At 45.1% G+C, this 105,000-nt stretch overlaps 1 protein-coding gene and 1 long non-coding RNA gene across 5 annotated transcripts; one reads left to right on the top strand and one right to left on the bottom strand.

Annotated features, from left to right (window-relative positions):
• The first annotated feature begins 2,320 nt into the window (after window positions 1-2,320).
• Ino80c (INO80 complex subunit C) lies at window positions 2,321-93,934 on the top strand. 4 transcript variants are annotated; one of them, NM_001428709.1, is given in 7 exon segments: window positions 2,321-2,516; window positions 3,103-3,182; window positions 24,176-24,262; window positions 85,280-85,390; window positions 86,607-86,718; window positions 87,615-87,682; window positions 91,967-93,934. In NM_001428709.1, coding segments are annotated over 4 exon segments (405 nt in total). In that variant the 5' UTR covers window positions 2,321-2,516; window positions 3,103-3,182; window positions 24,176-24,262; window positions 85,280-85,297; the 3' UTR covers window positions 92,099-93,934.
• On the bottom strand, window positions 24,286-32,398 carry LOC147999690 (uncharacterized). The gene is made up of 2 exons (XR_015642821.1): window positions 26,677-32,398; window positions 24,286-26,071 (listed from the first exon to the last, which is right to left on the bottom strand). It is a non-coding gene; the product is annotated as an uncharacterized LOC147999690 (long non-coding RNA).
• Window positions 93,935-105,000: the final 11,066 nt, after the last annotated feature.

Raw genomic sequence — 105,000 nt, 5'->3', positions numbered from 1 at the left:
GCCAGGTGCAGTAATTTATCCCTTACCTTAGAAGGAATATCTCTTCATGCCCCACACCACTGGACTCCTAAGAATTTCACTGAAATAGGTCCTTGAATTTTGGTTGGATTTATTTCCCATCCTTTGATGTGCATATGTTACTGACAAGTCCAAAGTGTTCATTCTCCCTCTCTCACTTGGTCCAATCAACATCATGTCATCGATATAGTTAACCAATATGGTGTTTTGTGAAAGAGACAGATGAGTAAGACCCCCTTCGAATGAAGTTCTGACACGGGGCTGGAGAGTTAATACATACTTGAGGTAAACGTGTAAAGGTATGCAGTTGGGCAGGAGATGTGTTAATCTGCTCAAGTAAGGACACCACATCTGGTATAGCAGCTGTACTTGGAGTCCCTATCTGATTGAGTTTTCAGTAGTCAACTGTCATTTTCCATGAGCCATCTGTCTTCTGCAATGGCCAGATAGGAGACGTGATGGGAACACCAGCACTGCATCTTTCAAGTCCCCAGTGGTGGCAGTTTCTACAGTTCCTTCAGGGGTGTAACATTGGTTCTGATTCACTAATTTCCTTAGCAGAGGCAACCATAAAACTTCCATTTAGCCTTTCCAACCATTATCGCCCTCACTCCACAGGTCAGAGAAGTCTACCAACTTCTAAGTATATCTACCCCAATTATACATTCCTAGTACCAAATTGTCTTAGTTAAGGTTACTACTGCTGCAAAGCAAAACCATGATGGAAAGCAACTTGGGAAAGAAACCATTTATTTGGCTTACATGTCCACATCACTGTTCATCACTGAAGAAAATCAGGACAGGAACTCAAACAGGCAGGAACCTGGAGGCAGGAACCAATACAGAGGCCATGGAGGGTTCCTGCATGCAGGTTGCTCCCAAAGAAAAGCTCACTAAACTTTATGTGTGTGTGTGTGTGTGTGTGTGTGTGTGTATATATATATATATATATATATATATATATATATATATATATAGTATAACATACAACATATAAATAAATATGATTTATTATAACAGCTTATAGACTATAGTCCAACGAGTTCAACAATCAGTGTCTACCTGCAGAAGGTCAAATAATCCAGAAGTTGTTCAGTCCACAAAACCAGATGTCTCAGCTAACTATTAGCCCTAACGTCAGTGAAGGAATGGGTTTGCCAGCAGAGGAGAAGACAGTTTCTTTCTTCAGTGGCCTTCATCTAGGCTGCCTGAAGAAGATGTGACCCAGATGAAAGGTCAATCTTCCCATCTCAAAAGAGCCGGGTTAAAGGTTATTTTCCCACCTTAGATCCAGATTAAAAGTGTCTCTTCACACTTCAAAAGATTTAATTAGGGGTTGGGGATTTAGCTCAGTGGTAGAGCGCTTGCCTCGCAAGCGCAAGGCCCTGGGTTCGGTCCCCAGCTCCAAAAAAAAAAGAAAAAAAAAAGAAAGAAAAAAGAAAAAAAAGATTTAATTAGGAAAGACAGTCCCTCCGAGGTGTACCCGTCCATTTGAGATGGTCAAGTTGACAGTCAAGGAGGGCGGCCACACCCCTAATAAGAGAGTAGGCCTGGGGAGTGTCTTCACTGCTCTTCCTCACAGACATAAAGGTAATCTTCCAAACTCAAGCTCAAGTAGTTTATCACACATCAGATTCCATGAGAATGAGGATCGTGCTACACTTGACGTGTTTGATGTAAGCTGTGCTCTTTGCCATAGTTTTAATTTAAGGGAGTTCGAATTTTTTTTCTTGACAAGAAAAAAAATCATTTCCATCCTCTCATAGATCAATAACTGTTTTTATCTACTTTCTTCTACTACTTTTTTTTTTCCTTGAGACCTGCCACCTTGGCCTCACATTTACAAATGTGAGCTGCCGTGCACTGCTGTCAGCTTAACTCTTGTGTCTTGAAGTCAGACCAGCTTTCCTATCAAATCCACACATCTGGAAGCCTTCTTGCTACTTGTTCGATTTGAACAAATTGTTTCACTTCTGGTGCCCAGCAATAGCCTGAGGCCATTCTGCTTGCTGCTGTTCTGAGGAACAACGCTTTCTTAGATTCTGTCTTCGCCCGTTTAAACTTTCATTTTCTGGGGCATGTACTCACGTGGTTTTTATTGAAATATCAAGCCCATTCTCTCTGACTTGCAGACTGATAACTTGGCCGGACTTGGAACTCTCTGTCCCAGAGCAGTTTCCATTAGCTCTTTCAAGTCATTGTTCCATTGTATGTCCACATAAAGCTGGAAATTCCAAAAGCCAGTGTGATTCTCATCCCTCTGCAAACGAGGTGTTTCTGTTTCCAGAAAGCTCTTTGACCGGATGAGGAAATTTTATAACAGTGTACGAGAGCCATGCTCTTCCTTTTAATCTAGTTACATAGCAAGCAGGCGTTCTCACGTTCTAGTGAATGGTGCGTAGTGCTTAAGATGTGAGGAGCACACAGAAGGAGCACAGTTGTTTCTCAAAGTTCCAATCTCTAAGAACAAACCAACAGCCTACCCAAGGAATGGATGAGTAAGTGCTCCTTATATAATAAAGTCTTAATAAGTCTGATTGAATTTGGTTGTTTATTTTGAGTTTCTATCGGGAGATATGTTATTACCAGAAGGTAATAATATTTCAGAACCTTGTGAAAACATAGACACTCATTTCTTGTCTCTTTTGTTTTTAAAATAATCTATTTATTTTTATTTAGAAGTTTTGCCTGTGTGTATGTTTGTGTGAAGGTGTCAGATCCTCTCAAACTGGAGTTATAGGTAACTATGAGCTGCCCTGTGGGTGCTGGGAATCGAACTCCAGTCCTCTGAGGGAGAAGCCAGTGTCCTTGACTACTGAGCCACCTCTCCAGTCTCCCTGCCCCCTCTCTTCTTTTTTCCTCTCTTTCTTTTGTAATTTAAAGTTACTTTCCCCAGTAACTCTTCTTCACTACTCTCACCTTAAAATAATTAACGAATATATTTCAGAGTGCATCATGGCGGGGCGTTTACTTAGTGAGCGATTACAGAAATTGAAACTGGAAATTTTCCTTTCCTGCTTCTCATTTGCAATGAACTTATCTCTGGTTTGGCTTCACGGGCCTTGTCCTCCATTCTGCCTTCAGATCATAGCCCGTGTGGATGGTTTTCCGTTTTCCCTCTGGCTCTCCTGCGTGTGGCCTCAGACTAGATTCCTGCCGTCACGGTAAGTAAGAACACACAACGGAATCTTTTCAAACAAGCAAGAGTAAAAGCTCTATGCGATAGAAACTCTGTATCCCAGAGGGTTCCAAACTAAACAGGAGTGTGAACAGTGCTTCCAAATGCCACGCCCCTCACTCCTCATGCCCCACCCCTCTCTCCAGGGAAAGGAAACCCACTAAGGAACAATCTACAGACATTGGCGTATTGATTTTGGTTTTGACATTTTCACACATGCAGATAACGTATGCTGTTCCTATTCACCACATTACTCTCTCTTGTCCCCCTCTTCTCAACTTGTCCCCACCCCCTACATTTCCACGCCTTTTTTTTTTTTTTTTTTGACGCAGTGGGTTTCACTGGGAAGGCTCAGAGGAGTATGGGTGAAGGTTTGTCTACAGGACCATGCACACCCCACCAATGTCTACACCACTGAGGAAAACATCAACTGCATGTAACTGCAGATAAACCTCACGGGGAGCTGCAGCCTCATGAGACCCTCCCCTTCCTCAACGAAGGCTAACAAGCTACATCTTGTACAGGAGAAGTTACTTTTCTTTTTTAATTATGGAAAAAGAGCATACTTTAAAAAAAGTTTTATTAATACTTTGTGAATTTCACACCACGTACCCGAATCCCACTAGTCTCTCTGTCCCTGCATACCTCTGCCTTAGCAACCTCTCCCACACAAGAAAATAAGCAAGCAAACAAACAAACGAACCAAAGTCTCACCTTGGAAGCTGCAGTGTCCCCGTGTGTCACACAGTGTACCCTTTTGCCCAAATAGCTTTTCTTGAGAATGCTCATCGCAGTGAGTCATTGGTCTGGTTCTAGGCCTCTGGTTTCTGCTACACCATCACTACTGGATCCTTATAGGACCCCTCTTGTATATCCTGTTATGGAGATCCCGCAGCTTTGGTTCTGGGGCCCAGCCCCTCACGTGCTCCAGCAGTTCCCAGCAGGGTAGATGTCGGAGTGGACAGATTCAAAGCCCTGGATCTGGGCCCATGTGGTAGCTGAGTTAGTCAGTCTGACAGCTCTCTGGTGCTCACACCACCAACTCTCTGGGGCTGCCCCGGTGAGGAACAGGGCCAGCTCTCCCACTCTCATACCCTTGGGCCAGGATCTCCTGGGCCTACACCACCAGGGCCAGCTCTACTGTGCTGCCCAGGAAAGGTGCAGGACCTGTTCTCCCCACTGCTGCAGCTGGCAAGGGGTGGTGCCAGCTCACCTGATCTCATGCCCTTGGGGCCAGCTCTCCCATGCTGCACAGGTGAGGGGCAGGGCCAGGTCTCCTGATCCCACACCCTTGGAGCTACCAAGGCCGGCTCTTCTGTGCTGCCCAGGTGAGATGCAGGCTTCTCTCCTGAGTGCTGCAGCCAGTTTCGGGTGGGACCAGCCCTCCTACTCTCCCACCCTAAGAGTATACCTCTTTTTTTTGTTTGTTTGTTTTTTTGTTCTTTTTTTCGGAGCTGGGGACCGAACCCAGGGCCTTGAGCTTCCTAGGCAAGCGCTGAGTATACCTCTTTTAAGCTATGAGATGTTAACATTGTCTTCCTCAGTCTGTAGCATGATTCATACGTGTTGAAGATGGGTGTTCGATAATACAGCTCTCCTGGTCTTGCTCTTCTGAGAGGCAGAACTGCTCTGTCTCCACCCAGTTCCAGAAAAGTCTTTGAGAATTTTTAAAAGTAGGTTGTGATTTCATAGTTAAGAAGCTAAGGCTTCACCTTGCAAAAGAATGAGCTGCAATAGCCAAACAGTTGCTGCCTACCCCACCCTCGGAAGGCTCTACCACGGCCAGAAGGCCTTACCATATTTGCACTTCTTTGAATATACGTTAGTAACTTGCCCAGCTAACTGTTGCTGACTTGGTTAGATAAAGCAGAATTTTTCCCTTAGTGAAATGTCTCAAAATATTTTCTCAGATAAATGATCTCAAACAAATCCTCAAGTAGTCAAATTCTTAATAGTAAATATACTGTATATCACATGATGATTTGTATATGCTTGGCCCAGGGAGTGACACTATGAGGAGGTATAGCCTTGTTGGAGTAGGTGCGACCTTTTTAGATTAGGTGTATCACTGTGGGCGTGGGCTTCAGTACCACTGGCTGCTTGGAAACCAGTCTCCTAGCAGTCTTCAGATGAAGACATAGAACTCTCAGTTCCTCCTACACCATGCCTGTCTCGATGCTGCCACCTTGATGACTGAACCTCTGAACCTGTTAGCCAGCCCCAGTGAAATGCTGTCCTTATAAGAGTTGCCTTGGTTGTGGTGTCTGTTCACAGCTCTAAAGCCCTCACTAAGATACCACACTCTGGCACACATAGTGACCCTCTTATGTATGTGCACACTCGCACACACTAAATTTCTCACTACAGAGAGGAGAGCTCATAATCAGAAGGCAATGCTGGAGTGTTGTTTCTGATGCCTGATTGGAAAAAAAATGTCTCCCCAGACATAAGAAAATAAAATTAATGTTAGAATCTGAGACTCTAGGGAGACTCTGTGGCTCTCAAGCCTGTCCTTGCTTTGTAGATTCTTTGTCCCCACTGACATCCCACCATGTGATCATCTACTCAGGTTTGCATTTCTCAGTGGATGATGGGAAAATGAGTGACCCCAGAGGTCACTTGTCTCCTCCCCCTGGAGACTGTTTTCTTAATCAATGGTGTTAGAGTCTTTAGTTTCACTTAGTGTCAGTTTTGTTGATGGTGGGTTTCAGGAATAGCCACACAACCATACAAACTCTGATCTCAGTTAAGCAAGAATATTTTATCAAACTCACACCCTAGTACTGATCGAGCAGAACCACAAGAAGGAATAACCTAATTGTAGTACCCGTCTGTCCTGAACACAGGCTTTTTATGTGAAACATCAAGTTCCAGAGTTTAAAAGCAAGCAGTGAAGTGGTACAATTTTGCCTAATTAGATAAAGTATTACCAGCTATCCTTTGGGCCGAATGGTCCTAAATTAGGGGGAAGGTGCAGGTAGTGAACTGGGGAGTTCCAGTACACTGAGATAACAGAGTACAAGTGATTCAATCATAAACCTTTTGGCTTATTAGTAGCATTCTTCAGTGTCAGTCATGGATAATTATTTCTGGGAAGTGGAATCTGAGAACCTGAACTTAATTTCACCTTATAAGCAAAATGGAGGCTGAATACAAAATGGATAGAGTTATGTTAAAAAGAGCAGGCCTCAACAGTTGACACTAACACAGTGATACTGCCCATTTCTATGTGGTACTTCTGTGCTTTCATTTTCAGCTTTCTTCATTTCCTGTTTCAGGTGTGTCCATTGTAAGTGGTACTTGAATAGGTGCAAATGTAGATTTTGTTTCCTCAGAAGAAGTACGGGATGAGAGCCAGACCCAAACTGTGTGAATACCTGTCTTGTGCTAAGCCCAGAGTGTTTTCTTCTCTGTTCTATCTCTAGCTCTAGGCCCGGAAACTGCTAGCCTCCAAATAATCTAATCTTCCAAGCTGACTGATTCGATCTGGATTCTCTCAGCTCCTGATTGAATTGTTCTGTTTTGTCTCAAACTAACTCTGCCAATCTGTTCTAATTTTCTGGCTCCTTCTCAATCTCTGGCTCATTCTATTTTCACCTGTAACTTGTCTCTGTAAAACTGTCCCATGCCTTCTCTCCCTCTCCCTGTCTCTCTCCCTCTCTGAATCTCTCTGTGTCTCTCTGTGTCTCTGTCTCTGTCTCTGTCTCTGTCTCTCTCTGTCTCTCTCTGTCTCTGTCTCTCTGTCTCTCTGTCTCTCTGTCTCTCTGTCTCTCTGTCTCTCTGTCTCTCTCTCTCTCTCTCTCTCTCTCTCTCTCTCTCTGCTCTCTAAAGTTGCCTCTCTCCCCTATCTGTTCTTGGAATTGGTTGCATCCTATCTCTAACTCATTCTGTTAAATCTTTCTCTGCTTCATCACCTTGTCTACCCCTCAATTAAACATCACTTTCAAACATAGTTTCTTCCTTCTACAAATCAACCTTATCCTCATGGTTTGGGATTAAAGGTACTTACTAAGGACATGTCTGTGTCCCAGCCAGAGGGATTAAAGGTGTGTGGCATTTCTGTATTCCAGCAGATCGCACAGACCCAGGCCTTTGGATGTGATCCCTCACCAGAACAGCCATGTTGCTGGATTGAAATTCCTCTACAAATAGATTTTTTGCTTTTTAGCTCTACAACACACTTTTCCTTAACTGAATTTACTCTGAGAATTTTATCTGGGGCCTGGAGATATGGCCCAGTAGGTAAAGTGCTAGCCAAGCAATTGTGAAAGGACAGAGTTGAGATCCCTAGGACCCTCTTAGAAGCCAGGCAGTGTGGCAGCTGCCCATAATGCTAGCACTCAGGATTCAGAGAAAAAGGATCCCCAGGTCAAGCACACCAGAATGGATGAGCTCCAGATTTAGTGAACAACTGTGCCTCAATCAATAAACCTGAGTGCATTGAAGACTCCAGCATTAGTCATAGACCTCCACATGTCCACACAGTTATGAACATGCACATACATGTGTACATACACAATACACACATGAAAGAATTGTATCTGTTCATGTTTCTATTATTCATTATAGGGTCATTATTTTTCTTATTCTTCTTTTATCTTTTTCTCTACTTAAAAAAAATCTGATTTTTGTTACCATCATTTTCTTTTCTCTGACACATTAGTTTAGAGAATATGTGAACCATGTCTGTTTAGGCTGGAGAATTTCTCTTGTTTTTTAAATTTTTATTTTATTTAATGTGTTATATGTATGTTTTGTGTGTGTGTGTGTGTGGTGTGTGTGTGTGTGTGTGTGTGTGTGTGCGTGTGTGTGTGTGTGTGTGTGATACACAGCACATCATGGAGGTCAGACGACAATTTTGGGGACTTGCTTCTCTCCTTCCAAGTTGTGGATCCTAGGGATTAAACTCAGATCATTAGGCTTAGCAGTGGGTGCCTTTACCCACCAAGCCACCTCACTGGCCTTCTGGTAGAAAATCACTGGTCTTTAGATGTGCTGACTGTTGATTTACTGCTTCATCATTTCTTCTTGTACGTCAGACATTCTCCCTGAGATAACATGATATTTCCCTGAATCCTTCAGTATTAGCAGTGGAAACTTCTATTAGCATTATACTGTTCTATATGTCAGGACATGTCTTTATATCCTCTCGACTCCGGGAGTGTTTGGTGACAATACAGTCCCAGATTAATGGCTGCCTTGGCATATTGAAGGTGTTTCCAATATTTTTCCCACTGTTGAACAACCAAATAACTTTCAAATTTTGGCCAGAAATTGACTTATTGTTGTTGTTGTTGTTGTTGTTGTTGTTTGTTTGTTTGTTTGTTTGTTTCTGACTACTTAAAATTTTTTCCGATTTTGGAATAACTACATATTTAAAAGTAGGTTACAGAGCTAGAGAGATGGCTTATATGAGCAAATCCAAATGCCCAGCACTCGTGAAAAGGCCATGAATTATGCCTATGTAGAAATCACACTGTCTGGGAGCTGTATCTAGGAGTTCGAGGAGAGTCAGGCCAGACTAAATTGTGAGCTTCAGAGTCAGTGAAGAGACCCAGTCTCAAGGAAATAAGGCACCCATGGGCTCGCTCACCCTCACACATTTATACACACAGAGGTTACAAGAATATTGCAAGAAGCCCTTTTGGGATTTTCCCAGTTCTTCTATAGGTCACCCATTACTTAGCCTATAGGAAAAGGGGACATGGCTGTTGATATTCGCATATACTGTTCTCTGTCACTGCATCGCATGGGCTGACTCCCTTAAGCACCTCTGACTTCAAGACTCAACTGTGTCATCACCACAAAAAACACTTCACGAAGCTGGCTATAACAGCATCTGAATCCCCACTGTCCCACACTCCTAGCAATTACTAATTTGCCTTACAAAATGTATTTTTGAGCATGTCATATAAGTGGAACTGAGTTACGTTGCCAAATCCAGATGTCGAAACCCTAGCCCCCAATTTGACTTTACGTAATAATTAAAGTTACATGGTGAAACCTCAGGAAGGCTCTCACACACTCACTCTGTGGGGGAGACTCAGTAAGAAGGTAGCTATCTGCAAGACAGGAAGAGCCCTTGCTAGAAATTGTCTCTGCTAAGTCTCGATCTGGGACTTATAGCTTCCAGATTGTGAGAGAATACGTTTGTTATTTAAGCCACTCAGTGTGTGACATCATTTGTGGCTTCCTTAATATGCTAATGCACTGCCAGTGACCTTTGGGGAATGGCTCCCTCCCACCCCAATTCAGCCTAATGTTCACCAAATCTATTCAAACTGTGGAGGGGATGTTTATAATTTGTTCCTTCTTGTTGCTTGCCAAGTCATCCAACCAGCTTTTTAAAGAGCTCCAGTTTGGTCTTGGTGTTCTGGAGATGGTTTTGGTAGGCCTAAGAGGTTTCTTTCTTCTTTTCTTTTCTTTAAGAATTCTTCTTGAGATTTTTCCTGCTTCCCGAATTTCATGAATGCATGAGCCTAGCTGCTGGGGAGATGGCTTAGTGGTTGGTATGTGCTTGATACACAAGTGTGAGGAACACGAGGACCTGAATCTGCAGACCTGGGACCCTCTTAAAACTCAGATCTTGGGGTTGGGGATTTAGCTCAGTGGTAGAGCGCTTGCCTAGGAAGAGCAAGGCCCTGGGTTCGGTCCCCAGCTCCGGAAAAAAAGAAAAAACAAAAAAACTCAGATCTGGCTGTGTGCGACTGTAACCCCAGTATTTCAGGCATGGGGTAATAGCAGCATCTAGGAAGCCTGCCTGCCAGCCAGCTAATCTCTCAAAACACAAACTCCAGGTTCAATGAGAGACCCTGTCTCAAAATATAAGATGGAGAGCAATTGAAGAAGACGCCCAACAGGGATCTCTGGCCTACACACATGCGCACATGCATGCATACACCCACAAACACATATGTATACATACAATATAGAACATCACACACATGGGGGGGTTACTAAGTTATTCTGAGAAGCAATCAATATCCATCACCTGGTATGACCTCTTGTTTGTTTCCTTCTGAAACTGATTAGACAGGCCTATGTAAAGTGTTCCCATCTGTCCTCAATGACTTTTAACTACTGTAATCTTCTTTATATTCTGCTCTGGGTTGTATCCAGATATGTATAAATATCCTCATATTTATATTCTAGTTTATTATTTCAAGTGATTTAATGCATTCACTAAGATTGATATATAGACATATATATGTATATGCATATATATATGTATATTATCAGTTCTCAACTTGTGAGTTTGGACTCCTTTGGCAGGGTATCATATATCCTGAATATGAGATACTTACATTACAATTCATTAGAGCTATGAAATAGTAACAAAATAATTTTTTTTTTTGGTTCTTTTTTTCGGAGCTGGGGACCAAACCCAGGGCCTTGCGCTTCCTAGGTAAGCGCTCTACCACTGAGCTAAATCCCCAGCCCCGTAACAAAATAATTTTATGGTTGGGGGTCACTGCAACATGAGGAACTGTATTAAAGGGTTGCGGCATTTAGAAGGTTGAGAACCACTGTTTTACATCAATTATTGCTTTTATAACAACTATTTATTATGGTATAATCACATACCAGAAAGTTAACCCTTTTAAAAGCCCACTCTTAGTAAATTCACAGGTTATGTGTCCATGACCACTATCCATGCCTAGAACACTGTCACAAGTTCAGAAAGAAACTTTGGGGTCATCATGTGTCTCCCTGTTCCTCTGACCCAACGACCCTTGGAAATTATCAACCCTATTTCTATAAGTCTGTCTTTTCTGGACATCTCATGTAGGCAGACATCTCTAGAATACAGCCTTTGGTGTCTGGGGTGATACATTCAAGCTTTCTCCACACCAAATCAGTATTCCAATCCATACTGAGGCAGAATGCCGTCCCATTGGATGTGCCACAATTGACATGACCTTTCTGTTCACCAGTCAGTTGATAGACTCGGGGGACGCTTTTGGTTTTCAGCTGTTATGAATTACGCCGCTGTGAACGTTCGTGTACAAGTTTCTGTGTGAACATATGTTTTCAATTCCCTTGGTTATTTTATATATAGGAGCAGGATTGTTGGATAATATGGTAACTCTATGTTTAATCACTTGGGGGGCTGCCAAATAGTTTTCCAACCCGGCTGCATGATCGAGCATTCCCACCAGCAGTGCGCGAGGGATCCGGTTTCCCTGCATCCTTGCCAGTATTTATCATCTCCATCCTTCGCAGTACAGCTACATCGTAATGGGCGTGGGGTGGGTGTATCTTCAAGTTCCCTAGTGACTAATGATGCTGAGTATCTCTCATGAGGTGATTGGCTACTTCTGTATTTCCTTAACTAAAGCTCTAATCAAATGTTTTATTTTTAAAAGTCTTGTTTTATTTTTAAATTGAGGGAATGGATATATGCATATAAACTCTGCCCATGGAGTCCAGGAGAGGGTGTTAGGTCCCCTGGAGCCAGAGTATAGATGTTGTAAGCAACTCGATATAGATGTTGGGGAACAAACTTGTTCTCTACAACCGTGGAATCTACTCTTAGCCTCTGCGCTATCTCTCTAATGCCCTCTTACCTTTTTTTTAAATTGACTCATGTGATGGTTACTCTCCCTTGTCAACTTGGTGGATTAAGAGTTACTCTGGAAACATACTTCTGGGTACAACTGTAAGGCTGACTCAAGAAAGGATTAAGTAAGGAGAGACGATCCTCCCAGGATGTGGGCAAGCATATTCCAAAATATTCCAAAGGCTGTCGTCCTAGATTGAGAAAAGGAGAAAGCCAACTGAGCCTCGCCCGTTCACCTCTTCCTGTGTTCTGATTGCAAGTACAGTGTGACCAGCCCTCCCACTGGGATGGCCTGTGTTTCTCTGAACTGTTGGCCAAAGTAAACCATCTTCTTTGACGTTGTTCCACTGGACCACAGCAACAAGAACAGTAACCAGAAGCAATGGCTGCATTGTTGAGTTATAGGAGACTTTGTATAGAGTCTGCACACAAATCCCCTTATCACGTTTATGTTTTGTGTTAATTACCTTTTATATTTATGTGACCAGGCACATGACAGAAGCAACTTAATGGAGGGAGAATTGACTCATGGTTCATGGTTTTTGTGGGGGTTTCAGACTAACATAATGAAGGAGACAAGGCAGCAAGGGCCCATGGTGTCATGGTGATAGGAGTCTGGTACTACTTGTTCACATGCATTCACCAGAATATAGACAGCTCTGGTGAAAACCAGAAGTGGGTAGATATCACCTTTCAAAGATGGTGAACTTAGTGAACTATTTCTACCAGACTGGCCCCACTTCCTCAGGGCTTCTCAGTCTTCAAAACATCGCTGCATGCTGACATTGGGTATTTAAATCAGGATATCCTGGGGGGATAGCTCAGATTAAAACATAAAGATTTAAAATTTATTTATTTTTTACCTTTTTGTGTATGTGTGTCCTGTTTGGGCATGTATTGTGTGTTCACATGCCCAGGAGTACACATGTGAATTGTATGTGTGTTTGTACATAAGTGTAAGCCAGAGATCGATTTAGGACATCTTCCTTAATTGTTCTATGCTTTACATATTGTGGTAGGGTCACGCACTTGAACTCAGAGCTCATCGAGTCGGCTTGTCTAGTTTGCTCTGGGGATTCCCTGTCTCTACCTCTCGGGATTGTAGGTGTCTCATTATCTCTGCCTGGCATTTATGTGGATACTGGGGATCTAAACCCCAGATCTCAGGCTCTCATGACAAGTGCTTTGTCTATTGAAAAATCTCCCTGGGCTCCAAAGCTTCCAGTTTTAATGAAGCCTAGTTTATCTACTGTTGAGGGCACGAGGTCCTTGTATACACAGATTAACACCAGAGAAACCAGCAATGTTATACACCCAGGCTTGTCTCTTCAATGAAAGGGATGTATACCTGTTTTCCGCCCAGAAGACTGGAAGGGGGTGTAGTTAATAGCCTGGTGATCTGTGCTATTTGTAGGGCCAGATCACACCTAAACCCCTCCCCAATATTATGTTTATTCCAGAGTCTTTCTCTGTCTACTTTTACCTTTGACATTGGTTTCTCAGTCAATAAGCCCATGTGACTATGTACTGTTCCAGAACTATGTGTTGAAAAGAATATAACTGCTGATTCAGTTATAAACACCAATGGAATTGGGGTGTAACTCAGCAGTACAATGTGTGCTCATGCCCAAATCACTGTATTTAATCCTTGGTCCCTGCCCACCAAAGCAATAAATACAAATGGGTTATTTGTAGATTAAATGTAGTTTAATTTTATTTTCCGTTTCTACTCTTTGTACGACACTGTGTTGTTACTGTACCCCTGCAATGAGATTTGAAATTTGTGAGTCATTTCAAGGATACTTTGACTATTCTGCATATCTTCATCTCTTTGTAAATTTTTGGGTTAATGGGTCATGGTTACTAAGATTTTGATAGGGGTTGTTTTAAATGTGTACACCAGTTAGGAGATCTTTGTATTTTAACAGCAACCTCCCAGTCTATGAACATAGTCTGTCATTCTATTTATTTAGATTTCCTTTAATTTCTTTTAGTGCTCTCCTGCAATTTTCAGTGTTCAGGTCTTGCACTTCTTTTAAAAATGTATTTCTAGGGCTGGTTGTGGTGGTGCATGACTTTACTGCCAACACTCAGAGGCAGAGTCAGGCAGATCTCACTGAGTTCGAGACCAACCAGTTGTACATGGTGAGTTTCAGGCCAGCCAGGGCTATGAAGAAAGACCCTGCCTCAAAAAACAAACAAACACATGCGTCTAGGGTTGAGAATGTAGCTCAGTAGTAGAGCTCTCGCCTATCAAGCATGAGGTCCTGGATTACAGACCAGCACCACAAAAGAAAATATATTTCTAAGCATTTAATTCCTTTTGATCTTATACATGCAAGTTTGTCAAATTTATATTTTTAGCTTATGATTGCTCATGTTGAACATAAATTGGTACCAAACTATGCAACTTTGTTATACTTACTAGACCATTATTAGTCTATTATTTCCCCTCCTCTCCCCCCACTGTGTGTGTTCGTGTGTGTGTGTGTGTGTGTGTGTGTGTGTGTGTGTGTGTGTGTGTTTCTGGGGACTGAACCTAGAGTATAGTGCTAGACAAGAGCTCTGTCCCTGAGTTTTACGCAGCCCTCCTTTTAAGTTTTTATTTTTGAAACATGCTCTCACTAGGTTATCCAAGCCAGTCTTCAATTTATCCTGTACCTAAGACTAATTCTGAACTTAAGATCTTTTGAACTTGAGATCTTCCTGCTGTAGCCTCTTGGTGCTCTCAGGAGACAGACCTCCATTACCAACCTGGTTTGAGTCAGTATAGATAATCTCCTTCTTGCTAACATTTGGTTCATTGCCTTCTGTTCACCTGACATGTTAGTATATGACGGTCCTGTCCTTAAGTTGTTTTTGTTTCTTAAAGGTTGACTCTGATCTTTTCTTCCCTTGCTGCTTTTGGTCCTATTCCTCCCCTTCTTCTCTTTGTCAATCCAGTCATAGTTCCACCAGTTTAAAAAAATATTTTCAGATAGATCAGTAAGACTTCTAGTAGGAACACTCATTCCAAAAGGATGACAAAAATCGAAATATGTTTTAGGTGACAATTTTGGAACAGGCTAGAAGAATATTAACATTAAGTAGAGAGTGGTGGCACCACGGTGGTGGGGGGAATTCCTAACTCCCACCCGACAGAATCAGAACAAGTAATTGTAACTCCACTGTTATTAATGAGATTCAAAGCACAGAGAATCCTGTCGTGAGTCCTTTCGCCTGGCTCTTGAACTATTGTTACATTTCAACATATAAAATAGACTTAGTTCATTCACTCTAGGCTTTCCTTTTGTCCTTCTAGAATTATACATTATACCCCACTCCACAGAGCCAATAATAAATAATAAAGTTTAATATTGTTTTAACTTTACAGTTCTGCTGAGTATTCTAACTAGCGTTTTTGTCTGTAGTCAGTTTGCTTCCTTTTTATTTCTGTATACAGAGTAAGTAAACCCATTTCCTACTTGACAAGTGCATTGAGTGAAATCTATGTGAATGGAATCTGCTATTGTCTAACTCTTACTTTTATTACCTCATTGTTTGCCTCAATACTTGAGAGTTCCCTGAAACCTGACTTCAAGGCATCTTCTTTCATAAAAAGATCTGGCTTGCTTCTGTGGGTGCCTGAGGCTACTTTCAATTTTCAGGCTGGGGTTTTCAAAACCTCCTGGGTAGTTTGAATTCAGGCCAAAACCCATATGTGTAATCCTGTCGAGGATTATATACCAGCTGGGGCTCTACTCCATGGCAGATTTAAGACAGACAAGTTTCCTTGTTGTTTTTTTCTTTGGGGTGAACTCATTTGCAGTCTATCATTCCTTCAAAGATGTGTCCCTTGAGGTCCTCAACTTTATGCAAGGCATATCCTTTTACACTCTGAAACTTGAGGCAGGCTTTCGATTTTAGCTTTGTTTGTCATACCCTGCAGTGCCGTCCATCCAGTGAAAACTCAAGCTCAACAAGGTTGACCAGATGCCTCAAAGTTAGAGACAACCCTGAGGCTAACTTTCTTATTTGGATCTCAACTTTTATTCTATTTTTGTCACAGCAACCCTCTTTACTGCCTTGCAAACTCTTTGATGCATTTTTCCAATTGTGTATTTCAAATGTTACTCAGGGTTTCGGTTGTTCTCTGGAGGAGAGGTATTTAAAGTTATAGTCTATGCATGTTCACTCGGAGTAGTTAGATGACGTTATTGTTTAAGGCATCTCTTTAATTTATACTCCTTATTTGTGTGTGTGTGTGTGTGTGTGTGTGTGTGTGTGTGTGTGTGTGTGATGTGCATGCTATAACTGTGGAGGTCAAGGGACAACCTTGGGGAGTCAATTTTCTCCTTCCACTGTGTAAATTCTGGGGATTAAACTCAAGTCACTAATGTTGGTAAGCATCTTACCAACTAAGCATCTTTACCCACTAAGCCACCTCACCAGCCACTGTCAACTTTTTGTTTTGTTTTGTTTGAAATATGTTTCTAACCCCACAGTTGTGGTACATGCCTTTGATCCCAGCCCTTGGGAGGCAGAGGCAGGGCAGGAAGATCTCTTGAGAAAGTCTGTCTTGAAAAACGAAAGAGAGAGAGAGAGAGAGAGAGAGAGAGAGAGAGAGAGAGACTCAATGTGTAGCCCTGGCTGGCCTACAATGTGCTTTGTAGATGAGGGTAGCCTTGAACTCACAAACATCCTCTTGCCTCTGCCTCCGAGTACTAAGGTTAAAGGTACATATTGCATGCCCAACCCTCACACCTTTTAAAACTGATCATCTGTCTAGTTCTGAAAATTTAGAACTATATTATACTACTATAATTTTTATTTTCCAAAACTGTCTTTGTTTTTTAAATTAATTAATATTTTTTTAAAGAAATGATTTCACTATGTATCCCAGACTGGTCTCAAACTCATGATCCCCTGCCTCAGCCTCCCTACTGCTGCGAAGACAGGCATTGAACTACCATGCCTAGTTAGCAACGTTTGTGATACAGATTTAAAAAAAAATAGAGTTACTGAGTCACATTTCAAGGACCTTCTTTCAGAGAGCTGGAAAGGACACCTCTTCTGAAGGAAGTGCTTGGGACATCAGGACACCCGCTCCTCACCCTCCAGGTTTTTATGGTTTCAGCATCCTGGACACCCGTCACAAGTCAGGAAGAGGGTATAACCAAAGCAGAAAGAAACAGGAAGAGCCAAAGTACCAGGCCAAGCAACCGGAATGGGATGCTGAGCTAAAGAGGAGCAAGTGTACAGTCAGATAAGAGAGAGGGTGAAGGGGAAAAGCCAGCAGAAGCCTCTGCTTGGACTTAATGCCAGAGTGTCATAGTGTAACACAACCAAGGCACCAGTTCCAAACCTCCCTAAGCCTAAGTCTTGCCCGAGCTGCGCCATGTCAGCTCTCATGCTATAGCGTAACACTGTGCTATGGCGTCAGGCTGCGCTATGGCGTCAGGCTGTGTATGTTGCTAGTAGAGCTTGCTTTAGCTTCTTTGATCTGACATTGTCATTCCAGTGTGGTCAGCCTGAATGCTGTAGCTGTGCCACATTGACTCATTTTCAGGCTGCCTTCAAGACAGGGTTTCTCTGTGTATCCCTGGCTATCCTAGAACTCCCTCTGTAGACCAGGCTGGCCTTGACCTCCCAGAAATCCACCTGCCTCTGCCTTCTGGGTGCACCTCCACCACACAGCCCTAGTTGCTTTCTTAACACTAACACATCTGATTCTTTTTCTTTCGACTCATTTATTTTGTTTTATGTCTGCTAGGTCTTAAACCCAGGACAAATGACTAACTAAGGAGCCTACTTAACATATCAAAGTGGACATGACCACCAAGTTCTCCCAGAATCCTTCAGTCCCTACCCATTATAGGACATGGCTGGCATACCCCGTCTACTATCCTAAACATTTCCAGCCCAGGAGCTGGCCTGTCCTTCCCTAAATAATCTAGACATTTTGGTTATTGACCCTTCTGGTTACCTACCCTTTCCCTTAATTCTTTCCTGGATCTTCCTTCCCAACCCCTCTCCTCATATGACCCAGCTCAGGGTCATGTTCACTCTGGACTCTCCAGATGTCTCTGGCTACGTTCACCCTCTTATCTACAATAAACATCCCTAGCCGCTATAACTGCCAGACTACACTAGAAACATGTCACATCCTCCATTTTATTTCTTTTTTCAGTCACCTGGTGCCAAAACCATGGGATTAGCATATACCAGTTCTCTCCTGAGGACCTCTGCCTCTTTGATCCAAGCTGCTGATCTGACTCCCTCTAAGGCATGTCTGGATCGTTTGTTTCTGCTGGCTTCGGCCATCCGTCAAATTTGATCCCAAATTTTAGAGTCCAACTTCTCAGCTACTTCTCTCATGTGCTCTAACCAGTCCTCACCTTGTCTATAACATAAGTGTCTCTCCAATTTCTATTCTACACCCTCCCAAGACACCTGGCTGGCCACCCTCCTGCTACAAAAGCCACACTGCTGTGTGCCAGGAGGCTCCTCCCTCTCCAGTCCTGTAGCTTCTGCTCTCGGCCCCGTCTTGGAACTCGGACAAATTCCCTCCAGTGGAGTTTCCTTTTCAACCCTGTCTCTCTCCTCCTTGGACTATGAACAGCTTGGCCTCAGCACAGATCAATGGCCAAAAATTGGCACACTGATTCCCAAATGCTCACAAGGCATAACAACTTCCACCGCAAAAGCAAATGACCCCCACATCTCTTGGACCTAAATGTGCTCTGCTCTATGCTCTTTGCTTCCCACTCTTAAACATCTTTTGTCTCTATAAACTCTGTCTCAGGATGTGTGAGTTCACTGAATGCAGTTTAGAAAAAAAAATCTATAAAATCCGTAACAAAATTTGGCTTTAAACTTGCAACTAAGGGCCTATAATTAAAAATCTATACATGGGTAATGTTAATTTGCTACAGCATATTTTATGTGATTTAACTCTTACTTAGGATGTGCGTGTAACTTGAATTCAACTCTCATATAAAAAAATAGAACTAAGAAAATAGATGTTTTAAATAACAACCATTTGACTTGCCTCCATCTTGATTGACCTTAGTACAGAAGCAACCTGTGACTGACAGCCATCTTTGCTAAGATTAGAGAGTCCATGTCATGTGCCGCACTTATAAAACGTCTCAGTCCGTGACTCCTGCTCATCACTGTCTCCCGTCTGGATTAAGGCAACTACAGCAGATCTCTAGAATTGAATTGTTATGGATTTTTGTATGATGATAAAATTCTAAGGTTGTAATTAAAAATTAAGGTTATAAAGGTCTACTTTTGCTAAAGACTAGCTAAAGCTGACTTAGAGACTACAGATAACTACTATGTCTTTGCCAACTCTTCAACGACAGTCTTCTCAAAAATTTAGATAAGTAACAACATGGGTTTCAAATAAGGTATATTTGAAAAATGTATAAATTCCTAAGATCTACTCAGATTCACGGTATCATTTGTCCAGGGCTTAGTCTTCGTTCACTTTGATGAGCTTTAGCTATTGGATACTAAGTCACACAAAACTCTGTGATATTCTATAACAGTCAGGAATAAAAGAATCAGAAAGTTCCCACTCTCTGTATGGACTGTATTTATGATTTACAAGTATGAATAAGTACCACATGCCTGTTGCCTGCAGAGGTCATGAGATGGGTCAGATCACTGGAACTGGAGTTAAAGAGGCTCTAGTGTATGATAGCTGAGAACTGAGCCAAGGTCCTTCCTCTGCATGATCAACAGCAAGTGCTCTTAACTGCTGCCCCACCCTCTCCCAGTTCCCAACTAATTGGATAGGGGTCTGTCTTAAAAATCGGAGTAGCCATTCTAATATCAAATAAAATCTACTTTTAATCAAAAGTTATCAAAAAAGATAAGGAAGGACACTTTATACTCTCAATTCTGAACATCTATGCTCCAAATACAAGGGCACCCACATTCATAAAAGAAACTTTACTGAAGCTCAAAGCACACATTGCATCTCACACAACAATAGTGGGAGACTTCAACCCTCCACTCTCATCAATGGACAGATCATGAAAACAGAAACTAAATGGAGACGCAGTGAGATTAACAGAACCCATGAACTAAATGGATTTAACAGATATTTACAGAACATTTCATCCTAAAACAAAATAATATACCTTCTCAGCAACTCATGATACATTCTCCAAACTTGACCGTATAATCGGTCACAAAACAGGTCTGCCTCGAGAAATACAAGAAGATTGAAATAATCCCATGCATCCTACCAGATCACCATGGACTAAGGCTGGTCTTCAATAACAGAAAGTCCACATACACATGGAAGTTGAACAATGCTCTACTCAATGATCACTTGGTCAAGGAAGAAATAAAGAAAAAAATAAAGACTTTTTAGAATTTAATGAAAATGAAGACAAACTTAAGGGACACAATGAAAGCAGTGCTAAGAGGAAAACTGATAGCTGTGAGTGCCTCCAAAAGGAAACTAGAGAGAGCATATATTAACACCTTGACAGCATACTTGAAAGCTCTAGAACAAAAAGAAACAAATACACCCAAGAAGAGTAGACAGCAGGAAATAACCAAACTCAGGGCTGAAATCAACCAAGTAGAAACAAAAAGGACTGTACAGAAAATCAACAAACCAGGAGCTGGGTCTTTGAGAAAATCAACAAGATAGATAAACCCTTAGCCAGACTAACCAAAGGACACAGACAGTGTATCCAAATTAACAAATTCAGAAATGAAAAGGGAGACATAACAAAGGAAACCAAGGAAATTAAAAAATCATCAGATCCTACTACAAAAGCCTATATTCAACAAAACTGAAAAATCTGGATGAAATGGACAATTTTCAAGACAGATACCAGGTCCCAAAGTTAAATCAGGATCAGATAAACAATCTAAACAGTCCCATAACCATAAAGAAATAGAAGCAGTCATTAAAGTCTCCCAACCAAAAAAAGGCCAGGACCAGATGGGTTTAGTGAAGAATTCTCTCAGACATTCAAGGAAGACCTCATACCAATACTATCCAAACTATTCCACAAAATTGAAACAGATGGATCACTACCGAATTCCTTCTATGAAGCCACAATTATGCTTATACCTAAAACTCACTAAGACCCAACAAAGAGAACTTCAGACCAATTTCCCTTATGAATATCCATGCAAAAATACTCAATACAATTCTCGTAAACTGAATCCAAGAACACATCAAAATGATCACCCATCATGATCAAGAAGGCTTTATCTGGGATATGCAGGGATGGTTCAATATACTTGAAACCATCAATGTAATCCACTATATAAACAAACTTAAAGGAAAAAAATCTAAAGATCATCTTATTAGATGCTGAGAAAGCATTTGAGAAAATTCAACACCCCTTCATGTTAAAAGTCTTGGAAAGATCAGGAATTCAAGGCCCATACCTAAATATAGTAAAAGCAATATACAGCAAAGCAGTAACTAACATCAAAGTAAATGAAGAGAAACTTGAAGCAATCCCACTAAAATCAGGGACTAGACAAGGCTGCCCACTCTCTCCCTACTTATTCAATACAGTATTTGAAGTCTTAGCCAGAGCAATCAGACAACAAAAGGAGGTCAAAGGGATACAAATTGGAAAGGAAGAAGTCAAAATATCACTATTTGCAGATGATATGACAGTATACCTTATACTTAAGTGACCCCAAAAGTTCCACCAGAGAACTACTAAGCCTGCTAAACAACTTCAGCAAAGTGGCTGTGTATAAAATTAACTCAAATAAATCAGTAGCCTTCCTCTACTCAAAGGATAAACAGGCAAAAAAAGGAATTAGGGAAAAGACACCCTTCACAATAGTCCCAAATAATATAAAATACCTTGATGTGACTCTAACCAAGCAAATAAAAGATCTTTATGACAAGAACTTCAAATCTCTGAAGAAAGAAATCAAAGAAGATCTCAGAAGATGGAAAGATCTCCTATGCTCATGGATTGGCCGGATTAATATTGTAAAAATGGCCATCTTGCCAAAAGCAGTCTACAGATTCAATGCAATCCCCATCAAAATTCCAACTCAATTCTTCATAGAGTTTGAAATAGCAATTTGAAAATTCATTTGGAATAACAAAAAACCCAGGATAGCAAAAACTATACTCAACAATAAAAGAACTTCTGAGGGAATCACCATCCCTGACCTCAATCTGTTATTACAGAGCAATACTGATAAAAAAGAAAAACTGTATGGTATTGATACAGAAACAGGCAGGTAGATCAATGGAATAGAATTGAAGACCCAGAAATGAACCCACATACCTGTGGTCACTTGATCTTTGACAAAGGAGCTAAAACCGTTCAGTGGAAAAAAGATAGCATTTTCAACAAATGGTGCTGATTCAACTGGAGGTCAGCATGTAGAAGAATGCAAAGTGATCCATTCTTATCACCTTGTACGAAGTGGATCAAGGACCACCACATAAAACCAGATACACTCAAACTAATAGAAGAAAAAGTGAGGAAGAGCCTTGAACACATGGGCACAGAGGAAAATTTCGTGAACAGAATACCAATGGCAGATCATGAATTGACAAATGGGACCTCATAAAATTGCAAAGCTTCTGGAAGGCAAAGGACACTGTCATTAGGACAAAAAAGCAACCAACAGATTGGGAAAAGATCTTTACCAGTCCTACATTCAATAAAGGGCTAATACCCCGTATATACAAAGAACTCAAGAAGTTAGACTCCAGAGAATCAAATAACCCTATCAAAAATGGGGCACGGAGCTAAACAAAGAATTCTCAGCTGAGGAATATCGAATGGCTGAGAAGCATCTAAAGAAATGTTCAGCATCCTTAGTCATCAGGGAAATGCAAATCAAAACAACTCTGAGATTCCACCTCACACCAGTCAGAATGACTAAGATCAAAAACTCAGGTGACTGCAGATGCTGGCAAGGATGTGGAGAAAGAGGAACATTCCTCCATTGTTGGTGGGATTGCAAGCTGGTACAACCACTCTGGAAGTCAGTCTGCTGGTTCCTCAGAAAATTGGACATAGTACTATCTGAGGACCCAGCTATACCACTCCTGGGCATATACCCAAAAGATGCTCCAACCTATAACAAGGTTACATATTCCACTATGTTCATAGCAGTGTCATTTATAATAACCAGAAGCTGTCTTTCAACAGAAGAAGGGATACAGAAAATGTGATACACTTATACAATGGAGTACTACTCAGATACTAAAAATGATGACTTCATGAAATTCTTAGGCAAATGGATGGAACTAGAAAATATCATCCTGAGTGAGGTAACCCAATCTCACACACACACACACACACACACACACACACACACACACACAAACTACGCATGGTATGCACTCAATGATAAGTGGTTATTAGCCCTAAAGCTTGGAATACCCAAGATACAATCACAGGCCACATGAAGCTCAAGAAGAAGGACGACCAAAGCATGGATGCTTCGGTCCTTCTTAGAAGGGGAACAAACTACTCACAGGAGGAAACACAGGGACAAAGTGTGGATTAGAAATGGAAGGGAAGGCCATCTAGAGTCTGCCCCACCTGGGGATCCATCCCATATGTAGACACCAAAACCAGACACTATTGTGGATGCCAAGAAGTGCATGCTGACAGGAGCCTGGTCTAGCTGTCTCCTGAGAGGCTCTGCCAGAACCTGACAAATACAGAGGGGGTTGCTAGCAGCCAACCACTGGACTGAGCATGGGGTCCCCAAAGGGGGAGTTAGAGAAAGGACTGAAGGAGCTGAACGGGTTTGCAATCCCATAGGAAGAACAACAATATCAACCAACCAGACCCCGCCCCCAGAGCTCCTAGGGACTAAATCACCATCCAAAGAGTACACATGGAGGGCCCCATGACTCCAGCTGCATATGTAGCAGAGGATGGCCTTGTTGGGCATCAATGGGAGGAGAGGTCCTGTGAAGGCTCAATGCCCCCGTGTAGGGGAATGCCAGAGCAGGGAGGCAAGCATGGGTAGGTGGCTGGGGGAGCCCCCTCACAGAAGTAAGGGGAGGGAGGATGAGATAGGGGTTTTCAGGAGGGGGAACCAGGAAAGGGTCTAACACTTGAAAATAGTAAAATATGCAATAAAAAGAAAAGAAAAAATTTGGAGTGTAAAACACACATTCATGATTTGAGTCAAAAGCTTTTGGTCCTGTCTTCTTTAGTATTTACTGATGTGCTTTAGATAGAAAATGCCTTGCCTCCCATCCCTCCTTCCCCCCTGCCCTAGCCCCATGGGCTCAAGCGCCTTGACACTCTGGTGGAAGCTGGCGGCAGGCTTTGGGAAGCTTGTGGAACCTTTGGGGGGTGGGGACTAACCTAGAGGAAGTGGATCACGTGGGGAGAAGGCCTTGAGGTTTACAGCCTGGCCACAGCTTCCGACTCAGTTTCTGCTTTCTGTTCTGGGCACAGCTGCAGGTTCTCACTATCACCGAGGTTGAAGCTGCTGGTTCTGTGCCTTCCCTGCCATGGAGGACTGATCTTCAAACTGTGAGCCACGTAAGTCCTTTTTACCCTAAGGCACTTCTTGTCACGTGTCCTGTAGCAGCGATGAGAAAAGTAGCTATCTTCCTTGGTCCCTGCCACCTGTCAACTTCATGGCCACTGCACTATCCCTGACGGAGATGTTTCTTTTTAAGGTTTTTGATTACATGTACGTATACGTCTGCGGGGGCAGATTTTGTGCTTGAGAGTGCAGGAATGGGAGCATGCACTCTGTTGTTCGGTGGCATCAGTCCTCCCAGAACTGGAGTTATAGGTAGTTGGGAGCCTGATGTTGGTGCTGAAAATGGAAGCAGTATCAACCATGAGCCATCACTCCGAGCTCTAGTGATAAAAATGTTTAGCCGGGTCAAAGCCTACCTCTTCAAATGTCTGCTCAAGTAGATGTTGATGTTTGTTATTCCATACCACTTGAGTATGGTGGTTTAACTACTCTCTAATACTCGATCTTAGTCAGGGTTTTATTGCTGTGACAAAACACCATGACCAAAAAGCAAGCTGAGAAGGAAAAAGGTTATTTGTCCTACACTTCCGGATCATCATCTATCATTGGAGGAAGTCAGAACAGGAACTCAAGCAGGGCTGGAACCTGGAGGCAGGGGCTAACAAAGAGGCCATAGAGGATGCTGCTTACTGGCTTGCTTCTCCTGGCTTGTTTAGCTCGCCTTCTTATAGAACCCAGGCCAGGGATGCATCACCCATGTGGACTGGGCCCTCCCATATTGATCACTAGTTGAAAAAATATCCTACAGCTGGATCTCATGGAGGCATTTCCTCAACTGAGGCTCCTATCTCTGTGATGACTCTAGCTTGTGTCAAGTTGAGACACAAAACCACCTCACCACACCACACCCCCTACTTGTCTGCAAAGTTATCATGCATGTGCTGCCAAGTGTATCTAGGTATGTCACGTGCTGTTCCCAGAAGAGGTCTGCAGAGCTGCCATGTGTGTTCTTGTCATAGCCTTGTTGTAGGTGTGCATTTTTTTTCAAATCTACTCATCTGTGTCAGTCAGGGTTCTCTAGAGTCACAGAACTTAATGGAACACCTCTACATATTAAGGGAATGTATTAGAATGTCTTACAGTCTGCAGTCCAACTAACCCAACAATAGGCAGCTGTGAATGGGAAGTCCAAGAATCTCGAGGTTTCTCAGTTCCACTAGGTATCTCAGATGGCCTTCTGTATAAGCTAGAATTCCGAAGAATTAAGTTCCAACAGATGTGCTGGCAAGTAAGTGCAAGCAGACAGAGAAGAGTGAGTCCTCCTTCTTCCAATGTCCTTATGGGGGCTTCCAGAAGAAGGCATGGCCCAGGTTAAAGCTGTGTACCACCACACCTGGACTTGGAACTTGCTCCATCCTAGGCTGGCCTTGAATTCAGAGATCTACTTACCTCTGTCTTCTGGGATTAAAGGCATGTACTACCTTGTCCGAGTCAAAGCTTTTCATGGCCACTATGCCTCAAGATCTAGATCAAAAACTGTGCCATCATGGATAGGCATTTGGGTAGAGAGATGGATGGACGTATAGAAAGGTAGGTGGGAAAAAAAAACCTGTGCCATCCCATGTCAAAATCCGTGTCAGAAGCCTGTGTCTTCCAGCCTCAAGATCTGGGTCACAGGTGTGCCCGCCATTTCTGGATTGTAGTTCATTCCAGATGTAGTCAAGTTGACAACCAGGAATAGCCATTACACCATGTAACAACCATCTCCTAAAACTTGGACCTAGACACGTTAACCAGACCAGTTCTTACTACATCCTTTTAGGGATTAGTAATGCTAATGCCTTTTGAAACCATTCACCAACCTGCTTGATGAACCCGGTCCAAAAAATAACCAAGTGACATCAAACGTGTTAGTTGGGGATTTAAGGCACCTAATGAAAATCCCAAGCCATTCTTGTTACCTTTCCTGTTTCCTTCTACTTTTCAACAACTTCTCCTGCTGCATTCTTTCGTGAAGGGTGAATAGAATGTCCCAATTAAAGAAAAAAGCATTAGAGGTTTGAAGAGATGGTCTAGTGTTTAAGAGTGTGTTCTGCGGGTTGGGGATTTAGCTCAGTGGTAGAGCGCTTGCCTAGCAAGCACAAGGCCCTGGGTTCGGTCCCCAGCTCCAAAAAAAAAAAAAAAGAACCAAAAAAAAAAAAAAAAAAAAAAAAGAGTGTGTTCTGCTCTTAGAGAGAACCCAACGGTCATGTTCGGATGCTCACAATTGCCTATAGTGCTAGTTTCAGGGGATCCCGTGCCTCTGGTCTCCCAAAACGCTGTACTCATGTGCACATGCCCATCCCACAACATACAATATATAATTTTAATATCTTTTTTTTTGGTTCTTTTTTTTCGGAGCTGGGGACCGAACCCAGGGCCTTGCGCTTCCTAGGCAAGCGCTCTACCACTGAGCTAAATCCCCAACCCCTAATTTTAATATCTTAAGAAGACAAAAACCAGTAGTTGAATAGTCAGCATTCATGGTGCTTAATAAGCATTTGTTTTCCTCCCTCTTTCCACTGAGCTTTCCTGAAGCCACTCAGCCTCCCTGGCTATGTTCCCACGCTCTCTTAAGTCGGCAGCTGTGAAAGGAGGTACAAGACACAGGAGATCACGCAACCTAGAACACACAAAAGCTGGGCATGCCATCCCATAATATTATGGACCTGGCGCCTTTCTTGAGGCCGTGGATCTTTCTTGGAAGACCCTGGCACCAAGCTCACCATCCTCCCACGTTAGCATGCCTGGGATTACCATTGTGTGCCCCCTGTCCAGCTTGCTTTGTCATTAGCCTACTCCCTCCTTATCACCTAAGATGACATGCCCATACTTCCTGTTTTCACCCCCTTTTCTGAACCACTTGGGAGTTGGGAAGAAGGGGGGGGCTTGCTTCAGTGTGAACAACTCTGGAAATTCATACGTCAGTTTTCCTTTGATTTTATTGGTCAGAGCTCAAGCATGTGGCTCCATCTGTCTGACATTTGGGAAATAATCATCTTCATTTCCGCAACCAAGGGCCTGGAGGACCGGGTTCATTCTGATTTCCCCAGGACTTCTCGGCTTTAACACTGGAAGTCCTCAGTAAACAGAGATTTTTTTGCTGCCACCCCCTCAACCCCTCCCCCTCCCCCAGGTAAGTTTGAATTTGTAAGTTTAAAAGAAAAAAAGAGATGGTCTCTTAGTCAGTGTTCTATTGCTGTGAAGACCATGACCAATACAACTCTTATCAAAGAAAGCACTTAGTTGGGGCTTGCTTACAGTTTCAGAAGTTTAGTCCATTGTTATTATAATAGCATGGCAACTTACGGCAGAGATGTGCTGGAGAAGCAGCTGAGGGTTCTACATCTGGATCCACTGGCAGGAAGAGGGTGACACTGGGCCTGGCTTGGGCTCTTGAAATCTCAAAGCCAACCTCAACCACACACTTTCTCCAAGGCCACACCCCTTAATACCATCTAACAGTGCCACTCCCTGGTGACCCAGGGTTCAAATCTTTGAGCCTATGGGGCCATTCTCATTCAAACCACGGTAGACAGCTATCACATGACCAGATCGCCTCACTCTCCAGGTTGCCCTGTGAAGCTGTCGCTTGCTTCTGAAGGGCTACTTTTTCTAACAGTACACAGAAAACATCTCCGCTGAAAGGGAAGGCTGGAGGAGCAAAGGGCACCATGTTAGAGGGCCAGGGAAGAGGTGCATAGAGTAGCATAGGTATTAGAGAGCCTGCATTGACCTCTTACCAAGAGACATCACATCTATTATTTCCACTTGGCTCTGAACATTTTTTTTTAAAAAACATGCTTATTACAAGCATTTATTTTGTGAGTGTGTCTGTCTGTGTATGGGTGCACATGTGCCACGATGTGTGTGTGGAGGTCAGAGAACAACTTTCCGGAGTGAATTCTGTTCTCTCATTCCACTTTGTGGGCTCTTGGGCTCAAACTCAGGTTGTCATGCTTGGCAGCCAGTGCTTTTACTGCTGAACTGTCTTGCTAACCCTTAGCTTTTTATTACATTTTATTCATTAGTTATGCGTGTGGGCACACAAATGTAGCATGCTGTACACACGGAGATAAGAAGACAACTTAGGGGTGTCAATTCTCTCTTTCCGCCATGTGGGTCCCTGAGATCAAATGCAGGTCGCCCATCAGTAAGTGCCTTTATCCTCGGTGCCATCTTGCCAGCCTGTCGGTGAACACTTATTATTAATGAGGGTGGCACTTAAAAGGAAAGTTCTCTGAAACTCACAAGGAGAGTCTGGAATTGTTAATAAAACGTGTACAAATGCTTACCATCACGAGTCATCGGGAAAATGCAAATAAAAACCCACAAGGAGATCCGATTACACACTCATTAGAATGACTCACATTTAAAAGACTGATAATATCAAATATTGGCAAGGATGTGGCCAAACTGGCACTCTTGCAAACTGCCGCTGAGTTTACAAAATGGCAGAGAGCTTTGCGAGACAGCTTGGCGTCTTCAAAACTTAAACACGACTCCAGCAGATGATTTGACCATGGAATTTGCCCAAGAAGAAGGAGAGCGTGTGTTGAAAAACCTTGTTACACATTCTGTTGGTAGCAACTTTGTTTGTATTAACCATGAGCCAAATGTTGCCAACTGGAGCACAGACAAACAAAGAGTGGTACAGTCCTATGTGAGGATATCGTTTATCGACATCAAAGAGCAAGCCCCAAAACACAGAAGCACAGATCTCAAAATCATTGCATTAGGTGAAAGAATTTAGGCTAATAGACCAGGGGGAAAGGGTTTTGTTCAGTTGGTTTTAGGCTGTTGAGGTTGTTTCGAGCATTCCAGGCTGGCTGCACACTGTAGCTAAGGATGAGCACGGACTTCTGATCCTCCTGCCTCGACCTCAAGTGCTAGGATTTTGAGTGCATTCTACCATGCTCAGTTTATATAGTTCAAGGGTTGAACTCAGGGCTCCAGGCACTAAAGTTACAGAGCACACTCTACCTTTAGAATTGCGTACCCTGTCTCTCCCACCCTCCAGGGAGAAGGCGTGTGACGTGTGGTCCCGGCTGTATTAAATCCTGGAAACCAGAACAATCCATAGAGAGAGACCAGACAATATCTGTGGACAAGGAATCACAGAAGGACATGGGGGTCTCTCCAGAGAGACGACAGGACTGTTCGTTCTCTGTATTCTATCATATTTAATTTTATACTTTAAATGCCTGAAGCCTATACTTTAACAAAGTCCTTTTACGACAGAGCGTTTTTAACAAAATGAAGATTAGAGTTAGCTGAGGCGAGAGCTGAGGATGCGGGGTGACCGGTGGTCTTCTCGTTGGAAGGAGTCAGAAGGGTGTCTGGCAATTCTTTGTCTTCAGATCTGGGTGCCAGTTGCCTGGTGTGTTCACGATGTCCAGTTGCATGGGCGTGTTCAGGTTGTGAAAACGAATTGAGCTCATCACTGCATTGCTGTGCTTTGGAGGATACATACATTGAAATTATCCCCCAATGGCAGTCTTCCACATCTGCTTACGTCACAAGGTCTTCCTTGGTTTTCCCTCCTGTACACCATCTGCAAGGGTTTTTTTGTTTTTGTTTTTGTTTTTGTTTTTGTTTTTGTTTTTAAAAACTGGCCATAAACAGTCAGGATAGCCCACACGTTTAACCTCAGAACTCAGGAGGCTGAGGCAGGAGGATTGCTACCAGTTTGATATTGAGTTCTAGGCTAACTATGTCATCAAATTATACCTCACAAAACAAAGGCAAAATCACCCCTACCCCCTGCCAAACCAAACAACAACCCCAACCTCAACTGGTTGCGCTCTCTCTCTCTCTCTCTCTCTCTCTCTCTCTCTCTCTCTCTCTCTCTGTTTTGTTTTGAGACAGGGTTTCTCTGTGTAGTTCTGCTTGTTCTGGAATTCACTCCGTAGACCAAGTTGGCCTTGAACTTGGAGATCCACCTGCTTCTGCCTGTCAAGCGTTGGGATGGACAGCCACCACCCGGCTGCCCAGATCTTCTTCTATGAACAACTGATAACATTTAGTGGCATATTTTCAGGGTTTTTGTTTTGTTTTGGAACAGGGGGTGGTGGTTTGAATGAGAGTGGCTCCCAGGCTCATACACTGTATGTTAGTCTCACTATTTGAGGTTCAGGAGGTCCGGCCTTCTTAGAGGAAGTGTGTCACTGAGGGGTAGAGGGATGTACCTCTCAGCTACCGCTCCCGCACCGACCCACGTGCTGCCTGCCCTGTTGGCAAGCTCCCAATTAAATGCTTTGTTTGATAAGAGTTGCCTTGCCACCTGTCTCTTCCAGCAATAGAACAAAGGCTAAGACACAGGGTCATACTATGTAGCTCTGGCAGACCTGGAACTCACTCTATGGACCTGGCTGGCCTCGAACTCAAGGAGATCTATACGCCTCTGCCTCCCAAGTTCTGGGGTTCTGGGCTTTCATTACCACGCCTGCCAATCTATATTGGGATTATAGACTACAGGCTCCCCAAGAACAGGTATCTGGTCCCAACACCTCGATGTTGGCACATCCCACGTGCCTGACAGTGTCCATTCATACATGCCTAATGGTGTCCACTCATACATGCCTGACAGTGTCCACTCATACATGCCTGACAGTGTCCACTCATACATGCCTGACAGTGTCCATTCATACATGCCTGACTGTGTCCATTCATACATGCCTGACTGTGCCCACTCATATATGCCTAATGGTGTCCATTCATACATGCCTGATGGTGTCCACTCATACATGCCTGACTGAGCCCACTCATACATGCCTGATGGTGTCCACTCATACATGCCTGACTGAGCCCACTCATACATGCCTGATGGTACCCGCGCATACATGCCTAGCAGTGTCTGTTTACTTCATGAAGGCTGCTACATGCTGCCCTGATAATACACCAACTGTGCCTTTTCTTTATTTTTAGTCTAGTGTTCCCAAAAGGGGACCTTCTAGTGCCAGGAACCAGGATAAGTAAAGGAGGCCAGCCATAGGCACATGGAGTTAAGGGGGAATGGGGAGAGAAGGGACAAAGGGAAGGGGACAAGAGAGCAGAGAAGAGAAGAGGAGAGGAGAGGAGAGAAGAGAAGAGAAGAGAAGAGAAGAGAAGAGAAGAGAAGAGAAGAGAAGAGAAGAGAGAGAGCAAGAGAGCGAGGAGAGGCCAAGCAGCCCCTTTTATAGTCAGGTATACCTGGCTGTTGCCAGGCAACTGTGGGGCGGAGCATACCTGGCTGTTGCCAGGTAGCTGTGGGGTAGAGCTTAGACAGAATACCAACATTACACACTATGTATCTATTAAAATACACTTTTATCTCTAATAACAATGTTTAAAGTCATCCTGAGACCAGCTTCCCATGCAAGCCCTGTGATAGGAAGTCAGTCTGTGGAGTGCATGGTGGAAGGAGGGAACCTGATAGCATTTACTGGCATAGTTTCAGGGTTTCTTGTTTTGTTTTGACAGGGGTCTGGTGGATTGAATAAGAATGGCTCCATGGGGGGTTGGGGATTTAGCTCAGTGGTAGAGCTTGCCTAGGAAGTGCAAGGCCCTGGGTTCCCAGCTGGGGGGGGGGGGAACCAAAAAAAAAAAAAAAAAAAAAAGAATGGCTCCATGGGCTCGTATCTTAGTATGCTTAGTCATCAGGAAGTGACACTGTTTGAGAAGGTTAAGGAGGTCAGTTAGAAGGTTAGAGGACAGTTTTTGTCTGACCTCCAAGATCATGCTATGGCACACTGACTCACATGTACACACACACACATACACATGCACACACGCATGCACACACACACCACATAATAATACATTTAAAGTAAAAATTAGAATGCTTACAGCTAACCATTGAGCTGAGAACGGGGTCCCCATTGGAGGAGTTAGAGAAAGGATTGAAGGAGATGAAGGGGTTTGCAACCCCATAAGAACAACAATGCCAACCAACCAGAACTCCCAGGGACTAAACCACTACCCAAAGATTACACATGGACAGACCCATGGCTCCAGCTGCATATGTAGCAGAGGATGGCCTTGTTGGGCACCATTGGGAGGAGAAGCCCTTGGTCCTGCCAAGGCTGGATTCTCTAGTGTAAGGGAATCTCAGGGCAGGGAGGCGGGAAGGAGAGTTTGGGGGGAGGGAAAGGGGATAGCATTTGAAATGTAAATAAAAAATATCCAATTTTTTAAAAAAGTAAAAATTAAAAACTCCACTGAATAGATTGCCTAGCCTCCAAACAAAACTGTTATTTTATGACTACAGCGTCTGAAGAGACAAAAGGCCAGAAATACCAGCCAGAGTCTCACACACTAACAATCAAGCGGCAACCATTTAGACAGAGGCAAACCCATGATCCCTGTCTTAGTTGGACTTCTGTGGCTGTGATAAAATATCCTGGCAAAAGCAACATAAGGGGGAAAGGGTTTATTTGACTCACGACTCCAGATTACATTTTGTCATTGTGGGGAGATCAAGGCATCAAGCACTTGAAGCAGCTGGTCAGGTCCAGTCAAGCGCAGAGAGAATGCATGTGTGCATGCCCCCCCTCCCAACAGACAAGCACAGAGAATGCATGCATGCATGCCCACCAGCCCACAGCCAAGCACACAGAGAATGCATGCGTGCATGCCCACCAGCCCACAGCCAAGCACAGAGAATGCATGCATGCATGCCCACCAGCCCACAGCCAAGCACAGAGAATGCATGCGTGCATGCCCACCCATGTTTAGCTGGCTCACTTCTATTCATTCTGTGCAGCACCCAGCTCAAGAAATGGTGCCACTTACAATCATGGTGGGTTTGCCCACCTCAGTTAGCCCAACCAAGAAAACCCCTCGCAGACAGGTCCACGAGCCAACCCGAATACCCTCTTATTTGAGACTCCCTTCCTAGTGATTCTGGATTGTGTCAGACTGACAGTTAAAACTAAGCACCATATGCATCTTACTCCGACATCTGGTGCCTAATCCTAGTGATGAGTATGGCTTATACAATCGGCCAGAATCGAGCAGAACAACTTTGCACGGCAAAAGTCACTAAACATGGGGGAGGTGCTCCTATGCCCCTCGATGCTCTGCCCAAGAGACTTCCCGTCTACTGCACTGCAAGAGCTTCCACGCCTCTCAGTGCACAACACCCTTTCTTACAGTGTGGTACCATAAATTATCTCTTCATCTGTTAAAATCTTCCTAATTTTTAGAAAATTCTAACCACCACAACACTGGGCTTTCTCACATGCCATTTCTCAGGGAAGGAATCATTCGTTAAAACTTCTCCTTCCAGGAACACCTCCGAGGGCTTTGGTATGCTCTGGACACAGCTGTGAGGTTATTTGCGCTCTGATGAGCCACCCTAGCCGTGTGTGGCACCTTTCCCTGGGTTTGGATCCTGTATTCTGTATGAAAAGGATAAAGCGAGCGGATGAGCGTCCCTGGCTGTCTACGTCTTGACTAAGGTCACCACGCGATCAGCCACCTCAAGGTGCCATGACTTGCCCACCTTACCCTCAGCCCTGGAGCCAAATAAATCCCTTCTCCCTTAAGTTGCTTTTGTCAGCAAATCCTGTCCCTGCGGCAGGCAAAGAAGGCAGGACAGAATCCTAATGGCTGGAGTGTCTCTTTGTATGATAATGAGACGACGGATAGGTGACACTCCAAGACAGCCTCAGGAAGGAGCTGGTTGCTGGTGGAACCATCCCAGCCCTCACCTGCCAATTGTCTGGGAAGAGGGCTGGAGATTGACTTTAACCACCAGTGCCTAGCTATTTAATCAATCACACTCACATCATAGAAGCTCCATAGAAACAGTAAATAATAGATCCGGGAAGCCTTTGGGGTTACTGGATAGATTTTTGCTTAGAGACGGTGGTGTTCCCTTATCTCCATGGAAACAGGAGCTGCTTTCCAGACCTTGCCCCGTCTGTATTCTTTATAATACACCAGAACATGGAAATATATATTCCCCTGGGTTTTGTGAGCTGTGATAGCAAATTAATGTGATAAGGGGTCATAGAAACCCTCAATTTATAGCTGGTTGGTCAGAAGTACTGGTGACAACCTGGGACTGGCGATTGGTACCTGAAGGGATGCGGTACTGTGAGACTGAGTCCTTACCCTGTGACTCTAACAGCGGTTCCAGGCAGGCTGTGTCAGTCTTCTAATGAATTGCAGAGCACCAGGTTTCCTCTCAAAGAGCTGGAAAGGTGATTTCTGTTGTGGAACAAGCCCACACCCTTTCATAGACACCTTGCAAAATCCCAGAACTAGGGGGATAAAGACAGGTGGATCTCTATGAGTTCAAGACCAGCCTGGTCCACATAGTGAGCTCCAGGACAGCCAGAGCTACATATAGAGAGATCTTGTCTGGAGAAAACAAAGCAAACAAAGTTTCTGGCCCTTCTCAAACAGTACTACCACCACTTTAAGCCAGAATGTGTGCGGGTCTGAGGTAAGATTCCTGGAGCATTATCTCAAGAAGGTGGGCAGAGAGATGGCTCAGTGGTTAACAGCACCAGCCGCTCTTGCAGAGGACCCAGATTTGGGTCCCAGCAACCAATGTGGTGGCTCACAATCATTTGTGACTTCAGTCTCAGTGGATTGGACACCCTTTGCCAGCTCCGAGAGCACTGCAGATATGTGGTGCACAGACATTTATGCAGGCAAACGCTTATACACTTAAAAATAAATCTTTTTTAAAAAGGTATTGTGAACTTTAGGGGCTATATGTGTATCTATTGTAAGGATTCAAACCCAGCTGCCATTGTATTCCTTCAGTTTCAGAGGACGAAGAGGACGAGGAGGAGGAGGATGAGGAGGAGGAGGAAGAGGGAGAGGAGGAGGAGGGGAGAAGGAGGAGGAGGAGGAGGAGAATTAGCTTTTGATGAAAGGATTGTGTATGCAGCCTTTTTGTATGCCTGTGTGTGTGTGTGTGCGTGTGTGTGTGTTCGTGTGTGTGTGTGTGTGTGCGCGCGTGAGTATCTCTGGTAGGAACTGAACTCAAGGCCTCACACATGCTAGGCAGGTGCGCTGTCTCCTGTACACAGCCAGCCCTCTGCTCCCTTTTGGTTCTTGTCACTATTTTGGCTGAGGTTTGATTTCTACTCCCTTCCTCAAAAATCATACATGGCATAGTTTTTCTTCCTTCTGGGAAGTGGGTTATTACTTCTAACAGATCGAGGAACTGTACCTCCTCTCAGTTGGCATCAGAATAGTATAAAATTGCTCTCTTAACCAAGAAAACGCAAATTTAGAACTATAAGTCTCTCCCTGTAAGAAGAGAATTAGAGCTGGCATGCCTTTGAGCTACAACATTTTGGAGGAAGAGATAAGTGGATCTTTGAGTTCAAGGCCAGCCTGATCTACAGAGGGAGTTCCCGGATAGCCAGAGAAACAGAGGGAGGAGGAGGAGGACAAGGACGATAATTAGCTTTTGATGAAAGGATGTGCGTATGCAGCCTTAGAATCTGTTTACTCAGGTACAGGATGGCGCATCCCTCTGCTCTGACTATTTCTCATGCTCCTTAGTTATGAGACCCATTTCATGTATGGCCTTGGAGGACTGAGATCAAAGGCCCATGCAGATGGACTTCTGCTCTATTCTGGTTCCCTCCTGGATGATCACGTTTCGCCTATGGAGAGACGTGGGCCCTGCCTGCTGTCCTTATCTCACAGAACAAAGCACTCATCACCATGTGTATTCTTCTAGTTTTGTGGCAGATTATGGATAACTTCACACAGTTATAAATACAGCAGAGTGGATGGCTGCCAGCTTTAACTTGGCTCTGAATGTCTAATGGCAGAGCCTGTAGCTGCTTGTGCACTGGCTTGGGAGGATGAGAGCCACATACAAGGAGATGCCAAGGCACACGGGGACAGAGAACTGATCACAGTTTTCTTTGAGGCCTTCACTTGTTTTGTCACAGATTACTTCAGCCATAACCCGTTTGCGACTTTATATTAACTATGGTTTCTGTCAACCTTAGCCCAACTCCCTGAACCATGCAGGTACCCTACCTATGCCATTGGCATCCTAATCGCCTTGAGGCCTAGGAAGCCAGATGAGGTCTGGACCCTCTAGACTTAGGTGTGAATGGCCAAACGGAAGTTGAAGAGGTAAGAGGGAGTCTCAGTGAGTCTCAACAGGCGTTTCAGATGGAATCAGTGTCTGGGTGCTTCAGACTGTTCATAGTCCCTGGGAAGCCACAGCATCAGCAACCGTGGAAGGCATCAAGCAGTTTCGAGGATTATGCACACCCCTCCTCTCATTCAACCACCCTTAGCTGCTCCCCATTCCAAAAGGAACTTCTTCATGAAGTTGGTCTTTGTTCCCTCCTTCAGAGACTCGATTTCTCCTCTTAGTTACTTTTCTGTTGCTGTGATGAGTCAGTACAACTGAGGCAATTTATAGAAGGAAGGCTGTGTTTGGGGCTGGCAATTCCAGAGGGTTAAGAGCTCATTATTGTCATGGTGGGGAGAATCACAGCAGGAAGGGACATGGAACTAGAACAGTGGCTGTAAGCACATATCCTGATCTGAAGTCCTGAGGCAGAGAGAACACTGAGAAAGACAGTGGCTTTCAAAATCGCAAATCTCTACTCCAGTGAAGCGCCTCTATTAACAAGGCCACACCTCCTAATCCTTCCCAAAGAGTTCCATCAACTGCTATCATGAATTCAAGCATATAAACCTATGGAGACCATTCTCATTCAAACCAACACACATTCTCATGGCAAAGTTTACCTTTTCCTGAGTTCTCAGGTACTGATTCATTTTAGTAAATATTAATGCAATGATGTGAAGGATCCTGCTGGGATAGCCCTGGTGTATAGGGGGAAGGTCCTCACAAATAAGGGCTGTGGATTGGGCTGGAGAGATGGCTCAGCAGTTAAGAGCACTGACTGCTCTTCCAGAGATCCTGAGTTCAAATTCCAGCACCTGCGTAGTGGCTCACAACCATCTGTCACGGGGATTCAATGCCCTCTTCTGGTGTGTCTGAAAACAGCTACAGTGTACTCACATACATAAAATAAATTGAAATCTTAAAAAAAAAAAAAAAAGGACTGTGGATTTAGCTCAGTGATTGTACACTTGCCTACCAAGAGCCAAGCTCTGGGTTTGATCTCCAGTCTTTACTCACCCTTCAACATGTGCACACGACGTGCATACCTGCACACATGAACACACCACCACCACCACCACCACCATCAGCAGTGACATCACAATCATTATCTACTTTCTCTGTTATAATCATCATCTACTTCTCTTTCCTTCCTTCCTTTTCACCCCTGAGAGATGTTCTCCTGTGGCCCAGGCTAGCCTCAAACTTACTATATAGCAGAAGCAGATCTTGAACACATGATCCTCCTGCCTCTACATCTCAAGTGTTGGTGTTACAACCATGTACCAATATAATATATCTCTTCTAGGTGTGGCTCGTGTTTGTAATCCCAATACTTGGAAGCTAAAGTAGAAAGCACACCCGTTCTGGTCCAGCCTGGGCTACATGGGAAGACTCTCTCAAAGCAAACAAAAACTAAGGCATAGAGGGAATTAATGGTACACCTGAATGCTGCAGCTGATGATACACCTGGGATAGGTGCTGGATACTCCAGAGTGGCTAGACAGGAAGGTGTGAATTCAGGTTCCTCTCACATGTAGTCTGCTGTGGCTGTCATATTGGTCTGAGTCTCTCACAGCCTTCAACTTGTTCCTGGTACCTCTTCAAGAGCATGAATGGAAGATGAATCCCATACACTTACCCCTCCTCCTGAAACTCCACTTAATTTTAGGGAGAAAAATATCCAAACAATGGGCTTCTACCTTGTCAGTGATCATTAAGGCAACAATGGATGAAAAATTTTAACATTGAGCAAAAGATGAGGAGGCAAACGATCTAAGAAAGAGACGGTCAAATAGTCTGCCATGACCCAGAGGACAGTTGCCACAGATTACATCAGTCCTTCCAACAGGACACGAGGAGAGATATTCCTGTGTGAAATTGTGTAGGAATGGCCTGCTCTGTGTGTGACTCACGGGCTCTCTGGATAAACTGTTTCTCCTCATTATTGTGACCAAACATCTGAGGAGAAGCAACTTACAGAAGAAGGGCTTATTTTGTCACATGGTTGGAGGGGACATGGTCCATCCTAGAGGAGAAGGCATAGCAGCAAGTAATCCTGTGATGTATGGCAGCAAGCAAATGAAACAGCACCACTCCACTTCTGATAGAACAGGCAGCAGAGAGAGGAGGACCCTGTCTTCCTTCCTTCCTTCCTTCCTTCCTTCCTTCCTTCCTTCCTTCCTTCCTTCCTTCCTTCTTTCCTTCCTTCCTTCCTTCTTTCTGTCTGTCTGTCTGTCTGTCTGTCTGTCTTTTTTCTTTCTTCAACATGGGCCGTCAACCTGTCTATGGGGCAGTACCACCCGTGTTCAGGGCAAATCTTCTTTCCTCAGCGAGACCTCAGTTAAATCCTCAGCAGCACACTCAGGAGTGTTGAGGCATGTTTCCTAGGTGATTTTAAATACAGCCAACTTGACCGCAAACACGATCCATCATTCTCACACCCTGATGTTGCCACACTGAAATTCTAAACCCTTTTTGAATAAGGTGTCCTGCATTTCAGCTTGCACTGGTTTCTGTCAGTTGTATAGCTGGCTGAGTGTGGTGGAGCACTCCTGTAGTCCTAGCACTGGGGAGACAGAGGCGGGAAGATAAGGAGGTCAAGTCTAGCTTCCGTTGTAGCTGACTCAGTAATGGGAGTGTGGGTGTGGTAGCCACAGAGGTGAGATGTAGCCTTGGCAACAGGGCAAATTAAATGGATGTCAGCAGCTGAACTATAAATGCACAAACATGCACACGCGCACACACAAACACACACACACAAACGCACAAACATGCATACACACACAAACACACACAAACATACATACACACAAACATACACACACAAAGGCACCCACACAAACACACATACACAAACACACCCACACAAATGCACACACACATATACAAACACACACACAAACATACACACACAAAGGCACCCACACAAACACACACACATACACAAACACACACACAAGCATACACACACAAACACACCACACACACACACACACACACACACACACACACACACACACAGACCACTGATCCTTTCCCGTTGTCTTTCCCATACCATTTCCACAGCACAACCAATTTAATTTCAGGCATGGTGGTTTACCCTGATAATCCTAGCACACTGGAGTTTGATGCCAGCCTCAGCTGCACAGCAAAGACAAGCCCGGTTTGATCTGTATGAGGCCCTCCCCAAAGGGCATGACAAAGAAAACCAGAGAAATAACACTGAAAATGTTTAAGCAGAACACAAGCCCCCTCTGGCACCCTATGGGCTGTTGTTTTGTTCCAGACAGGGTTTCTCTATGTAGCTCTACTGCCCTGGAACTTGCTCTGTAGATCAGGCTGGCCCAGAACTGAGATCCAACTGCCTTCTGAGTGCTGGGATTAAAGGCATGTGCCATCACCACCTAGCAGGCACCCCCAATCGGCATCATTAATGTTTCCCAACCTCATTTCCTTATGTCAGTGGGAGGAATTTCTGGCACTCATTTACTTAACTCTGCTCTTTGATTCCGATAAACTCTGAAGTGCTCACTTCTCTGCATTCCTTTCTTACTTCTTTCGTGTGCCTGTACGTGATCTTATCACAATGCCTCTTTCACATTTATTCCTTGTCTGTTTTAGAAAGCCTAAACAGCCCAGCCTCGTTGCTTAAACCCAACAACAGGAAAGGCACAGGCTGACTTCAGATTCACCAGTCTTTCCGAAGCCTATTGAAAAAGATGTATTTGCAGAAGGACAAGGAACCTCTGAGGAGAGAGGAGCACCTCTGGGAGAAGTGGTGCCTCTCCTTGTATAGGACGTCGGGGAGAAAGACTGCTGTCGCTCAGGGAGTTCTTGCAGGCAAGGAACCAAGCAAACGCATTTGTTCCCACTGACATAACTAGAACGAGACGTTTTATTGGAACCTGTCGTGCATTTAATAATAAACTTTTAGTTGGGCAAGTGGCTCATGCCTGTAATCCCGGCACTTGAGAAACTGACTTGAGCAGCCGAGACTGAAGAGCTATGAGTTCAGATGCTGCCTGGGTTACACAGTGAATTCAAGACCAAACTAAGTTACGAGATAAGACCTTGTTTTTAAAAATTAAAATTAAGCCGTTTGGTAGTGGTGCACGACTTTAATCCCAGCGCTCAAGGAAACAGAAGCAGGCAGATTTCTGTGAGTTCAGGGCCGCCTGATCTACAGAGTGAGTTCTAGGACAGCCAGGGCTACACAGAGAAACCATGCCATGGGAAAAAAATTAAAATAAAATAAAATTTAAAAAAACCCAAACATTTGAGCTGGGTCTGGTGGTGCTTGCCTTTAATCCCAGTGTTCAGAGATGTGAACCGGTTAGTTACCTCAGCATATGGAGGCTTTGGAGTTACCTCAGCCTGCGGAGGGTTTGGAAGGAGAATGGGGTGAGGATCTAGAGTATGGGAGTATACTTTTCTTTATGTTCTTCACTGCTTCTTTAAATTTTTCTTCACTGAACATGCACTACTTCTATAATTAAGAAAAGATGTCTTTTAAAAATTAAAATGTTTTTGTAAGATTTGTGAGCCAGAAATTTAAAAGGAAAAGAAAAAAATAGCTCAAATAATGCTCTTTCGAAAGCCTATAATAATATTTCTTTAATTGCCTAATTTGGGTGCTTGAAACAGGATTTTAAAATGAGCCGCGTCTTCAGTAATTTTGAGCTGGTTAATTTTCTCTTATTCTTTTACATCATGTGCAGAAAAGGGGGCTACAGAATGGGTCGTCATTGAGTAGTTAAAGTATTGGAGATGGACCGATTTCCTCTGCGCGTTTTAGCAAATGTATTCTGGTCTCATTCAGGATACTCAAGTGTAGTGCAGTCCTGAGGAGGTTTTCCTAACTTCCAACTCTCTCAGCAGCGCTCCATCCTGCTAATGATAGCGTCTGCCTCCCCTTGTCTCTCCTTGGTGGGTTCTGAGTAGTATGAGTTGTGCCTATGGGAAAGCCCATTAATCCTGGGGACTCTGAAGTGATGTCTGCCATCATGGGAACCTGCCTGGGGCAGCGCATCTCATCATCTTACTGCCTCTCCACACAAAACCACACACCTGCCAATCAGATAGTACCAGTCTCAGCGTGGGAGCCACAGGGCCCAACTCTCTCAGCCACAGTTCTCCTGATAACTATCCTCCACTGCCACAAACTCAGGCCCACAGACTGCAGCAGGAGGATGTCTGTCTTAGCACTGCCACAGAGAGCAAATGTTAAGGAGATATGGGAGTGCACAGGCACCACAGCTTCCACATGCTGTTGCCTTCTAACTGTCACTCATTCGTTTAACAAACAGTTATGGGACCTCTCTACGTCCCAGGCAGTGTTCTAAGTGCTGGGGACAAAGTAGTGCTATGGCAGGACTGAGTGTCCCCAGATCCATAGGTTAAATTCCCGATTCCCAGTACCTCTGATTGTGGCTGTGTTTCGAGACATTAAGTTTAAAGAAGGACAAGTGCTTCTCCCCAGTGAGCCATCCTACCAGCCCCACCTCACAGATTTTAATACATAGTATTTTCATTTTCCTCCGATTTAAAATAGTTTCAGTTTTCTCCTGAGAGTTGCTTTTTGATACTATTGTTTCAAAATCCAGTCTCATGCAGGCCAGATGGGCATTCTTTGATACAATTATTTAGAACTATTTTATTTAACTTGTTACTATTTTGCATTTTTGTCACCTACTTTGTACTTCCTTTGTTCATTTGTAGTTCAATTTCAATGAGGGCAGGGATAAATCTTTTTAGGACTTAAATTACTATCAGTATTATTTTACCTTTGTTTGGTGGTCCTGGAAATATCTTGATATGTATTGTGTGTCAGATCCAGTTGTTGCCTGGTAGTGTTTGTTAGGTTGGGATTGCCGAGGCAAGGAGGAAATAAAAGCAGACAGTCCTCTCCTCCCGGCACATTGTCCTTTAAGCAGAATAACTGAAGGGCGGAAGTCTCTCCACAGAAGTAGAGACTATGCATGTGACATGGGGGGTGCTTGGGAACTTTGGGGGATGGAAAACTCTATGCTCTGGTCAGTTCCCCTGCAGTCTCAAAGTGGAAGATACCCCTGGAAGAGAGGTACATCGGCCCTCTTAGAAGTTTCTAGAATCTGACAGCCCACAGGCATTTTTAGTGAAGTCATTCCTTTGCAGTGCTCTGCAGAACACCCGAGGCTTTTAAGTCGTTAACTGTTTAGTGTTCTGTTCTAGATGTTTGCCCAACTTTTCATCGGATTGTGTTATCAATGCCTGGGGAACGAGTGTTAAAATCTCCAAATGTTGCTGGATTTATTCGCTCTTTCAGTTGTGTCCATTTGTTTTATATAGTTTAGAACTGTTGCCTAGTGTATATACACTTAAGAGGTGTATCTATATCCATGTATCTGTGTGTGTGTGTGTGTGTGTGTGTGTGTGTGTGTGTGTAAGTCACAAACATACATACACTAGATAACAAGACATTGTCAATGTTATATAGGAGGAGGAGAAGGAGGAGTCAGGCAGGAAAAAGAGGAGGAGGAGGAGGAGGCAGCCAGCAGGCAGGCGAAGTAGACCTCGGAGTAAGGAAAATTATTAGGTATAGCACACACACGCCCTAAAACTTACAATTCTGGAGCGCTGGGATTGCAGGTCTGCACCAACAAGGCCAGCGTTTTGTTTAACACTAATTCATCAGATCCAGCTTTGATTAGTGGTTGCACGACGCACCTTTCCTGACCTTTCACTCTCTGTAATTATATGTACAGTGAGATCTGAGACCCTGTGGAAAACACAGTCATATCTTGCTTTAGAAACACAAACCCATTCTCAGCATTACTGTCTTCTCGCTGGTGCATTAGGACCGTTTACGTTTCATAGCGTGAACTTTTAAGAGTTCATCTTCTTGATGATCTGCTGAGTTTGCTGAACCTGTACAACTCTGTCTTTAGTAAATTCCAGAAGTTTCCAGCCGTTATTTTCAAGTGCTTTGTAACTGCTCTTTTTCCTCCCCTGGTTTTCAGATGATTCAAATTTTAGATTTTTCTCATTGTTCCAATGGTCCCGGTGGTGCTGCTCGGGCTTTAAAATCATTTTTCCTTCATTGCTCAAATTGCCTAATTTCTCTTCAAATTTCCTGACCCCATTCATTTTTATTTTGCTATAGAGATCTGCCAGAGAAGTTTTATTATTTTATAAGGAAGTTGTAAAGTTTTCATTTCACATGTAGAGAGAGAGAGAGAGAGAGAGAGAGAGAGAGAGAGAGAGAGAGGAAGGAGGAGGGGTAGGGGAAGGGGAGGAGGGGAAGGAGGAGGGAGAGGAGGAGGGGGAGGGGGAGGGGAGGGAGAAAGAGAATATTTTTGCTTAGATTTTCTCTTTCTAGTTGTTCCAAGACCATTCTTGCTTGCTTATCAAGATCATTGTTGAAACGACTGTAGTTTCAGGGATCATTTTTATAGTTCGTTACTAGAGAAGATCATTGTTCTTTAGTTATCAAAGCCTTGTTCCAACAGTGGCTTTGAAATTTTCATCGTACAATTCAAGCTGACTGGCCATCTTGGAGTTGCTGTCCTTTGATGGTATTTGTTCCTGAGAGTTGTTGAGGTTAACTCAGTTCTCTTTTTCTTTCTTTTTTTTCTTTTCTTTTATTTCTTTTCTTTCTCCTGTGCCCCCCACTCCATCCCACCCCAAACAGAATCTGTCCATGTAGTCCAAACTGGCCTTGAAGTCACAGAGACCTACCTGCCTGCCTCTGCCTCTCAAGTACTAGCATTAAAGGCGTGCACCACCACGTCCCTCTTCCTTTTGTATATGTAGTTTATTTTGGGTGCATGATCTGATCTTTTGGTCTGTCTGTCTGTCTGTATGCATGCATGCATGTATGTATGTATGTATGTATGTATGTATGTATGTATGTATGTGTACCAGGTATCTGCAGTGCTTGAGAAGGGTAGAACAGACTATCTTGGCTCCCCTGGAAGTGGAGTTACAGATGGTTGTGAGCTGCCATGTGGTTTCTGGGAACTGAACCTCTGTTCTCTGCACTCTTAACTGCTGAGCTGTCTCTCTAGCCCTCCCTTTGTGTTCTGGTTAGAAAGCCTAAACTTCAGCTCCCTTGCTCTGGCACATTTCTGACTTCCTCTTGCCTCTAAAGCTAAGCAATAGAAAGGAAAACTCAGAGAAAAGATGTTGCCTGTCTTCTCTGTGCTGTGATAAGAAAGAAGGACCACTACCCTCAGAGCAAGCTTTAGGTGTATCTGATGGCTGTCATCAACATTTTGGTCACCTCTGCAGGACGTATTGTTAGGTGGGTCATAGGGGGGCATAACTAAAAATAAATGTGAGCAACTAAAGGGTGGACTCTTCCATGCTCTCTGACCTTTATGTTTGTCTTACCAGGCTAAAAAGAGAAAACTTCTCGAAGCTGCTTCTGGCTATCCTCAGTAGACTATACTGTGCCCTAGTCTATCACTGAGGAGATATGGGGGCTGAAAGTGGGGCTAATATCAGTTTCTCTTGATATTCTGGTTTTCTTCTCCAAACTTCCTGCTATTATTCCTCCAGCCAAGCCCTCAGGCGTCATTTCCATATAATCTGTCTACGACTCCCAGTTGCAGTCAGTAACAACCATTGAATTAAGTCAGAACAGAAAATTGCTTTTTGATATATACAGCAATGATTCTCAACATGTGGGTTGTGACTCCTTTGGGGTTGAATGACCTGTTCACAGAGGTGTACCTAAGACAGATATTTACACTTTGATTCATAACAGTAACAAAATTACAGTTATAAAGTAGCAATGAAAATAACTTTTATTAAGTTATTTACTTACTTTGCATCCCTATGGAAGCTTCCCCTCCCTCTTCTCCCAGTCCTTCCCTCTATCTCCCCTCCCCACCTTCCATTCTCCTCAGAAAGGGAAACATTTTATGGTTGGAGGGGGTGGGTCACCACAACATGAGGAACTGTATTAAGGAGTCATAGAACCACTGCTACATAGACAGTTCTTTTTTTTTTTTGTTAAGATTTATTTATTTATTATATATAAGTACACTGTAGCTGTCCTCAAACACACCAGAAGAGGGCATCGGATCTCATAACAGATGGTTGTTAGCCACCATGTGGTTGCTGGGATTTGAACTCAGGACCTCTGGAAGAGCAGTCAGTGCTCTTAACCACCCAGCCATCTCTCCAACCCCCTACATAGTCATTTCTATAGGATGCTTGGGTCTTCTCTGAACTTTATTTGAAACGTGTCTATTTTGGAGAAGTCTCTCCCTAAAAGAGTCTAATCCCCTGATATAGTACTGTGTGCCTGTTGACCTGGGAGCAGAGGCTGAGGCAGGAGGATCTCAAGCTTCAGACTAGTGAAGGGTACAAGAGAGAGGTCAGGGCTTCATCAACTCCCAGAATTCCTGAGATTCAACATGAAACAAATCAGAACTACATAGGCCATATCTTGGGCTTTAGGACCTTAGGATGGGGACCCATGAAGGAGGGAGGCAACATGGGAGATTCCCAGAGAATATCTAAAAAGTGGCTCCAGGCAGGAGTTCCAGGAGAACCTTGTGAGGTAGCCCTATGGCATGAACTTGGATCTTACTCACTTATTTTGAAAGGATATATCCATCCTGTATTTGAGGCTGAAGACACAAAAAAGGCTTAGGGGTGTGTGTGTGTGTGTGTGTGTGTGTGTGTGTGTGTGTGTGTGTGTGCATTTGCATGTGTGCATGCGCACATGTGTATGTTTCCAAATGCACAAGGCACTTCCACATCCAGGCTCTTGACTCCAGTCAAGTTGCCTTCTGGGACTGGGAGTCTTTGGACCATGTACTTGTCAACTCCAAGGCTGGAGCTCAACTGGGTGCTGTGGGTACAGCCTTTTCCTCCTAGACATATATAATTACCTTTAAGAAAATTCTATCAAGTGCTGGAGAGATGTTGCTAAGGTTAAGAGCTGCTCTTCCAGAGGACCCGAGGCAGTTCCCAGCTCCCACATCAGATGGCTCGTGACAACCTGTAACTGCAGCTCCAAGGGATCTGACACCCTGTGCTGGCCTCCTTGGACACTGCACACACATAGCATCTACATTACACAAGTACGCATACAAATAAATCTTTTTTAAGTTGAGCTATGGTGGTGCACACCTTTAGTCCCAGCACTCTGGAGGCAGAGGCAGGAGGATCTCTTGAGTTTGAGGCCAGCCTGGTCTAAGAGTGAGTTCCAGGACAGCCAAAGAGATACAGGAACCCTATCTTGAAAAACAACTAAACAAAACAATAACGAAAGGTCCGGTCTAGCCTAAGATGTCCTCCCCAGTTCACACCCCTTCTCCTGCTAAAATCCTGGTGGGTGAGTGTGCTGTTGCTCTCTTTACCGTGACAAAACACCCAACAGAAGCAGCTTAAGGACTGAAGGATTTACCCTGGCTCACGGTTGGGGAGTGCAGTCCACCAAGGTGGGGAAATCAAGCCGCCAGGAGCTGGAGGCAGCTGGTCACGTGATATCCAGAGAGTGCTGATGCTCAACCACTTTTCTCTTTCTGTTATTCAGTCTGGGATCCCAGCCATGGAATGATGCTGTCCAGAGTTAGAGTTCCCTTCTCAGTTAATCTCATCCAGAAAGTCTCTCCTATGCTTGCCCAGAGGTTTGTCACCTAGCGTCTTAGGGTTTTATTGCCATGACCACAGCAACTCTTATAAAAGAAAGCATTTAATTGGGGCTGGCTTATATTTCAGAGGTTTAGTCCTTTATTATCATGGAGAACATGGTGGAATGAAGACAGACATGGTGCTGGAAAGGTAGCTGAGAGTTCTACATCTGGATCCTCAGGCAGCAGGAAGAGAGGGTGGTACTGGGCCTGGCTTGAGCAGCTGAGACCTTAAAGCACACCCCAGTGACAAATGTCCTCCAAGGAGACCACGCCTACTCCAACAAAGCTACGCTTCCAATAATGCCACTCCTTCTGAGTCTATGGGGGCCGTTTTCATTCAAACCACCATAACCTGTAATTCTACATCTTGTCAAATCTGACAGTCAACATTAACCATCAGAACTAGGAAATATGGTGTGTGAGGAGGCCTGTGAATGACCAGTCTTTCTCCCTAACTAGCCTATCTCAGTGCCCTGTCCTCTCCAGCTGATTGCCTCCGGCCCCTTCAGGGCTGACTCAGGTAGACAGGGAGATCAGGAGCAGAATTTGCACCTGTTCCTGTCATCCAGCTCTGCCACTCCCTGGGTGAGACCAAAGGTCAGGGCTGAATCTCCCTGTCATAGCACTTCAGTTTATCCCCAGGATCTCACCAATCCCGGGTTTCCCTCTCGGGCAGCACTTCCTCCAGCTGGCTGCACGACTCTCTTGCTTTGTAGTCATGCTGGGGCCATGTTGCTGCACCTGGGCAGAGCCACAGCAAGACTTGGATTCCATGAGTGGAGTTTTCATAAGCACGCCTGGCCGTGTGGCCCAGACATTTGCACTGGGGCAGGTTACTCATGTGCTCCTGCTCCTGAAGGGACCATAGTCCTGCTTCAGCTATTCCTTCCTCACTGTTCAGATGCTGTCAGTGCCTCTTGCCCCTCACAAAGTAAACCAGGATAGCTCTGGAAGCAGAAATGGGTGGGTCTCTGTGAGTTTAAGGCTACTCTGCTCTAGGGTAGCCAGAGCTACATAGCTAGACTCTGTCTCAAAACAATAAGTATATAGATGGATGGATAGATAGATGGATGGATGGATGGATGGATGGATAGATAGACATACATACAGACAGACAGATAATAGATGGATGAATGGATGGAGAGGGAGATAGGTAGATGGATGGATAGATAGATAGATACAAGATAGGCATGTCTGTCTATAGATGATAGATACATAGATAGAAGATAGATGGATAGATGAATAGATAACTTTAACAGACAAGTGCTGTGTGCTATGTGTCTGTAATCCTACCTCCTAGCTACAGGGGAGGCAAATGCAGAAGGATCCGTAAGCCCAGGGATTTGAGGTCAGTGTGCTAAATAACATGAAATCTGATCTCAAAACATAATTAATTAATAATAAACAAAGCAAGACAAAAACACTTACAGAGGCTTGAAATCTGGGACTGAAGTTCTGCTCTAGCAGAGAAGGACAGGTCACCTAGGGAAACATAGAGTGGAAAAGTGACCTTGCTAAAAAGCCTTCATCTTCAAGCTTCTCACAGGAAGCCTGGTGTGAATTAGGTGTCGGTCACTATAGCATCGGAATGAGCCACAGTGAGAAGTGGGATGGGTGGTGGTGGTGGTGGTGGTGGTGGTGGTGGTGGTGGTGGTGGTAGAAATTTGGGGCCAGGGAGAAGAAAAAGGTACTTGGCTGCAGAAGGGAACACCAGGTTGGGGTGTCAGACAAATGTGAGCAAGGAACAAAGAGTTGTATGTACAAAACTGCCACCATGAACCCCACCTAACAACAACAGAGTTCTGCCAGCTGCCAGCCAGACTCAAGCAGGCATACAGAGGGTGAGAGAAACATGAAGCCCACCCTAGCCATTCACACCCTTAACCTTATGGAGAGAAAAGGGAAAAAGAAGCTGCCATTTTGGTGGACAAAGTACCTACAAGAGGCTGGCACACAGGTCCCTTCCACACTCTCCAGAAAACAATGGAAGAAATAAGAGCAAAGAGAAGGCTGGGGTGCTGGGAGGGGAAAGTTCTTCCATGTTTCCTCGTTGCATTTTCTTTTTTGGAGGTTCTATAATTAGACGTTGCAAAGCCATGGACAGGAATAACCAGCGAGGTTGTCCCTCTCCACCCCTGTGCATTCATTCATTCTCCTGCCAGCTGTGGGGCGGTGGCTTGCTGGGCTCACTGCCAGGTGCTGAAATGCTAACACAGGGAGTTGTCTACTCCCCGTAAGTCACTCACAAGCTGATGTCAGCAAAGTCTGGCAGACAGGTCTGTAGTTTCTCCTTCAGAAGCCTCCTGGAGGGAGAAGGTCAGGCTCTCTCACTCTTGTTCTGAGATAGGAAAGATAAAGTGGACAAGAAGTAAAGGACTGGGTAAAAAGTCCATTTCCATTGCTACAGCAAAATGGCTGAGGCTAGGCACTGCATAGCAGAGAGGAGTGTTAGCTTACAGTTCTAGAGATTGGGCAACCCTGGCTCTTACGCAAGTGGTGGAGCTGGCAGGGTGGACTTTGTCATGGTGTGAACACGTTCAAGAAAGTCCTCATGGAGAGACCAGAAGCCAGAGAGGAAGACTGGGGAGGGCCAATCTTCTATGTGTTAGAACGTTTTATGAACACTTAGCTGGGTTCTTGATACAGACTTTCACTCCTTTCTTAACATGACCACCCTGAGGACCAGGCTTCCACCATGTGAGCACTTAGGGGACAAACCCATCCAAATTATGTCTGCATACTTTCAATCCTCCCAATTATCATGTGGCCGAAGGAGAACTACTGAAGTTAATAGGGGGAAGGAGCAAGGGCCTAGGAGTGTCCCAGTGGTGCTGAGTAGGACCAGCGCACGGGGTGCGGGTGTGTGTGTGCAAGTTGTGCTATAGGAGCCCAAAGAAAACACTTGGTTCTGGCCCAAATCTACCACTTCCCCGTTGGCTTCCAGCAAGTTACTCAACTCCTTGGAGCTTCAGCCTCTTCACTGATGAAAGAGAAATACTGCTGTCTGTCTCAGGAAGTTCCTAAGGGGATTAAAAAGGACTATGTGTCTAGAGTCACTAGCATATGGTAAATACTCAATGCTTTCTATGACTGTTACTGGGGAGCTCCGAAGGTCCCTGGCTGTCAGGCAGGGTGTCAAAGGGCTATCCTCTCTTCCCACTGAACCTGAGCTTCTTTGCCCAGATGCATTCTGAGGCTCATTCTCTCCACCTAAAACTTCTTGATTTATTTCCTTACTCTGGTTCCCAGCACACCAGGCACATGCTTGGAGTTCAGCAAACACATGATGAATGCAAGAGATGATTATGCTTATTTCCTATTCTACATCTCCCTCCCAGGAGCAGCCCCTTTCTGCCATCACATCAGCTAACTGAGCATGCATGGTCTAAATTAATACCATTGAGTTCTGCAAAATGAAGACATTTCTTCTTATTAGTGTGTGTGTGTGTTTGTGTGTGTGGTGTGTTTGTGTGTGTGTGTGTGTGTGTGTGTGTGTGTGTGTGTGTGTGTGTAGCTCTAAGGAGTAGGGTTCTCTCCTTCCTGTGGAGTCTACAGATCAAACCCGGGGCTTTAGGTTTGTGTGGCAAGCATTTGTTCTTGTTGAGCCATCTCACCAGTTCAGGATTAGAGAATTTCATGACAGAACTACCAGAGTTCAGGTGGGTCCACATGTACTCAGCCACTTGACTCTAGCTAGGTTTTAAGCAAGAGTCAGCTTCTCCCAAGCATTCCCAGGTCCCTTCCTCTCTGTCAATCAGTCCTGCCCTGCACCTCCCAAATACGTTCTCACTATTCCAGATTCCAATCATTCATAAAAAGAAAATATACAGTGGCTGGGGAGATGGTCCAGTGGGTAAGAGCAATTGCTATATAAGATGAGAACTTGATCTCAGATCTCCAGCAGCCATATAAAATCTAGGCATGACAGCAACATCTATAACCCCAAGGGTCAGAGAGTAGATATAGGCAGATCCTAGGGCCTTGCTGGCAACCAGTCCAGTCAAAATGGTGAGGTCCAGGTTCACCGAGAGACACTGTTTTAGGGTTTCCACTGCTGTGAAGAGACACCATGACCAAGACAACTCTTATAAGGAAAACAATTCATTAGGGCTGGCTTACAGTTTCAAGAGGTTTAGTCCATTATCATCAAGTGGTAGAGGAGGTGGTTGCTCTGTGGCATGCAGACCCAGAAGAGGAGGGAGTGATCCTTAATCCTGCCAGTCTCGAGATTTTGGGGGTTTGTACATGTCTTGACCTCACTCGTGCCTGTTTCCCCCATCACACTTGCCCCACACATCTCCTAATAATGCTACTCCCTATTGTCAACCTTATTGTTAACCCTATTGTCAAGCATTCAAACAGATGAATCGCTGGGGTTGGAGGGGGGTCCCTATTCAAATTCCTATTCTCACCACAGTCTCATAAATGAAGGTGGAAGAGCCATTGAGAAAGACACCTGACATCAATCTATGGCTTGTGGTATGTTCCTGGAAGCTGTCTTGTGAAAAAGGATGTGATGTTTTGCTGAGAGGATGCTGGAGAAGACCCATGATGTTTGGAAAGGGAATAAGTATAACCCAAGAGACAGTGAATGACACTCTGACATTGGTTCACCTTGCTGGCCTTTGTTGGACTTCGTTGACACTAGCCTTCAGGGGTCAGTGCCCTGGCATTGGTTCACCTTGCTTGCCTTTGTTGGGCTTCACTGACACTAGTCTACAGGGGTCAGTGCTCTGACATTGGTTCACCTTGCTGGCCTTTGTTGGACTTCGTTGACACTAGCCTTCAGGGGTCAGTGCCCTGGCATTGGTTCACCTTGCTGGCCTTTGTTGGACTTCGTTGACACTAGCCTTCAGGGGTCAGTGCCCTGGCATTGGTTCACCTTGCTGGCCTTTGTTGGGCTTCACTGACACTAGTCTACAGGGGTCAGTGCTCTGACATTGGTTTACCTTGCTGGCCTTTGTTGGACTTCGTTGACACTAGCCTTCAGGGGTCAGTGCCCTGGCATTGGTTCACCTTGCTGGCCTTTGTTGGACTTCGTTGACACTAGTCTTCAGGGGTCAGTGCTCTGGCATTGGTTCACCTTGCTTTCTTTGCTGATCTTTGCTAGTCATGACTTCGTAGAAAGAAACTCACCAAAGAACTTCTTTGTGATATTCCAGTGGCTTCTTTCCGTGAACTCAGCAGTACCTCATGGCTCCTTCTGGATCAAACCTCTGCTACTGATTTGTGTTTACTGATACCATTGAACCAGACTGCTGGTATCCTGACACTATTGAAAAGGACTGCTGGTATCCTGTCAGTGAGGACTAGAATTGCCCTAAAGAACTACATCTAAACAGGTTCACGTCCCCCTTGTCCTATTAACCATCTTCCTCCCCTACCTTTGGTCTGTAGGCTATAAGGGAGGTTGAAGCATTTAAGTAGGTTTTAGAAAATGTAAGCCTACAGACCCCCATCTCCAACACAAACCAAAACAAATCAGAACAAAACAAAATGAAATAGCAAGTATTTGTTGAGGATCTGGTCTCATTTGCGAATCTGAGAATTCAGTAAGGGAGACCACAAGGCAGTACCTAAAGCTTAGAAACTTGCAAGTGTTAGCTTTTGCTGCACAACAATCTCTAAACACAGTGACATTATAAAAAATAAGCATTTGTTGACTAGTTCACAGTTCCAAGTTAGCCAGCCTGGCCAGCTTAGTCTACCTGGATGATTCCCGATGGTTTCTCTCTTAGATCTAGTGGTTAGTTAGCTAGCACAGGACATCTCATCTCAGGTTGGACAGCTGAGATCACTACTCCTTTCAGCCCTTCTCCTTCCCAGGCTCCTTCTATGGTGGCCCCATAGTTTTCTAACATTCCACTGGTCAAGTCATAGTCAGTAGCAAGCTCAAATTCAAGCAGTTAAGACAGAAAATGACTCGTTAAAAGAATTACTGTTATTGTGTCTGTGTATGTGTGCCACAGTGTTTGAGTTGGAAGTCAAAGAACTCCCTTGTAGAGTCGATTCTCTCTTTCTACCATGGGTTCTAGGGATCAAACACCTGCCACCAGGCTTTCTGCTTCTTTATCCACTGAACCATCCAGTGGCCCTAGAGTCCATGTAAGCATGGGAGAAACTGATGGGGTCCCATAGCAAACTGTCCTCCATAGGTCTCCTTAGGACAATGAGGGTGATACAGAGAAAGCCGGCATGAAGCAGCACCAGATTTGTGTCAGAAAGAGCACATAGAGGAAGTCAGCTTTGAGTGGAGCAGGCATGATGGAACTGAGAAGAGAACGGGAACTGATGAGGGGAGGGGACATCCCACCTGAGGGACTCGAGAGATGGGGAAATGCACTGTGTGGCTTTCATTGTGACAAGTATAGGCAATGGTCGCTGTGTGGCTTTGGTCATGGCAAAGGACTTGTGTTGGGGGAGGGAGAACTGAGGGGAGTAGAATAGTGCTGTGCAAACTGGGTGCAGCCTGAGAAGAGGCTCTGTCCCCTCTAGCTGAACTACACAGAGGCAACTACATAAGCTCCTCCCTGGGGCATGAGCAACCCAACTCCAGCCAGCCACAGAGATGGGCGAGATGCTGGCTCCCCTTTCGTTTGTATGCATGTGGAATCCAAGCATACTACTACGTAATGGCTAGGATTGTAGCCCTGACTTAGCAACTGCGTGTAAAGGGCTCAGCGCAGTTCTTGGATTCTCACAGGAAGACTAGACAGACTTTAGCGAAGAGTCAGTAAGCAAGAGAAAGGCTTATGTGTCCTGAGACAAGGATGTTACAATCCTGAAATTATTAAATTTTTTTTAATGAGTCCAGCGTTGTCATCTGCACTAAAACCTACAAATTGTGTTAACTAGTCCTGGCCTTCAATGGTGAAAGACATGGTACACAGAGCAAGACACTGATTCTAGAATGGACCAGAGTGGGCTCATGAGTCCACTATCCCAGTATGGTAGCACCTAAGTACACATTGCCATTACAGAGCAGGCCGAGTAGGAACCTAGCATTTGGAAACCTGCAATTTTCTTCCTTTGCAATTAAATTGTTTTAGTAAATTTAAAAGTAGAAATGTCAACCTTTCCTTCCCCTAAACTTTCTCTCATTCCTCCTGTGTGGCTATCATCCCATGATGCAATGGTGTGGGCATAGGGAGATGGAAAAATGTAGGAAAGGAGGGGTGGATCCAGAAAAGTAGTCAGTGTACAAAAGTGGTGGGAGGGATGGTGGGAAAAGAAGCAGAGGGGGCGGCCTGAGGAGGTCTCCCTCTCCTCTCTCCTCCTCTCTCTTCTCTTCCTTCAAACTTTCTCCCACCCATCCTTCCTTCTCCTCCAATGACAGGCCTCCTTCTATCCTGTACGTGCCCCTCACCTGTACTTTACAAATTCAATGGAGAGGTGGTTCTGGTGAAGTCACCTGAGTTCTGAGTCCTTGACTAGGCAGCTGTCCTTGGGGCAGTGGAATTAGCATCAAAATACAGATAACTTCAGGGCAAACCACAATGTGTGTGTGTGTGTGTGTGTGTGTGTGTGTGTGTGTGTGTGTGTTTTATACAGTGTAGATGTGGAGGCCAGAAAACTACTTGCAGGAGTTGTTTCTCCTACCATGTAGGTTCTAGGGATTGAACTCACCATTAGACTTTGTGGGAAAGTGTCTTAGTGAACCACTGTGGTAGTTTGAATATGCTTGGCCCATAGGGAGTGGCACGGTTAGGAGGTGTGGCCTTGTTGGAGGAAGTGTGTCACTATGGGCAAGGTTAATGACACCCTCCTACTAACCACCGTTTGGGGAGGTGGGAGGGAGAGCCAGTCTTCTAGTAGCCTTCAGATGAAGATGTAGAACTCTCAGCTTCTCCTGCCCCATGCCTGCCTGGACACCGCCATGCTCCAGCCTTGATGACAATGGACTGAACTTCTGAACCTCCAAGCCAGACCCAATAAAATGCTGTCCTTATGACTTGCTTTGGTCACAGCAGTAAAACCCTAACTAAGACAACCATCTTCTCCCCTCCCGGTCGGCCCCACCCCGACCCACACCCCACACCCATGCACACAGTTGGCATCTTTTTCCCATTACGACAGCACTATTTTCCACCTCTGTGGTCCCACATGTATTATGGATTAGTTTGTGCCTAGGTTCTATGTAAAACTGGCTTCTGAGTGCCAAGTAAGTCACACGCAGCATTGCTTTTGGAATACAACTTCTCTGTAAGCTGAGCCTGTGCCCATTTAAAATTAGTATAAAACTCACTGTCAGAGTTCCAGTGAGCTGCAAAGGGAGGATGCTCAGGATACTTCCTCAGATGAAACCGGTCTCTAGACCATCCTCCACAAGCAAGGATGATGTTGTGCAGGGACACTTGGGTATGGAACACGGCCACGTGTGCAGAGTTCTTAGTTTCAATTTCACCTAAGTCCATGAAATCATGTTTGGCTCAATGCCATTTCTATGACATTGCTAGAACTATTTTGCGATCTACTTGGCAGTCAGGAAGCCCCCAGATAGATATTGCCTTGCTGGTTTGACCACTGGGGTCCTCTGTAAGTTGAAGACTCCAACCCTTCCCACGGGAAGGTTTCAAAGACCTTAGGATACGTCCTCTTTACTGGCCTGCTGTCTGTTTGTTAGTGGGATGTGTCTGGGCTGATGTGCTGTGACAATAATTTCTGTATAATTTTGCCTTCCTTCTTTCCTGGCCTGCAGTTAGCTGTCTTCATTTCCCTTGGGAATTGTCTTTCAAAATTCTGTGCTCTTAGACCTGGAGAGCTGGGGCTGTAAGCAAAGGGAGGGATTTCCTGGGCTAGGCGGAGCCTCCGGGGGGCTAAAGAAAGTCAGCCTACTGAGGTGGCTGACCTAGCCCGTGGGGGCAGGGTGCAGACAGGAAATAGCTTTCTTTTCTTCCCGTTCTCTACATTCTTAACCATTTAGTTGAATTTCCATCCTTGACCCTGTGACAGCTCAGGGTAACCTTTAGTCTCTGGCTTGTAAGCCTCAAAGGCATTTAGTTGAAAATGTCAGCTTTCTTTCTTTCTTTCTTTCTTTCTTTCTTTCTTTCTTTCTTTCTTTCTTTCTTTTTCTGGCTCTCCCTCCCTATTCCCCACTGTGTTCCAGAAGCAAGGAGAAGTCACTCTGCTCCTTTAGGAAGCTCTCCTCTTGAATTTCAGCTGTCCTCTGTTACCTAAATGTGGAGCTGAGGTAGAAGGGCCCTTGAACCTTCTCTTGCTTTGTTCTGTGGGATGCTTTTAGGATGTGAGTGTGAGAAGCCGGGATAACAGCACAAGTGGGATGCTGAAGTAGGACGATTCTGTACTACGCTCAAAGCCAGCCTGGGCTACCGGGAGTTCTAGACGGACCTTGACTGTAGAGTAAGGCTCTGCCTCAAAAACCAAACCAGACAAAGGGGAAGAAGAAGAAGAAGAAAAGGAAGGATGTGTGTGTGTGTGTGTGTGTGTGTGTGTGTGTGTGTGTGTGTGCGTGTGTAGGCTCTGTGGCCCTAAAACTAGAAAGATCTACACTAAGCTATTGGCAGCCTTTTGAAAGAACAGACTCAGACAGAAAGTCTGGCAACTAAAGGCCACAGTTAGACTTTGCTTTACACACAGATGTCTTCTTGAGCATAGCATTGTAAACAATTTGAATTTCTCTGGTCTTTGTGTCCCGTTTGTTGGCATTTAGTCTAGGCTCCACCCCACAGTTACCTATTGCAGCCAGATGTGCCTGACTCACTGTAAAGGGGGCTGCTCACCCCTCCTCACTCTCTTGCTCTTTTCCTCTTGCTCCCTTCTCTTCTCTTGCCCCTTACCCTCTCCCTCCCCACTCCCCTCCCCCTTCTCTCTCCACATGTTCATGGTTGGCCTCTACTCCTCTGCTCCCCCCCACCCCCTCTGCCTTTCTCCCAACTCCCCTCCCATGCCCTGAATAAACTCTATTCTGTACTACACCTTTGTGTGGGTGGCACCTCAGGGGGAAGGGATGCTTCAGCATGGGCCCACATCTCCTTTCCCCACACCATACCACGCCTCCACCAAACATTTTCTTTCTCTCTCTCTCTTTTTATAAAACACAACACTGTTCATGTCCATGTGTGGTCTGGACCTTGCTTGAGAACTTAGGCCACAGACTGCTTTGGCCCAGAGTTACTTTTCTAAGGCATATATGGCACAGAGATTGCCAAGGAACCTGGGACAAGAAGAGGTCGTTTAGATTAGAAGACAGAAGACTGAAGCTGGTAGTCCCCACACTGCTCACCTCCAGGGCCCCAATCCTGGCACTGTGTGTAACCTAGGCAGAACATTCCAGCAAGGAGAACCCATGCCCTTCACCAGTGAGGAGCTTTCAATGACAGGTACTCACATTTAATTAGCTAATTTTTAGCCAAAGACATTCAAATTTCTGAGTTCCTGTCTCCACCTCCCAAGTTTTTGGATTACCCAAATACACTACTACACCCACTTCTATGTTAGGGACCAGATCTAGAGGGCTGTGTACATACTAGTCAAGCCATGGTTTTAGAAACAGGCTCTGGGGTTGGGGATTTAGCTCAGTGGTAGAGTGCTTGCCTAGGAAGCGCAAGGCCCTGGGTTCGGTCCCCAGCTCCGAAGAAAAAAGAAAAAAAAAGAAAAAAAAAAGAAACAGGCTCTCAGTCTGTGGCCTAGGCTTTACCGGGAACTCACCAAGAGCTAAGGTTAAACACATGGTCTACTATGTCCAGCCATGACTCTAGTTCAGACTCAGTCTTCCCACCATCTGTCTTTAGAAGCTTGGTATGCACAGGCCGGTGGCTGTTAAGCCAGTTTGTATTGGTTAGTGAGGTGCCGGTAAGAAAGCACCTGTAGTTTTAGCAGCACGAGGATCCAGTACACACCTGTAACCTCGGCACTTAGGGTGCTGCGCTGTCTAATATTACGTCAACTTGACACAGGCCAGAGTCAACTGAGAGGAGTGAAGCCCAGCTGAGAAAAAAACCTCCATAAGACTGGGCTGTAAGTCCAGATAAAACAAAACCCATCAGGGACCGACTAGATAAACAGTTCTCTGCACCCAAATCCCGTGGGAGGGAGAGCTAAACCTTCAGAGAGGCAGACACGCCTGGGAAACCAGAAGAGACTGCACTCTGCACACATTACTGATTCCAGAGGAAAACTCCAAACGCCATCTGGAACCCTGGTGCACGGAAGCTCCCGGAAAGGGCGGCGCAGATCTTCGTGGTGGCTGCCGCCGCGGAGAGCTCATAAGCAACACCCCACGAGCAAACTTGAGCCTCGGGACCACAGGTAAGACCAACTTTTCTGCTGCGAGTGACCTGCCTGGTGAACTCAAGACACAGGCCCACAGGAACAGCTGAAGACCTGTAGAGAGGAAAAACTACACGCCCGAAAGCAGAACACTCTGTCCCCATAACTGGCTGAAAGAAAACAGGAAAACAGGTCTACAGCACTCCTGACACACAGGCTTATAGGACAGTCTAGCCACTGTCAGAAATAGCAGAACAAAGTAACACCAAAGATAATCTGATGGCGAGAGGCAAGCGCAGGAACCCAAGCAACAGAAACCAAGATTACATGGCATCATCAGGGCCAATTCTCCCACCAAAGCAAACACGGAATATCCAAACACACCAGAAAAGCAAGATCTAGTTCCAAAATCATATTTGATCATGATGCTGGAGGACTTCAAGAAAGACGTGAAGAACTCCCTTAGAGAACAAGTAGAAGCCTACAGAGAAGAATCACAAAAAATCCCTAAAAGAATTCCAGGAAAACATAAATAAACAAGTAGAAGCCCATAGAGAGGAGTCACAAAAATCCCTGAAAGAATTCCAGGAAACACAATCAAACAGTTGAAGGAATTAAAAATGGAAATAGAAGCAATCAAGAAAGAACACATGGAAACAACCCTGGATATAGAAAACCAAAAGAAGAGACAAGGAGCTGTAGATACGAGCTTCACCAACAGAATACAAGAGATGGAAGAGAGAATCTCAGGAGCAGAAGATTCCATAGAAATCATCGACTCAACTGTCAAAGATAATGTAAATCAGAAAAAGCGACTGGTCCAAAACATACAGGAAATCCAGGACTCAATGAGAAGATCAAACCTAAGGATAATAGGTATAGAAGAGAGTGAAGACTCCCAGCTCAAAGGACCAGTAAATATCTTCAACAAAATCATAGAAGAAAACTTCCCTAACCTAAAGAAAGAGATACCCATAAGCATACAAGAAGCCTACAGAACTCCAAATAGATTGGACCAGAAAAGAAACTCCTCCCATCACATAATAGTCAAAACACCAAACGCACAAACTAAAGAAAGAATATTAAAAGCAGTAAGGGAAAAAGGTCAAGTAACATATAAAGGCAGACCTATCAGAATCACACCAGACTTTTCGCCAGAAACTATGAAGGCCAGAAGATCCTGGACAGATGTCATACAGACCCTAAGAGAACATAAATGCCAGCCCAGGTTACTGTATCCTGCAAAACTCTCAATTAACATAGATGGAGAAACCAAGATATTCCATGACAAAACCAAATTTACACAATATCTTTCTACAAATCCAGCACTACAAAGGATAATAAATGGTAAAGCCCAACATAAGGAGGCAAGCTATACCCTAGAAGAAGCAAGAAACTAATCGTCTTGGCAACAAAACAAAGAGAAGAAAAGCACACAAACATAACCTCATATCCAAATATGAATATAACAGGAAGCAATAATCACTATTCCTTAATATCTCTCAACATCAATGGCCTCAACTCCCCAATAAAAAGACATAGATTAACAAACTGGATACGCAACGAGGACCCTGCATTCTGCTGCCTACAGGAAACACACCTCAGAGACAAAGACAGACACTACCTCAGAGTGAAAGGCTGGAAAACAACTTTCCAAGCAAATGGTCAGAAGAAGCAAACTGGAGTAGCCATTCTAATATCAAATAAAATCAATTTTCAACTAAAAGTCATCAAAAAAGGTAAGGAAGGACACTTCATATTCATCAAAGGAAAAATCCACCAAGATGAACTCTCAATCCTAAATATCTATGCCCCAAATACAACGGCACCTACATACATAACAGAAACCTTACTAAAGCTCAAAACACACATTGCACCTCACACAATAATAGTAGGAGATTTCAATACCCCACTCTCATCAATGGACAGATCATGGAAACAGAAATTAAACAGAGACGTAGACAGACTAAGAGAAGTCATGAGCCAAATGGACTTAACAGATATTTATAGAACATTCTATCCTAAAGCAAAAGGATATACCTTCTTCTCAGCTCCTCATGGTACTTTCTCCAAAATTGACCATATAATTGGTCAAAAAACGGGCCTCAACATGTACAGAAAGATAGAAATAATCCCATGCGTGCTATCAGACCACCACGGCCTAAAGCTGGTCTTCAATAACAATAAGGGAAGAATGCCCACATATACTTGGAAATTGAACAATGCTCTACTCAATGATAACCTGGTCAAGGAAGAAATAAAGAAAGAAATGAAAGACTTTTTAGAATTTATGAAAATGAAGGTAAAACATACCCAAACTTATGGGACACAATGAAAGCTGTGCTAAGAGGAAAACTCATAGCTCTGAGTGCCTGCAGAAAGAAACAGGAAAGAGCTTATGTCACCAGCTTGACAGCACACCTAAAAGCTCTAGAACAAAAAGAAGCAAATACACCCAGGAGGAGTAGAAGGCAGGAAATAATCAAACTCAGAGCTGAAATCAACCAAGTAGAAACAAAAAGGACCATAGAAAGAATCAACAGAACCAAAAGTTGGTTCTGTGAGAAAATCAACAAGATAGATAAACCCTTAGCCAGACTAACGAGAGGACACAGAGAGTGTGTCCAAATTAACAAAATCAGAAATGAAAAGGGAGACATAACTACAGATTCAGAGGAAATTCAAAAAATCATCAGATCTTACTATAAAAGCCTATATTCAACAAAACTTGAAAATCTGCAGGAAATGGACAATTTCCTAGACAGATACCAGGTACCGAAGGTAAATCAGGAACAGATAAACCATTTAAACAACCCCATAACTCCTAACGAAATAGAAGCAGTCATTAAAGGTCTCCCAACCAAAAAGAGCCCAGGTCCAGATGGGTTTAGTGCAGAATTCTATCAGACCTTCGTAGAAGACCTCATACCAATATTATCCAAACTATTCCACAAAATTGAAATAGATGGAGCCTACCGAATTCCTTCTATGAAGCCACAATTACTCTTATGCCTAAACCACACAAAGACCCAACAAAGAAAGAGAACTTCAGACCAATTTCCCTTATGAATATCGATGCAAAAATACTCAATAAAATTCTGGCAAACCGAATCCAAGAGCACATCAAAACAATCATCCACCATGATCAAGTAGGCTTCATCCTAGGCATGCAGGGATGGTTTAATATATGGAAAACCATCAACATGATCCATTATATAAACAAACTGAAAGAACAAAACCACATGATCATTTCATTAGATGCTGAGAAAGCATTTGACAAAATTCAACACTCCTTCATGATAAAAGTCCTGGAAAGAATAGGAATTCAAGGCCCATACCTAAACATAGTAAAAGCCATATACAGCAAACCAGTTGCTAACATTAAACTAAATGGAGAGAAACTTGAAGCAATCCCACTAAAATCAGGGACTAGCCAAGGCTGCCCACTCTCTCCCTACTTATTCAATATAGTTCTTGAAGTTCTAGCCAGAGCAATCAGACAACAAAAGGAGGTCAAGGGGATACAGATTGGTAAAGAAGAAGTCAAAATATCACTATTTGCAGATGATATGATAGTATATTTAAGTGATCCCAAAAGTTCCACCAGAGAACTACTAAAGCTAATAAACAACTTCAGCAAAGTGGCTGGGTATAAAATTAACTGAAATAAATCAGTAGCCTTCCTCTACACAAAAGAGAAACAAGCCGAGAAAGAAATTAGGGAAACGACACCCTTCAAAATAGACCCAAATAATATAAAGTACCTCGGTGTGACTTTAACCAAGCAAGTAAAATATCTGTACAATAAGAACTTCAAGACTCTGAAGAAAGAAATTGAAGAAGACCTCAGAAGATGGAAAGATCTCCCATGCTCATGGATTGGCAGGATTAATATAGTAAAAATGGCCATTTTACCAAAAGCGATCTACAGATTCAATGCAATCCCCATGAAAATTCTAACCCAATTCTTTGTAGAGTTAGACAGAAAAATTTGCAAATTCATCTGGAATAACATAAATCCCAGGTGCCCGGCGGCCCTCTATTATTAATAAATAATAAGCATTTTGGCTACAGAAGGATTCGTGTGTTCCCGCGTATTCTTGCTGGCGAGGTCGCGCGGGACAGGTTCAGAGCTAAACAAAGAATTCACAGCTGAGGAATGCCGAATGGCTGAGAAACACCTAAAGAAATGTTCATCATCTTTAGTCATAAGGGAAATGCAAATCAAAACAACCCTGAGATTTCACCTCACACCAGTGAGAATGGCTAAGATCAAAAACTCAGGTGACAGCAAATGCTGGCGAGGATGTGGAGAAAGAGGAACACTCCTCCATTGTTGGTGGGATTGCAGACTGGTACAACCATTCTCGAAATCAGTCTGGAGGTTCCTCAGAAAATTGGACTGCCTGAGGATCCAGCTATACCTCTCTTGGGCATATACCCACAAGATGCCCCAACATATAAAAAAGACACGTGCTCCACTATGTTCATGGCCTTATTCATAATAGCCAGAAGCTGGAAAGAACCCAGATGCCCTTGAACAGAGGAATGGATACAGAAAATGTGGTACATCTACACAATGGAATATTACTCAGCTATCAAAAACAACGACTTTATGAAATTCATAGGCAAATGGATGGAACTGGAAAATATCATCCTGAGTGAGCTAACCCAATCACAGAAAAACACATGGTATGCACTCACTGATAAGTGGCTATTAGCCCAAATGCTTGAATTACCCTAGATGCCTAGAACAAATGAAACTCAAGACAGATGATCAAAATGTGAATGCTTCACTCCTTCTTTAAAAGGGGAACAAGAATACCCTTGGCAGGGAATAGAGAGGAAAAGATTAAAACAGACACAGAAGGAACACCCATTCAGAGCCTGCCCCACATGTGGCCCATACATATACAGCCTTCCAATTAGACAATCTGGATGAAGCAAAGAAGGGCAGGCTGACAGGAACCGGATGTAGATCTCTCCTGAGAGACACAGCCAGAATACAGCAAATACAGAGGCCAATGCCAGCAGCAAACCACTGAACTGAGAATAGGACCCCATTGAAGGAATCAGAGAAAGAACTGGAAGAGCTCGAAGGGGCTCGAGACCCCATGTGAACAATGCCAAGCAACCAGAGCTTCCAGGGACTAAGCCACTACCTAAAGACTATACATGGACTGACCCTGGACTCTGACCTCATAGGAAGCAATGAATATCCTAGTAAGAGCACCAGTGGAAGGAGAAGCCCTGGGTCCTGCTAAGACTGAACCCCCTGTGAACTAGATTGTTGGGGGGAGGGCGGCAATGGGGGGAGGATGGGGAGGGGAACACCCATAAAGAAGGGGAGGGGGAGGGATTAGGGGGATGTTTACCGGGAAACCGGGAAAGGGAATAACACTCGAAATGTAAATAAGAAATACTCAAGTTAATTAAAAAAAAATCATACTGAAACTGGACAAGGTCAACCAACAGAAGGGAAAGAGCCCAGGAGAAGGTACAGGAATCAGAGACAACTCCTGTTCACACACTCAGGGATCCCATAAAAACACTAAACAGAATACTTACATTCATTGCACAGAGGACTTGGTGCATATCTGGGCAGGCCCTTCCTGTACTTGGCTGCTTCAGTCTCTGAGTTCATACTGGCTTTCTTTCGTTGATTGAGAGGGTGTCCTCCATCCCCTTTGGCTCCCACATTTCTTTTACCTCCTCTTCCAAGGGGCTCACTGACTCTGAGGGAAGGGATTTGATGGAGACATCCTGTTTAGAGCTCTGTGTTCCTAGGTCTTTCTCCCCCTACTCCCGTAATGTCTGGCTGTGGGTCTCTCTGTACATGTTCCCGTCTGTCGTAGGAGGAAGCTTCTGATGATGGCTGAGCAAGGCACTGATTGATCTATGAGTCTAGAATATTATCAAGAGTCATGGTATTGTTCCTTTTTTTCTTTTTAGACCACTAGTTTTTAGCTTTCCCATAAGTCTGTGGGCTGTCTGGTCTCTGGTTCTCGATCATCTAAGTAGTATCAGGTATGGGTTCCGTCTCTGGGAATGGGGTTAATTCGTATCAGGCATTGGTTGGTTAATCCCACAAGCTTTGTGCTACCATGAATCTAGCATATTTTGCAAGCAGCACTGCACTGTGGATCAAAGGGTTTGTGGCGGAGTTGGTATTTATGCTTCTTTTGGTAACCTGCAGAGTACCTTTACCTCCAAAGATACCAGCACACAGGGGTGGGGGCTCCATGTAGGCACCAACTCAACCTCTTCATGCTCAGTGAGTTGTACGCGTGTTCTCTTCAGCAATGGGGCCTTGTCGACATTTTGTGGAGAGCAGCCTGTTGTCTTGGGAACAGCTTGGGCTATTTGGGATTCCCACAAAACCCCTTTGGCCAACAACAGAATTGGACAACGTAACCCAGTCCTCGTACTGGAAGCCTCACTGGGTGACAAGAGATTTCTGGTTGGGACTCTATCGTCCTCACTGTTAGGAGACTTCCTTCGGATTGCCTTCATGTACTTTAGGAAGTTTCCACTGTACTGGGTTTCCATACGGTCCTCAAATGTCCCTCTTCTGGATGTCCTTCCCTGAATTCCCTCCCTGTCCTGTTCCCAATTTCTCCCCCTTCCCACCTGATCCTCCTGTTCTTATCCCCACCCCACCCTTGTCCCTAGCCCACTCACAAAATCTACTTCCTCATCCCAAGGAGAACCATGTGACATACCCCCCAAGGCCCTTCCTCTATACCCAGCCTCTCTGGGTCTACAGATTGTAGTGTAGTTATTATTCATTTAATGGCTAATAGATCCCACATTTATCTTTCTGGGTTACCTCACTCGGGATGCTTTTTTGTCATTCAGTGGCTTTCCTAATGCTGTGACCCTCTAATACAGTTCCTCATCTTGTACTGACACCAACCATAAATTTCTTTTCCATGCTACTTCATAAGTGGGTTTTACTACTGTTAGGAATCATAGTGTAAATATATATGTTTTCTAACGGTCTTAGACGTCCCCATGCAACAGGGTCACATGACCCACAGGTTGAGAACTACTGTTCGAATCACATTTGCCTGTAAATTTCATGATGTCATTGTTTTGAATAGCTCTGTATACTCCATTGTGTAAACAAACACACCACATTTTCCATATCCACTCTCCTGTCTTCTGGGACATCTAGGTTGTTTCTGGTTCCTGTCTATTTTAAATAGAGCAGCAATGAACGTGCTTGAGCAAGCGTCCTTGGGGTAGGATAGCAAGTTTATAGCGCTTGCACGGTGATGGAATAAGGGAAGTTAAAGTCAAGGCATTCAAAAAATTACATTGGTGAACAAAATCTAAGAAATTTATTGCAAAATGGGGGGTGCCAACTATAGGCCTCAACTATAGATATCTGATGGCTTTCTTAGCCAAGCCTTCCCATTGGTGGGGGATAGGGTTTTGTGAGTTAATACATTCCAGACGTTTTTATCTTGATTGGACGTTAGGTCTAATATGGAGAAAGGCAGGAATGGCTCTTTGTGGAGCTAAAAATAGCCAAGGGAAATTGTAATTATCTATCGGACCTGTGACACCTCCAAGTCTACGCAGTCATTAAGGTTTTAATCAGCCTTTGTAGCTTCTTTTCAGAAATTCCCATTTGCCAGGCTCAGTCCACAGAATGAGCGTCGGCTTTTCCAAACTTCCCAGCTGGCTTCAGCTATAATAACCTGAGAGCCATTTATACCAGAGTGACTGCCCAACCCTTCATGGAGATAATGGAAGAATTTTAAAACGTCCACGATTCTAAAATTCAACTGCAATTTAAAGGGTGTTTCACAAATATCTACTCCTTTCATGGTAATTTTGTGATGTTTAGACTTAACCATCTATAGCCTTTTTATTACGCTATATTTATGTGTTTGGGATGGTGCATGTGTGTAATGCGGCATGTCTGGAGTTCGAGGACAACTCACAGGAGTCAGTTCTCTCCTTCCATCTCGTGGGTCCCAGAGATTGGAGTCGGATTGACGGGCTTGGTAGCAGGCACCTTTCCCCACTGAGCCATCGAAGTGGTTTCAGGACAGGACGTTTGATTTGGGTCACTGTGGAAACTTGGCATTAAATAAGTGGTCTATTTGAGATGCAGTTGCCAAGTGAAACCAAAGCTTGTTCTCCTCTGACTTAGTTGCGATCCTTTGTTGAGAGATTATGTCAAGTTGTCCCTGCTTGAAGTGACATTTCAAACTGCCATTTCTTCTGAATAAAAATCCCAGTACTTCAGAATCTTTTGGCAGGAATCCAATGGCATGATCGAGTTGGGAAAATTTGTGGAGAATTTAATGATATAACAGTTTAGAAAGGTGGGATCCTGGAGTCAAGACACCACAGGAGTGTACAACCCACACAGGGCTATTATGGGAACCAGGAAGGAGCAGCCACCTGGAAGGGATCAGGCCCTCCAAATCTTTGGCTGAGCAAGGTAGATTACTCCAAAGGACCTGGGGGGGGGGGGGTTGCTGAGAGAATAAATACCCAGTCCTGTCCTCCAGGAGAGCTTTGTTTATGTAGTCAATGATGTGTGAGTGCCTGGGTGAAGGTAAGGGAAAGACCCAAGGGCAGATCTGGGAGATCATTTGTCCAGGATGAGTGCTTCCTCCTTTTAAGTAAGCACATCAGAAAAGTGAATTCACGAGCTCTCAGATACATAAAACAGGAGGAATGCTAAGCCAAGGAGCTAAAAGATAAACAATTGCACTTTTAAAGCCAGAAGGCTATTTTATCTCTAAATTTTTTAACCTATTAATAGGAGCAAAAATATAATTCCATAAAAGCCATGTGATCATAGCTTGAGCCAATTCTCATGTGACCTGAAGGGATGAGCTGAGTCCCTCTTATACTCAGGATCAGGGTTCTAGGGCTTTTGGCATTTGCCAGACAGACTTGCGCCAACAGCTGGCCTTCGGAGATTTTTGTAAAATGGGAATAAGTGCACGCACGGGCTGAGGTAGGCACAGGGCTATGCACAGATGCAAAGATACTCGGGATGAACAAGGATTTTAAAAATTAGAAGCAGAAAATAGGGAGATAAAGTTCTGAGTTAATGGGTTTTGGTGGTAAAAAGTGTGTGCATGCACACACACACACACACACACACAGAGACACACTCTCTGGCTGTCCTCACAGAGACCCACCTGCCTCTGCCTTCCAAGTGCTGGGATTAAAGGCATGTACCACTATGCCAAGCAAGAGTGTATATATTTTTAACAATAGATTGGTATTTAAGCATGATTAATTCTGTTTAGGCAGTATTCACTTGCAGGTGGTGTGTGTGTATGTGAGTGTGTGTGTGAGTGTGTGTGTGAGTGTGTGTGTGAGTATGTGTGTGAGTGTGTGTGTATGTGTGTGTGTGTAGTGGACCCTGGTAGATATGAGGCCTCAGGCATAGAACAGTGGGTAGGGTAGGCAGAGATGAGTAGTGGGGATCAAATATGCATCCAGAGTAAGTATGACAGTGACACAGAAAAATGAAACCTGTTCTCTCTACCTTATGAAAGAATGTAAAAAATATATATATATTAGGAGATTGTAGGGAGTTGAATGTGAAACGTTCAATTCGGGCTTGTGCCTTTGAACACTTGGCCCACAGTTGTTTTGGAAGGTTGTTGAACCTTGAAGGGGTAGGAGCTAGCTAGGAGAGGTGGGTCAGTGGTGGATGGGCCGGGAAGCTTATAGCGTGGCCACTTCCTGCTCCCTCAGGCTTGTCGATGTGTGGAGACGTAAGCAGGCAGCCCTGAGTGACTGCTGCAAGAGAACCAACTGCTTCTGCCAACTGTCTTCGTACCAGCGTGTACAGCACTCTCATCCTGCCTGCTTAAGCTGGTCACACCAGCAGAGAACCGTAGTCCATACAGTCGCATCTTCTTCAGGCGCTTATTTTGCTGGTAGAAAAGTGAAATTATATTGAACAGAGCCCGGAGTTGATATACAACATATGCAATAGGCCGGGCAGTGGTGGTTCTTACTTTCAATCTCAGCATTCAGAGGCCGAGGGGAGTGGATCTGAGCCTGAGACCAAGCTGGCTTAGAAGTGAGTTCTAGGACAGCCAGGGTTATGTAGAGAGAACTCGTCTCAATATAACAAAAAAATGAAACAAAGCGAAATAAAGAAACACGTATGAGAACATTGTGTTCGGAAAACCTTCATCCTAGTATTTGCTCTCTACTGGAGCAATTTTGACATGATCAAATTTGTGAAATTAGATCTCTCATACAGGAGGCTTTAATGATCAGCTATAAAAAAAAAAATCTAAGTCCCATCAGGTGCTCTAAGTATAAGGTGAATGGTTTACAACCTAGTTAGGAAAATATGCAGATGCTATCAGTAAAAGCACAAGAGAGAGGCAACAAAGCCCTGTGTAGTTTTGGCTGTCGGGGCGTTGGGAATTTAGAGAAAGATCTGTGTGGTGCTGGCAGGTCCTCAGGGAAGTTGAGAAGGCACCAGCTGGGTCTGGGAGGAGGCAGAGAATTTGAAGCATGCCCCAGAGGGAGAGCGGTATCTAGAGGGTAGAGGGTATTTGTACAGAGAAAGGGGTGGACTCAGCCATGGCGGGGACATCAGCTGGCAAAAAAAAAAAAAAAAAAAAAAAAAAAAAAAAAAAAAAAACCTTCAGGCAATTTAAATAGAACTCATGTCTGAGGTGTTGCTTTCTGAAATATTTAGGTCAACTGTGACAGGAGCTCTTTGTGAACCACCCCACAAGTTGCAACTAGAATTTCATTCAGATGCCAGCTTTAGTCTTCCCAGGAGGTGATGGGGACCAATTAAAATCGATGACAGTATCTTCTGTTGGCTATGATGTCTATATTAGCAATGGCAACTGGGGTCATTGACGTTTGCTGGATTACTCTTATCGACTATTTTAAATAGCAGTGTCCACATAGTCACGATTAGCTTCACTAGTGAACACAGCCAGACACACTTGGAAAAAAATAGCATGCACGGCTTCCCAGAAAGCCGAAGAGAAAGGACTAACTCATGAATTCAGTTTGTAAGGTTAGTGTTTCCCTAATCCAAAGCCACAAGGGCCATGACAAGACAAGACATTGCACATCAATATTTTTCATGGACATAGATGCAAAAACAAAAAAACAAAAGACAAACAAAACAACTTAGACTTGTAGCAAATCAAACCCAATATTGAAAGTGTAAGAAAAAAATGAACACAGGAATTCAAGGTTAGTTTAACTTCAGGGGAAAAAAAGACATTTACTTTTTTTTTTTAATGTGAACTGGGTTTGTTGGCACACACCTTTAATCCTGGATCTCAGGAGGCAGAGGCAGGTGTTGCTCTGTGAGTTTAAGGCCAGCCTGGTCTACATAGTGAGCTACAGAGGGAGACCCTATCTCAAAAAATAAGACAAACCAAAAAACACAAGACAAAACTTCCATGTGTGCATGTGGGTCTGTGTGTGGGTATGAGCTTGTGAGCACAGGTGCCTGTAGAAGCCAGAAGAGGGCCAGAGTAGCTGGAGTACAGACTGTTGTAGCCACCTGATATGGAACTGAGCTCAGGTCCTCTGTAAGAGCAGTATGTGCTTTTTACCACTGAGCCATCTCTCCAGTCACTAATGTGTCACAATAATGATATACAAAAGTCCAACCGTGTGATGTCTTTATTAGATGCAAATGTTTAATGAAATCCAACCTTCACTGCTAAAAAAAACCCTTTGTGAGCTCACACTAGACCAGACATCTGAAAACGCTGGTGCCTCCCCAGAGGTGTGCTCCAGTACCCTCTAGGTGGTAATGGGACTTAGCCACAGAACCTGCTGGGTGGGACACCAGCTTGGGCTGTCCCTCTTCTGGTAGGGCAAAGGGGCTTGAAGATGGAGATGGAGTGGGTTACAGGGAGAGAAGCTGGATATTAGCAAGTCCTCTTCTGTGATAGTTAATTGTGTCAACTTGACAGGGTCTAGAGTCACCGTGGAGACATGCCTGTGCACATATCTGTGTGGGATTTCTAGATTAGGTTAATTGACCCACCCTAGATGTGAGCAGCACCATTTCATGAGTAGGGGATCCTAGGCTGAACAAGAAGGAAAAAGAAAGCTGAGCACTAGCATTCTGCTCTTTGCTACCTGACTGCAAGTGCAGTCTGACCAGCTGCCTCACACACCTGCTACCTGACTGCAGGTGCAGTCTGACCAGCTGCCTCACACACCTGCTACCTGACTGCAGGTGCAGTCTGACCAGCTGCCTCACACACCTGACCAGCTGCCTCAGCTACCTGCAGCCATACTATCCTTGCCTTGATGAACAGTAAATGTACCTTGGAAATGTGAACCAAAATAAACCCTTCCCTTCCTAAGTTGTTTTTGTCCGATGTTTCGTCACAGCAACAGGAGAAATAATTCACACAGTGCCTCTGCTGACCTATTAATGTTCTTCCTATCCCCAAAGACTCCTGGTTCAGGGCACAGTGATCTGACAAACTGATTCACAAGAGTACCCCAGGATTTGAGGACGTAACACAACTTCTCTGAGAAAGATATATATTTAAAGGGGATCCAAGGTTAAGGCAGTGGCCACAGTAGCTCTCCAGGAAGTGACAGAGGCTCCAGAGACCCTCCTCAGGTCAGTCAGTTCTTTGCACAGCTCCCTGTTCTCACTTGCGCTGAATGATTGCTTGCCCTGTAGCAGGGGTAAAGGAGACAGGTGAATGGCCTTTGAGAGAATGAGGCACGCTTTGTAGAGAAAGCACTGTGAGAGAAGAGGGGAGGAGGGGGAAGAGGGAGGCATGTAGCTGTTAAACAGTCTGCCCACAGCTGCCACCCATGAGGAAAACCCAGCCATGCAAAAGCCAGATGGTCTAGCCAGTCGCAGGAGGATCACAAATTGGGAGGGGGCGGGAGCTAAGGAGACGACACTGGCTGTGTTTGTGGTGTGTCCTAGTTAGCGTGCAGCTGTGCTTCTGGGGAGAAAGATGGGAAGACTAAATTTCCTCTGCTGTTGGAATGAGCACCCGGTCGGCCTGCTTGCTTGAGGGAGAGAGGGAGGAGACATAAGCCCCTGATGGAGTAATTAGAGCATTAGGTTCCTGGTCTGGGAACAGAGCCCAGAGAAGATGGCTGCTTAGGAGGAGGGGCATGAGAACGGCTCCCTCTGACCACCCTGGCTTTGGAAAATCTACCTTTGTACACATGACAGTCGTGTCTTTTGGGGATGGGCTGGGTCTAAGGAATGGATCCTGGGAGCTTTAGCTATAGGAAACAATGGGGGATGAAATAAATTAGATGAATAACACTGTTTTAACTAAGTTCAGTTGCGATTTGTTTAGAAAACCAAGAAAGAATGACAAGCAGTCAACACTTTGGCTTTTGTTATTAACAGCAACCACACAGTCTAACAGGCTGATCCATGAACCCTTTCCTTCCACAAAGGCTGAGGAATGCCAGGTTCACATTTTCTGAGTCTCCCTGTGGCAAGGTCCCAACCAGCCCAACATGCTTGCTTAAGCTTTGTGTGCATGTGTGTGTTTTGTGCACAACCGTGCAGAGACCAGAGGAGGATGTGAGTATCCTGATCTATACCTTTCCACCTTATTCCTTTGAGTCAGGGTCTCTCACTTTGGCTAAGCTGGCTGACAACAAGCCCCAGGGATCATCCTGTCTTTACCTCCTACAGCACCAAGGTCAGGGTTTTCACATGGGTACTGGGGATTAGAGCTGGGATGTGCATGCTTGTGCAAGTGACCTTATCCACAGAGTCATCTCCTCAGCCCTAGGTGTAGCTCAGCCTGGCTTTGAACTTCTGACCCTCCTGCCTTTGCCTCTTCAGCATTTCCTGTCTCTTAGTTAGGTTCTATTGCTGTGATGAAGACTGTGACCAAAAGCAACTTGGGGAGGAAAGATTTTATTTCATCTTCTAATTCCAGATAACTGTCCATCACCGGGGGAAGTCAGGGCAGGAACAAAAGTAAGGCAAGACTGTGGAAGCAGGGACTGAAGCCGAGGCCATGGAGGGATGCTGCTTACTAGCTTTCTCCTCATGGCTTGCTCAGCAACCTTTTCTCTAGAACCCAGGACCACCAGCTCAGGGATAGCACCACCCACAGTGAGCTAGGCCCTCTCAGAGCAACCATTAATCATGAATGCTGTCTATCACACATTCAGGCAAGGATTTGAACAACATTGAAACTCCAAAGGGGGACTGCAGCACTCAGCTTATCCTGAAGATTTCTACGCACACTCATAAAGAGAATGTTTTAGTTCTTAAAAGCACCTTTTAAAAAGTATAACATTGTCAGCACCTTAAAAGGAAGCTTTATTCCTGTTGTAAATCCAATTGCCAAAGACTTCCATACCCCAAGATGATTACCTACAGGCAATCTGAAGGGTGCATTTTCTCAGTTCAGGTTCCTCTTCCCAGACGACTCTCACTAGTGTCAAGTAGACACACACGCACACACACAGACACACACACACACACACACACACACACACACACACACACACAAATCTAACCAGGATACTTAAGGAAAGACTCATGGGTTGGCTTCAGAGGCCGTACAACGGTAGCTGCCTGAGCATGAAGAAACTGGTATTTGTCACCGAGTTAGTGAGTGTATTGGTTCAAATAAAAATGGTCCCCATAGGCTCAGGGATTTGAATACTTGGTCAAGAGAGAGTGACAGTATTTGAAAAGATTAGGAAGTGTGGCCTTGTTTGAGGAAGGGTGTCATTAGGGGGTGGGCTTTGAAGTTTCAAAAAGCCCATTCCAAACTCAGAGGATCTGGATGTAGACCTCTCAGCTATTTCTCCAGCACCATGTCAACCTGCATGCCACCATGCTCCCCACAATAGACTAAACTTCTGAAACTATAGGCCAGCCCCGGTTTAATGCTTTTCTATGTGAGTTGCCATGGGCATGGTGTCTCTTCACAGCAAGGGGACACAGATGAAGACAATGAGATGCCTCACCCATCGAGGCTGTAATAATACACCTCTGTCATTGGCTCCATTTAGACTCTGCTGGGTTGCCAGCTCCACTTTACTGCCTGGAGCAAAATCGTACCATTCTACCAAGAATTTCTCTGTTTCCTCTCATTTCCCACTCACCTTTCCTAAGCGTTCAGCTGGCCGGTTCCCCGTACCACTCCAGTCCCTTCACTGGAGGCAGGACCTAAGTGACACACATGCAGTCTGCTGTTCGGTGTCCACTTAGAGCTGGTCCCGGGACTAATTCATAATACAGGAGGCTTTCTTCCATGGAAAGCAGAAAAATGAGCCAATACTTACAGAGGAAAGCGCTGTAGACATGAGGGCTCCAGAATGACTGTACGCTTCACTCTATGGCATATGGGCCCTCCCGTTACAAGGGGATAACTATTTACCACACACACACACACACACACACACACACACACACACATACAGAGAGAGAGAGAGAGAGAGAGAGAGATGTACATTATTTATGGGTATGTAATGTACATATAGAATATAACATATGTACATACATACATACATGATATAAACATACAGAGATGTCCCATGCCTCTGGTACATTAGAAAGTGAGTCTTTGTACAATCCAACAGGAGCGTATACCTACACACGTACAAACACATGTAGACATGGTGTTAAAACACATGTTAATATGTGCATGCTGAGAGAACAGTCTACAGCCAGTCTTCGAAGGTAGAAGTGGGAAACCAGAAGGCAAGCACCCAGACTGCGTCTGTTCCTAGGACCGTGCAGCATGAAGGCGAAGGCTCTGTGCATCTGCTCTCGTCGGAACAGAGTCCGAAAGCTATGACAGCTCACACCCACCACGCGCCTTCCCCCTCAGAAGACGGGTTCAGAGATGGAGCGTGAGCAGTGGGAGGGCGCAAACATCAATTTGCAAGTGAGTCCCACGGGGTAGGGTTGGGGATTGTCATTAGTCACACAAATCCAGGAACTGGGATCGAAAGAGCTAAGGCAACGGTGGATCCAGGCTGGGGTGGAGCTCAGCCTGCCAGAGCCCTAGTGGGTTGGTGTGGTCAGCTGGTGTGGTCAGCTGGACTCGGTGAGCTACACAGCAACCAAGGGATCCTAGTGAGATTTATGGAAGAAAGATGGAGTCAGGACGTGGGTCATCCTATGCAGTTTCAGTCTTTATAGGATGAGAGATTAAAAACAAACAAACAAACAAACAAACAAACAGGAGCACATTCTGTCTCTGGTTCTTTCAGACAGCAGCAGGCTCCCTGGGCAAGGCAGAGAACAGGGCTGTCTTTGTTCCACCAAATCTGGATTCTGTCTAGGGCTGTATCCAGGAAGAGGACTGCTGCCAACCGTTTCCCATTGTTCCTTCAACCAGATGGACTCCCTGTCCTTAGCCACACCCTCCCCTTGCCCTACTCCTTGTGCCCCTGGGCTGGAGCACTGTGGGAGCTGGGCTACTTGGCCCAACTACTGAAGAGGAGGAGCAGGGATGTCTGATGAGGGTTGAGTAAGAGACGTCTTGGAAAGCACCTTTGTTTCTCAGCCTTTGAGAGCCCCCCTCCTTGAGTTTACAAAACAAGTCTTTATCACTGCTAATTCCACAAGCAACTGTTCCTACGGCTTTTAAACTGACCTCCTCTCGTACTCTCTCGATGTGCTGGTACCATGACAGAATCCGAGTGTGAGGCATAAACCAAAAATGAACGTTGTAGCAGCAGTTAGGCAAACGATACAGCGGGAAATGACGCAGGCGGATAATATAGGAAGACAGGCGTGTCACAGTTGAGTATTATCAAGTTTGAGGTTTGGAGAGAGCAAAAAAAAAAGAAGAGAACCTCAGAGATGGGAGACTTACAGTAATCATCGGTTTCATTCTCTATGGTATGTACAAAGAGTATGTGTAAAAATAACAGCTCATGGGGCTGGGGATTTAGCTCAGTGGTAGAGCGCTTGCCTAGGAAGCACAAGGCCCTGGGTTCGGTCCCCAGCTCCGAAAAAAAGACCAAAAAAAAAAAAAAAATAACAGCTCATGCTAAGTGAGGGGTAGGGCCTCTGCTAAGAGAGAGGGGAGGACCAGTGCCCAGAGGCAGACTCATACTAAGGGTCAGGGGAATGCCGCTCTGCTAACAGGATACCAACTCTTACAATGAAAGACAAGAAGTCCACTGTTAGGGCATGTTTGTCAGCCCTTTTAGGGTCATATATGTAATGCTAAGTTGGTATTTACTTAACATCTAAGAAGTCACTTCAGTAAGCAGAATAGTCTATAAAATCCGTCTTCCTGTATTCAGGCTTTGTAAAGCAACAGTCTTTGGGGATCAAATTTTCATGAGCATGGATGCCCTAGCTGTGTCTGTGGAAAAGAGTCAGTATCTGGCTGTTCACACTACAGTGGCTATAAGGCTGTCCCGAAGTGAGCTGAGCCCAGTCACAATGTCAGGAGGCCACCCCTCACAATCCCTTAGAATGGCTTCTCCAAGCCTTGCACCGGGCCTTCTGACATCTTTGACACTTTGCCCATCCCGTGGTTTCCTCCTCTCCCTGCTTTTTGTGGAAATTTAGCCTAGGAGATGTTGATCACATCAAGTTCCCAGCACCTCGAACAACTGCGTGTCTTCTCTTGGACCCACCTTTCTCTCTCCCAGTTCGGCAGTAGGGAAAACTGGAGTTCTGCACCCCTCGCTCACGTTCATCTGGGGCCTTCTCTAGGCTGAGACCTGTTCTCCGGGGGGCAATGTGGACTGGGCAGGATGGCCCTCTTTTGACTTTGCCTGTCTACACTAAGGAAGGAGATAGAAACAAGTAAGAGTGTCTGCCCGGGTTATTGGCTTACAATCTAGAACCTACTCTAGGTAATGAGGACCTCAGAGTCTTGGCTCAAATGGGTTTATTCCCTTTTCAGGGCCACTGAGGACCTCGTTCCTAGATTTGATGCATCACCTCAAAGTCCTGAGGGGAGGTCAACAGGAGGCTGTGTTTGGATGCAGGGGTTGGAACTCCACACATGTTGATGCATCCTGATAGACTGAGGAGCAAGGGTTCATGGAAGCTGGGAGAGCTTTCTCAGCATCGTGACTTCAGCCGTTTCAAGGTCTGTTCCCATCATTGAGGAGTCCTTTACTAGTCACTTTTTACATGGGAGTGATAATTTGCATACTTCACACACACTATCAAGAGGAAATGCACCGGTTGTTTTCCAGACAGCAAAACCAGTCTGATCCTAAATATCCACTGTATTTCCTGAGCTTTTTTGAGAGACAATAAACCTGGCACTCTATGTCTCAAAATATGCACTAGCTTAAGAATATGTTATTTACTGGTAATCTTTACATCTTAACTGGGATCAAAAACTCTGCTTAACTAGTACCCTCAGTCTAGTGTCTCCAGCACCACAGGAAGGCTTTAATAGCCTTTAGTGAAAGAACTGTGGCACTGGTGGGGGATCCAGGAGCTTCAGGGACCAGTAAGGAAGCTGCAGAGGCAGCCCACAAAAGGGTACATCCTGCAGCAGAGGTGAGATATGCCTTCCGAGTTTCCAGGGATGGCTGGGAGTTTAGGGGAAAGTCACTAGCTAAGTATGGGCCAGCTATGTTCCCTGCTCCATATTCTAATGCTCACTGATACCATGTGTGCTATGCATGCAGTGAAGTCTAAGAGGTCTCTCCGTGTGCTGTCAGTGGCAGTGACCAGCACTTCTGTGGTGGATGTAGAGCAGGTTTCTGACCAACTTAAAAGCCTTTGTAACTTCTGTAGATGTCCATCAGCATTCTCATGTCTTTATGGCCACCATCTGTTGATGCTTTGCTACTCAATCCTTGATGACTCTGATAACTGCACACAGTCAGCTTTTATCCAACTGGGAAGACAAGATTTACTACAACAAATATGTTCTTCCCTGCTAGACTGGGGGCTCCTCAACAACAGAAACTAATAGTCTTCTTGCTTCTGCTAATCTCCATCCTCCAGAATTAGAGTATAAAAGGCAATAAACAGGTTCTGGCTCGTGATAACATGGAACTGGATCAGAAGGATGGGGAAAACTAAAGATGAGCCAATGTCAACCCAAAATGAAAGAGTAAGTAGAAGTTACTAGAACTGTAGGAGGGAGGAACTGGGGGAAAAAAAGTAATGCCCAAACAGGAGGAGCAATGTGTGCCTAGGCCTTGAGGGAGGAGGGAACACAGCTGGTGTTGGGGACTGGCAACTGAGAGGGAGTGTAGAGACCTGAAGAGACGTCAGTCTGCAGAGATGGTGGGTTTCTGAAGGCCTTTAAGACAGTGTTATGGACTGTCAGATTCATTCTAGGGATGGGAGAAAGCATGGAAGGGTTTCAGATGGGAAGCATGATCTGAAAACACAGAGTCGGTCAGCTGGAATTGAAAGTAATGACTCACACAGGCATCGAATTGAAAGCAAGGACTGAGGAAACAAAGACTTGGAAGGGCAGAGGGCCTCGGATATCAGGGGCTTCTTAACGTAAAAGAACGGAATAAGAAGATCCCGGTTCAATCATGGCTACTCACGATGACTCCTGTGAAACATTAAAAATGTATCTTCATGAGGATATGACTATACGACACAATTTTGAAAACCATATAGTAGCATCACAAAGCATTTGATAAAACAAGACAACCAGAGTTTAGGAGGAGATAAGAGGATGGAGACATTTCAGAAACCAGGGGGAGAATTTCAGGAAGAAAGCAATCAGTGAGACTGCATTTGAGTGTGGCGGCTGGAAGCCAAGTGGTGGTCCATCCACTGTCCGACTCCTTCATATCTGAACTTGGTAAATATTACGGAAGTGGGCCAAGGTCCTCAGAGGCGTTTGCACAAAATTCAGAGGGTGGGGCAAAAGGAAGGAGGGTACAGTACTGCTTATTAGAGCTAGAATTTGAACTGAGGCAAAATGGATGTCACCAGGCCAGGAGCTAGGCATTCATAGGAAACAAGGAAACAAAAACACAAGTTCAGAGACCAGAATTCCCTAGGAAATAGAATTCGTCTTTGGCAGGGCACAAAGATTTGTTGTTGGTTGCTGTTGAGAACTGAACAAAAGAGGGGTGAGCCAGAGTTATTAAGGACTTAATGTGCTAAAGTAAAGTTATATGGTTTTTATCTAGAGGATAAAGAGGCCTGTACCTCAGAAAGTTAAGTGCTACAATTAGATGTAAAAGCTCATGCTAGCAGCCAGTGTGAGAGCCAAGGATTCTGAAATGGCGGCAACTCAGACTCCCATTTGGAGACTGTCACAGGGATTGCATGGGAGACTGTCCCTGGGGTAAGAACAGAAAAGATGAAGGGGTGGCTGGAGTAAGAGGTTTGCTTGAGTGATTGGCGCTTGGGAGGCATGAGTCCTTGTGACAAGGAATAAAATCGACAGGGTGAGGATAGGGGAGGCCATCTGGAATGGGAAATTCCACACAAGAAGGGGTGTCAGTAACAGTATTACTCAGTCCTTTTTTTTCCTTCACTGTTCTTTGCTTCTGCATCAGTCTCTAGCCTGTTATAGTCATATAGCTGCTTTAACTACTAAGTTGTAAGGATTCAATCCTTTTTTTTTGTTTACTGCACCCAAACATGATCATAATGCATCCATGACTTGCATGTCACTGTAATCCTGTCATTTGGAAGGTAGAGCTTTAGAATTCAAAGATAACTTGGCTACATGAGTTTGAGGTCAGCTTGGTCTACATAGCAAGCTGCAGGTCATCCAGAGATCTTGTCTAAAAACCAAGAAAAAGAATGTTACTAAAACACCGGATGCTCATTGGAACCCTCCAGGCACGTGCCCCAGGCCAAGGTTCACAGTGCCAGCAGCAGTCACCAGCCCGACGCCTTCTGACCCGGAAGGAACACTTCCGAGCCCCGCCTCCTAAGAGCCGCAGGGGAGGACTCTGTTAAGCTTCGAGAGGCTCGCGGAGTTTCCTGGCATCAACACGGAAGTAACATCTAGCCGGAAGTTTTAGGGCTCGCCTTGGGAGGGGTGGGGGCGGGGAGCCGCAGGCCGACTGCGGGCAGAATGGCGGCTCAAATTCCAATCGTGGCTGCTACCTCTACTCCCACCGTAGCTAGGAACAGCAAGAAGAGGCCGGCTAGCCCTTCTCACAACAGCAGCGGAGGGGGATATGGTGCTAGTAAGAAGAAAAAACTGTCGGCCTCCGGCTTTACTCAGGTAGTGTCCGCACCGGCTGGGAACAAGAACGCATGCGCAGGCCCGAGAGGCGCCGAGAACGCTTGCGCAGGGAGGGCGGAAGCTGAGGCGCGTGCGCACTGCCAGTATTGACGGGGGTTCGGGGGAGGTTTCTGTAGTCTCCAAGGCACATCCTAATTTTTGCTGGAAGTTGGTATATTCGAGTCATAGGTTGGACCTGTGGTTTTGATCAAAAGGCCATCCGCGTCATATAGTAATGTAGGAGGTTGTAATCGGTTTAGCAGGAACGCCTAGTTCCGTCAGAACTTGTTTTCTGTATCTTTCTGCATGAGAAGTTCGCGGGTCACCCACAGCGCATCTCGCAGACACCCTGTGGGAGTCTGAGGGGTCTTCCCAGTGTACAGCATGGAGCGGTACAAAGATGGCTGATACCAGTGGGTTCCTTCGTTCCCCTTACATGTGCTAAATATGGATGTTAAAAGACTGATGATGTACGTACGCCCTTAATCCCAGTACTTGCAAGGTAACTCTGTGCAAGTTCAAGGCCAGTCTGATCTACAGAACCAGCTCCAGAACACCAAGGCTACAAAGAGAAACCTTGTCTCGATAAACAAACAAGCAGACAAATTAAGAGGTTGAGGTCAATGACAAAAGTGCTGTCAGAGACCAGCAGTGGCTTGGTTATGTTCTTGGATTTAGAAGGTGGTTATGGCCCTCAGTTTGTGTGGTGCATTTGCCCAGGGACTCTGTTGGTAATTGGTATTCCTTTTAGCATATTAAGTTACTATACTTGCATGCAATGGAACACACAAACCGAGGCTAGTCTCCAGATAAGAGAGGTCCAGAAAATTCCTGTTGATCTTGTCCCCATGCCTCAGCCTTGCAATTCTGTCACTCTGCTCTGTCCTCCCTGCCAGAGGTAACCACTCTTCCAACATCTCTTACCTCAATTAGATTTTAACAAACACTAATGTAATTGTCTGCATCTTATAGAACAGTGGTTCTTGTTCGTTTGCCACAAGAAAAATGTAAGGCAGGCTGATCTTGAATAATCTTGGTTTAGCCCTCCTAGAACTGGATTAATGGCATGAACTACCATGCCCAGTTTCTTCTATATGTACACCTTTTTTTTTTAGGGGGGGGTCGTTTATGTTTGGTTTCAGACTGGGGGGCAGGGGACTGAGGTGCATATTTTACATAACAAAGCAGACCTGGCCTCCAGGTTCTCCCAGCATCCCTCTGTTTCTGCCTGGCATACCTTGCCCCCTACCCTGAACTTTACAGCACAAGGGGCTGGGCTGCCCTTCTCCCAGAGGCTCTTCCCTATATAATCCAGACATTTTAGTCACATTCTTTCTTCTTCTCATCACGCACACGCCCCTTCTCTCTTTCTCTCTTCTTCCTCTACACCCACCCTTTCTCCATGGAGGCTCCCCTGGCCTCAATCCTTGGAGCCAGTGAATTTGCTCACCGGAGAGCAGCCTTTAATATAATATAATCTGGTTTAAACTGGCTCATTGCACCGGCGGCAGAGACATAACCTATCCGTTTGAAATAGGGTCTCTTTGTAGTCCTGGCTGTCCTGGAACTCACTCTGTAGACCAGCCTGGCCTCAAACTCAGAGATGGCCTCTGCCTCCCAAGTGCGGGGATTAAAGGTGTGCGCCTGGGTTGTTTGGTTTGAAACAGGACTTCGTTATGTTTCCAGAGCTGAGGCTCGAACCCAGGGCCTTGATGCTTGCTAGGCAAGCGCTCTACCACTGAGCTAAATTCCCAACCCCCATTGTATACTTTTGATTGGAGTCTTTATGAGCTGCATTCTGTGTCTTCCCCTGTCGTCTGTCCTTAATGTGATCTAATATTCACTTGTGCCCAGACCTAGTACTATAGTCACTGCCTTAAGATGAGTTTTTGGGGTTTTCTTTTTCTTTTAGGTATTTTCGTTTGTTTTTACTTTTGTTTTTTGATACAAACTCTCAACAATGTCCGTGCTGGACCTGGAACTGATGGTATGTAGACCAGGCTAGCCTCGAACTCCCAGAGATCCACCTGCCCCTGCCTCGAAGTGCTGAGATTAAAGACATGTTTTACTATGTCCTGTTCTTTGTGGACCATATTTTGTTTTGTTTGTTTGAAATAGGGCTTCCTTACTATGTAGACATTGTTGGCCTGGAAATCACAGTATAGCCCTTCCTGCCTCAGCCTCCGAATTCCTGGTATTAAAAGTATGCGGTGCCACACCTAGTCTGAGTTAACTTCTTCCCCCTCCACCCCACCCCCACATTTTTTGAGAAGAGTCTTCCTTTATAGCCCAGGCTGACTGTAAATTCACTGTGTAGCCCAGGCTGGGCTTCTTAGTCTAGGTTACTATTAGAAGTTACTGTGTTTGAGTCCTAAGGATAATAAAAACCACCGTCCTCTGAAGGCAAGGTTGTCCTGAAGTCTTAGTCCCAGTCAAGAGGGCTGCTGTTGGCAGAAACCATTCGTTTGGATTCCACCTTTCAACAGAAGTGGGTGGGGCCCCTGGGCCTCGCTGCCTCCAGTGTGTTAGAGCAAAGCCTGTTTCTCTACCCTGGAACTTATACCATCTCCTTCAGTAATGTGAAGAGGGCATAGCCCTTAGCTCTAGGCAATACTTCCTCATTTCTCCATGGGGCCTTTCATGTCCCCGGGGCTGGAGATTTCCACCTCATGAAGTCGCTCAGTGTTGATGGTCCTTTCACGTGTGGAAAGAGTAGATCATCTTATATCCTATTTTACTGCAGCAAAGTATCACAGACATGACTTTTTCCTCTGACTAAAGGCCTCCCTGTTATCCTGACTCACCACTGACACCAGAGTCTCACAGAGACTGTGAATGAAAGGAACAAGGGTGGAGTAGCATGGGAGAGGAGTTGAGGAGGAAAGGCGAGCTGAAACCTGTATGACCTCTCTGGGGTTTGTCTGACTAGAGATGGCATAGAAGCCTCCACTGTTAGAGAAGCAGTAGCTTCTCTGTGATACAACAAGTGCCCCACCATCGGCCAATTCTCAAACCTGCATTCCCTTCTCCACTCTCACGTAGGCTGCTGCTGGAGCAGCAACCTTCTGATCACTCTTAAAACCCCCATTACTGTCAGCAGAAGCACTTGCTTTGGTGGCCTGGCCTCTCCTTGCTAGAACATTGTGACTGCCAGGTCCACACTGACTTGGTACAGTGCCTGCTCCTCACAGGATCCTCTGGGGACTGTCCTCCTGCCCACACCTTGCATTGTCCTGGAGGATGGAGCGCAGAGTTGGCCACACACTGTCCACAGTACTCTTGCCACACACAGTTGGAGGCCTGGTTTCTTTCCTTTTAGCATCCCTTTGCTTTCCTGGCAGTTCATCCTGTTTGTACCAAATGACCTCTTTCCTCCTAGCACTGGCCGGTCTCCTGAGAGCCTCTAGTTGCTTTTTAATTAGCAGCTTCTTTTCTTCTTTTGCCCTGGATCACAGCCTCTTAAAACAGAGATTTCAGGGTCAGTGAGACGGCACACTGAGTAGAGGTAGTAATTCAGTAATACATGTGCAACAGGCATACGTCCACAAATACAGAAAAAGAAATGCAAGCTAGATTTCAGTGAGAATTTCTTAAGACTTAAGGTTCTGCATAATACTGGGAAGACTGGAGTGACTGAGGATGACAGAGAGCTGTGTACACTGAGGAGTGGTGCGAACAGAGCACAGCAGAGGAGTCCAGGCCCGGGCAGACCCTGGAGAGGAGTCTGGGAAGTTGTTTGGGGAGAGACTTTCTAAGAACTATTGTGACAATGAATAGCCCTGTCCTCCGTTTTCTGTTCCTGTCACAGATCCCATGGAGAGGGTGCACATAAACACACACACACACACACACACACACACACACACACACACACACACATCATATAAAATTAAATATGCACTTTCTCAGGAATCCAGTCACTTTACTCCTACGTACATACTCAACAGAAATGGAAACATGACGATTACTGTGGTTTGCTTTCTCTGGGGGTTGATCTGTTTGAGACAGGACCTCCCTAGATAGCTTATATATCAGACTTGTTGTGTAGACCAGGCTGGCCTCAAGCACACAGAGATTTGCCTGCCTCTGCCTCCCAAATGCTGAGATCAAAGGCATGCAGCACCATGTCTGCACTGGTTTGACTTCTGTCTGTGATCAACACTGGTGTTGACAGAAGTGACTCGTAGGAAAGCATTTCTGCTTTCACTTACAGGTCCCAGTCCATCCTGAGAGAAGTCAAGTCAGGAGCTTAATGTGCAGGATTGCTGCTTCCCAGCCGGCTGTCCCTCTGGCTTGCTCTGCAGCTTTTTATGTAGCCCCGGCCTGCCTGCTTAGGTTCAGTGCTGCAGAACTCACGGGACACTAGTTTCCCATCAGTCACTCATCATGAGACAATCTTCATTGTCATTTTCTCATTTCCAGGTGATGTGTATCAAGTTGACAATAGAAACTAGCCAACAGCTTTCTTTATTTCCATGTGTATGGCTGCATGTGTGCTCGTGCGTGCATGCATGTGTGTGCTCAGGCATGCATGTGTGTGTGCTCGTGCGTGCATGCATGTGTGTGCTCAGGCATGCATGCAGAGCAGCTCTATTTATAATTGAAAATAAACAAGTGCTCAGCAGAAAATGGATAAATAGGTCTTAATACATCCATGTAATAAATTTTAGTCTGCTGAGAAATAGGAAAATTGATGAACTACTAAGGCGTGTGAGGATGTCAAAGCTTCATTCTGATGTAAAGAGGCCAGGTACAAGCCACACAGAATCAGAGTTCACTTGGAAGGAGTTCTGGAAGAGATAAAAGTGATGTAAAAGAATCAGAACAGTGGTTGGCCTTGGAGCTGGAAGGGCTTGACCAGGAAGGGACAAGAGAATATTCTGGAATGGCGGCAGTGCATTGTGCCTGGAAAGACTTGGCTTGTACCAGTGTCAATATTGAGAAACTCATGATATTTATACCTGACATGCGTTTGGCTCTGTGAAAACCGTGCCTCTGTTCCTAAAAGGTTTGTTTTGGAATTGATTTATAATCAGACAACATGTCTTACTTCTGCTGCTTTTCTCCAGGGGCTGTTAGTGTAAAGGTTTGTTTTAAAGCAGACCAGCTCACTGCATTCCAGCTGCAGCCTGCTGACCCACGTCCCTCCAGCTTCCTCTTTCTCAGAATTCCCATGTCCTGCAGTCCTCAAATTAGCTCCAGCCTGGATTTTCTGTCCAAATTAGACCCTTGAGGTCCAGACTCTTTTTTTTTTTTTTTTTTTTTGGTTCTTTTTTTCGGAGCTGGGGACCGAACCCAGGGCCTTGCGCTTCCTAGGTAAGCGCTCTACCACTGAGCTAAATCCCCAGCCCCGAGGTCCAGACTCTTAAGGCTAGCCTTTGTATTTCAAGGCATAGCCGACAAGATCGTCACAATATAAGGACTTATGAAGATTTTTTCATAAAGACAATAAACATTGATCAAAGCAGCTTTTTCTGTGTTAAGCTGTTATTATGAGACTAGGAAATAGTGTGAAATTACAAAAGCAAAGGAGTAAATAGTTTAATTTATTTAAAAAAAAAAAAAAAGGACTTTATATCATTTGGTGTTGTGGGATGGGTTTCTATTGAAAGGTTGTGTGTTGTGTTGCTGTAGACCCTGCCCCTCTGTTTTCTGTAAGACAGGATAGCTGTACAGTTTCACCTCCTTTGTAGCATTTGTCAGAACTAATGACCCAGCCGGAGTAGGACAGATGCCTGAGCTTGGCGCTGAGAGGCCCGGACGCGTGGGCCCTGGGATCCTGCTGGTGTCTGTAGTGGCCTCTGTTCACACAGAGTTTTCCCTGGCCTCCAGGGTAGCCTACCTACTGGAACCCTGTGCACTTGTATGTCCGTCTTCTGGAGAGCAGAAGTGGGGAACCCACTTGGCTTCAAAGACTTTTTTTCTCCCCATTTTAAGGGTGTCAGCATTGAAGCCATGAGTGAGAGTAAAATGGCATCCTCTGAGTTAAGCTCAGGGCCTGTGGAGAAAGCTGCCAAGCCTTTGCCATTTAAAGATCCCAACTTTGTGGTAAGTATATAAGGTAGTATACAAATGCAGGGTGAACAGCTGCCCTTGGCCTCTGAGCTAGCTGGGCCTGAGGTGGCTCTGGAGTACTCTCTCTCTCTCTCTCTCAGTCCCATTTGCCACCTTCTCCCTTGGACGTTGAAGATGGGAGTGGTGGGTGGAGGAGTAGAGGGAGAGGGGGTGGGGGGTGGCAGCTGGGGGAAGAGGGATGTGGGACTAGACAGGAAAGGCCCTTTGTGACCTCCCAGTGTACCAGTGTACTCTTTCAGAATTCCCCCAGAGGACAGACAGAACTTTGAGGAGGCATCTTTCCAATGATTGTTTCCCTGTGCTTTTTTTATTGGTTTTAAATAATTTTAAAAGAAGCTTGAAGTATACAACTAAACTAGAAGCACTCCTCACTAACCCTTTAAATCCCTTTGATTCATGAGGGTCCTATCAAGTAACCAGTTACAAATTATAACTTTAAAGGTTTATTTTTTTTTTATTGATGAGTTTTGGCAATCTATTGTAGCCAGGGTCTACAAGTATGTTAGTAGTCTTTTCCATTTCACGCTTTTAGTCTGTATGTCACAGAACGAAATTTCCAGAAGGTTTGCCATACCATGATTGAAGCTTGTTTGAGTTTTCCAGGACCACTAGTGATTATGAGGCACAGGGACACACCCTCCAAGGGAACCCTTTAGGGATGTAGTCTGGAGATTAAATCCAACTTTGCGGTAAAGTTATTTTAAAGGAAGGAGGTCATAAGTGAATTCAAGTAGATGGAACCCCGTAAAGAACTTTTCCTGTGTGCATGCTGAAAAGTAGCCATTAACTTCTGTTCCATCACCAGCAAACTTGTGGGTTTGAAGAGCCCCCAAGCTAGGTTGTTTCTGTTTGCTTGTTTATTTTAGTTTTTGGGGTGTTTGTTTGTTTGTTTGTTTGTTTTTGAGAAATGGTCTCCTGTAGCCCAGGCTGGCCTCAAACTCCCGATTCTTCTGCTTCCACCTCCTGAGTGCTGGGATTATAGGAACATCCATACCTAAAAACTATGTCCTTTTAAACAAAGATTATTAAAGTGTGGTGAGATACTTTGAAAGGTCTCAGCGGCACGGAGAGAGTTACTGATGGACTGAGAGGTGACAGCCCTAATGGGCACAGCATCACAATGTCACGACTCCCCAGGATGTCAGGACTCTCCACTGACTTGTCTCTTCTAACCCCCCTTTAATTCAAGCACTCTGGCCATGGCGGTGCAGTAGCTGGCAAGAAGAATAGAACCTGGAAGAACCTCAAACAGATCCTCGCTGCTGAAAGGGCGTTGCCATGGCAACTGAACGATCCTAACTGTGAGCTGTCTAGAGCCTTCCCTGTGTTTGTAATGCAGACGGGAACTTCCTTACAACAAGCCTACGTTATTTGCTCGTGTTTGTGTTATTTCGGGGAAACGTTCTCAGTCTGAGAGCCGTACAGTGGCACCCATCCAGGGTTACTCTCCGTGTATTCCCTTTCCACTGAGTCGGTTTGAGTCTTGTCTGTCACGGGTGTGGAGTTTTTAGTGTCGTTATTTTAAATTTCAGTCTGGAGAAGTAGGTCCTGCTGTGATAATTCTGATGTTTCTATCAGGCTTCTTGTTTTAAAAATCTACTCTTAAGTTTGTTTTCACAAACAACGTAGCCCACCTAAAGTGAGAATCGGAAGGTCTTCAGCGTGCAGGTATCAGCCACTCTCGTGCTCCTCCTACTGTAGGATGCCCTGGCCTGGGCACGAGCCATTCGATGTTCTGCTCAACCATATTGGAAACTTTAGATTCCAAGACCTCTCCACCTCCTGCCCTGCTGCGTCTTTCGTGGGGTTGACTCAGAGGGTGACAAGTTAGTCATCTGGGTGTGGACCGCCCGAGTCTGGCTATGCAGATCCAGTTAGTGGCAGTGTGGCCTTTCATCATTCCTGCCAGTTCCTCTTAGTTGGAGCCTGTGGAGTAGCCGTGGGTAGATGAGCCTGGCGTTCCTCTGTAGGAGCTTGTCTCTGGTAGCAGGGCAGGACGTAGCTGAGGCCACACTTAGCCTATGACATGAGTTTTTGAGCCGCCTCCCTTATATCTCTGGTTACTCCCCAGAGGCCCTGTAAGCAATCCCAAAGGGACATTCCAGGGCTGTCGTTTATTAGCGTAGAATAAAAGAGGGGGGTTGGGATATCTCAAAGGTTACTTGGTGATCTTTCCTCTTTTCTTTCTTCTTTTTAGACTTTAGTATTGATGCTCCTCCATCCTTTAAGCCAGCTAAGAAGTATTCTGATGTTTCTGGCCTTCTTGTGAGTATAATTGCGTCCGTCTATATCAGCATTAAATGTAAGATTTCACAGTTAGGTCTCTCTAGACAGATGGCCCTGCCTGGAGTTCATCCTGTGACCTGAGTGTCTGTGGGAGACTGGAGAGGCCATTGCTCCAGTAAGACGCAGACTTTACACCTTTCCCCCCTCTGATGGTTAACTGTATGCGACATGAATGAGCCAGCCTTTCTGTTTCTCCTCATATTACACAGTTGGTGGTAGTTTAAATAAAAACATTCTGCGCTGCTTTTACAGCTCAGTGACCTGTGTAGCCTGCCCAACACCGTAGAACAGATCTCTAAATGAGAACAAGCACAAACTTACAAACCTTCCCCAAATGAAGCAGTGTGTGTAACCAGCATATGTAAAAGAGCCCCTCTGTCCGTGTGGCACTGTGTGGATTTAGTCCTGTGTCTTCCCCTGCCTCCAGTGACCCCTTCATGCCTTAGAGGCATGAGCAGAGCTGGTGTGGGATCAAGGCAAAAGCTGACTCTCGAGCATGGAGAGCCTGCCTCCACTCTGGGTGCAGAACCTGGAGAGAAACTCTAGCTCAGCTTCATCCTTCTCCACCTCTAGTAAATTTGAAATGTGGCTTTTTCTGCTGATTACAGAAACAAGGCATACTGCGTCTAAACTTCACCCGTGTCATGTATGTGCTTTGCAGTTTAGTGAGGATAACTGTGTCACAAACTGGACAAATTAATTATATCCATTATACTTGGAGAATCGCTTATTCTGTTATCGCTTAATCTCCTCTGTCAGCTCCTGGTCCATTTCATTGTTCTGGAGTGTGCTTCTGTCTGAATTCCTATAGATACATGCGTGGGTCAAGGTGTGTGAATGTGGTGTTGAGCCTAAAGAGGTAGGCCTGGTGAATTAATGATGTTTCTTAAAGATGAGTCACATGTAGGTCGGATCTCATAGGAATGGACCTGTTTCTGCAGGAGAGGTCCTGAAAAGAGCCCTTTTTTCCCTTCTGTCTGTATATACATGCTTTTCCTGTGCTTGGCCTGTTTTTATCACATCATGTTGAAATGCAGCTAAGTGAAGCCTTCACCAGGATGTCAATATTGAGAGCTTACTAAGCCCTTTTTCTTCTTAAAAAAAAAAAAAATCACACACACACACACACACACACACACACACACACACACACACACAGTTTATATGTGAAAGTGTTTGGCCTGCATGTGTGTATGGGCACCATGTGTGTGCCTGGTACCCTCTGAGGACGTCCTGGAGTTGGGTGTCCTGCGGGTGCTCCCAACCATTGAGCCATCTCTCTAGCACCTTAACGCTCATTTCTTTATAAAGCATCCAGGTAATTTTTGAATAGCACCACAGTATGAACTAGAACACCGTTCCAGCTTTCTTTTTGTACAAGTTTGCATGCCTTAACTGCCATGCAGTTGTTTTTTGTTTGTTTGTTTTCCTTAGTCTGCATTTTTGTATCTGGAGTGAGTTTCTTGTAGAGAGGGTCTCGCTTTGTGCCCTTCTGACAGTCTGACTCCAGGTGCTAGCTTTCTGTGTTCACGTTTCCAGTGGCCATTAATGTAGGCAAGTTTAATCTGCCTCCCTTAGCTGTTTTCTCTGTTTCCTCTGTGTGCCTTACCTTGGTCTCCTGTCAGTCTAATTGGGCACTTTTAAACACTTTGGAACCGCTTTAGCTTACAGTGAAGCTGAGAGGCTCTTCTGAGGAAGTTCTCACAGATTCCAGATTTAGCTCATTCTGTAAACGACTATGGTGCATTTGTTCTGATTACGAACCAGTAAGGATAGCATTATTTCCACAGTTTATTTCACTTTTCTTAGTTTGAGGCCACGCAGAGCCCAGTACTAAAGCTTTGCCTCAGTGCATAGGGTGGTTTGATCCCTAGTACTGCCAACAGAGAGTGGGGAGGGAGAGGGGGGAGAAAGAAGGGGGAGGGAGAAGGGGGAAGCAGGTTAGGAACGGGAGAGAGGTGGGGGGATAAATGTCCTTTCAGTTTCCCAAATTTTCCTTGTTTTTGACAACTTTGTCTCAGGTTTCCTTGTGTTGTTTTGAGATGGGTAGTCTTTTGTGCTTCTCTAGCTAGTCTTGAATACCTCATGATTCCCCTGCCTCAGCCTCAGAAGTGCTGGGATTAAAGGCATGAGCCACCACAGCTGGCTGCTGGGCCAACTCTTTATAGGATGCGCTGCAATGGAGCTGTGTCACAGGACTTCCTCCTGAGGGTACCTGGCTCACTGGACGTTTAGATCGCTAGTTATTAAAGAGCTGAACGGCTGTCCTTACAGGCCTAATGCGTCTCGCCATTGTCTGAGTTTATATTCAGTGCTACACTGCTTGTCTGGAACATGAAGCTCTTGTGCTAATTCATCTCTTTCTGGCACATTCTTCTGTTCTAAGTTGTCATGTTTACTTATTAGGTAACATAAAATAGACTATCATTAGTTCTTGCTTTAGTTATTTTTTAAAGAAATAAAAATTTAAAGGATTTCTTGGTTTATTCTCCTTCTGGCTTTTCGTCCGTGGGTTGTGGCCTATGTCGACCTAGCAGTCTGACCCCACAGCTTTCAATAGAATGACTTCCTGAATTGTATCTGTGACTGCCGTGTGGTCATTGGTCTTTTGCTGCCTCTGGTCTGTGCTTCTCTTACTTCAGTGGTTACCTGAGGCAGGAGAGCTGCTGTGGTCCCAGTATTGTTATGTCCTGAAATGGTACTCTCTCCTTTGCCATTCTGAGCAGTTGGACTCATGGTTTATAGGCAAACATGGAAGCTAGCCCCTCGGTGTGTCCACTTCCTCCTCAACCATGGCAAGCAGTTAGTATAGTGGCTTTCACCGGTGAAGAGGCATACCATCGTTTTGAAAAATATGACTTCAACCTGCATGTAAGATTTAAGGTATTCAGAACCTATGACGAACCTTACTGCCAAACCACTGACAGACAGTCCTCAAGAAAAGAGGGCAGAGCTAAGCAGCAACCGAGGAAACGCAGAGGAGCAGGCAGGTGTCGAGCCTCACTGAGAGCTGAACGTAAAGGAACTGTGTGTTCATACACTGGCTCACGGGCAGAAAGGACATTGACGCAGCTCCCTTAAATGACAATTTGACCCTTTCTCCTTAAGAAAAACAAAACAAAACCAAACCCTTATGACCTGGCAGTTTGCCTTTTATGTAGCTCCCTGGAGAAGTAGGATGTTCAAGGAACTTAGAAATGTTTCTGAGTGACTCTTAGGTCTGCCGCTGCAGTGTCTTCCTGCTGTCCTGTGAGCCCCCAGATGTGTGTGTAACAACCCAGATGAAGTTCTAGGGTATATCCCTGACTGGATGATACCAAACAGTGTGGCTTTTACGGTGGTGGTTTATGAAGACATGTGTACACACACTCACTGCGCAATTTCTCTGCTTGGTTCATTTAGTAAGGGCATAAATTTTAAAAGACTGGAAGGGTCCCAAGCTAACAGTGACTTTCTCAGCAGAAACAAAAGGCTTTGAGATAGAAGATGTTGGTAAAGGGTACTTTCATCCTCTATGTAATATTTTCATTTTATTCTTTAGATAACAGTATAGTTCATCTTCCTTGGGCACAGGAGGAAGGCACGGGTGTGTGTCACATCTGTATTAAACACTCTTTACAAAGCTGTGATAAGTCTTGTGGCTCCAGAGGATATGGGCACTGTAAACCATACCTGTCATCCTAAAGTTGGGACAGTGGGGTAAAGCTATTCCCTGAGTCCCTCTCAACCAGGCAGCCTGTGTTTTCCTCCAGTCTCGAGGAGCAGAATCCAGAGGAGGGTGGAATAGCCTTTGCTCATCTGGCTCAGAGATGTTACTTGACGTACTCCTTTCTATTCAGAGCACGGCATGTTGACTCCTGGGTCCAGTCTGTTCCAGCTCTTGTTGGTGAACATTTTGTCTGTGCCACAAGATCTCTGCCTTCAACATTGTTTATACAACTGCTTTCTTAGCAGTGAGGTGCGACGTGGGGTGGCACAGCCAGGAGTCTCTGCAGTGGTGGGAGTTAGAAGGCAGGGACATGTGACCACTGATAGGAAGTGTCCCAGGGGCTGCTGGGGCTGCTTCCTCTTCCTCCAGACTGCCCCTTGGTGTGGTTCTCAAGTCTGGAGGGATGGACGGGTCTTTGCTTAGTGTTCCTGGTGACAGCGAAACAGAACGGGGATGTATTTTACTTCAAGGAAAGTAGAAAAGGATTAAAGTTTGCACTTAAAATATCCCCACCAACAACTTCATGTCCTCCCCTCTTCCCATTTCTCACCCAGGCCAACTACACAGACCCTCAGAGCAAGTTGCGGTTCAGCACTGTTGAGGAATTCTCCTACATTCGCAGGCTGCCATCAGATGTGGTCACAGGTTACCTGACACTGAGGAAAGCCACAAGCATCGTCCCCTGAGTCTCGAAAATGGCGATGGGATGGGAACAGCCTCGAAAGCGGACTGCACTTGTGACTTTGTTTCATGGAAACAAACATTTCTACTGAAAGTCTGAAAATGTCAACTCTGGGCTTTGGGAAGAACGCCTGGCTTTCCTGTGAGGAGTTTTTCGTTTGTTTTCTTCCTCTCCAAGTGCGACCTTCCTAGTTGAATGAAATCATACTTCAGTTGTTGCCTTATGTAAAAATTGTTTGATAAGAACATGTAGTAAAATTATGCATTTAAATTAACCCAAGCAAGTCCCTGAATTTTGTTTGCAAGTTGTGAACTCTCCTCTAACGTTTTCAAAGAATGTGCAGTGAAGACACACAGGCCTGGGTTGTTCTGGAGCCTAACAAGCATGCTGGTCTTTCCGTGGGTCAGAAGCTTCTGTGTGTTTTCTGCTGTGCAGTTGAATGACTTTACCCATCATGGCCTGCCTGCTGGTGACTTATTTGTCTCTGCTGTATGGTGAATTGTGACATTGGCTTCCAGGGGCCAAAGGAGAGATTCAGCTCTCAAAAGGAAAAGTATTTAGCTAGGTTGAAGAAAACAGATTTTTGGAGACTTAGCCTTTAAGACCACTCATTGCTTTTGCAGGGGACCCAGGCTTGGTTCCCAGCACTCACATGGTGACCCACAGCTATCTCTAACACCAGTTCCAAGGCATCCAATACCCCCTTCTGACTTCACCAGGCGAGTACATAAATACACACAGGCAAACTCTCATATATACAAAAATAATATAATTTTTAAAAATTGTATTTTTTTCTTACGAGCACACTGATATCAAGACTGCTCTGAGGTGAGTCCTTCTGATACCTGCTGCATGTCTTCCCCATAAGAGAGAAGCTTCGAGGTGTACCTTAAAGTGACCAGAATGTTAGAGATTCCTCACCTTGCAGAGCTGGGGTGAGGAAGAGTTTCTTGCCACTGTGGTTACTTTTCATGCAGTGACCAAATGCCCATCAAAAAGGAATACATGCCCATCTCTGTGGGGACTCATGACGGCAGGAGTGGGAGGCAGCTGGCTGAACTGTATCCACCGCTATGACACAGAACAGACAAGTAAGACTGGATGGTAACACCTCGAGGCCTCCCTCCAGTGACCCACTCCCTCCAGAAAGGGTCTACCATTGCAACAACCTTCCAACCTGCCACCCACACCGGGCACCAATTGTTCCAACATATTTTACATTCAGATCACTACACCATGTCTCCCGAGTTAAAGCACGTATCCACCCAGACTTCAAATGTGCTTTGTAACTGTTGATGGCACCTTACAAAGGGCCAAAGTGTTTCCCATCAGATAGCACTTTTCTGAACCCACGCCTCTTGGGAAGAGATCACGGGGCTTGACCCATCATCAGATAGGCTCAGGTGGCCTATGGAGAGGTCACAATGATGGCTTCCTACATGAAACAGTCAAGTCAATTTCCCATAATGCTCTCATCTGAGAGAATGCATGAACCTTATTTGAATCCTGGTTCAAACAGAAAGCTTACAGTATGTATGAGACAGTTATGAACCTGACAGACTTTGCTGTGTGAAGATATTTATGAACATTTTCAGTCAGAATGCTGGTATCATCCTGTTAAGGGAAGGGGTCATATATTAGAGACAAAGGCTGAAACATTTGTGCACAGAGCGATATGATATCTGGGATTTGTTTTAGGATGATGTGGGAGGGAGGAAATGGATGGAAGTGGTGTTGAGACAATATTGGCCATGAGTCAGCTATTGTGTGCTAAGAAGTTCCTCACACCAGTCTACTCTGTATGTGTTTGAATTTCTCCACAATAAACTTAACAAGGACATGTTTTGTTGGGGTGTTTTTTGTTTTTTGTTTTTTGTTTTTTGTTTTTTTTTTTGGCTTGTTTTTTGTTTTCGAGACAGCCCTGGCTATACTGGGCTCACTTTGTAGACCAGGCTGACCTCGAACTCAGAGATCCCCCTGCCACTGCCTCCCAAGGTGTGCACTCATGCCTGTCCGGTATTTTATTACCGACAGTTGAATAGAGATATTACTCTGTTTCTGAAGCCTCTCAGACAAAGAGTAGGTTAGGAAGAAGGAAGGACAGGGCAGTGAAACACCTCTAAGCGCTCTGAGCTGACGTCACCTTTGCTGTACTCTCCCAGAGTCAGAGAATTCTTTTAGTCAACTTTCCGATGCTGTGACAAAAGCACCTGTAAAGTTAGCACACTCACTATCCGGTCACCCCTCAAGTGAGCACCATCCGGGGACCAGAGCCTTTTGTGGGATGGGGATTTTTTTTTTTTTTTTTTGGTTCTTTTTTTCGGAGCTGGGGACCGAACCTAGGGCCTTGCGCTTCCTAGGTAAGCGCTCTACCACTGAGCTAAATCCCCAGCCCCTGGGATGGGGATATTAATCAGTCATATTCCTAACAGAAACTGCACAGGGAGAAAGTCTGGAATCGGTCCGCACAAGTCCAGCTGTCTGTCTCTGCAGAGCTTCCCAGACAGCCTAGCAAGGAGGATGACAGAAACAGACAAACTGGTACGGAACATCGTTGGCAGAGTCTGGCATTGTCTCGGAGGGGGCTTTTTCTTTAGCAAGGCCAGAAATGCATCTTTATCTCTAGCTAGCAGTTTCCTCCCGTTTGTTTGCATGAGAGATAACAGTCACCAAGGCCTGGACTGACTTGCTGCAAAGAGTCCTTGTAATATTCCACACTGCAAATCCCCGGGCCACAGTCAGCAGCATTCACCCTGCAAACACCAGCAGGAATTCCATCCTTGAAGCACTAAGCATAGGCAAGCTGTTGGGTGAGAGGAACTGCTGTCGCTGAAGTAAGCTGGCCTTGCGCCTGACTAAGGAAGGACCTGGGCAGGGGAGGAGACACAACCCTACAAATACTGTCATAATGAGGTGTACTTGCCGTTTTGTGTCCTAGACACAAGCTAGACCATTAGAGAGGAAGGAGTCTCAGCTGAGGAGAGGCCGCTATAAGATCCAGCTGTGATCAACTGGGGAGGGCCCAGCCCACTGTGGGTGGTGACAGCCCAGGGATGGTAGACCTTGGTTCTATAACAAGGCAGGCTGTGCAAACCAGGGGAAGCAAGCCAGTAAGCAGCACCACTCCTTGGCTTCTGCATCTGCTCCTGCCTCCAGGATCCTGCCCTATTTGAGTTCCTGTCCTGACTTCCTTCAATAATGAACAATAAGTAAGTGTAAGCTGAACAAACCCTTTTCTCTCCAACTTGCTTTCTGTTCACGATGTTTTGTCACAGCCTTAGAAGCCCTAAGACATTAGGGTTACTGTTGTTGTTGTGACCATGAACAAAGCATCTTGGGGAAGAAGGGAGACAGGAACCTGGAGACAGAAGCTGATGGAGAAGCCACAAAGAGGTACTGCTGATCGGCTTGCTCCCCATGGCTTGCCCAGCCTGCTTTCTTATAGACCCCAGGACCACCAGTCCCAGAATGGCACCACCTAGAATGGGCTGGACACGCCCCCTTCAATTGCTAATCAAGAAAATGCCTTACAGTGGGTTTTTTTTCTTTTTTTCGGAGCTGGGGACCGAACCCAGGACCTTGTGCTTGCTAAGCAAGCGCTCTTCCACTGAGCTAAATCCCCAACCCCTTACAGTGGATCTTATGGAGTTCAATTGAGCATCCCTCTTTTCAGATAACTCTAGTTTATATCAAGTTGACTTAAAACTAGCCAACATATTGTGTCTGTTGCAGGAACGTATCCCAGGGTCTCCTCCTGTCCCGCAAGGTGAACATTTTGGCTTAGCATTCAGAGTTGGGCTTGAGTTACATTTTGATCCACTTCTCCAAGTGACCAACCAGGTAGTCTAGGGCAGTCTCTAGTTCAGTGTTAAATTATTAATCCTTCATAAAGTGTACATCCTGATAGGCTCAACAAACAAGGTTCGTGCTAAACTGGAAAGACTGGGAACATTCCATTCAGCCCCTTGAAGTCTGGCTGGGATCTCCCCGCTCCCATGGTCTGAGTTAGAAAGGCGGTCTCCCGCCTCCCCCGATCGAAACCTCCTACTTGACTGTTTTCCTCTTGGATGGAAACTTGGAGCCCATGGTGGCAACTAAACATAGCGTGACAGACCTCCCTGTGCTTGTCTCTGGTTTCTGTCAGCTGCTCTTGCTGCTTATCTCAGACATGAGCCCCACCTTTTGGCCTGTGTGTTTTAACAAGCCAGTTCTTCTTTATGGGTCAAAGGAAGGTATAGATTAAGTAGCTAAATAAACGAATGTCGTTAAGGATGCAGCTTGGTTGGCAGTGTTTGCCCAGCATCATTGAAGCCCTGGATTCTGTCCCTAGTGCTACAGAAAACCTCTCCTGGGGACACACGCCTATAATCCCAGCATTCAGGAGGTAGGGTCAGGAAACTCACAAGTTTAAAGTTAGCCTCAACTATGTAGTGAGTTTGAAGCCATCCTGGGCTACATGAGATCCTGTCTTGAGAGATAGAGACAGAGAGAGAGAGAGACAGAGAGAGAGAGAGAGAGAGAGAGAGAGAGAGAGAGAGACAGAGAGAGACAGAGAGAGAGACAGAGAAAGAGAGAGAGACAGAGAGAGAGAGACAGACAGAGAGAGACAGAGAGAGAGACAGAGAGAGAGACAGAGAGAGAGAGACAGAGAGAGAGAGGCAGAGAAAGAGAGAGAGAGACAGAGAGAGAGAGACAGAGAGCGAGACAGAGAGAGATGGGAGGGAGGGATGGTGGGTAGAGAGCAGAGACCTTGATGGACAAGCTCCTGCAGAGTCAAGATCAAGGATCCCAAGGAAAACACTTGCTTGTCCCCATAAGCATCCTTAGCTCTTTTTGTGTTTGGTGTTCCTTGTGTATCCTACCATGATCTGTTCCCCATGGATAGCAGGCCATAAACCCTTAAAAGCAAACAAGAACGAAGGCCAGATGTCTGCTTGTGTTGGTGACTAGGTAGGGTGGAGGCAGGGAATCCTTCCTACTGTAAACACAGGACTCCTGGGTCCACCTGGGTTTCTTCCATGACTCAATGGCCTCTGTTCCAACTGCAGACAAAGCCCTTCCTGGAAGAGCTGGTGTTTTCCTGGCCTACAGGATGCTGGATGTTGACAGGTGCATAGTGTCCACCAAACACAGCTCTCCTCACTGGGCTCAGGAAGATGAGTCACATCCACCAGCCTGGTGACTTGGCGTCCTGGCTGTTTCCGTCTGTCCATGGGCCAGCATGGCCTAGAGTTGCGCAGTATGGAATACTGATGGGCTTTTGCAGTTCTCCACAAGACCTTTATGACTTAACGGTATCTCCCCTAGTAACTGGGGAGGAAACTGGTCTCCTGAGATAAAGAGGAGAGGGTCTGGTCTTGTCAAAGAAAACACCAGACCTTGGAAAACGATGCCTCAAAGGGTTTCATTTGTACAGTTGCCCACACTGTTTGCTTGACTGTCTGATACATTTTTTAGAGGATTTGAACCCTGTGCACTCGTATTCCTTTCTGTGAAGGAAGCAGTCTCAGGGATATTGGGCCATCCTCACAGGAAACATGGTCTGAGCCTGCCTGAAGCCTCTGGGAAGGAGGTAGGGAGGGTGTGTGTTGGCTTTCCCTGGGACCACTGCTCCTCTCCACTCTCCTCCTGCCATGGTTTTATGCAGCATGACAGCCCTCTTCAGGTGCTGATGCGCTTATACCTCCAGTCTCCAGAACCAGGAGGACAACGAACGTCTGTTTATAACTTACTCAGTGTGTGGTACTCTGATAGGGCAGCAGCAGATCATCCTGAATGCCATTTTATAGTTTTAAAAAAAAGTAAGAAAATATGAAATGGTTCATGCCAAGGAGCTCATGGTGACCCCTAGGGAGGGAGTGGATTGTTTGGGGTGGAAGGTAACAAAGAAGGGAAACTTAAATATTTGGAAAAGGGGAGAGAAATCCAATTCAGCTCAAGATTAAAAGACCCATGATACTCTGCCTGGAACTCAGGCTCACACACTTGGTGTGGTACTGTTCTTCTACTGTTTCACTCCATAAGCCCACCTCATCCATGAGGATGTGGGCCTGCCCTCTCTGTCCCTGAGTCAGAGAGCTTCAGCCATTCCTGATGGGGCAGCGGCCCCTCCTAGGAGAACATCTGTCCTCGCTGTGTGTCTCCTCGAAGCAACCCTGCAGAGTGCTCACCATGCCCAGGGAACCTGAAGTTCAAGGGTAACGCAGCGCAGTTCCCAGGAAGCATGGATGGCCACGAGCCAGGCAGCTCTGTGCACAGGGTACCTCAGCCCATCTACTCTGAGGAAGATGGACCTGCAGCTGCCTGAAGAGGGCCAAGAGGAGACAGGGACTCTGCGTGGGCGAGCACATCCAAAACATCCTGCAATGCATACTCCCACACCAAATTCCATGGGGCAGCCAGGGATTGGCCAAATGTGCCACATGTGGCTGAAGGGGGTACTTTCGAGGATAAATTAGTGCTTTAATCAGAGGGGCTTGAGTAAAGTTGGTTGTCCACCAACACACAGATGGGCTTCAAACCTGCTGAAGGCCTAAAAGAGAAAAAGAATGAGGGCCGTACCTTACAGCACATCCTTCCTGCTTTTCCCTGAGGAACTCTGACCAATACACTCACTGTCTTGGAAGGGAAGGTTGGGTAGACGCTTTAGTTAAGTCCACTTTTCACGTGAGTCTCACAGTCATGTGTTCTTTGTTAATTTCTGGGTAAAACAACCAATTGCAAGAGGGAAGAGATTTGATGTCTCCGTCAGTTGTGCTATTTCTTTCCATGGTTGCTTTGTTCCTTTAGGAGTCATTGAATCTAACAGATCTGAACTTGGGCTGATAAACCTGGTGGGCCAGAGCTGGGGGCAGTAGGGAGTGACCTCATTTTCATTTCAGAAAATTTGCCGAACCATCGACACTCTGGAAAGGCTTGATTTTGTTTTTCCTTTTAAATCGATGTGACGGGAGATGGGAGGGCTGGGAGATGGCTCAGTCAGTAAACAGTGCCTGAGGACCTGAGTGTGGATTTTAGCACCCACCCAAAGAGCATCAGAGCACACAGTGCCTATTGCTGGGGGGGGGGGGGCAGGAGAAGGGGGGGTCCCTGGGGCTTTCAGGCCAACCAGTCTAGCAGAATTGGGGAGCTCACAGTTCAGAGGGAGATTCTGTCTCAAAAATAAGATACAGAGTGACAGAAGAAGGCACTTGACATCAAACTCTGCCCTCCATACGCATGCACACACACAACATGTGCCCTCCACACACATGCACACACACTACATGCGCCCTGCACACATCCAAACGCACACACTTTAGGGGGGATGTTTTTGTGCACTGCGTATTCAAATTTTGGTTTCTGTACCCAGAGATCTGGTTGTAGTCCGGACTTTTAGCATTGTCATTATTATGAGGCACTTCCTGTCTCAATATTTTGTAAAATGTTGTACTCTATCACTCCAATTGGCTAAAATGAAAGAATAAACAGCCTACAGCTGGGTAGCAGAGGAAAAGGTGGGATTTGGGAGGCCAGAGGGAGGGAGAGCATCTCAGGTGGGACGGCTCAGATGGGGACATGTGTGTCGCCATCGGGACACACATGAAGGAGTTGCCAAAACAAGACTCAGAAGGCAGGTAGTGGGTCACATGGCTGGGCAGTAGTCTAAGGCTAGCACGGTTGAATTAGAATAGCTCAGAATCTGCCCAGCTACAGTGTCAGAGGTTATAATCAATATAAAGGTCTGAGTCGTTATTTGGGAGCATGGGTGAGCATAAAAAGTCCCTACTTGGGGTTGGGGATTTAGCTCAGTGGTAGAGCGCTTGCCTAGGAAGTGCAAGGCCTTGGGTTCGGTCCCCAGCTCCGGAAAAAAAGAACAACAAAAAAAAAAGTCCCTACTTATACACACACTAACACCCACGATCAGAGTGAGCTGGGGCTGTAAGGGCCAGAAGATGAGCTACTGTGAGGAAGCCAGTTCTGTTGCCAGTACCTGGTATCTCTTGGCAACGCAGTCCCTATCTCAGGGAAGGACCCAGCCCTGTTCTGTACTGGGTGACGACCTGATTGACTTTCCCCTTTTTCTTTTTCTTTATTTTTTTCTTTTTGTTTGTTGAGACAAGGTTTCTCTGTGTAGCCCTGGCTATTCTGGAACTCACTTTGTAGACCAGGCTGGCCTTGAATTCACAGAGATTTACCTTGTGCTCTTGCCTCATGAGTGCTGGGATTAAAGGTGTGTTGGTCGATTTTGTGAGCAGGTCACATACTGTCTCATCAGTACTTACAGAACATCATTCTTGCTTCATTGTTGACCATGAAGGAAACAGTCTTGGGAACCAAAGTTACATGAGAGTGGGTAGCCCAAGCCTGTGCTGAGGACTCTGGGAAGGGAGAGTTGTTGGGCGATGGGGGAGCATGCTGACTCCCCACCTCACCACCCTTACCATTGCTGAAGATCGGATCCTGGTGGAAGCTTCACATTCTTGATACTGCATTCTGGCTACGGGGGAGTGCTTACATCCCACTGACATGCCTGGTCTAGTTATCCATAAATCAGTGATATCCCATGTCATAATCCTTTCCCCACATCATGGCAACTCCTTCTCTGTTCCTGTTTCTTGGAGCAGCCAATTATCCCTCAGCCCTCAGTTCAGCGGTTGCCTCTTTTGGGTCTGCATCCCTTCCCTGGCCCCGCCATCCTCCCATGGATCTCTGCTCCACAGCTCTCTTTCTCACCAGGCTGAGACTGATTCCCTGTAGACTCTGAATGCGGAAGAGCTCTAGAAATGTCTCCCATTGTAGTTCTGCATGCCTGTAATCCCAGCACTGGACTGTATAGTGGATCAGGAGCTCAAGGCTTTCCTCAGCTATATACTGGTTTGAGACTATTCTGGACTCCATGAGACCAGAAAAAAATCTAAAGAAGCAGACAAAGAAAAACCCACGTGGGGGCTGGGATGTAGGGTGGATAACAGAAGGCTTGCTTTGCTTAGCATGCACAAAACTCTCTCTCATGGCAAAGGGAGAGAATTAACTCCTGTAGCTGTCTCCTCTGTCTCTCTGTCTCTCTCTCTCTCTGTCTCTCTCTCTGTCTCTCTCTCTACACACACACACACACACACACACACACACACACACACACACACACTGAATAAAGTAAACCTAAAGTGGGAGTATTGTAAGGATAACCCAAGGGGACACTGGGTAGCACCACTCACCTGGATAAAATTGCCCATGTCCATAAAGAGGATGCTTGCAATTTTAAGTCTTCTTCTCATGCATTTTCTAAACCCATAATCATCCTGTTGCTTCTCTAGAATCTAGTAATTGAGAGAGAATGTAGTCCTAACTACATATTCATAATATAATTTATAACTATAATTTGACATATTATATAATTTTAAATTTCACATGATATGATTGTAGTAGTTTTATTTAAGAGACTATAGTCTACCTGATCTCAAAAATTTTGGTTGATAAAAATTCAAAATTATTTGGTTTAGATGTTTGACAGTACAATCGGTCTATTATGTGTCTATGTGTCTATCTTCTATCTTCTTTCTTCCCTTCCCTCCTTCCCTCCCTCCCTCTCTCTCTCTCTCTCTCTCTCTCTCTCTCTCTCTGTCTCTCGTGTGTGTGTATAAGAGAGAGAGAGAGATGCATATGGTGCATAGGAAGGGCAGGGATGGACACCACGTGGCCCTGCTCTCTCATTCTCCATCATAAAAGACCTTGAGGCAGTCTTTCTGAACCTGGAGCTAGGCTAATGGCTAGCAAATCCCATTGATCTCCCTGTCTTTAACCTTACAGGGATGGGATTGGAGGTGCACAGAGCCTTTCACAGGGGTGCTGGGTATCCGATCTCTGTTCTTCAGGCGTTTGTTACACGTCAGGTGCCTTTATCCAGCTCCACTTCATTTCTTTATCCAGCCATGAGGAATGAAGACACATCCTGCCAAATGAGAGTTTAAACGATGGGCAAGGAAGCTGGGCATGGTGACATACAAGTATAATCCCATCACTTGGGAGGCTGAGGCAGGAGAATTATAAGTTTAAGGCTAACCTGAGCAATACAGCAAATTCAAGCCAGCCTGACTCACATGAGTTTCATCCTTATCTCAAAAGGGAGTGAGAAAAGATGTAACAGTGGTAGACCAGAGAAGAGGGATGGCCAAGAAGACAAGACACTAATAAATGTAGGTCAGAAGTATCCAGAAAGACGGTGGGAACTGGATTGAGCCAACCACAGTTGGCTCTCTTCATCAAAAATGGTGTTGGAATATTCAGGGTGAAAGAAAGTAAAAAAAGAAGTGTATTGTCATGTTGTAATCACAAGCAGGGATAAAACAGGCTAGATTTTTGAGGACACAGAAAAGTTAAGAACAGAAAACTTAAGAACAGAAAACTTTCCCTGAATGATAGTCATTTCCTACAGCAATTTTTAAAAAGTTCGTGACATGTGTTGGAGAAAAGGACAAGGGAAAGAGTGAACAGGCGGTGGCCTGGTTTCCACAGCGAGGAGCCCAGGCCGCACCAGTGACTCAGGAGGGAGGAATGTGGCCCAGGCTGCCTGCAGCTGTGATAAGGACAGGATGGGGCTCTGCGGAGGACATCCTGCAATGAACCAACGGCCTTGGGACTTTCCATGTGGGAGCAACCCACAGCCCCCCCACCCCAAGTCCTCTGGCCAGCACAAAAGGCAGAGTGCTTGAGGATAAGCAAGAAGAAACTGGAAGAGTGCTCCCTCCATCACTTCGCCCACTAGCGAAGTCCAGTGGATCCCGTGGATGGCGGTGCTAAGGGCGTGCAGGCTTCTGCGCATGCGCCATGTTGAATGCTTTCCAACACTGCATGGGGGCATTCCCGGTCCTGCAGCCCTGAACCCATGGTTCAAATTGTAGAATGTTTCTGCTGCTGCTCTGGTTTGTGTCATATACACGCCAGGCTTGTGTCTTAATGTATTTAGGATTCTCTGCTCGAGCCAGGATGACTCAGCGATGGAGCAGTTGCCTGGTATGTTCAGGGCCTTAAAGTTCAACCCTTATTACTAAAGACAAAACCAAAAACTGAAAAAGTTGAATGCTTTGCTAAACAGGCCTCATTCTGAACATGACTTGTACTTGCTAAGCAAATACCCACAATGATGAATGAACAACCTGAACGGCTGCCATTCCCACCATCCCCAGGACTCCTGAAGCTTGCTTCCTAGAGACGCAGTCTAGAACCTTCCGGGGCATCTACTCACTACATACCCAGTGAGTCCAGGGGGCGGGTACATCCTCCCTCCTGTGAACCAATCACTTTCATTCAGTGATGGGTGTCAGTGGAGCTTCCTGGAAGACAGATGAGGCGGGTAGATCCTGTTTGGTTAAGATTCTCACCCTTTCTCCATTGCTGAATCCAGAAAGCAACCTAATGCCACCCACAATGCAAAGTCACCTTGGAAGTTTGTGCATCGTTTCCCCGTGCACCTCTCCAGCTCTCTTGTCTCCTGAGCTTCCCACAGTGTCCTTCTGCCCTTCCCTTCCCTGGCCGTTTTCTGCCTTCATTTGCTTTGCTATCTAGCATGTGATCCGCACCTGTGTACGAGCCAGTACAGAAAGCAACCAGGCGTCTTTGCCTACGTCTGCATAGCTGTGCTTAGTAAGGGGTCATCAAAAAATCAGAGCAACTAACATCGACTTGTGAGGACTGCAGAAGTGGCTCAGAAAAGTGCGTGCCATGCAATCATCAATCATGAGCTTTGAGGGAGTTAATCAATCTCTCTCTCTCTCTCTCTCTCTCTCTCTCTCTCTCTCTCTGGTGTGTGTGTGTGTGTGTGTGTGTGATTTCTCAGATGCTGTCCGTCTTGTTTTTGAGACAAGGTCTTTCACTAGCCTGTAACTTACCAGGTAGGCTAGGCCGGCCAAAGTACCCCTGGGTGAGAAGAGAGGAATCTGTCTCTGCCTTCGACAGTCCTGGGGTTCCACACCTATACCACCATCCCTAATTGGTTTTCTGTTTGTTTGTTTGTTTGTCTGTTTGTTTTTGTCTCATCTGGGTTCTGGGTGTCTAACTCTAGGTGCATAATTTCGTGGAACCATCTCCTCAGCCCTCACATGTCGAACTTAGTTTCTCTGATTTTTTGATGCCTCCTTACTCCTCACGTTGGTTTTGATCATATTTCACACAGCAATAGAAACCCTAAGTAAGACTGCGTCTTGTGCGCCATGTTCCTGTGAGCACCTATGCTTCTGTCTTGTGAGTTTGTGAGTATTACACCCATAAACACCAATCCTTGTGTCTTAGGAGCACTGTCCATGGGCATCTATACAGGGATTGTTTAGTTTTTTTTTTTTTTGTTTTGTTTTTTTTTGTTCTTTTTTTCGGAGCTGGGGACCGAACCCAGGGCCTTGCGCTTCCTAGGCAAGCGCTCTACCACTGAGCTAAATCCCCAAACCCCCCCCCTTTTTTTTTTGAGTGGACACCGAGGAATAGAATTGCTGAGTCATAAAATAACCGTATGTTTGGCTTTATCTGGAGCTACTGAGCTGTTTTGAAGACCGGTGGCTTTGTGTCACACCCCACTAGCCATGTACAAAGGTTCCTGTGACTTCATGTACTCTACAGCGCTCACTCATGCTGTTTTGACTTTGTGGTATGAAGTGTTACCTCACTGCGTTTTGTGCTGCACTGGTGATGTTGAGTCTCTTTCCCTGTGATTATTGTCCCTTTGTGTTTGTGGGAGAAGTGTGTGTGAGTCCTATGGCTCTTGGCTGTCAGGTTGGTGTCAGTTTATTTGCTGTGGAGTTAAATAGATCTGTCAATATTCTGGATCCTAGACTCTTATCAGACAGATGGCCTAAGAATGTTCTGTTCTCTTCTGTAAGCTACCTTTTTGCCTCTTGTGATCATGTAATTTAATTCACAGGAATTGAAAGTGTATGG

Source organism: Rattus norvegicus, chromosome 18, assembly GCF_021556685.1.
Source record: "Rattus norvegicus strain SHRSP/BbbUtx chromosome 18, alternate assembly SHRSP_T2T, whole genome shotgun sequence".
NCBI classification, from domain to species: Eukaryota; Metazoa; Chordata; class Mammalia; order Rodentia; family Muridae; genus Rattus; species Rattus norvegicus.
This window is presented reverse-complemented; position numbering and strand designations above follow the sequence as displayed.

Excerpts from the sequence above, each read along its gene's own strand:
- Ino80c (XM_087592575.1), top strand. The coding sequence starts at position 74,048 with ATGGAGCGTGAGCAGTGGGAGGGCGCAAACATCAATTTGCAA. Across the intron at positions 86,719-87,614 it reads GCAACTGAACGATCCTAACT|ACTTTAGTATTGATGCTCCT; the intron begins GTGAGCTGTCTA and ends TCTTCTTTTTAG. Across the intron at positions 87,683-91,966 it reads CTGATGTTTCTGGCCTTCTT|GCCAACTACACAGACCCTCA; the intron begins GTGAGTATAATT and ends TTTCTCACCCAG.